The sequence below is a fragment of the Enhydra lutris genome, unplaced genomic scaffold, assembly GCF_002288905.1.
Source record: "Enhydra lutris kenyoni isolate GAN:26980312 unplaced genomic scaffold, ASM228890v2 scaffoldscaffold38, whole genome shotgun sequence".
NCBI classification, from domain to species: Eukaryota; Metazoa; Chordata; class Mammalia; order Carnivora; family Mustelidae; genus Enhydra; species Enhydra lutris.
This window is the reverse complement of record NW_019154122.1, coordinates 5,709,915-5,818,513: the sequence shown is the minus strand read 5'-3', so window position 1 is coordinate 5,818,513 and position 108,599 is coordinate 5,709,915. Positions and strand designations below refer to the sequence as shown.

Here is a 108,599-nt window from a genome sequence, read left to right as displayed (position 1 = left end):
TCCCCTGCTCCCCGCCCCACAACAATGGTAGAAAGATCTTAAAATCTTTACGAGGGATTAACACCGAAAGCACAGGCTCCTCTCGGCAAGGGCGGGTAAGTAATTAGCAGCAGCTTCCCCTCCTTGTGTGCCTACATGGAGCCTACAACTCCCAGCTCGTTTTCTTCCCGGGCTCCAAGCCTCTGGAAATATCCAGTCAGCCTGGGTTTAAATTCAGGCTGGACCACTTCCTAGCTGTGTAATCTTGAGCAGGTCAAACTCCCCAGGCTCAGTTTGCCCATCTGCAAAACAGGGACTAATGATCACACCTCCTTTAACTCCCAGGGTCATGGTGAGCTTTACCTAAATGAATGTGCGAGTGGAGTTTGGAACAGTGCCTGGCATGTAGTAAGGACACATGGCTGACTCAGTCCACAGAGCATGTGACTCTTGATCTCAGGATCCTGAGTTCAAGCTCCATGCTGGGTGCAGAGCTTACATTACAGAATAAAACCCACACACAAGAGCAAAATGCCGGCTGTTCCTCTAATTATTGAGAACGAAGATTGGGTCCCAACTGCTGGTGGCTGGACTGAGAGTTTTGCTCATTCATTCATTGAACAGATGTTTATTGAGAGCCCATTATGTGCTGAGGATAGAGCAGTGAACAAAACAGACAAATCCCCGGCGTCATGGAATTTAGGCAGTTAATCCGTGAGAGCGGCTTTGAGCAGGCTTCACGGCCTCTCTGGCTCTCGGTTTCTACATCTCCATAATGCGGAGCTCCGGTGGGCATGGAGGTCCAGGCCAAAGGCCTTCTGAAGAGTCACCTGTTCCACTGTGACATCAGCCTTCTCCTCCAGAGAGGGAACTCCCCGTGGCTAGAAGTAATCAGGCAAAGGCTGAGGATCCCTGGAGGCCCCTCTCTACCCTGAAAGGTTAAGGAAGTCTGGGGCTTTATTATTCCGCAACAGATAAAATAAACTTGCGAGTACAGACATGGAATTTTTGAAAAGTTCTTAAATTCATGATAATAGTGTGGCCACAAGGTGGCGCCACCACCCAGGCCCAATCTTGAAAAAGAAAAAGAAAAAAAAAGAAAACGATAAGTTAAGGGGCGCCTGTGTAGCCCAGTGGGTTAAGCATCTCATGCTTGGTTTCGGCTCAGGTAGTGATTTCAGGGTCATGAGATTGAGCCCCTGTTGGGCTCCATGCTCAGTGGGGAGTCTGCTTGAGGCTCTCTCTCTCTCTCTGCCCCTCCCTCCCAAACCCGTGTGCACGCTCTCTCTCAAATAAATAAATGAATCTTTTAAAAAATTATAGTTAAGCACAGATCACAATATAACAAACGTCTGTGAACCTGTCACCCAGAATGAACAAATATGAACAAATTTGTCCTGTTTTCTTTAGGCCTTTAAAAAAAAAATAAATGAGGTCCCTGAGTCTGCAGAGCTGGTAAGCAACAGCAGTGGGATCCCAAATCTGGTCTTTATGATTCTCAGCCTAGTGCCTGGTATCCTGTCCTTCGGGGCATGGCAGAAATTGTCACAGGGGTGTCACATGGGAGGGAGGACAGTTCTCCCTTTCCTGCTGCCTAGACCCATCTGTAGACCCTACGACTGGGACTCTGGGCCCCAAACAGTGGCTTGGGGGCGGGTGGGGTGCTGCAAGGTCGTGAGGTTTTGTCTTGAGTGTTGGGCAATCCTGAGTTTCAGTTCCACTTGGTCTCTTGCTCCTGGTGGACCTTGGGTGAGGCCCCTGGACTCTCTGAGCCCACTGCTTAACACCTACCTATCCGCATTATTGTAGTGGTAGGAATCAGAGAATAAAACCCCTGGGACATCACAGGAATCTTTTACATGGGGCTATGAATTTTCTCTTTCTGCGGAGGGAAAAAGGCCCCCTTCCCCTTCAGACTCCCTTTATGTTGCTTTTCATTTTCTTTTTTTTTTTCTTTCTTTTAAAAAATATTTTATTTGACAGAGAGAAACACAGCGAAAGAGGGAGCACAGGCAGGGGGCAGAGGGAGAGTGAGAAGCAGGCTTCCTACTGAACAGGGAGCCCCATGTGGGGCTTGATCCCAGGACCCTGGGATCATGACCTCCGCTGAAGGCAGACGCCTAATGACTGAGCCATCCAGGCGCCCCTCTTTTTTTTTTTTTTTTTCCCCCTATAGCTGGGATCCCTTTAGGATGACTTTACAAGTCTGTTACGCTTATTGTTAATTGTCTGTCTCCTTCCACTAGAAGGAAACTCCACGAAGCTGGATCTTAGTTGTGGTTACTGTAGTGCCCTGACTGGCCAGAACACTGCCCAATATCTAGTAGGTGCTCAATAAATGTTTGTTGAGTGAATGAATGGAATCCACAGTACTGATCTGTGAAGCGTCTGGTAGAGACTCCTTTTTTTTTTTTTTTTTAAGATTTTATTTATTTATGACACAGAGAGAGAGCGAGAAAAGGAACACAAGAGGGGGGAGTGGGAGAGGGAGAAGCAGGCCTGCTGAGCAGGGAGCCCGATACAGGGCTCCCTCTCAGGACACTGGGATCATGACCCCAGAGGAAGGCAGACGCTTAATGAGTGAGCCACCCAGGCGCCCCCGGTACAAACTCTCCTTCGCTAGCGGGGAGAGAGCACGATCAGGGGGTGCTCCCCCTCTACCTGCAGTGCCTCTACCCCATCTGGCCTAGGGATTCCCAAATCTGTTCACACTCTGTGTTAGACTAGGAGGACTAACCCATCAGACTTCATCCTTCATGTCTGGTGCTGTCGGGGAATGTTAGGTTTCTGCTCAAAGGATCCCGAGGAGGAGGTAACCTGCTGTTTAAAGGTTCGAAAAAAGCTATATGGGTTGTTATATATTATGTATACTATTAGATACATGTACATATGTGTGTGTACGTGTGTGTGTACACATTTGGGTGTCAAGCGAGCTCCCCGGTAGCTCCCGCTAGACTGCGGACGGGCAGCTCCCCCACTGGGGAGCAGTCCTAGACGAAGGCAGCCACAGCCCCTCCTCTGAGTTCCTCCTGCGCGGCTGCCACGTCAGGTGGGAGAGGGGTGTGCGGGGGCGCAGGGACTGTGGAGGCTGCGACCCGGAGGTGGGAGGACTCCGCGTGCGGCGGGGCGGGGGCTCGGTTCTCCCCGCCCACCGCGGGGCGGGGCGGGGCGCAGGCTCCGCGGCTCGGGGACCGCGCGCTCCTGGAAGCGCCACCCGCTCCTCCGCGGTGCGGGCCCCTAGCGGTGCCTCCCGGGCTTCCTGGGCGCCTGCCCGGCCCGCGGCCGCCTCCTGCTTCCCCAGCCCTGCGGGGCCTGCCGCAGTCGCAGGCAGCGGAGCAGCGCGGAGCGCCCAGGTACCGAGCGCGGGCGGGAGCAGGGCCGGGGACCCCGCGGCCGCGCGGCCGCTGCTGCTGCTCCTGTCCCGGCGGGCTGGCCGGGCATCCTCCCGCATGCCGCAGGGGGCCGTAGTCGCCCAAGCCCGGGCTGCCTCTGCGCCGGCTCGGAGACCTGCTTTCTCCACCGAGGGCTTTGCTGTGGCTGACCGGCCCCCGCCCTGCCACCCCAAGTAACCGCGGCTCCCGACCTAGCGCCCGGGTACAGCCACCTGCCGCGGAGGGGGCTGCTCCCTGCGGAGCGCGCTCGTTCGTCCCAGCTCCCGGCTCCTCAGGTCCCCGCCCCAGGCACGCGTCCCCGCCCCTCCCTTGCCGCACTTCCCTCTAGGGGCCTCTGCCCCCTCCCGTTCAACCTCCCAGTCACCTGCCTGTCCCTGACTTCCCGCCTGCTCTCTCTCGGGGACTCTGCACCTCATCAGGTACCCCCTTCCAAATCCCTACCGTTTGCTCCGTGTCCCCACCTCACACCATATAACCCCTCTCCATCTTCCTTGGCTCGTTGCCCCTTGACCTAGTGCCCCTGTCCCTCTCTTCCCACCTGACCCTTGGTGGCGGTCCATTCTCACTGACGACGCCCACCCAGCCTCTGCTCAGGTCCCTCCCTCAGGCCTCCCGCGCATCCCACCTCGTCCTCCGGACCCCCTCGGGCCTGACGTCCTGGCCCTCCGCCCTCCGCCCCCCGCCCCCATGGTCCCCGAGCCCGGCCCCGCCAACCACAGCACCCCGGACTGGGAGTCGGGGCCGCCGTCGCACCCCGCGGGCAGCGGCTGGGTGGCGGCCGCGCTGTGCGTGGTCATCGTGCTGACGGCGGCGGCCAACTCGCTGCTCATCGCGCTCATCTGCACGCAGCCGGCGCTGCGCAACACGTCCAACTTCTTCCTGGTGTCGCTCTTCACGTCCGACCTGATGGTGGGGCTGGTGGTGATGCCGCCCGCCATGCTGAACGCGCTGTACGGGCGCTGGGTGCTGGCGCGCGGCCTCTGCCTGCTCTGGGCCGCCTTCGACGTGATGTGCTGCAGCGCCTCCATCCTCAACCTCTGCCTCATCAGCCTGGACCGCTACCTGCTCATCCTCTCGCCGCTGAGCTACAAGCTGCGCATGACGCCGCCGCGCGCCCTGGGGCTCGTCCTGGGCGCCTGGAGCCTGGCCGCGCTCGCTTCCTTCCTGCCCCTGCTGCTGGGCTGGCACCAGCTGGGCCGCGCGCGGGCCCCTGCCCCGGGCCAGTGCCGCCTGCTGGCCAGCCTGCCCTTTGTCCTCGTGGCGTCGGGTCTCACGTTCTTCCTGCCCTCGGGCGCCATCTGCTACACCTACTGCAGGATCCTGCTGGCGGCGCACAAGCAGGCGGTACAGGTGGCCTCGCTCACGACCGGTGCGGCCGGCCAGGCCTTGGAGACGCTGCAGGTACCTGGGACGCGCAGGGAGACCCGGGCTTAGGGGATGGAGAGCAATGAGCAGCCGCTGGGTGCCCACAGGGCATCCATCACTTAATATATACACTTGCTGGTGACCTCCAAGTGGCCATTTCCAACACACCCGACTCTTCTGCGCTCTAGACTCAGTGCTGACTGTCCCCAGGACAGCTCTGCCAGCATGTGGGGTTGGCTTCCAGAAGGTAACATGGGCCAAGGGAATTCTGGGTGTCCCCCCTCCCCACCTGCTCCTCCCCCTGTCTTTCCCATCATGTCAAATGGCACCATCAGGGCATCACCCCGCAGAAACTTAGGAATAATTTCTCTCCCTCATGCTCATGGGGTTCATTATCAAGGCCTGTTGGTGCTGTCCTCCCGAACACGCCCCACTTCCAAGGCCACCCTCCTCCAGCAGCCCACCATTGCTTCTTTCCTGGAAGCCGTCACTAGTCTCCTGCCGGCTTCCCCTGCTTCCGCTCCAGACTCACTCGGGTTGACTCTCTGCCCGGGAGCCAGCGCTTGACAAAACAGAAGTGGTCCTGTCTCTCTTAAGATAAAAGCGGAGACCCCTGTTGGGATCCGGCCTGGGAATGTGCCCCTGCCAAGCTCTCCAGCTTCACCTCCTCCCCTTGCCCTCTCTTCCTCTGCACCAGCCCTTCTGATGTTTCTGGAAGGCACCAGACTACAGTCGGTGTCCAGGACTTGGTATCGCTGTTCCCTCTCTGCCTGGCCGGCTCTTCCCCCGGGACTGTCCTGCCTGCTTCCTTTTCAGCTCACAGGTCACCTCTTCCCAGTGTCTGTCCTGGAACACCCTGTCTGCAGATCGTCTAAGCTCCCTCACCCTGTTATTCTCTATCCCAACCACAGGTTTATGTGTTGAATTGGTCATTGTCTATCTCCCCCACGAGAGTGTAAGCTGGGCGCATCCGGTGTGGTTTTGATCCCCATTGTACATCCTGGGTGCTCACTAATGACTTGTGAGTGCTAAGGCCCTGTGGTGTCTGGAGTAGGGTAGGCTGCTCTTGTCACTCGGGCCATATGGCACCCGAGTCTTACTGTCCATTGTTCTAAACCCCCAAAGAATGGGGCTTTAGCTTGACCAGGCCTGAGGCGCAGAGAATTAGGGGCAGGCCCTGAGGAAGGTCCTGAGGGCTTCTCCGGTCTGGGGGAGGAGCCTCCTGCAGGATGGGAGGTACTGGGGGTTTGTGTGGACGGGGGCTGAAAGGCAGGCCCTGGGAGAGCTTGCCTGACACCGCCCCCCACCCCCAGACCCTGCGGCCTGGAGCTGCAGCTGCCCTATCAACCAGGGGGACAGGACTTCAGTGAACCCGAGGTCAAGGCTGCAGTCCTACTCCCTCCCTCTGTCTGTGCACACTGGACAACATTCCTGAATCCCAGTAGGTGGCTGAGACCCTCACTTGGTTCTCCAGCAGTAGGAAGGCCGCCCTGGGCCATGCACCCTCTCCCCCTGGGTTCTTGTAAAGGAGCGTTTCCCAAACTGGAGGCATCTGGAACCACGTGGGACTTTCTGCCTTCTCTCCACCCACCCACGCGCCTCAGGCGGCTCCCTTCTTCTGTATTTTGCATATTTCTCTCCACTGCCTCACTTATCTTTTTCCTTCCATGCCTTGGTTTAGAAAGGACCCTTCTTATCTCTTCCAGAAATGGAAACTCTGTACCTTGGCCATAAACAGAAGGTGGTCCTAAAGACAGCTGCCGCGCACCCTTCAGGAACCCCAGCTGTGTTGCTGGAGTTTGGAGGGGAGGTCCGAGGGGCCCAGTCCCAGGCCCGCTTTCTCTTTGGTGCTAGCGGGTTGTTAAAGACTGAGCGGCATCAACACCCACTTTCTCTTGACACAACCAGAAAAGGAGCTGGGAGAGTGCTGGAAAAGTCTCATGTTCTCGCTCTGTCATTGAGTTCTGTCACGGGTCATCTTATGCTCCCGCACCTCGGGGAGCTCTGCGCAAGTGACCAAGGATGTGAGGAGGTGGCTGTTCTTGGTGAGGTTGGGGTGGGATGGGTCTGGATTCTCCGTGCCAGTGGTACCCACGACACAATTTCTGTCCCTGAGGCTAACTGGCTCGTGCCGGGATTGGACCTAAGACTGTGGCCCGGAGCCCCAGGGTGCCGACCGCTACAGTCCCACAGTTTCTCTGTGCCTGCCACGTGCTGACACTGGGCTAAGCTTGTCCCCCAAACACCCACCATCATCCCCATGGGGCAGATGGGGAGACTGGGGTTCTGAAAGAGGGGAGGGGTCTGGCCCCTCCACTTCCCAACCACTCAGCTCCTTAGCCGGCCTCCTGTATGCCTGCTTTCTTCATTGTCTGCTCAACTGCCTGCATTTTGGGATTTTGTTCCTGGAACATGGCCTCTCCTCCATTTTCCTGGGTCACAACCCCTTTCCTTCCACCCAAGCTGGCCTGTCCCAGAGTCTAGGCTTCCAGCCGGGCAGTGGAAGCTCCAGTGCCTGGACTAAAGGAACTGATGAAAATGAACAAAACTTGGGGTGCATTGGACCCTTTTCCTCCAGTCCTCAGCCCTACATAGCCCTGAGCTCCCTTCCCCAGTCTGGCTGCTAGCTTCTCCGCAGGGGACGGGTGGGGGCATATGGGTTTCTGAAGCCCCAGAGCCTCTGGGTTTGAGGGCATGGTAACTGAGCAGGCTCGAGTATTTTAATCTCTCCTCCCACCCCCCACATTGGCCTACTTGTGTGAACCGGCTTTTCAGAAGCCACTGGTTAGCTCAGCGGTCTCAGCCGGGGCTTCCTGGCCCTGCGGCTGTGAGGTAGGGGTCTTACTGCCAGCTGCAGCAGAGACTGGGCTGGGATGAAGAGCAGGGCACGGGGAGAGTGGTTTCAGAGTGAGTGAGATGCTGCCAGTGTAGGGGAGAGAGGGAGAGAGAGACGTGCAGAGATCTGTGCCGGGGCGGGACGCTGCTCGCCCTCGGGAGGGACCAGTGTGGGAGGTCAGCGATGGAGAGCAGCAGGGGAGAAGGAGGTCTGCCGGGTGCCTGCCTCCCCAGCCTCTTTGTCTCTGTGTCAGGACCTGTGCCTTTGGTCTGGAGCCCTTTACCCACCGCCTTCCTCTGCACATCATCTTCCTCTCCTTCTCCCACCCTTCTCTCCTCCAGGTCCACCTCACCTTCTTCTCCGCTTTCTACATCCTCCCATCTGCCTCTCCCCCTTCTCTCCATCAGTTTCCCCTCCTCTCCTCCTCCACCAGCCTTTTCCACCCTCCCTCACCCAACTCCGCATCACTTTATCTTAGCGATCTGTCTTCCCTTCCATTGCTGTCCTTCCTCCTCAGAGGAGGAGGCTGTGATCACAGAAATATCTCAGAGGGGGAGGAGGGGGCTGAGCTGGGGAGAGGCTGACAGAGCAGCGAGGCTGAGCATGGCAGACTGGGCTGCTGATGGGAACAAGGGGGTCTGGGGCAGCCAGAGCTGGCTGTAGGAGCTTGGGCATCCGGCTGGTCAGGGGTTCAAATCCTGCTTCCAACACTGCTGACGACTTTGGACAAGCCACTCAGCTCCCGCTACCCCAGGGGCAATGCCACCTATGACTTGGGGCTGTTCGAAGGATCGGCGAGACAACGTATGTCAGCCTGGCACACAATAGGTGCTCAGCATGTGTTTGTTCCTCCCCTTTCCTCTCGGTGGTGAGATACGTGGTTCTGGAGAAATCATCCCTCTGAGTCTCTTTAGGGAAAAAAAAACACCTCCGTTGCTGCCAATAACAGCATCATCACCAGAATCAAAGAGCTGAGCTGGACTCTAACAACAGAAATGCTGGCTGACGCTTCCATGGGGCTTACTGTGTGCCAGGCTCGGATCAGCTGACTCTGTGCGTGCTACCTTCGCTAGTCCTTACTACAACCCTGTGGGGCGGATGCCCCTGTGATGGCCATTTTACAGATGAGACAGCTGAGGCACAGAGAGGTGAAACTCCTTACCTGGGGTCACACAGCCAGTTAGTAACAGAGCCAGGATTTGAAACCAGACCGTCTGGCTCCAGAGTCTGTCTTAGAACCCTCACACTACAAGTAGGTGATTATAAAAATTTTGAATTATACAGGGGAATACATAAATACACTTTAAAATAAAAATCCAGAGGGTGCCTGTCTGGCTCAGTTGATAGACCATGTGGCTCTTGATCTTGGAGTCGTGAGTTCAAGCCCCACATTGGGTGTAGAACCTACTTAAAAAAATAGATAAGGGGCGCCTGGGTGGCTCAGTGGGTTAAGCAGCTGCCTTCGGCTCAGGTCATGATCTCAGGGTCCTGGGATTGAGTCCCGCATCGGGCTCTCTGCTCAGCGGGGAGCCTGCTTCCCTCTCTCTCTCTCTCTCTCTGCCTGCCTCTCCGTCTACTTGTGATCTCTCTCTGTCAAATAAATAAATAAAATCTTTATAAAAAAATAGATAAAAAATTTTAAAACTATCCAGCCATAGAGATAAAGTGAAAGAACCTCCCAAGTCCCACCCAGCTACCTTCGATTCCTAGGGATATTCTTACTGATTTAGGATGTGTCTTTCCACTCCTGTGTGTGTGTGTGTGTGTGTGTTTCCATGTTTGTTTATGTATCCAAAGAGACTTAGTGCTTTGTTTTGTGTATTTTTTTATTTTTATTTTTTTACTTAAAAATATATTTTTAAAGATTTTATTTATTTATTTATTTGAGAGAGAGTGAGTGAGAGCGTGAACGCACACAAGCGGGGGAGAGGGAGAAGCAGGCTCCCCGCTGAGCACGGAGTCCAAGGCGGGGCTCGATCCCATGAATCTGGGATCATGACCCGAGCTGAAGGCAGATGCTTAACCAACTGAGCCACCAGGCACCCCTGTTTTGTGTAATTTTAAAGCAAATGGAGTCCTGTTGTACCTACTATTTTGCAACTTGCCTTTACCACTTAATATCGGTATTATGTCTTGGAGATCTTGTCATTTGGCCAATTATATTCTTGGAAACATCTGTGTGTCATCTATAATGGGAAGGTACGATGGTTTATTTAACTGCCATCTTTCCGTGCACATTTTGGCTGTTTCCATTTTTTTCCAGGAATAGTGTTGCCATACACATGTCTGTGTATGCCGAGTGTACAGATGTGCTTGGATATTTATCGTACGGGGAACCTGTCTGTGCGACTGCCTCCTGGGGAGGCACTGCCAGCCTGTCACCCAGGCGGCTGCCCTCGGCAGTGGTAGGGGCGTGCAAACAACAGCACATGGCCGCGAGGGCAGAGAGAAGAGGGCAGTGGCAGCTGGCATGAGCTAGACCTCAGGGTGAGGCTGGCGGCTGCCACTGGCCTCTGCCCCATGAGGGCCTCTGCGACAGTGCTGGGGTTTCTGTAACCCCCCGCATGCAAGCAATTTCTGGAGCTAGGAATGCAATTTCTGGAGCTAGGAATGACTTTGAATCCCAACTCAGCCCTTATCTGCTGTGTGGCTGCTGGCAAGTTCTTTTGCCTCTCTGAACCTTATCGGCAAAATGGGGATACTAATACCTTCCTCACGTCAAGGCTGAATGGCACGAGGAAGATCAGATGCTGACACACAGTAATGCTCCCTAAATGTAGACAAAGTGCTGATTGGGGTCACTTGGGGTGCTTTGCTTTGAGGCCTTGTGCTGGGACAGTGTGACCTGGGGAAGGTCCCCTATCCTCTCTGAGCCTTGGTTTCCTTCTCTCTTCCCTTCTGCCTGTGTTCTTGGGTCATATCTTTGGGGGAGAAGAAGAGAAAGAAAAACCCAGGTTTCTCCCAGGAAGATTCCTAGAGAGGGAACTTGAGGCTATCTTTAATTCCTTCTCTGGAGCTCCTTTCCCAGTGATTGCCTCCCACCCAGATATCTCTCCAGGGTCTCAGTTCCCCAGTGCCCTAGAGCTCTGACAAGATCAGGGCTGTCTCTTGCCCCGCCCAGGTTGCCAGAGGTCAGGGGGGTACCGGCGTGAGTGGCTCCTCTGGAGATGGTGGCTCGCTCCTTCCCTATCATCTGTCCCCATCGATGGCAGCAATGTGAGAGCATGGCAGATCTTTGGGGGAAGCAGGAGGCTCTCCAGGCTGACCATGGTGGGGCCAAAGGAGCCATACAGAGTCTACCCTGGGAGGGAGAAAAGGAGACAATGAAAGAGAAGAGCAGAGCCTTTCTCCCTCCCTAGTTAAAGCATGGTGAGTCAGAGCGTTTGTCCTGACATCTGTGCTGCTTTGGGGAGCCTGAGCTGCTAGCAGAAGGACGGGGCTCCTGAGGGTGCTCAAAATTCCCCCAGCCTCCAACACACAGCACTGAACCGACCTCAGGGCTACTGTGTATGTAGCACTTAACTCCGTGTCAGGCACTGTGCATGCATTTATTATCCAAAGCCTCACAACGACTCCACAAGCTGAGTATTGTTTTTCCCATTTTACAGATGTGGAAACAGAGACTGTCTCAAGATCACAGAGCGAGTAAGTGGTAGAGGCATGACTTGAAGCCAGATCACTTGTCTTACAAGTCCAGCTCTTGCCTCTGCACAAGGCGGCCCCACCAAGAAGGAGGGGAGAAATCAAAGGCTTCTCTTAGGCTGTGCTTTGTGAATTTGTCTTTGGTATTCATATAACCAGATTTCACCTGGATAAACATACTGAGAGGTGGGAGTTACAGTGTGCTTCATCTCCCCGCTCCTGCCCACCGCCATTCTAGCGTCCTTAATCTTAAAGATAGATAGCATCTACCTGGGCTTTCAGCACCATGGACAGGACACCAAAGTCTGGATGCCCTGGGGAGGCAGGGAGACATGGGCAGGGCTGAAAGGGAGCCTCTCTACGCCAGAGCCGGGTGGGGGTTTGGCTTTGGTGCTCCCAGGACTAACACATCTTCTTGGCTTTGCCTCCTCCACCCCCTTTCCATCTGCGAAGGTTGCCTGGAAATCTGGTTCCCTTCCTGCCTCCTTCTGACTTTTTCAATTACTCTGTAATCAGCCCACCTCTGGCTCCCTCAAGAGCTAAGCTGGGCTCTCCTGCAGTATAGGAAATTTTGGAGGAGGGACACCTGGATGGCTCAGTTGGAGGAGCTTGCAACTGTGAGCTTGGGGCTGTGAGTTTGAGCCCCACGTTGGGTGTAGAGATTACTTAAAAATCTTTTTTGTTTAAGATCTTACTTATTTGGGGCACCTGGGTGGCTCAGTGGTTTAAGCCTCTACCTTCGGCTCAGGTCATGATCTCAGGGTCCTGGGATAGAGCCCCACATCGGGCTTTCTGCTCATCAGGGAGCTTTCTTCCCCCACCTCCTCTGTCTGCCTCTCTGCCTGCTTGTGATCTCTGTCTGTCAAATAAATAAATAAATAAAATCTTTTTTTAAAGAAAAGATTTTACTTATTTGTTTGACAGAGACAGAGAGAGAGAGAGAGAGAGAGAGATCATAAGTAGGCAGAGAGGCAGGCAGAGAGAGAGGGGTAAAGCAGGCTCCCTGCTGAGCAGAAAGCTTGATGTGGGGCTCGATCCCAGGACCCTGAGATCATGACCTGAGCCGAAGGCAGAGGCTTTAACCCACTGAGCCACCCAAGTGCCCCAAGATTACTTAAAAATTTTAGAAAGAAAGAAAGAAAGAGAAAAGAAAAGAAAGAAGGAAGGGTAAGAAAGAAAGGAAAAGAAAGGAAAGGAAGGAAGGAAGGAAGGAAGGAGAAAGAAAGAAAGAGTAGAGGAATCCCTCGCTTCTAAAGGCCAGGCATGGTCCCAGGCTACACATACGACCTTTACATAGTTCAATGAACTGTGCATACCTTGGCATACTGGTATTTACTTAAATTATAAATGTAAGTTGGTCTCACTTTGTGTAAAATTGGTGTATGAAAATCCAACTTGATTACAACATGCACTTTAGAGGGGGGCTTTTATGTCCCAGCTTTCGTGGGCATTGGGGGTTTCGTGGCCGGGCCTCGAGATGGTCTCTGAACCCACTGGAATTATGGGATGTTTTTTCCTTCTCTGTGTGTGCATGTGTAACAATTTATATGCTTTTTGTTTTCTGGGGAAATGTTTTGTAGATTGCATTGGATTCTCAGTGAGCTCAGGAGGTCGAAAAATTTGAGGTAAGAGCTGGCGAGAAGGATCGTCTAGTTCAGACCTTTTTAGTGTTTTGGAACTGCTGGTCACCAGTCTGCAAACTCAAATTCTTTTTTTCTTTTATAAGTGTCTTTTTTTTTTTTTAAAGATTTATTTATCTGACAAACAGAGATCACAAGTAGGCAGAGAGGCAGGCAGAGAAAGAGAGAGAGGAGAAAGCAGGCTCCCTGCCGAGCAGAGAGCCCAATGCGGGGCTCAATCCCAGGACCCCAGGATCATGACCTGAGCCGAAGGCAGAGGATATAACACATTGAGCCACCCAGGCGCCCCAGCAAACTCAAATTCTAACCTCCTCATGCCTGTGTCCCCTTCGACTGCTGCTGGGGGAAGCTCCTTTCTCCTTCTTTTCTTCCCCGTGCTCTAGCTCTTGAGGTCAATGTTTGGGAATGAAGATGTCTGTCAGTTCACAGTGTAATTTGAGTTGTACAATGCCGAGGTCACTAGCACCCCTAGGAGTCTAAAATGGATTTATTGCAAACATTTACTCTGTGCATGTGTTTTCAGAAAAGCACCGTATTCTGTGCGATGTAAGGGTAAGGGTGCAGGCAAAATCACTACTCCCAAATATGAGGGAAATCTCTCTATGAAGAGATTGCCACGTCCTGGGCAGTGGCACGGCCTCTTTTGTCAAGTATGGTTTAATTGCAACTAGTTGTTGAAGGGTCAAAGGCTTTGTGTGGTGCTGGGGCTCGTGGCCACATGTGTTGACTTGTACTGAGTGTTGTCCTTGGCGAGGTGGGCAGGGGCTCCCCTGAACTGATAGTGTTGGCTTTGTCTTACTATCCTTCCTAGAGCTCCTCGTGTCAGGGTCAGGGCTCAGTCTGTTGCTGAACTCAAGCCACAGTCTGGGCTAAGGCTGGGATCAGTGCTCTCCAGGGTCGTGGCTCCGTTTGAGACCTTGGTTACATAGGTCTCAATCTATGGCAACCATCCGGGCTTAGTCTGGGACCCTGAACAGGGCTTGGTTTCTTGCTGATGTCGGTGCGTGGTCTAGAGCCAGGATCAAGGTTCGCTCTGGAGTCAAGGTCAGTTCTGCTCTTGGGGAACCTAGGGCTATATAGCTGGGCCTCCGTCAAGGATCAGAAGGGCTCAGTTTATTGCTGGTACTAAGGCTCAGTCTAGAATTAGAATTGAGGCTTAGTCTGTGGCTGGGATCAGGGTCAGACTGGGGCTCTTCCTCAGGTAACTTATGGATGTGGCCTTCCTTCCACAGGTACCCAGGACCCCACGCCTGGGGATGGAGTCAGCTGATAGCAGACGTCTGGCCACCAAGCACAGCAGGAAGGCCTTGAAGGCCAGTTTGACACTGGGCATCCTGTTGGGCATGTTCTTTGTGACCTGGCTGCCCTTCTTTGTGGCCAACATAGCCCAGGTAATGCCACCACAGGGGGCAGGTGGGTCCAGGCCTTGCTGGGGAGGCCCCGACCTGCACCCCAGCCCAGACATGGGGATAAGAGGAGGGTGGGTTGCCTCTCAGGGCATATGTGTTTGTGGTGCCTCTCCCATCCATGCTGGCTGGGGTGGTCTGTGACCCTGCTCTGGGACCAAGCATGACGTACGCCATCTCTCCAGGCCGTGTGCGACTGCATCTCCCCAGAACTCTTCGATGTTCTCACGTGGCTGGGTTACTGTAACAGCACCATGAACCCCATCATCTACCCACTCTTCATGCGGGACTTCAAGCGGGCCCTGGGCAGGTTCCTGCCATGTTCCCGCTGCCTTGGGGAGCGCCGTGCCAGCCTCGCCTCGCCCTCTATGCGAACCTCTCACAGCGGCCCCCGGCCGGGCCTGAGCCTGCAGCACGTGCTGCCCCTGCCCCGGCCACCTGACTCCAATTCTGACTTGGGCTCAGCTTCCGGTGGTTCCTCCGGCCTGCAGCGCATGGCCCAGCCCCTGCTGCCTAGAGAGGCCCCCCCGGGAGCCCCCGGCCTTGGCCAGGGCTGCCGCGGTGGTCAGTTTCTTCAACATCGATCCCGTGGAGTCCCAGCTGCAGCTCCGTCCACTTGGGGCTCCCACGAACAGACCCGGGCTTGGAGCTGGTCGGTGGGGAGCTGTACTGGATAGAACCAAGTCCCCAAGGCCTTGGACCAGCTCTTGGCTAAGGCTGGGAGGCTGCGGGTATCCTGGGAGCCCTCGGAGGGTCAGCGGGGGCACTAAGCCAGCCCCTACTCCCCCCCGGGGGAAAATAGCTGGTTCAGACGGTTTTCTCCAGGATGCCCCACTGCCGAGTAAAACCCGTGCGTGTGTGTGGAGGTGGCTGGGGGACTCTGGCAGAGGGGAAAAGGACTTCTCGGTTCAACTTAGGGTGAAGACAATCATCTTTGACATTTCATGAGAGTGCAGGGGAGGGATGCCTCTGTCTGCAGAGGTGGATGAGGGCTGGGCTGGCTCCCTCATTCCTGAAAGTGTAGTCCTCGGGCCACCAGCATTTGTGTCACCTCCTTGGAGTTTGTTACAAATGCACACCCTGACCCCCCCACCCCCACCCAAGACCTGCTGCGTCAGAATCTGCATGTTAGCAGGAGCCCCCGGTGAACTGTGTGCACAGTGTAGTTTGAGACGTGCAGGTTTGGATGATCTTTAAGTGTGAGGATGATCTGTGTTCAGTCGGGACAGCGTCTCGGGGCGGGGTGGGTGGGTTGTGTGTGGAGCTGCACAGAACCTGACCTAGGAGTCAGGAAGACAGAAATTTGAATCTCCGCTCCAGTACTCACCAGCTCTTGCACAGGTCCCTTAACCTTTCTGAGCCTGGTGTTCCGTGTACAAGTGAGGGTAACAATGCCTGATCATAGGGTGTCGCAAGAATTAGGAGAGCACGTACAGACTACCTAGCACCCACAAGTAGTGCTGTAGGTGATACCTGCCGTTGTCACAACTCCCGGGCATCCAGCCCCCGTGGCCTCTCGCTGTGGGCCAGAAAGGGCTGTTTGTTCCCACTGTTTTTCCCGTTTCCCTCCTCCTCTTCAGGCCTGGCCCAGATCCCACCACCTGACTGCCCGTGGCTCCCCAGCTTCTTGCTCTGGATGCTGGACGGGACTCCCGTCCCCGGTCCCAGGCTGCTGCACCATCTCTCCTGGAGGGCAAAGTGGGAGCTGGTAGTTTCTTGCTCAGCACCAGGAATAGGTCTCCCTCCGTCCTGGACTTCCTTGGGCCTGGAAGGGAACCAGCTGATGGGGATACATCAGCCCAGGGCCCCACCTCCTCCTGGCATTGCCTGGGTCAGCCAGGGAAACAGGACTGGAGCCTGCTCAGGAACGCAGAGTGGAGTGCAAGAAGTGCAAGAAGTTGGTGTGGGTTGCTGCCCTCAGGCAGGTTGGTGAACCCTGGCATAGGGACCTGGGTTGCTTTTGAGGGGGACTCTTGGTTCCCACAGTTTACCTGCCATAAGGTCCTTTTCAGTCTGAGGCTCCCCGGATCCATCATCCCAAACTCCCAGGGAGCCCTCCACGCGTGGCCTGGCGCTCTCCTTGGTGCTGATTAGATTCAACTCTGGCCCCAGTCACTGGCCACAGAGGGGCCGTGGTGCTCTTTGGGGCTTCCCCTCTGCCCCAGGCCTGCCTGTGTGGACTCTCAATAAACACTAGCTGAGGCAGTGACCGTGGTGTGGACTGGATTTGCCTGAAGGGCCCCGGGGTTGGAGAAGCAGCTGGTGAAGCGGGATGAGACCCTGGGCAACGAGCTGTGTGGACTGGCAGAAGCGGGTCTATAAATATTTGTTGAATGAACAAGCAAACACACACATACGTGGGGACCCATTCAGCTCTAATATTCTAGTTCCTTCTGTAGTCTTCCACCGGGCTGCCTCCCCCGCCCCGCTCGGAGCTTGTCAATACTTCCTCTGCCTGGGCCCTGGCTTCCCCCATCTGCACAATGGAAGACAACTATCTCTGGCCTCTCATTCAAGGACAGTGGAAGGAACCCAGGAAGAGGCTCCCGGGGATACAGATACAGTGGCTGAGAGCCGGGCTCTGGAATCTGAGACTGACCAGCTGTGTGATCTTGAGCAGGTTAACTAATCTCTCTGGGTCTTAAGAACTTTCAGTAACATGAAGATAATAGCAGCGCCTCATCAGGTTAATGGTAGGGTCAGCTGAGACAGTCCATGTAAGCACTCTGTCCTAAATTCTCAATTATTATTTTTATTATAAGCATTGTCTCCCCTTCCTGCTATAGGAAATCCTTCCCCTGTGTAACTCATCCTTGTCACCGGGCCCACTTCCCACCCATAGTGTATGCTGACTCAGCATATATTCACCATGCTGTGACACTTACATACAGGGCGCCACATAGCACAACTGGGAGGACCCTTCACATCACATCCATGTGGTCCATGCTCCTGGGGTTCTGCAGTGCACAGCCTGCACAACTGTACAGGCACATCTGATTGCACATCCTCAGAGCAGTCAGTTGCTGGCTCCCCACCGGCACCCGCTCTGTAGGTGTATCAGTGGTGCTTGTGGGTTGGCGGGCAGCCCTGGTGTGTGGATGGAGGAGCAGGCATCTACCCAGATTTACTTGGGCTGGGAGAAGCCCCCTGGGCCCCCAAATGGCCAGCCAGCCCCCACAGCTGTGGCCTGAAATACAGGAAGCCCAAGGCTGATAGAGTCCTAGGGCTCTAAACTGTGCTGGTTGTCTCTGCAGGGCTCTGGCCTTCCTTCCTTGGGGAGGGAAAGCTGTCTATTTTTTGACTCCCCTCTTTCCAGTTCCTTTCTTTTCGGTCCCAAAGCCTTCAGCTTGGGAAAGGCACTGATGGAAATTCTGAGCTCACGTGGGGCAGCTGGTGGAGGGCTAAGGGAGTGCTACATGGAGGTACCTGGGAAGGCAGCTCAAGTCCCCTTCCATGGTCAGTCCAGCCCTGGGCAAGGCCCCTGGGTCTCGCTGGCACAATCGGGGCAGCCCAGTGGGTTGGGGCCCATGCCGTGGCTGCAGATCTTGGGGCTCTCAGCTGGGCTGGCAGCGGCAGGAAGCGAGGGTCCTTCACATTGGTCCAGCCCCGTTGGCGCCTGGGCTTGGCTAGGGTCGGTAGATATGGCCAGTTTGGGGTTGTCTCCGGGTGTGGCCTTGTCCGATGAGGAGGAGGCTGCTGCCTGGTGATGCTGCCCTTGGGGCAGATTGCCGGGAGCCAGCAGGAGCCCTGTTTCATCCCAGCCTGGCTTGGTGGGGATGCCCACAGTCTTCAGGATGACTTCCATCTGCTTGGCATAGTCTAAGTGGCCGCTGACCTGCAGGAGGACAGTGCGTGAGGGCCCCGGGGGGCGGTGGTCAGAGCCCTGCCCTCCCCAGAGCCCCCAGCTGAGCTCTCGGGCCTCACGCTCTCCCTCAGCAGCCTCAGCCACCCGGTCACCAATGCCAGGACTCCAGCTCTCAGTGACTCTCAAATCTAGTGGGGTGGGAAGCCTCTGGGTTCAGGACCACTCCAGAGCTCATTAAATAAAGGTGAAGGATGTTTCTCTATAAAATCTGGGTCCTTTGGGGCAGGAATCGTCACTAAGACAAGGTTGAGAACTCAGAAAGGCCTATCTTCTTCCTCAAAGGATAGAGATACCCCATTTTGTGCTGGGATGTGTCAGTGGGTGAAAAGTAGGGGAGACTGAGAACGTCCGATGCCTCACGGTGATCATGGACAATGCCCCAGGCGTATAGTATGTCCTTAACACATTGTAGATGAATTTATTGGAGACAGTCCGTTGACAGGTTTTGGCTGCTGACTGGAGCTGAAGGAATTGAGCCTTGGAGAGGTAAGGTCATATAGCTAGGACACGTCAGAGTTGGGTTTTAAATCTGGGCCTGTTCTCTTCACAGAAATGAGCTGGGGAGGGGAGGTTTGAAAACCACTGCCATGTTACCAAAGAGGAAAGCAATGTCCAGAGAGGGACGGTGGTTTGCTTAATGACACAACACGTGAAGAGCAAAGCCACATGGGGCTTGGGCATGAGATGATGCCTGGACAGTCTGCTCAGCTCAGATCTGCTCCTTAAATGCAGCCAAGAGCTCCTGCCACCAACGCGCCACCCCCCCCCCCCCCCCCCCCCCCCCCCCCCCCCGCCCCACCCCAACACTCAGTGCACAGGGTCTGCTTCAGTGCCAGAGGCAAGCGCAAGACAGAACATTCCTTTTTGTTTAGAAAGAAGGGTGGGGGGAAACACTGGGGACACTCTGGGAACCACACAAAGGCTCCGTTGATAACATCTGCATTTCCATTTGAATCACAAATCACACTGAGCTATTCAAATGAGTTTTCAAGAACGCAAGAAGACAATTCCCTGTATGGTTTTGTTACTTTCTCATAACCAGAGCCTGCTGACTTCTCCTTCCTTCCTTCTTTTTTTTTTTTTAAAGATTTTATTTATTTATTTGAGAGAGAGAAAGAGACAACACAAGCAGGAGGGGCAGAGGAGGAAGAGGAAGAGAGAGAATCCCAAGCAGACTCCAGGCCGAATGCTAAGCCTGACACGGGGCTCAATCTCACGACCCTGAGATCTTGACCTGAGCTGAAACCAAGAGTCAGACACTCAACTGACGGTGCCACCCAGGTGCCCCTCGTTCTTCACAAATGCTTTTAAACAGTGTTCAGTGAACACAGACCCGTACACACCCATATGAGGGACTTTTTAGATCCCTGGGTTCAGGGTGGAGGTTAAGGGGGGCAGTGTCTTCCCACAGAGGGTGGACATTACTGGCTGCGAGGCACTAGAAAGAACTTAAGCTTGGCATCAGAGAAACAGGGGCTCCAGCCTCAGCTTTCTCTTACTAGTAACTGGATGAGTCCTTACAATGTCCTGAACTCCAGCTTCTCCATCTGTAAAATGAGGATCAGGACACCTACCTTGAAAGTCTGCTACAAGAGTTCAAGGGCCCAGCACTTTGTAGGAATCAGCAATTGCGACTTCTAACTATTAAACTCCATATATGGCCCAAAACACTTTTACGGGGAAGTTACCCAATTAGAATTAGTCATACCTACCTCATGGGGTGGGTGGGAAGAAATAATACATACAAACCATGAGGTATAGCACCTGGCACATTGTCAGTGCTGCACAAACATGAGCTCCCTTGCCTCAGTGTCCTTGGAAGGGGCGATGGGGGACAAAGGGCAGGGCCTCAGCAGGGCTGATCCATTTGGGAACCCAAAATGGCTGCTGAAGCTCTAGCCATCACATCTCAATTCCTGCCAGCAGAAACCTAGACCCACAGGGACAGACAAGAACTGCTGAAGGGTTGGTGCTGGTCTGGGTGGAGGCAGACAGGACGGAAGGGAGATATTTGTGGGCACTGGCTGTGAACCTGATTCCAGGTGGAAATCCCACCAGGCAGCGCTTCTAGAATGCACGACTCTGGCCTTCTTTGGCTCCACGTTGGCCCACGTCTCGGCCAACCCTAGGCTCTGACCTGCCACTCTGCGAAGATGCAGGGGAACCACTCGTTGGCAGAGTTCCAGTTTTCCAGTTAGCCAAAGGGATGGGAGAGCCCAGGTGAGGCCAACTCATGAGTGGGAACAGAATCTCTTCTCAGTGGCGGGAAGGTCCACTGTGGCTGGTGTAGGACCATCTCCCCGGCTCTCTGGATGGAAATGGGCCACCCATCCGGATTCACACTGGGTGTCACTGGGGCTGAGAAGCCCCCCCTGACCTTTCCACGCTGGCTAGGGACCGTCCCTGGGGCTCCCTGGTGACAGTGCTTGCCGTACCCCATCGTCTTCATCTGCTCATGCAAACGAGGCAGCGCAGGGGCCACTTCCAACTCCCTTGGTGCCCACGACTGGCCCCGAGCAGCGCCACTTGCAAGGCACCGCAGGACTTGCCCAAACTGGGGCTGCTGTCCCCACCTCCGCCTGCCACCAATGCCTTCCAAGACTATCAGGCCCCCTTCGGGGTCCTTTCCTTCCTGGGCCTCTGTGTCCCCATCTGTAAAACGGGGCCAGTGAAGGCACTTGCACCATGTGTGTGGGGTGAGGAGTCAGGGAGCTGACACACGGGGCAGACTCCGTGACCCGGAGCTGGAGGTCACTGATGGCACACGCGAGCACTGTAGCAACGAGCTTGGGCTCTGGTAGGCTCCCTGGGCTCCAGGCCTCACAGGCCACCTTGGCTTGCACACCTCTACTGCACCGCTGCCGTCCCTCCCTCACCGGATGCTGTGTGGGCTGACGACACGAGAACTCTAATGCAGGGGTGCAGTAGGGGTGCAGTGCCTGGCATGTGCTGGCTTTGTTATCATGAGTCCCTCCCTGCCCTGCCTTGGGCTAAGTTCTAGAAGTCAGATGACATTTCCTTTGGGATATGAGGAGTCTGGAGACCCCCGTGCTGGCTCTCCAGCCCTCCAGAAACCTCATGAGTTGGCCCCGAGGGTGGTGGCATCCCCCAACCGCTGCACCCCTGACCCCGCACAGGAGAGGCCGAAAGGCAGGTGGGTGGTCCAGCCTTTGTCTGCTCCATTCACCCCCTCAGGAGATGGCCCCCCGCCTGGCCACAACAGGGCCAGCCCCTCAATCCCTGCTGGCTCAGGCTTGTCCGAGGCCAGGAGCCACTGCAGATCACATCTGCGACCACGTCCGACCACGTCTGGGTCGGTGGCTGACATGGGGCTGGTTCATGAAGGCTCGGCCCGTGTTGGTCCAGCAGGGAGAAGGCAACTGTGCAGGCCTTAGCTCTGAGCTCCGGGCAGTTGGCGTGCACCCCACAGCAGTAACTAAGGGCAACTCTCTTGCCAGGGGCCCCTCCTCCAGCAAGAATTCTCAAGAAAAACAGGAGGGCAGCACAAAGGCAACGCTAATTACCTCCAATTACCCAGAAGAGAAAGGCACTGCTTTTTGTGCTGTGCGCTCCTGATGTGTGATAAAGGGCTATGATCAGATAAGAGCCCGGAAGCCGCCTCAACACAGTCTGACTGGGTCTCAGGGGCAAAAGGGGGTGGCAGGGGCAGGAGGAGGGAACTAGTGTTGAAATGAAGGCCTCCTAGGGGTCATGCATCTTACATGTGCTGCTCTGGAAGGTGATTCCCTCCATTTCATAGATGAGAGAACTGAGGCACAGAGAGATTAAGTCGGCGGCCTGAAGTCACACAGCCAGCACGCCAGCAGCAGAGCCTGGCCTCTCTGGGCCCAAAGCCTGTGCTCTTGCCACTGCCTCCTACTCAGGCACTTCCAGGGCAGAATGTGGGTCTTGTCCAGGGCTCTGTGGTGTTTAAAGGGAATTTCATTTATGAGTGTTGCTTCTGATCCTTTTTACTTTTGATTCAATAGGACAATGACCCCGGGACACAGGTCTGGAGGCCTTGCTCTGGTGCTGTGGTGTCGCGGTCTGGTCACTCATCTCACCTCACCCCGCAGGGAGGTGGACAGCACAGCCCTGGGCCTCGTGGCCGGCTGTGCTGCGGGCGGGGTCCAGGTGCCTGGCTCCACCCACCATCAAGGTGTGGGGCTTGGGCCAGGGGTGGGGGTCACTGGCGCAGGCTGCTTAGGAGCCTGGAGGGTAGGGGGGTGAAGCCCGAGTCCTCCAGAATGCCCCTCCCTCGGGGGGTTTCAGATGCCCATGGAGGGGTGTGATCTGTCTGCTCTCAGGCAGGGGGTGCCTTGTGTGGAACCTGGGGGAACGGGGATGTGCTGGGAAGGGCTTGGCACTTGAGCGCTGGCTGGCAGCCAACAACGTAGTAACTAGAAGCCCACGGTTCTTGCTCTCAGGGGCCGCTCGCATTGCAAGCATTTGCACTGGCCCAAGTCTGCCTGAGGACGCGACTACCGCTGAGCGCCCTCCCGCTCCGGGTGGCTCACCGCTCTCCCACTGCTGGCCATATCTCCCCAAGCAGGGGCGATGCCCACTGGCCTCAGGCCCGGGTTGGAGTCCTGCTTCGCCGTGTGCCCACCGTGTGACCCTGGGCAAGTCCCTTCGCATCTCTGAGCCTCAGTGTCCTCATCTGTATAATGGGGACTCTGGTGCCTGCAAAGGCTCAGGGCAGAGCTGGCCATGGAGACTGTCCCACATGAAGCTCTCAGCTCCCTGTGACAGGCGAGTGCAGGAGGACGAGGGTCCGCTGAGCCCGAGAGACGGCTCTAGAACCTCAAGTTCAGTGCGTCCCACCCCATCCCCAGCAAGAATTCTTTTGAACCCTCTATACCCCCCGACCTAAGCCTAGTCTTCAACGTCTAGGACTGTTGGGGGATAGCAGGGGCCAGTTCGATAGCAGGTGGCAGCTCTGCTCCCAGAGACCAATCTAAAGGTCTGTGCGTGGGCCCTGGGGTCTGCATTTTATTCATTTATTTATTTACATTATTATTTTTTCCCGGTGTCCCTGGGAAGAGGGGGCATCCTGCATTTCAGTTAAACCCCCAGATGACTCCAAGGTGGGGGTTCCTGGAACACCCTCCCTGCTCTGCATTCCAGTGTCACAGCCCGGCCGTCAGGGGCTTCTGTAGTCCGGCCCCAGCCCTCCACCTGTGTCCTCTGGGGGCTCTTGGGACTTTTGGGGGAACTGGACCGTCCTGACGAGTAACGGGGTGGGGAGGGCACTAATGTAGGTCCCAGAGCAGGGGCTCTGGAGGTGCACATTCGGGCTGCTGATGGCCACGTGTGTGACAGGAATGTTCCTAAACCTCAGTTTCCTAGTGTGTGAAATGGGCACAATTACGGCCGCCCCAGGGGCTGGGTGCGGATTGGAGACAATGTGTGTGAAGGATGCGGTGACAAAGCGCTGGCAAAGAGACAGACAGGATTTAGTTATCTTCTCCCCTCTGCGCCCTCCCTCCCCCCAGCAAATTCTCACGACCTCCCTCCTCTGGGGTGAAACGGGCCAGTGTCCCTGGGGCCAGGGGTGGCTGGGCTGGAGTCACGAAGCAGCCCTGCTGGCATATGCAGAGCCCGAGGGGGAATAGGCGGTACTCACGACAGATGACAGGTCCACGTTCTCCACCCTCCTGTCCCGCAGCTGCACGGGCTGCAGGCCGGCCACGCGGAGCTGCACAGAGGACGTGCGGTACACGAAGCTCAGCAGCCAGTCTCCCCTGCGGGCAGACGGGGGAGCGGTGTCAACCCCGGGAGCCCTACCTGGCCCTGGGAAGCCCGGTTGACCCCGTGTGCGGGCAGGCAGGGCCCCGGCTGCTCCATGGAGCAGGACTGTGGAAAGCGGCTGCCTTTTTGGGGGTGCTGCCTGGGCCACGGCAGCCCCAGAAGGCTGTCCGTTTTGTCCCTGCTGGGCCCCCAGAGCTGAGAACAGTGCCTGGGGCGCAACGGAGAGCGCCTGGTGGATGCAGGCATGGGGACCCTGGACCACGTCCTCACGAGTCAGCACGTGGCTTTGGAGGGGTTTCCAGTTCCCGGGATGGCCGGTGACTGCTCTAGGGCTCTGTGGGAAGAGCAAGGCAGCAGAGGTCTTCCAGGGGTGAGCGGACCATGGGGGCTGGGAGCTACTGTGCTCTGGGGGACATAACCTGGGGCTCTGGGTTCCTGTCTGTGAGCTGGGGGGCTCAGCTCGCCCTCGGAGTCAGGTCCAGACAACTTGGAGGTGGAGAGGCTGGCCGCCCAGGGCAGGTCCCAGACTAGGAACACCCTTCCAAGTACGTAGGTGTGGTGAAGCCCGTTCCCGGCACCCTCCTCCCCAGCCAGCCACACCCCTACAGCATCAAGAGAAAATAATCCTGGATCCTATGCTCCCTGTTTCTTCAGGTACCGTGAGCGCTATCCACAGAGGACATGGTAGGAGGGGCCCACGAAATAGCCTTCCCCCTCGAACCCTTAACATTGTCTGGCTGAAGCCAACCCAGCCAAGAGCCGTGCACTTGGCCTCACTGCCCAGCAGGTCTGTGCAAAGGGACACACCCCATCTCCCCTTTGCAGCCGGGACTATCCCACGTAGCACATCTGGTTGTCTTTTATTGAGACTGATTCCAACCCTGGTTTGCATGGCCACGTGAGACCATGACTTCAGCGCACGTGTGTGGAAGAATGTGAGCCAAGAAGGGGCTTGGAGTCAGGGCCCCTGGCCTGTCTCTGTGACTGCTCTCTGGGGCCCAGGGTGTGGGGTCGCTCTCCAGGCACCGCTGCAGGTGGTCTCTTACCACGAGGGTGCTCCTGTGCTTACACCCCAGAAACCCCCAGAAAGACTGGGGCGCAGAGTTGAGGGGCCTCTGTAGACCCTCCTGTGTGTCCCACACTGAGCTGGCCAGCCCTCACTCCCCCTCCACTGGGGGCGGGGGGAGTGCCCAGTCCCCCGGGCAGACACCGGTGGGGTGATGTCAGGCCCCCTTTTCCCCAACGGCCAGTCCACCACAGTGGTGATTATCACCAGCACGCATACTGGTCCCTTTGGCTCCAGCCCTGAGATCAGACCATCCAGCCTCCACAGACCAGTGCAACGGCCTCCTGCCTGCTCTCCCTGCTCCTGGCCTCACCTCCCACACACCACCATTGCTTTCCCGAAACACCCATCTGACCACAGCCCTTCTCTCTTAGAAGCTGACCGTGCCTCCCCATTGCCTGTAGGTGTTCTCTTCTAGAAAATTCCTTTGGTCTCTCCAGAGAGCAATGCTTACAAGTCCCAGGGATTATCTTAACACTGAGGGCCCAAGAAGCACCATCTCTAAACACAGATGGCTGAGGGGAGAGGAAGGATTCACTCGTGTTGTTTTACTGCGCTGACCGTGACCTCTGTGCGTCACATGCTGGGTATTAGTGTGGTCTGTACACATTTCTGATACAGACAGTTAGAAACTAGCCACGTCAGCCTCATCCCTTCCACATTGTTTCTGTCTTCGTCATGACAACACTCTACTTAAAATGTTAATTGCTTCTGGCCTGCAATGTTTCTGCTAAAAAAAAAAAAAAGTTAATTGCACTTCCTTGTGTACATTTAGGGACAGAACAGGAACATATGTTAGAAGGTTCCATATCCTCTAAACTGTGCTGAGTAAACCACAGGGTCTTCCCTGGCACTCGAGACCCCTCTCCATCTGGCATCTGTCAGTCTCGCCCGAGGTGGGCCACGATCTCATGCACGGGACCACACAGAGCCAGGCTCAAGTCCTACCTTGTCAGTTACTAGCTGTGTGAGCTTGGGCGAGTTGCTTGGCCCCTCTGGGCCTCAGTCTCCTCACCGCGTCTTGCCGGCCGGGGTAGGTAGGTGGCACACCATGGACACAGTGCTCCCGCACGTGAATACTCAAGAAGCATCTGGTCCGATTATGCCTCCCGCTCTCGGAACCCTTTGCTTGGCCTGGTCTTCCCGTGTCTGATGGGCTCTTACCCATCCTTTCAAAATTCAGCTTGGACACCACCTCCCCCAGGGAGTGTCCCTGAGCCCCTCAACCTGATACTATTTATCCTTTGTCCTTCATGTGCCTGGAGTATATGCTCCTTTGGGGACATGAGTCCAATGTCCTTTGTGTGTCCATTCCCTTTTTTTTTTTTAAGATTTTATTTATTTGAGAGAGAGAGTGAGAGAGAGCATGAGAGGGCAGAGGGCAGAGGGAGAAGCAGACTCCCCGCAGAGCCCGGAGCCCGATGCGGGACTCAGTCCCTGGACTCCGGGATCATGACCTGAGCAAAAGGCAGTTGCTTAACCCACTGAGCCACCCAGGCGCCCTGTTGTCCATTCTTGAGTCTTTTTCCTTCTAGGCAGAAAACTTCCTGAAGGCAGGCCTGTGCCTTAGTCCCGTGTCCCGTATCCTGAGCTGAAACAGCGCTCCCTGGTGGGGACCCAGCAAGCCAGGCTCCCACAGCCCTCAGGCTTTACGGATGCACCAGCCACAAGGGAGCTCTTGATTTGCCACCACGTGGCCTGTGGAAGGGCTGCCTTGGTTACTCACAGGCCTGGACGGCACGGGTAAGCAGGAGCAGGGTACTTGGAGCAGGGTACTTGGAGCAGTGATCGCAGGAGTGCCCCAGGAGGCTCCCAATGACAAGCTCTCTCCATGGAGGGAGAGGGGCCTGCCTCCGTTCCCATCCTGGCTGTGCTGTGTGACCATGGCAAGGCCCCGACCCTCTCTGAGTAGGACAGATTGCAATATCACTTGCCCCGGATAGCTTCCAGGGGCTTCACGGAAACCCAAGTAAGGAGATGGATTTGCAAAGAGTTTTATTAATGTTATACATTTATAAATGTGTAATTTGGGGGAGTTTTGGCCCGAAGCTCCCCCATCCCCCACCCTCCGTGTTTAAGGAGTTTTGAAGCAAGTAAAACACCTTTGGGGTGTTTTCAGACGATGAAATCCTGCTTGGTGCTTAGTTTGACCAAGAAACTAGAGTTATTGTTGGTCTGTGTTCCTTCCGCTACTCTCCCTGCTGACCCCCTCCTCTCTCTCTCTCTCTCTCTCTCGATGGCTCAGGATCTCACAAAATCATTGAAAACCAAACTTATTAGCTTCAGGTTTGCGGCAGAACAGATGGGTTTAATAAGTTTTTGCTGCTTTCATATTGCACCCATGCAATTTTAATTTTTTCCCTTTGCTGTTTATGAAAAGCACCAGAAAAATCATGCACTATGCGAACGGGCCCAGTTATTAAAACTGCTGGAGTTTAATGGGCATCTACTAAGTGTCTGCCCTTTTCCTAAATAAGATCATTTAATCTCCCCAGAAGCCCTGTGCAAGAGGAACTATTATTCAGTAAGTGACAGAGCCAAGATTTTAACTGAGGACTTTTTTTTTTTGGAGAGAGAGTAAGAGCATGAGGGGGGAGTTGGGGGGATGGGGAGGGGCAGAGGGAGAGGGAGAAAGAGAATCTCAAGCAGACCCCCTACTGAGTGCGGAGCCTGACCCGGGGCTCGACCTCACGACCCTGAGATCAAGACCTGAGCTGAAACCAAAGGTCAGAGGCTTCGCCGACTGAGCCCTCCAGGTGCCCCAACTGAGGACTGTTTCACATCAAAGCTGCAGTGATTCCCTTTGAGCACGTGTGTATCTAGTCCAGCAGGGTCACAGAAATCAGAATGTGTGGCATCAGAAAATGGGCACACTAACAATTTTGGTGGATATGGCCACTTGTTCTTCAGAAAGTAGTTACTAAATTCAGCTGTCACCAACAGTGTATGGCTGTGCCCAATTCTCCACATCTTCACCAACACTTAGTGTTATTCCCATTTCTGATGTTTGATAATCTGATGGGCAATAAATATTATCTTACTGATTTTAATTTGCATTTATTTCACTCATGATGAGGTTGGGCATCTTTTAAAAAATTTATTGACTGTGGGGCACCTGGGTGGTTTAGTTGGTTAAGCATCTGACTTGATTTTGGCTTAGGTCATGATCTTGGGGCCGTGAGATTGAGCCTGCACTGGCCTTCAAGCTCAGTGGGCAGTCTGCCTCTCCCTGTCTTCCCCCATCTTCTAAAAAAAACAATCAAATCTTGAAAAAAACTAATTGACTGTATTTATTCTGTGAGTTTATGTGTAGATATCCTTTGAACATTTTCTTACTAGATTTTTTTTATTGATTTTCATGGGCTCTTTATATATTACGGCTCTGTCTTTGTTTCTTTATTCTTCCTACCATATCCTAATTAAGAACTCAGTTTAGAGTATAGTGAGAGAGCCAAACTGATGGTCAGAACTCCTGTGTCCTGGCTAATGTCCTCTGTCTGTGGCTAAAAATCATCTTTTTCTTTAGCTCTGAACTGTACAGCTGTTGCTGTGGGCTAAATCATCAAATGATAAAGACTTTCTAAAACTGTTCCATTTAATTTTGGTTCCTACTCAGGGTGGTTTAGATTAGGTAAAAATTAAATTTAACTGCCCTCAGTTTTCTCATTTGTATATGGGGATTAAGATACTAAGACCACAAGGTTTAGGGGAGGTTAAGAGAGATCATAGTCACAAAGACAGGGGCAGGCCATAAGAGCCTAATACTCCTCATGTCCCTCCCCTCACATTGGGGCCTAGTTGTGTTTTTAGTTTTGACTTTTTAATAATTGTCTATTTCCATATGTGCCCTTTCCACTAGCCTTGAGTCTCTCTCATTGTGCCCATCTTTGCATTCACGTGCCCAGCTATGGTGTTGGGCACAGAATGCTGGATGAACCTGTGTCACACCCAACCTCGGCTTGGAGCCTTTTCCTCTCTGCAAACCCCAAACATATTCTCTAGACTTGGGAGGCCAGCACTTTGCTCTTTCTCTCTGCTTTGCCTTTCCAGGGCTCTCCCCCGCTCCTTGGTTTCAGCGGAAGCTGGGGACCCCACTGGCCCTCACTCCAGCTCCGGCTTCTCGGAGCTCTAGTGCCTCGTGTCCAGTTGGTTGGGGGAAGCATCATGTTGGTGACTCAGGGGATCTGCTGCTTCCCCGAGTCCTACCTCCTCGTTTTCTAAGTTGTCATATTTTAAGTTGTATTCTTGGCGCCCACAACGCATCAGCCATTTTTTCTAAACTCCAAACCTGTTCCTTGGAGTTTTCTAAACTCCAAACCTGTTCCTTGGATCTGGGCTTCTTGTCCATACCCAGGTCTGTGCGATTCTAAATCACTGCTCTCAACACCGTCACCCCAGTGTGGCCTCCTGTGCAAGCTAAGGGGCTGAGCCCCTTCTCAGGCCGCCCTCTTGTGGTCTGTGGCGGGCTTCCTCTTTCCTTCCCCAAAGTCTGGGGCATGGCCTTGGCCAAAGCTCCCGAGTCCCCGTTCTCCGATTCCAAACAAAGGGTGCCTCCCTTCTAGCCTCACAGGCCCCCCACATCTGGCCGAGGAGCATTACTGGGTGTGGGCCCTGGCTCCTCCATCGTCGGCTAACTGATCTGTCACCCTGCCTGAAAGGGTGCTCTGAGAGCTTGGCTGACACACCCACCCACCGCTCCCCACACTGCCAGGTGGCACCCCCAGAAGCTCCGCAGCCGGCGTTCACAGAACTCCCCCGGGACCCACATCCCTTTCCCCAGCCATGGTGACCAGCCCGGCCTCTCCTGTCACCTGGTAAGCTGGCCTCCGACTGACCCAGGGAACTCCTTTTCCTTCATCCTATGGGGACAGAGGCCTCCCCAGTCAGAACACGTTGCCCTTAATAAACCAGAGCCCCACTGGTCCCTGGGGTCCTCCAAGACCGGGACCAGGCCTCGGACATCTGCCTGCTAAGTGCTCAGTGAGCACCGTCACCCCCCGGCGCAAGGCTGGGACAGACCTGCTATAGCCGTTAATGATCCTCCCAGACACCACTTTCCGGAAAGGCTCCCAGTGCTTGGCCTCTCCTTCCACAGGCGCACCCAGCAGGACGACATCCTCAATGATCCCCTGGCAATCTGGGAAAAGAACCCAGAAAAGGCGGTCAGTGTCGCTGGCCACAGTGGGTCCTGGAAGGGACGCTCCAACAGTGGGGGAGGAGATGGCTGTCACACACCCATGTGCTCACACACACACGCGTGCTCACACGCGCTCACACGCGCTCACGCAGTAGTGGGGGCTTCCACACACTGAGTAGCAGGCCAGGGAACTGATCTCTTCCTGCAAAGCACCATCGTCCCTAATTCAGAGTTAAGGAAAAGCATAGACATGGTCAAGGTCACATGGCTCGGAAGTGACACAGCCTGAGATGGGACCCGGATCGATTCTCAGCATCCGTGAAGCGCACGACCAGCCACAGGCTCGGAGGGGACATCTTTAGAAGGGACCAGTGCACACCGGGAGGGAGACGCCCAGCCCAGTAGCTCCCTGGGGCCTGGGCGGTGTGGTGGGAAGGTGGGGGCGCCCAGGTTCCAGGGCAGGGGGTACACTCATCAGCTGCACAGACCAAATGGTTCAGATATATTTTAGGCGGGGTTGCTCAGAGTGCGACTCGACAGACCAGGGCTGGCCCAGGGATGGTTCATCCTGTAAAGACAGAAAGAGGGAAGCCACATTTCTTCTCCCCCGTGGCAGACATGAATGTAGAAATTGTTGGACGGGGGGTGAGCACACCTTGAGAAGCCCTGCTCCTGACGGAGGGGGGCACACACGTCCCTCCTCCGTCCCCATCACTCTCTGTCCCCTCCTCTGCTGTGTTTTCTTCTTGTCCTGACTGCTTGTTTCTGTCTGACCAGGTGCAGGGAGAGCAGTGCTCTGGCTGTCTTCATCCCAGCTCTATGGCTGGGTCTAGAACAGTGCCTGGCCTATGCCGGGAGCTCAGGAAAGATTTGAATCAATGAACAAAGAGGAAGTCAAGTGCCATCCCTCAGGGAAGCCAGTATATGGTCTTTTGCAAAGCCTTTGTAAAGCCGTGGCTTCAAATAACTTGAGTTGGGGGCTGAACTTCTCTGAGTCCACAAGGGGGTGATGACACTGGCCTCGAGGGCCTTTATGAGAATCAAGTCACAGCGTGGGAACCACCCAGCACAGGGGAAGCACAGCGGAAGTGAGTGTGGCTGCCCTCTGCCCTGCGCCCCCGCCTCCCCAAAGGTGGCTCTTTCTTATGCTTCTGAGTGTCTGCATGTCCCGGGAAGTGGCATGCTCAGTGTCACTTCTGGGGGATGTACCCAAGAGGGACCACTCTGCCCTGTCTGCCACTCTTCTCTTGTTGGGGGACGCAGGCCTGGTGGTTTCCTCTCTCTGGGCTCCCGTTTCCAACCAGAGTGATTCTAACTGTTCTCCGTCTGGGACTCCAGCTCAGCACTGGTCTGAGTAAAGGGTTCCAGGCTAACAGGTGTCCAGAAACCCCTACTGTATCACATGTTCTAAATGCTCCCCCATCTCTGATCTCAAGAGATGCCCTGGCACAGAATTCTGATTTCACTCCTTTTGCTTCCAGGGAGACGATAACCTGGCAGAAGGACTTGAAACTTCAGGAAGTCGGCGGTGTGTGCTGAACAGCAAGGACGACTCAGGGGACCCTTGAGAGAAGGGCTGTCGAGAATGGGGTTTTATCCTAACCCTGTTTCTTGGCAGGTGAGGAAACTGGTTCTCAGAGGGGGATGGGAGAAGTCCAAGGTCACCCAGGTAGTGGGAATGAAGCTGAGCCCAGAGCCCAGACTGCTTGGACAGAAGTGGCTGGGTCCTTGGGGTCATGCTCTCTGCTGTTTGCACTAACAACACAAAGCACCGGGGTCATGTGTGGGTCATCACTGTTCCCAGAGTGCCAAAGGGTTGTTGACCCTGTGAGTCAGCTGAGCTCATCAGCTCTCTCTGGGGCCAGCGGCTCAAAGCACCTGCTCAAGGCCCCGCAGAGTCTCGCCTTCTCTGGAGGGCGAGGACCCCTTGTGGCCAGCGGTGGTAACGCAGCATTCTGGATGGGTGGGATCCTGGCTGTTAGGAAAAGCCAAAAAAGGTAGTTGCCGGTGACCTTGAACTGACACCAGCAGTTGAACCTCACAAAACAGTCCAGAACCCAGCCAAATCAAGTCAGGGTGGGCAGTGAGCTGGAAACACATGTACCCATCAATGACGCCTGGCTGGCCCTGGGTCCTCAGGCCAAGGTCTGCCACGCTCAGACACGTGCCTTAAAGAAGGGTTGCTGTCTGCGAGGCTGCAAACCCGGACACAAGCCACGTGCCAGGCTTTCAGGAAAGCACAGGTGTTAGCTGAGGGGAGTCGGCGAGAATTATTTTAGACCCACCCAAGGTAGACCCCTCTACCGCAGGTCATGGCCACCTGCCCAGTCCTGGGGATAGGATGGTCCAGGAGGGAACTCTGGGGTCAGAAGAGGATGCTGGCTGCTGTAGTAGATGCTGGAAAGGAAAAAATGTCAAATTTAACTGTTTGTTTCCAAACCTCATAATACCTGAAGATTTCATTCTTCTGGGTAAAAGAGAGAAAACTCTCACTCAGGCCCTGTTTAGTGTCAAATAGTGTCCTCGCTGCCTCTCTGCTTCAGGGACAATGAATGTTTGCTGAAGCACACTTGCATTTGGATTTACTCCTGTTGCTACCATCAACTTTTCTTCTTGTGAATTCTTTTTTTTTTTTTAAGAGAGAGAATGTGTGCATCTGTGGGGCAGGGGAGGGGCAAAGGGAGAGGGAGAGAATCTTTTTTTTTTTTTTTTAAAGATTTTATTTATTTATTTGACAGAGAGAGATCACAAGCAGGCAGAGAGGCAGGCAGAGAGAGAGGAGGAAGCAGGCCCCCCGCTGAGCAGAGAGCCCGATGCGGGGCTCGATCCCAGGACCCTGAGATCATGACCCGAGCCGAAGGCAGCGGCTTAACCCACTGAGCCACCCAGGTGCCCCAAGAGAGGGAGAGAATCTTAAGCAGAGTCCAACACGGGGCTTGATTTCACGACCCTGAGATTGTGACCTGAGCTAAAATTAAGAGTCAGACGCTTAAAAGACTGAGCCACTCAGGTGCCCCTCTTTTTATGAATTTTTAAGGTATGAAGATAGTTCTGTAGCTTTGTAAATAGACTTCTGATGTAAAGGGAGGCAGGGATCCAACATGGGTTCAGTCGCCTTCAAGTCAGGAGACATGGCCTTTGAAGCTTGGATGTCTCATTTAAAAAAAAAAAAGAGTTTATTTACTTTAGAGAGAGCAAGTGAGCAAGGGGAGAGGCAGAGGGAGAGGGGGAGAGAGAGTCTTAAGCAGATTCTGTGCAAAGCATGGAGCCTGACACACGGGTCTCGATCTCACAACCTCGAGATGAGGACCTGAGCCGTCAAGTGCTGGACACACTCAGCTGACCGAGCCACCCAGGCGCCCCAGATTCCTCACTTTTTGAAACAATTCTCTGTATGTTATTAATATCCTACTTTGTGGGGTGCCTGGGTGGCTCAGTCAGTTAAGCGACTGACTCCTGGTTTCAGCTCAGGTCATGATCTCAGGGCTGTGAGATCGAGCCCCACACTGGGCTCTGTGCTGAGTGCACAGTCAGCTTGGGACTCTCTCTTTCTCTCCTTCTGCCCTCCTCCCCCTGCCCTCTCTCTAATAAAAATAAATCTTTATTTTTTTTAATTAAAGGTTTTTCTTTATTTATTTGTCAGACAGAGACAGCACAAGTGGCAGGGGGGTGGGGAACGGGTGGAGGGAGAAGCAGACTCCCCACTGAGCAGGGAGCCCGATTAGGGAATTGATCCCAGGATCCCAGGGTGGACGGATGCACCCGACCATGTGACTCACCTCCCTTCCTTGATTTTTCTCCATTGCCCTTAAGACTACCTGACTTCCTACGTGTCTTGCTTTTAAAAGTCTCATTTAGAGTCTGTCTCCTACTAGCATGCAGGCTCCCCAGGGGCTGCTCTCCAGTGACTCCCCAGTGCCTGGAACAGCGCCTGGCACAGACGCTGAGCTCCCCAGCCATGTGGAATGAACGAATGAATGAAATGGTTGTGGCATGAATGAAAGCGAGCAACGCGACTGAGCGGTAGGAAACCCTTCATGGTGAGTATACATGGAAAGAGGTTCTTTCTTCTTCTTCTTGTCTTTTTTTCCCTCCTGGCCCAACTTCTTCCCAGTAGCTACAGCTGGGGATCTCCGAAGACTGGCTAAAAGCAGAAGAAAAGCGCGACCCCAGCTGAGAGTAAACAGTAGCGTCTTTAACCATGGTTCTCAGCTCTCCAGTTGCTCATTTCCAGAGCTCTGTTCCGGGGGGACAGACGCTACTGCATATGACGGCGGTCTGCAGTGGGCGGAAGAGTGAGTGGTCCCTCTGAGGCTACCACTGGCCTCGTCTCCTCCCCCGGCCTCAGAAAATGTGATCCAAAGTCTCAGGCGAACTCTCCCAAGGAGCATCTGATGTGAGCTGTATTTTTAGATTCCCTTGTGTCCAGCCTACCTAAAGAGACTCAGGGTCGCCAGCCCTTTCCGGAGATCCACAGTGTCACTCCGGGGTGCCCCATCTCTGGGGGGCAAAGATCCAGAGCGACTCTGGGGGCCTAAGAAACTGCATAAGCACCAGTTGCTGTCGGTCCACCGGATGCCTCCAAGGACTCACATGTCAGGTGTCAGGATTTCAAGACCATGAGGGTGCCGTGGTGACTCACACGATTCCGGGTCAAGGTCGCTTGGGGTCATTACATATCTTCTCAACCAGGAGACTCTGCAAAGGGGACTGCTGCCCGGGGCAGGTCTGCGAAGACATTTGCCATTAGCAAGGGACCACGTGCTCGAGAGGGATGGGAATCACGGGTCCAGGGAAAGCGGCCTGGCCTTCTTTAAACAGAATTTTAAATTGTGGTAAAAGGCACCTAATGTAAAATTTACCATCGAACCATCTTTAAGCGTTCAGTCGCTTTTCAGTCACAGTTCAGTCGAATTAAGAATGCTCCCATTGTCGGGGCGCCTGGGTGGCTCAGTGGGTTGGGCCGCTGCCTTCGGCTCAGGTCATGATCTCAGGGTCCTGGGATCGAGTCCCGCATCAGGCTCTCTGCTCAGCAGGGAGCCTGCTTCCCTCTCTCTCTCTCTGCCTGCCTCTCTGTCTACTTGTGATCTCTGTCAAATAAATAAATAAAATCTTAAAAAAAAAAAAAAGAATGCTCCCATTGTCGAGTCATGGACCCCCACTTCTATCACGCGGAATCTAGATAAACTGGGGTATGTCTTGTCTTGCATAAATCTTACACTTCCCGGAGTTCCCACCGTATGCCTGACAGGACCCTTTTACCACTGGACCCTCTGAAGATGGTCTTAGCTTTTCAAGAAAAAAATCAAGAGCTGGGGACACCTGGGTGGCTCAGTTGGTGAAGTGTCTGACTCTTTTTTTTATTTTTTTAAAGATTTAATTTATTTATTTGACAGAGAGACACAGCGACAGAGGGAACACAAGCAGGGGGAGTAAGAGAGGGAGAAGCAGGATTCCCAGCTGAGCAGGGAGCCCGATGCTGGACTTGATCCCAGGACCCTGGGATCATGACATGAACTGAAGGCAGATGCTAAATGACTGAGCCACCCAGGTGCCCCCCGAAGTGTCTGACTCTTGATTGTGGCTCAGGTCATGGTCTTGGGGTCATGAGATCAAGCCCCACATTGGGCTCCACGCTGGGTGAGGAGTCTGCTTGAGATTGTCTCTCTCCCACTCCCTCTGCCCCTCCCTCCCCCTGTTGTAATGAAAATTAAGAGCTGAGAACAGACAGCTTCTGTATGACAGCAAAGTTCTGTTTACACTGTAACACTGGTCTTGAAAATTGTATACAAGTTAAGTTTTTTGTGAAACTAACCATTCTTACAACATACCGAGTAGGGTCCGTTCTTCCAAAGAGCCCTGTGGAGAATCTTTATGTATAGTGAGGGGTCCCTGTGTCCCTGGGAAGGACCCTCCTAGCTTCCCTTTTGTCATTTTGTCTTGTCCATACAGTGGGCTTTCTTCCAGTGAGGCAGGCCTGGGCAGTGCTTCCCAGGTATTTCCAAACAAACCCCTCTAGGAGTTCACAGAAATCTCATAAACAGCTGGCATGGTGACATAACAGCCTCCCACACACCTGTCACGTTGTCCGTAATGAGATTCCCCTGGCTTGCAAGGACCAAAGGACCTCAAACTTGAGAAGCAACAAAAAGCATCATTTTTCTCCCTCCTGGCAAGGGGTCATGCGTGCACGGAGTGATAAGGCAGGAAACGACGGAGGAAATTACTGCCTGACCGCGGGTCCAGAAAACAAACCTTGAAGGAAATGATATGAACCGCATCTAAAACAAAGAAAATCCATGCCAAAGGTACATGCGTGTGCGCGCACACACACACGCGCGCGCACACGCACGCACATGCTAAACACAGGGACAGAAGTAGCCAGAGAAGGAAGGAGGCTGGTGGCCGGGCAGGAGAAACGGAGGCTCTGACTGTCTGCCTGTCCCCCACCCTCCGGGAATGACGTTCACATTGGAAAGAATCCCCTTGGGGAGCCTGTCTGGACAGACTCTAAGAATCTGAGATGAATTCTTTGGGGAACGAGGAAGCCTTTATCCTCTCCCCACCCCCACCCCCGGCTCGATTCCCGTCTCTTGGATTTGGTTGTGCACAGTGGTTCACCAGCATCCTGGGACCCTGGAAATTCATCTGCAAGCCTGACCTCTCCTCGCTCTTAGGGGCGGGGTGGAGGGGAAGCCTGGTCTGTCTGAGGACAAGGGAACTGGTGAGTGCAGTTCCACGGGAGGGAAATAAATCACATCAAATGTGAGGTCTGCTATCACGGACATGAAAGGGCCAGATGACCACCCGGCCGTCTGTTCTGCGTGTCAGCTGTCTTCTAGTGACAGCTCAGAAATAGTTTTCAGCCAAGCGGGAGCTCAGCGATTCAAGGGCCAGGAGGCTGAAATGATTCTGTGTGAGCTTATTCACGAGCTCTTTTGCCTTGGGTTTATCTTGCAGACATCGGGGCGGTGATGTGGGTCCAACGTCTTAGGGGCTGGGAATGAAACTGGAGAGAGAGATCTCGTGGCAAAGGTTTCTTCTTCTTTTTTTCTCATAAACAAAACTCTAGAATTTGATTTTATAATCCCTCTTCTTCATTTCTTTATCATCAGAATTGTCATCACAGCTTACTTTGGGAGAAATAACGTTCACGCACGTTATTTCATTACCCCCCATAAGGATCCCAGGAGGTTAGCCGGACTTCTCCCATTCTAGGATGGGAAAATCTTGCCTCAGAGACCCTAAGCAGTTTGTCCCAGCTCACACAGTACATGGCATCATGGCATCTTTCCTACACGTTCTCTCCTAGTCTCCGTCCCTTTCCCCTTGGCTATCAAATATAACCTTCAACCAAAACACATGTTTATGGATAACCGTGACATCTTCCAAAATTGTGTATTAAATACAGAACGTGCACAACCTACCAAGAAGGACATTTCCAATGTGGCTGATTCAGAAGACACATTAGCGGGTTAAAATTTGTTAAAAGGTTAATTTCCTGATGGGTGCACCAGGCCAAGGGTATGTGACCTTGTGTTTCAGTAATCTCTGGTACATCTGCCAAACCAAGTGGGTGAACAGATACTGCTGAGAGAGAGAAAGCACAGTACTGGGTTCTGGGCATGCGCTAGATGTCCTCTCTGTACTGAGGACCTATTTCCTCCAGAGCAGTCTGGTGTTGATTATTTGACTTGGGGATTCCTGGATCCTGCAGGTGGTATACGGTTGGACCCTAGATCCAAGTGAAGCATGGTCCTGTGTCTCTGAATTCCCTCAATTCAGTCAAAGAGACATTTCTCCCCCTCCCTCCAGCCAAGGAACATGCTTACGGCTCTCATTTTCTACTTCTTCCTTGTTTCTCATCTTGGAATGATTTCCTTTAATTTGGGGAGTGCTGCTTTACAACCCTTTATTCCACTCGAAACGGATGGCGCAGTGATCCCTGGCGAGGGACGGCCAGGGCAGAGAGCACGGACCAACCCGCTGCTGGTAATAAGTCTGTAGGACAAACTCTGCCATCTCTTTGCATGAGCCGCCCGGCCAAATGGTAGACCCTGAGATTGTGGGATGGCCGAGATCCAGCAGCAACCAGCATCTTTGAGTGTCCCTGTGAGCATGAGTGAGCCTCTGTGGACCTCGGAGCCTACGCTCAGGTCACCAGTGACACGTCATGAACTTGGCCATTGCTCTTCCATCTCTCTGCCAATGACTTTCTCCACTTGGGTCCCTCACCACGGCAGGGGCCTCCCGGTGTCCTCTGGGATGCTGTGGAATTCTCAAAGACAACCCCACCTGAGATCCCCTTCATTTTTAAAACGTGCCACACCATGTTGCTTTTGTTGAGTTTTGGTCATCTTCAAAAAAAGGTGGCTTGTGGGGCGCCTGGGTGGCTCAGTGGGTTAAAGCCTCTGCCTTCAACTCAGGTCATGATCCCAGGGTCCTGGGATCAAGCCCCACATCAGGCTCTCTGGGCAGCGGGGAGCCTGCTTCCCCTTCTCTCTCTCTCTGCCTGCCTCTCTGCCTACTTGTGATCTCTGTCTGTCAAATAAATAAATAAAATCTTTAAAAAAAAAAAAAGGTGGCTTGTCACCGATGGGATCCAATTTTCCTTTGTATTTTCTTATAAGAAATTCCTTATCAGAGCATTTCCTGCTGATTTTCATCTGCCAAAATGTGAGGTCCCTGAAACGGCAGCACACTTTGGGCACTCGTGCTTGGACAGGCAGCACTTTGGCTCAGAAAACGCGTAAGCAGGGGTCTGAGACCGGCCCTGTGCCGCCTCGCTGGGAGAGTGGGACGAGAGGGAACCTCTCCATGTCCTCATCTGGAAAGTGGTCCAAGAATCCCTAACTTGAGGGGCTGCTGGGAAGGTTCCACGGGATGAGGTCTGGAAACCCGTTACAGCGGGGGGCGGGGGGGGGAGTATCAGTTCCTTCCCCTCTCTGTATCTTTGGTGCCTAATAAATTCAAACAAAGAGGCCACAGCTGGGTGCCTGGGAACTTCTCAGGAAGCAGGAGCAGCCACTGAGCTCCTCAATGAGGGCAGTGTGTAGACCCTCCCCAGTCAGCCCTTGCTGGAAACCAGCCCACACTGGGCTTGGAGGAACCCTTTTCCACCACAAGGTGGTGCTGTGGCGACCACAAACACTCCATCTGCCTCCAGCACTGGGTGGGTGGGGAGGGGTCCTACGGGAGGGGCTTCCTGGAATGCCATTCAGGTTAGACAGGGCGGGGGCGCCCCGCCAGGGGGTGGGCTGACCACATGGCTGAATGCCTGTTTTTCCCCCGGGATCCCTGAGAGGAGCCATAAGAAGAGGGGTCTGGCCCTGGGCCCTCGGGGCGTGTTGGGTAAATGCTCAGCTAAAAAATTAAAGGCAGGGGTGCTTGGGTGGCTCCATCAGTTAGGCCTCCGGCTCCTGGTTTGGGGTTGGATCAAGATCTCATGGAGCCCCGACTTGGGTTCCGCCTCAGTGGGCAGTCCGCTTGAAGATTCTCTCCCCCTGCCCCTACCCCCATTCATGCCCCCTTTCTCTCAATAAATAGATCTTTAACAATGAGAGGGACAAGTCGAGGGACCCTGTGGGTGGCACAGAGAGGCCGGCTGTGGGAGTCTTCGCTTGCATCTGTGTCACTGTGGACAAGCTCCCCGGGCTCTCTGAGCCTGTTCTCTTGAGCAGCAGGGATGGCCTGGCACTCCCTCCCCCGCTGCTGTGATGGCTGATGATAGCAGTCCTCGTGGGCGGTATGGCTTGTCCAGCCCCAGGCCCTGGGGAAGCGGAGTGAGAAAAGAGGCCTCCGGGACACCCTGATGGGCGGGTGGGCGCAGCTGCAGGGGGAGTTGCCGAGGGATGTGGAGGGAGTGTGGCTGGCAGGGAGGTCCCATCCCCGCCAAGATGCCCCCAGGTGGGGCTGGAGTCTGGTTGACCTCTGTGCCCTGAGCCTTGAGCAGTTACTGCCACAGGGGTGGTCTTCTCAGCAGGACTCTGCTGACCGATGGATAAAGAAACACAGCAGGGAAAGAGCTGCTAAGATCAAAGACTCGAGGCTATGCCTGCATCCGGGTCTCTGCGTTCCATTTGGCAGGTCAGGCTCCTGAGGTCTGGGCGCTGCTCACCTCTCCAGCCTGACTTCTCCCAGCTTCCCGGAGAAACCCGGGCTCCAGCTGCCTGCCCTCCCTAGACCGTCCACCTTCCTCCCTCTGGATCTTTGCTATCGGCAGTCCTGGGCTCGGAGGCATCCTGTCTTCCTCCCAGCTTGTCAAGGCTCACCTTTTCTTCCAGGCCTGCCTCTTCCCTGAAGCCATCCCTGCCTTCTGGAAGGAAAGCCTCTCTCCTTTGAACTGCTTAACATTTGGTCCATGCGATGTAGCATTTGGTACTGTTTTTTTTTTTTTTTTTTTTAAAAGATTTTTTTATTTATTTATTTGACAGAGAGATCACAAGCAGGCAGAGAGGCAGGCAGAGAGAGAGGAGGAAGCAGGCTCCCTGCTGAGCAGAGAGCCCGATGCGGGGCTCGATCCCAGGACTCCGAGATCATGACCTGAGCCGAAGGCAGCGGCTTAACCCACTGAGCCACCCAGGCGCCCCCTGTTTTTTTTTTTTTTTAAATGGTATCTATTCTCCTCCCTAGATTATAGGCAACTTGAGGGCAGCAAACTGGTCATGAGATACAGCATAAGAAGGGTTCACAGGAAATGGTTTGCAGTCAGACGCGCCCGCGTCAGTATCCCAGGTGGGGCTGTGTGTCATCCCAGATTACTAGCTGTGTGTCCTTGGACAAATCGCTTAACCTCTCTGGGCTTCAGGCCCATCAGTAAAAATTATTACACCTGCTTCCAGGTGTAATAATGCCCACACCTTCCAAGATCGAGAGGGGTCCTGTTCTGGCCAGCACATGGCAGGTGCTCCACGAAGATCAGCTCCCTTCCCCACACTCCACCTTGGAAAGATGGTTTCTAGTTTTGGAGGTGAGCAGCTGTTCTCTGTCAAACTTCAGGAGAGCGAGGCAGGGTGAACTAAAAACCACGCTTTCCACGGTTGTCTGAGCCTGTGATCCAGCCTCAACCGCCGTCCCCGAAGCCTCAATCTCTAGCAACCGCTAAATGACAAAACGTAAAATCACCCAAATGGAAATGCAACTGGAGACTTGTCACCTAATTAGCAGTCTCTCAAACACCTGGCTGCTCGTGACAGCTTGAGAGATCATCATCTCCCTCTGAGTATCCAAAGAAGCCCCCGCGCAGACCTTCCTGATAACAGTGAGGCACCCTGGGAAGATCATTCCCAACCACGACAATGTCCTCGTAGCCATTTGAGACCTTTCCAGGGCGCTCAGCTCCTAAAAGGCAAGGGCGCGCTTGGACAGAGTACGTCAGGGGGAAACGGAGCGTCTGGCTTGGCGTGGAGCTGGCATCTCCATGCCCCCTCCCGGAAGTGAGAAATCCGCACTCGTGGCTTTCCACGACTTTGCTGGGAAGCTAATAGTGAAATTCCCAGCTCAGTTATAGCAACTGGGTAATAACAGGAGGACGTATAATAAGAGGGACAGCCTCGAGGTTGCCGAATGCCGACTATGTGCCAGCCATTCTGCTGAGTGCTTACGTATATTATCCCCTTTGCTTAGCTTCTGAAGAAAGTACTATGAGACCCATTTCACAGACGAGGAGACTGAGGCACAGGGACTAAGGGCCTGTTTGTGGAGCGAGTGAGAGGCAGAGCTGGAATTCGGATCCAGGCCAGGCTGCGGGGTCCGAGCTCCTTCTGCCCCAGGCCCTGCTCCCCTGTGTCTGAGTTTCCCGACCAGCTCAGGTCTCTACTCACACGAACATCCTTTCCACTCCGGATGTTTACATTTATCTGTAAGTTGTTGGATAGATGCTGCACACGGCACTGGAGGCTATCTACCCTGAGAAGTCCTGCAAGTCCTTTGAGGAAGGAGATGGGGCTTTGCAAAGTTGAATAAATGGGCATTCGAGAAAATGAGTGAACAAAAGATGGAAGAAATAAACAATAATGAAGACTATTCTAGAGACCTGAAAGGTCAGAGTTCACGAGGAGACACCCCGTGCTGGGGCGGCAGGGACAGGGACCCCAAATCTCAGACCCTTCATTAAAACGTCAAGGACGGGACACACTGACTCACTGGGGAGAACGTTTTTATCTTCTGCTGCAAAACAGGCCAGGCCAGGTTCTACAGGAGGGCAGCCTGCCAGTGCCGGCTAAGTAGGCCTGATGGTCGCGGGCGTCTTAGCTACAAGGAAAAACCCCAACAGTTTCCATTCCAGAATGCTGTGAACTGAGATGGTTAATTAATATGTAAATCAGTGGGACTTGGGGCGTTTTCTTCCCTGGTTGGAATCCACCTAACCCCCATGGGAGCGTGTGTGCTTTCATTGCAGAACGTCTGGGTTCTTCCATGCCTATCAACCGAGGCTCACACAGAGCACCTACTTACACAAAATTCTGAGTGAGGGGAGGCCGAGGAGGGAAGGGAACCGACAATGGCCATGAGAGGTGGGATCTGTCCATGAGACTGGGGGGGTGGGGGGTATTTACCAGGGCTGACCATGGCCAGGAAAAGGAACACTCCTCGAGACTATCCCCTCCCTGGCTCTGTGCTCACCACAGAAATTCTGGCAGATAATCTGTTTCCCCAGGAGCCTGGGCAGTGAGCATGGACATCTGCTCCATCTGCTGTCATCAGAGGGTGACAATTATTGGTGACCCAAATGAATCAGCATTCAGTTCCCAGTACTGTGTCTTGTGAGTTTGTTTGATGGGACTCTGATCAGCTCTGGGTGCAAAAGAGACAGAATCAGGTTTCTGAAAATCCCAGAAGCAGATCTGGGGATGTGCGGGCTGCTCAGGTGCTGTAGGGCTTGGGGCACTCTGTCGCCATGCCAGAGGTCCCCCTGGACAGCGTCTGAATGTGAGCAGCCTCAGCAGATACCCTGGACAGAGCCTGCTGTTCCCCAGGCCACAAGCCATTGATGCTCAGATGAAATGGACCTGTTCCTAAATTCCTAACCACCCTGGGGCTGAGTAGTAAGCCTCCTGTCACTGGAAGCAATGGCTGGTAGACACCTCTGACAGATGAGGCCAAGGGGGTCCTGTATGCGTGGAGCTCTGAACCAGAGGATTCCGAGTAACCCCTTGGAACCTGGATAGAAGAGTCTGTACTTCCCGGGGTTCACAGGATGGGAGAATGCACTGAGGCCCTTGCTGACCAACCCCAAGGGTATCGTGAAATTCTCCCGGATCACCAAACTGATTAGACTGAATGGTGAGTTGCCCTTCCAATGTTCTAATACTTTCAACACGCAAACCACCTCCTGTATCATAGCCAGTGATCAAGCATTTCCTACGTGTCAGGCTGGTGCAAGGCGCCTACTATGTGCTGTTTTCTTTATCCTCATGGTATCTCCATGAGGTGGGTATCATTAGGTATATTTTACTCGAGAGGAAGGCTTGAAGAAACTCTGTAGCCTGCACAGGGTTGCAAGGTTGGTAGTGAAACCAGGATTTGAGCCCAGGGCTCTCTGACCCTGAGCCCATGATTTTAACCCTGGGGCATTAAGAACTGTGGCCTTCTACAACTTCTCATAGAGTCAACCCTCTAACATCATGGTTAGGAGGAAGAAGCATGTCTACAAATGGTTAGACAGGGTGGTAGGAAAGACACTCCAGGGGGAGAGGCTGATTTCTAGAGGTAAGTGGGCTCATCTAGTAGGCGCTGGGGGTCGGGGGTGTGGGCTGATGGTGGAGCAGAGAGGCCAGCCCCAGAGGCCAGGCGAGACAAGCCCACCAACCCTTGCCTTTTTCCTACAACCGTGACAATCCAGGTTTGCCGTGTGAGTAAATGTGTTTCAGCAGGTGGCAACGGCCAAAGTCAAGGGTGTCTGTATCCCCAAGAGAACGCAAGCAACTTCCCAAGGGAGTCAGCGGCCTAATCTACAGCCAAGCCTGGCGGAAAGACCCTGTTAGTTTAGATGAAAACAGCAAATGGATCCCATGTTCTGATGAATCATTCCTGTCCTGGGAAACGCCATCGGAAGATGATCCTGTCTTACGGCAAGCTCAGACCAGTGTGTGTTACAGCCTCGGGGAAAGCCACCTGGATGAGTGAATGGAGAAGGGACAAAGGCGTTCCTGTGTACTGAGGTCCTCTGCATGGCAAGCACTGTGTTGTCACATCTGCTACATGGAAAGGCCAGCAGAGTGCTAGAGTTGAAGCCGGGGCCCGCCATTTGTACATGATCGCACCTCTGCCCTGCCCCAAGTCCCATCCCAGGGGCTGGTGACACAGGGGAGAAGGGAATGCTGGAGTCCCTGACTTCAACCTCTTCACAGACAGAACAGGAGTGTCGATACCTAGACCTTAGCACTGTCTGTATGTTAAGCAAAGTGCTTAGCACCGTGCCTGGTCCATGGTAAGTGTTCGATAAACAGAAGTTACCAAAGCCCAGAACCAGCCCGAGAGGCGTCAGTATCCCTATTTACCAACTAGGCCAAAGCTCAGAGGTGGAGTGACTTGCTTTCGGGGCCCCCAGAGAGTTAACAGAGTAGCGGAGCCTGGATTTGAACTCGGGTTTCTACACTCCAGATCCAGCGCTCCTTGATGTCATCTGGCTTGGCGGCCACAGTCCCTTGCATCTTGAAGATCCAGGAAAAGCAATCCAGTGGCACCAGCTTACAGATGGAGCAGGGACTGGGGGGCGGCCAGGACCCACTTAATGCACACACCCTGGGGCCCGGAGTGCAGCACGCCTGGCCGCCTTTTATCTGTGGAATGAACACGCCGGCAGGAGGGCTGGCGCATCTCAGGTGTCTCGCTGACTATGTGGACAGGGCCACGGGGCAGGGACAATATGTAATGTCTCTAATTAATTCCCCTCAAATCCTTTTGGAATGAAGAGAATAAATGCGTCAATGAACTGAAACGGAACCGATCTTTTGGTTCACGCGGCCGGTTCCCGGCTCAGCCTGCTACCATGAGTCAGTCTGAGCTGGGCTCGCATTCCAGCTACTTAATTCTGGAAAGCTTTTAGAGCAAACACATGGAGAAATGAGCAATCCGTTACGATCGGGGGCCCAGAGCCTCTCAGCAAGTGCTTGGATGGTGGCTCTTCCTGGCACCAGGAGCTGCTCCCCCACCCCTGCCACCTGCTGGAGCCAGAAATACCCTTGGTTGGCGGGTCCGTCACTCCCCGAGCCCATTCATCCCGTCGGCTGGCAGACGGGCAATCGGAAGGCACCCCTTCGTCTCTGGGAATTCTGGCTCCATGCATTTCCTGCCCAAGGGCACAAACGTTTGTTGGCAGGTGCACATTCTGTCTCAGTTGGGAATGGGTAGGATCATGGCGCGGGGTGTGTGTGTGGGTGGTCTGGAAGCAGAGGGGCCCGCGTGCCCTGGGTCACTGGGAGGTGGGGCCAGGCTGCGGGGGGCTATGTGCTGTCCTCTGCAGGCAGCGCTCATGGTCAATGTCATGGCTGCATTCCTGGGCTTCCATGAATTAACTACTAACCCGTATTGGGCACCTCCTATAGGCCAAGACCTGGGAAGGAGCTGAACCCAACAGGCAGGTCCTCCGTGAGGCTGACCACCCTCTGGTCGGGGAGGGAGACCCCCAGGCCGTCCAAGCAGAATGGCCCCCACTGAGGGCCTGGGTACGGGGCAGGAACCCCAGCTCGGCCACCTCCCCGGCTCTGCCTTCGGGCAAATCCCTTCAGCTCTCTGGGTCTCTGCCTCCTTCTCCGCCATTCTGGAAAACGGGACAAGGACTGCCCGCCTCGTGATGCTGTCGTGAGGCTTGGTGATTAACACTGCTCCACGAGGGCCTAAGCACCACGTCCCACCCTGTCGCGGCCAACACCCCACACGGAAGCAAGCCCACGCTGTGCCTGTGTCCTCTGAGAGAAAGCAACAAGAGGGTCACCTCGTCAGTGCTTGTTCCTAAAGTGTGTGTGTGTGTGTGTGTATGTGCATGTGTGTGCACGTGTGTGTGTGTTAAGCATGGCCTTTTCAAGTTTGACTACTTTACACCTTCCTGCAAGAAACAACCACTTTCTTTTTTCTTTTCTTTTTCTTTTTTTTTAAAGATTTGTTTATCTGAGAGAGAGAGAGAGAGAGAGTGCATGGGTAGGAAGGAGCAGAGGGAGAATCCCAAGGAGACTCCCACTGAGTGTGGATCCCAACGCGGGGCTCGATCCCACAACCCGGAGATCACAGCCTGAGCCAAAATCAAGAGTCGGATGCTTAACCGACTGAGCCACCCAGGCACCCCCCAAAACACGTTTTCCTTTCTAATTGCTCCAGAGACTTCCTTCCACGAGGATATTGTGAGCACAATCTTGAAACGATGCTGTTTTTTATCCATGCTCCAAGCAACATCTTCTTTGCCTTAGAATATAAGTGTTTTAACTTATGTGGGTAAGACTACTAAAAGCTGTTTGTTGAACTCCTCAGAACAACACAGTGTTTAAACCACTTGTCAAGGGGGGTTTGAGAGCCACATCTTGAAAAGGTTGTATCTGAGCTCATGTGGGGTTGGGGGCCCTGGGGTTGGGAGAAGGCCGAGAACCTTCTGGGTGGCAAGACAGGGACCCAGCCCAGGAGGCTCTGCCCAAGCAGAGAGGAGTTACCCTGAACTTGCAGTTTTCTTTCTCGGGCACGGGCAGCTCTGTGGGAAGGACAGCTGATGGGGATCTAAGGCCAAAACATCCGAATGGACGCACCTGGAAATATCACTTGGCCTCACACGGAGCCTTCCCTGCAAAAGGGAGATAATTATCCTGACCTTAGGTTGTTGTAAGGATTGGCGGCCAAAGTCGTGAATCAGAGCAGGGGCCAGCCGCGGTGGACGCAAGTTCCCGCTGCATCATTACAGCCCTGTAGCCTAGGCTAGGTGCTTTATCTCTGTAAGCCTCCATTCCTTCATCTGTAAAATGGGGATAGGTAGGCTCTCACAGGATTATCGTGCAGATCGAATAAAATGTGGTGTGCATTGTACTTAGCTGTGCCTGGAGCATCGTAGTGCCCACTGTCAGCTGGTGAGAGGACCAGGAGGAGGAGGACAGGTCTGGGGTGGCGAGAGGGGGCTGGATTCTTGTGTTTCCTTCTGTTTCCTAAGCCCAGTGCTTATGGGAGCCCATGGTCTCCCCCAAGGGCAGGACACTCAGGTTAAGGATGTCAGCCGCCACCAGCTGGCTGCCCTAGAAGCTGGTAGCACAGGACAGTAAGAACACCCCATACCGAGCACCTACTGTGTGCTAGGTGCTTTCCAGATGACTGACGCACGTCACTGCCAACCTTGCAAAACCCCAGCTCGTGTCTCAGATGGCGGGTTACTTGTGAAGATCAGACTCTAAACTCCATAGGGAGATAGGCTGTCCTGACTTACTCACTGTGGCCTCCCCAGGGCCCTGCACAGCGCCCAGCGCACACCAGGTGCTAAATGCGTAGGAGCTGATGGAGTGAATTTCACTTAGAGAACTGCTGTATGGCAGGTGTGAGCTGAGCTGTGGAAGGGGCAGAGAGAGTCTGATGCAGACTTCGTGCCGAGTGTGGAGCCTGATGTGGGGCTCCATCTCACAACCCCGAGATCATGGCCTGCGCAGAAATCACAAGTCAGAGGCTTCACTGACTGCGTGCCCAGAGACTCTCCCATTTCCCGCCGTGTTTCATATACATCAGGGCAGTGGAGACGCCTCAGGTGACGGGCAGAGTGCTGGGTCTGGGACTCCAAGAGGACACTCTAACTCCAGAGCCCACTGCTCACAGCTCCTAACCAGGCAGCTTCGCGGTGGGGGAAGGGCTGAGCTGCCTGTCACCATTACCGTGTGGCCTTGCAGCCCTGTGTCTTGTCCCCTCCTACCTGCTGTGCCCTGTCTGCTGGGTGAGGGGACCGGACGGCCGGCTGTGGAGCTCCAGGGGCCAGTGGCTTGCCACATTGCTGGTAAGCGGGTGCGTGTAGCCGGGCTCTGCGGGCTTCCCTGGAGGGCATCCGTGTAAACACACACGGGTGTGAGCAGGTGTGCATTTTTGTGAGCACGTGTGTGTCCGTGTTTCTATTTGTTTTACTGTCTGGTGTGGGTTAAACAAGTGTGGCCACAGGGTGCTGCTGGAGTCCCGCCTGTGCCCTCGGCCTGCCCCGCCCCCGAACCCCAAATGCCGGGGAGTCACAGTCTTGGGATTCAGGACCTTTCAGCTCCCCTTCGCAGGTGGGTGTTTTGTTTTCCGCTTCCCATTTCTGGGCACTATCAGGAGTTCCCTCACTTACTCTCCGAAAGAGAAAGGGAAATGAGGGATGGGGGTGCTTAGAAACGGCTCTGAGGCCCAGCTTTGGAGAGGTCGCCCCTCCATGTGGAGTCACTGAGAAGGCCAAGGGTGTGAAGCGGCTACGCACCCTGGGCCAGGGAGGGGCCATCTGGCCGAGACTGCCAGGCCACTGAGGTGTGCACAGCTGCTGTCTGTTGGGAGTAAGCCGGGACTAACTAAGGGACAGACCTCTGGAGTATCCGTGACCAAGGTCAAGGCAGAAGGTTACCAGAGCCCTCTTGCCTCCTGTCCAGATACAGGGTGGGATGGGACATTACTAACAGGGGGGACAAGATCAGAACAGTCAAGAATAAAGACTTTCTAAGGGGTGCCTGGGTGGCTCAGTCAGTTAAGCGTCTGCCTTTGGTTCAGGTCATGATGCCGGGGTGCTGGGATGGAGCCCCGTGTCTCGGGCTTCCTGCTCAGCAGGGAATCTGCTTCTCCTTCTCCCTCTGTCCCTATTCCCCCCTCCCCAACTCATGTTCTCTTTTTCACGCTCTGTCTCAAATAAAGAAAATTTTTAAAATAAGTAAAACACAAATAAAATGCAGAGGTTTTCTCAATAAATGCAAATGAGCTATGTTACCAACATAAAAAGGCCTCCCTTTTTCCTGCAAAAACTTACAAGCATCTGTGCTTGGCACGAAGCTGAGCAGGACGTGGTTCCCCCCTGCAAGGAGCTTTGAGAGTGGGGGAGGCTGACATGCGGACCCCGCCCCGATGCGCGGTGGGGCTCATTCCTCCACTTGGTTCACTCTCACGGGTCCATCGAGTACCTAGTACATGCGGGCAGGTGACAGGCTCAGGGAGCAGGGATGAGAAAGAGCAGCAGCACCCTGGTGCCCGTCTGTGTTGCGGTTCCTGGCCGGGGCTGCACGCCACAGCTGCCCAGTGGTGACGGACCCCTTCGGCAGGGAGCCCCGGCATATTGGTTTTGGGAAGAGAATTGCCCAGGTAGTTCTGCTGTGCGCTCCGAGGCTACAGTTAGTGGGCCGGCGGGACTGACAAGTAAACAGGTGGTTCTTAACAGTGACGCCAGAGCTGGAAAAGATGCTCAGGCAAGAGCAGAACAGTGGCTTGGAGAGACGGTCTGTCACTGGGGTAGAGATCACACAGCTCCTAGCCGGACTGCCTGCTCTGCTACCCGCCAGCCGTGTGATTTGGGCAAGTTACCTACAGTCCATACTTCAGTTTGCTCATCTGTACAATGGGCACGACACCAGCATCAACCCGATGGGGCTGCTGGGGAGGGTTATGTGAGATGACAGGGTGAAGAGGGTCAGACTGCACGTGAGACACACAGGCTCCTCGGCACAGACCCTTTCACAGGACCTACTCAGCTGCTCATTTCTCCCATGATTCAGAGGCTGAGCATCTAACCAGTCAGTTCCAGCTGCTTAGCCCAGCATTTGAGACCTTATACCAGGCTCCTGTCCTAACCATCTCCTGCTGTCCCACCTCAGTCTCCTTTCAAGGCTACAAAAATGCTGGGCACCCCTGAGAATCCCTCCTTTGCTGTGCCAACCTGACTCTCTGCAATGCCCTTCCCTCTTGCCGTCATCACTGGATGACCCCTGCCCACCGTTCAAGGTCAAGGTCCTCTGCAAAGTATAGCACAGGGCTTGAGAGTGAGGCTTCTGGAGCCAGGTGCCCTGGGGTCGAAGCTTGTCTCCAGCACTTGGGATTTGCATGGCTTATCCTGGAGGTCTGTGTTTTCTTGTTCGCGAAGCATGGAGTATGGCTACCTCCCAGGGTCACTATCAGACTGAATGAGATCCTGCACGTAAGTGCTTTCTGTGTGGCGGGGTGCACAGTGGGTCCGCACCTGGCGCATGAGCCCATCGGCCTGTGCTTGAGTCCCTTGCCCCAAATCAAGTTCCTCCATCTTTCTGAGCACTCAGTGCCAGCCAGGCACAGATGGGGCTGGGGGGCTGGGAGGGTGGGGGGTTGGAGGGAGGTTCAGACAGACCCTGCCTACCTGGAGTTCCTGGTCTCGCGTGGGGGTGGGGAAATGGACACAGAATGACAAACTCCTTTATCTACACCACACTCACTAACGTTCCCTGTGCAGAGTAGATATTCTGATCAGAGTTTAGAAGCAGAAATACTCTGAGTGTCCCCAGATCACAGCATCTCCTCCACATACATCATCTCACTGTCTCTTGAGTAGCCTTCGAGGTAATGGGTATCAAGCCCGTATTCACATGAGCACTCTGGGGTTCAGAGAGGTTAAGTGATTTGTCCAAGGTCCCACAGCTGGTCAGCAAAGAAGCTGGGACCCAAATCCAGGTCTGCCTAATACAGAAGCCCCAATTCTTATGGGTGGGCCATGAAGATGCAGGGGAGGGAGCAGGGAGCAGGAAGGAAGTCACCTTGGGAACCAGCCCCCAAAAGGCTGAGGCGCAGGGACATCTCAATGTCTCAGCACCCCCTTGTCACCGAGGGGCCACTTGTCTCCCACCTGGCAGTTCCCCACCTCACATGCACATACACCAGGGTGACTTCACTTCTGACTATCACAGCCAAATGGACGATGGTAATTAATTCAATCTGTCCAGCAGGGAAATTGAAGACTTGGCTTATATTACTGACCTGACATTAATACGTAACTTACGCTAGTTGGGGACACAGACATACCTTTCTCCTCTGAACTGAGAATATGTCCTATAGAAGACCATGTCCCTCCAGCTAATGAGGAGCCTGGCAGCTGGTCAGCTGCTTGGGTTGAGGGAGAGATGGCCAGGGACGAGCAAGATGATGTCAGCACAGAGGATGACAATTCTTCCAGAACTCCCAGGGAGAAGCAGATTCAGAGAAGGGGGGGTAGTCTGCCGCCAGCCCTGGACTGGTAGGGGGCCCCGTAGCCTGAGTGAGATGCTAGAGGACGTGTTCACCAGGACCTGGCATGGGGCTGGATGCCTGACCTCCATGTTCTCCAGCCTTTGCCACTGCCCGCAGGCGACATTAGCCTATTGCTGCAAACAGACATATGGACTGTGTGGACACAACAGGGAGGCTGTGTCCTTCCCCAGCCCCAGCGACCCAGCCGAGCAGAGTCAGGACTCAGATCCACGTCTCCGTGGGCTGCAAAGCCAAGCTTTCCTCTACCCTGGCAGAGTCTGGATTGCCCTTTGGCAATTTGCTCCTCTCCCCACCATGGTGGGTAGAACACGCTGCCTCACACTGACCATCCAGGGCTTGGCCATCGCTTTCTTTGGCCAACTGAACGTGCGGAAGATTAAAAATTGCCGAAAACGCTTTGCCACTCTTTGCATTTGGGGAAAGCATTTCCCCTCTGATCCCTTGAATCTGGTCTGGCCTGTGACTTGTTCTCACCCACAGCATGTGGCGGAAGTGATACGTTCTGGAACCTGGCCTTCTGAGGTCTTGCCCCGTTCACTCCTGCCTCCTTGAAATGCTGCCCAGAGAGAACCCATGAGGACATCACGTGAGCCTGCTGGAGGATTCACGGTCCGCTGGGAAGGACTGAGGCATGCCAGGGACCCCCAGCCAGCAGCCTGGCAGTGAAGGAGGCCGGCTCCCATGTTCCAAGCATTCCAGCTCTGGCTGCAACCACACCAGTGAGCCCAGGCGCAAGGAGGAGAGGAACTTCCTAGTCAACCCACAGGACTATAAGAAATACCCAGTTATTTGCGTATTAAGCCATAAGTTTGGAGAGGTTGTCTGCAGCAATGAACGGCTGATGCAGAATGGTGGTAAAAATGGCACGACCAGAGGTCTAGAATGTGCACGTGCGGTTTGCCTTGGTCCTGGCCCTCTAGTGCTCTGCCCTGAGAGGAACATGCCCTGGGGGACCGCTGCCCCTTCCGCTCCACTGTGACACATGCGCATGGGGCAGATGTAGGGGCAGATGTGAGTGCAGCCCGCAGCCTGGGGCCAAGCCTGTCCAACCCACGGCCAGAAACAGAGCCTGTTCTAGAACAAGCGAACCACCGTAGATCCTGGAACATGGCAAGGGTGTGGTGTAACCCTGTGAGTTTGGGGGTTAGCTTGTTACCCAGCATCACCCTGGCAGAAGCTGACCGGTACACCCATCCTGCCTCTCTCTAACCCACACATTTTTAGCAAGAGTCCTGTGTCCTGCATGAGAAATGGCGGCCCCTAATTCTCCCAAGAGATTCTGACAGCCCTGTTATCATTTGCACAAAGTCGTAGGAGCAAAACATGACATGATGTTGGGGATGTCAGTGGTGCGGCTGTGGTTCCAACAAAGCCCTTTCCCACAGGGGATCAAAGAGCTGAAGGCGGGAGGCCTCCAGGAGGCTCCTCCCAGCTGGCCAAAAGATCCCGGGAGGATTATCTGTACTAGGAAGAGCTGCAAAGGCAGGGAATTGATGACTTTCTGACTTGCTCTGCTCTGGTGATGTCTAGTTAGGGGAAGAACTTACAGAGAATGTATGACATTCTCTATGCTGGAAGTGGAAAGTCACCGGTACCAGAGCCCCAGATTCAGCCCTGCTTCCTGGGTGGTTTCTGCCTGACCTCTGACCCCAGCCTGAATTTTCCTGGTGCAGACAGCTCCAAGTTGACTCCCCAGGCCCTTCTGGATGGTGATCCCAGGTTACCCAAAGCTACTGGAAATAGGACAGAGGTGTCTCCCGATTGCTTAGCGATGCAGACAAAACCAAGTGACAAGGGGGCTGTTGAAAGCTATGAGGGAGTAGGGTACGGTGGGGGGGGTCCTCCAAAATGACAGAAGATGAAGCCTCTTCTGCAGGGCTCACCCACAGGGGCTTGGCTCTTCCATGGTCAATGCCAAGGACAGCACATCCGCCTTAATTGTGTGACCAGGAAAAGAGCTCTGGTCCCCAGTCCAAGGTGGGGAGACATTTTAGCAAAACAGAAAGACCAGGAATGAAGCAGACCCCTTAGCCCCAGGGTCTGTCCCACGCCCTCTGGGGATGCCAAGGATGAAGACTCCACCAGCCAGGCTGGTCTGGCTCCCTCAGACCCAGCCAACTGCGAACATTCCCGCCCCTCCTGGCTTGCTGGCAGTGGGTCGGCAGTCGGGTCACACGCTCAGGGGGAGTGGCCGGGGGCCGTCTTCGGGGCTGGCCTCAGGTTGGCAACGGCTCTGAGAGCAAACGCTGCCAACAGACGTCCCGGAGCGCAGTTTGGTCAACAAGGGAGGGCTCTACAAGGTGCGGAAATGCTGTGTGGGGTCCCTGGAAGCAAGCACGCAGGCTGGGTATTATAACTCCATTTTATGAGTGGGGAAGCCAAGGCCCAGAGAGGCGTTCCCCGAAAATCCCCAGGGAGACGGCCGGGTGAACCCCTGTCTGCCGCCCACCCTCTGCTCCCGGGCCGGGGTCATTACCAGCTCCCTCTGTTGCCTCAGGGGCCTGCTGCTGCTGTGCTCCACCAGGAGAGGGGTGAGTCTGGGTCCCGCAGACTGTGGGCCATTCCAAGAGCCCCGAGCTCTACCCCTCCCTCCCCCAGCCGTCCCCCGCTGACAGACCTGCCCGAAACTGGCCCTTCATCCTGGGACCCCTCCCACCCAAGGTCCAGAGCAATGGCACTCAAGCTTCCCACTGTCCCAACACTCAAAGTGTGTCAATTGGACAGCATGAACACACACCAGACGTGGTCTAGTGGCTGGAATGATGGCTCCCCTAGAAGGGACATCCACCCGGAACCTGTGGATGAGAACTTCTTAGGAAACTGTACCTTCAGATGTAACCGAATTATGCAAATGTTATAAAGTTAAGGATCCTGAGATGAGATCATGCTGGCTTTGGCGGGGGGGAGTGGGGATGGCTAAACCCAATGACACTGTCCTTACAAGAGAAGAGAAAGCAGGAAGGAAAAGATGACAGGAGGACAGAGGCAGAGAACGGAGGGAAGCTTCTACAAACCAAGGAGGGCCAGGGACTGTCAGGAGCTGGAAGAGACAAGGAAGGATCGTCCCCTAGAACCATCAGAGGGAATGTGGCCTTGCCGATACCTCTCAGTTTCAGACTTCTCATCTCTCTTCCCTCCCACTCAGGCACGCATGTGACAACACCAAGGCCAACGTCATTATTATAGGACCATATAATCATTACTATAGGACCATTATTACAGGACCAGCCCCTCAAATTTACAGTACAAAAAAAATAAAACCAATTTCCAAATGACTTAATGGTTTTGTCTATTTTCAAACCACTTTTAACTTCTTACTAGTATCACCAAGAACTGGGAAGACATTCACAAGGCTCGTGATCCCTGGCCTGGAACCTTCTGCCTGAGGATGAACTTGGGAAGCGTTTTCATCTGTGACAGTAAGCCAGACTTACCTTTCTCCTGAGCCATCTCTTGCAGACAGAAGTAGATGACCCTGGCTCCCAGGCTGAAGCCAATCAAGGTGACAGGTCTCTGGCCCTGTGGGAGACAGGACACAGGTGTCTGGGAGGGTGGGGGACACTTGCCAGTTCAGCATCTGCCCTGATGAAGATGGCCCTTGTGCACTCCTTAGTGCTTGCCTCACGTTTAATGAATCATGCATCTGCTACCCCCAACTCCGATGGTCCCGGAGCTCTGATGTCTTAATCGGGACAGACAGGGCCCTCATTCCTTCAAGAATCCACCTGCTGCTGGAACTGCTTCCTCCCAGGCTAACAGGCAGCCGCTGGTTGGGTTAATTCCCTTTCATCTCGAACCATTACCCAGCCACTGTCTGTCTCTTCTCCAGGGGACAGGACACATCTATTGGGTGGTAGACGATGACAGTGAAGTGGGATGCCAGGGAGAGGCGGCAGAAGGCCCAGGCTGTGACGATGGGTACACGGGCAGGGACATGTTGGGGAGAACTGATCTGTTTCCAGAGGGGAACATGGGACTGAAATATTGGCTTTACATAAGAGAAGGTAGTAAGATAGACACAGAGAGGGATTTTCTAACTAAAGAACTTGTAGGAAAGGCAACTGCTAAAAGGGAGAAAGTTATGGGGGATATCGGTGCCAGTTCTACATGGAAGGAAGGGACAGGAGCAGAGGAGCTCCAAAGGTCTGGTCTGGTCCCACCAGTCTCTTCCTTTTCCTTGGTTTTGTGCCAATACGTGAATATTAACCCTCCCCCCGTCCACCCCGCACCTCCCGCCATCTACGAGGACAGGAGACCCTTGATCAAATAGTAGCTAATTCTGCCGGAACTGTGGCAATGGCTGCTCATCCCCCCCAACACCTGCTCACCCCCCAAAGTCCCTGCTAACAGAACTCCTGAGTTTTGCTGGTGCACAGCCCTCCGGCCGGGGACAAAGTCCTTCCAACTCCCTTATAGCTAGGGAGGCCCAAGGACGAGAAGCGACGCAACAGTGTGACTTCCATGCCCCTCACTCCACTTTTCCGCCTCTGACTCTCTGGGATGGGGAGGTCGTGCCAGCAGATCTGTCTTGGACCAAAAGAGAGACTGAATGCAGAGGACACGTGGCCATTACACTGAAGGATTTGGGGCTCCTGTGCTGCAAGGCCGTCCACGTGAGAGGCAGAGTAACAGCCCGCCGAGAATGGCTCCATCCAAACCCTGGGGCCCCGTGAGTGCCGTCTTAGAGGACAGAGAGGGAGGCAGGAGGGTCAGGGTGAGACAGGTGATGTGCTGGCAGAAGCAAGGGACAGAGAAGCAGATTTGCAGATGCTGCACTGTGGGCTCGGAAGCTGGAGGAAGGGCGCTACTGGCCAAAGAAGGTAGGTGGCCTTTGGAACAGCTGGCTGTTCCACGGGAGAGGACGAACGCCCACCTTGTTGAAGCCAATACCACTCTGGTCTTTGCCTTACAGCCAAACCTGGAGCAGGACTGCTCCATTTCTTCTGGCAAAGACACAGCAATCAGAGGGAGGGTCTATTCCTCAGTTTACCCACTGCGGCAGAAACTGCTCATTGTCTCTCAGTGTCTGTCCTCCCCTTTTCCTGTAGCTGAACGTCAGCTAGGTTCACGGACACATGGAAGACAGACGGCCTTCCCCTGCTTGTGCACCCGGAGGAGTGGTCCTAGGACCAAGGTCTGGCCGATGAGACGTCCAGTGGAAATGCTACCAACCAGGCCTTTGCTCTTCCTTCTTCGGCCCTTCCTTTCCCCTGCTGGCTGGGGCTGAGGCTGACATCTGGGACCACGAGGTCCAGACTACGGATAGCAGAGCAACACGCCAGAAGGCAAGCGGGTCTCTCCACCACGGCAAGCGCTCCCGTGTAAGATGGCCTCCCTCAGCTTTTTCTTGAGAAACAGACTTCCGCCTGCTGGAAGCCACTGTTGTGGTTCCAATAATCCTAACCTCACAGTCATCTCTGAAATGCTTCTCCAAACTTTGGTCTCCATTTACTCAAGTTCATCATGAAGGGGGCAGTTTCATTTCCCTGGTAAGTACTGGATTCAGATTTGGAAGTTTTCCAATTTAAGATTTATTTATTTATTTATTTGAGAGAGAGAGAGAGAGAGAGAGAGAATTAGAGCACCAGGGGATGTGGAGCAGAGGAAGAGGGAGAGAGAGTCCTCAAGCAGATGCCCAGCTGAGTGCAGAGCCTGACGTGGGGCTGACCTTGGGACCCTGAGATCATGACCTGAGCTGAGAGGAAGAGCTGGACGCTTAAGTGACTGAGCCACCCTGGTGTCCCTAAATTTGAAAAGTCTGATAATTATTTATCTTCCTGACCATCGTACACGGTATTTGACTGAAGATCCGCTCGGATGCTTGCGGGAAGGAGCACCTGGCCTTGTCCAGGCCTGCAGATGTCTGCTTTTCAGTGCTTACCTAACCACCTGCTAGAAATGCACAATCTCAGCTTCTCCTCTCACTGGTTCATCCTGGGATACTTCTGGGACTTGAACTAAGGGGCAGTGAAGACCGTCCACCCCCGCAAAGCCACTAGACTATCTCCAAGTAGCTTGTCTCTAGGGCTGACGTCTGTGCACAGGTCAGCTCGCTCACCTCCCCTCTTGCCCCTGCCCCACGTCCTGTGGCCAGTCCCAGGTACCTGTTGCCGGGAGAGCAGGATGTGGGCCAGGTGCTTGCCAACCTCTGCTGACCGGTGGAGACACACACCCCAGGGGTTGTCGATGACGTTGGCCACGGCGAGGAGTGAGGCTGGCCAGGTCAGGGCAGCCACGATGCCTGGGGAGGAGGGATATCAGTGAAGAAAGCAGTGTAGGGAGGCCCTTCCAGGGAAGTAATGGGCTGGTTAATGCAGGCCCCAGTGAACGCATGCAGAACCTTGAACTTGGAACCTGTAGGTTTTCTAAGGGCTGCCAAACTGCTAAGTAGCAACGAAGCAAATTGCAGCTTGTGCAGGATTCCCGGACTAGATTCCTTCCGTTCAAGCCTCCGTTGTGACTGGGATTCCAAAGATGGCCTGGATTCGTCCCTCCACCCTGTGTCCTCCCACTTTGTGCCATGCTCCACAGTGCCTAGCCCCTGCTGTGCCAGCCACACAAGGCTCCGCCGTGGGACTTGCTTTGGCCAGCGAGACCTCAGTCGATTTGAGACTTGGGATGGTTTTGGGCAGCCTCTCATGCACTCCTACAGCTCGTGTGGGCTAGCCGGCTAACCCCAGGGGAGGGTGACAGACGCATGGCGCAGAGCCAAGTTGCCCTCGTTGCCCTCGACAAGGCTAGCCTAGATCACTGGCCGGTCGGCTGATCCATAGCCGTGTGAGCAGGTCCCGCTAAGATCAGTCAAATGAAGCCTCACGACTTCTCTGCTATTGTGAGAAATGAGTGCTGTCGTAAGCTACTGGGTTTTGGGGTTGCTTGTTATGCGGCAATAGCTACCTGATACGCTGTGTGATGATGTGGTTGGCTGTTGGCCTGTCCCCTCCCCCACAGAGATCACAAACTTCACAGACAGGAATGCAGCCTCGACTCCTCTGTATTCCTAAAGCCCGGCACAGTGCCCGGCTCTCTGGGAGCCTCAGGTGTGCACAGATACGGCAGCAGTGGGCATGCTGCTGGCAGTGGGGTGGGGTGGGGGGTGCTTACCGGACAACACCGTGTACTTCAGGGCCTCCTGGGCCACCATGTTGGCAAGACCACTGAGGATGGTCTCCAGGGCATTGCCGAGCTCCATCAGGTACTTGGCCTCCCAGGCCAGGCAGTACTGCTCGCGGCTGTGGGCCAGGGCCGCCCACGGGGCGCTGAAGGTGCCTAGGGGAGAACACAGGTAGGTGGGGTCTCTCCTGTCTGCGGCAGAGGGTGCCTCAGCCCAGCTTCCCAGACAGGCAGTGACAGGGAACCATGTGCCCCGGTGGATTGGGAGCGGCAGTTGTTCGCGGAGCAGAGCGCCACACCGGCAGTCAGCAGGCTGGGGTTCGGGTCACAGCTTTTGCATTCTTTAGTAGCGGGGTGACCCTGCACACCACTGTCTCACTCTGAGCCTTGCTATGCTTATCTGCGCAGGGGGGAGATGAACATGGAGCTCCCTTTACAGCAGTCGTAGGAATGAAGTGTTGGAAGTTGTGTGTGTGTGAAGTGCTACTCTTTCTCACCCTGCAGTCCTTCTGGCATCAGGTGCTGAGGATGGATGATAGGAATGTGCACTGCACCAAGCAGCTGGCTCTGGGAATCAGCGGGAAGTCATTCTACAAACTCAGGCTGGGAGACGGTCTAGAAGTTTGGGGCAGAGGCACCTGAGCCCAGCTCTGCTATGACTTCACTGGGTCACCCAAGGCCCCTGGGCTTCAGCATTCTCACTTAGGGACTAGAAATGGGGGATGAGGACAGCATCACTACAGTGACCAACGTCAGACAGAAGTCCAACCCCGGCTGTATCACCTCCCTGGCATGATACCGAGGCCCTCAGTGAGCTGGCCCCTGCCTCCTTCCCAGCCCCATCGCTCCCCAATTTCTCACTTATACTCTGCCCCCCCAGAAACACACTGCATCTTCTCGTAGCCTCTGAAACAGGGTGCCACTACTGGCCCCGCTTCGTAGCTGAGGAAACTGAGGCATCTAGGCCTCCGTTGGCAGGGGCAGGGACATACACATATCACAGTCACTATTCTGTGAGCACAACAAGGGGGCACAGCAGGATGCCGAGTCTGGACACCCCCCACCCCGGCAAGTGCCTTCCTGCCTGCTGGCGTCACAGCGTGCAATCACATGGTCTGTTTGCCATGGACTAGACTCCCGAAGCCTGGGGATGGAACACGTAATAAACACTCACGAAAATACGATCATGAGTGAACATGTGGCAACCCCTTCCTGAGGCTTCGGGTTCTGGACATCAGCTCCCTGCCCGATTCCAAGGCCCCATCTGTACTGGAGGGTGTCAGGCCGACATGCACCACCCTGGGGCCACCCCCCAGCCCCCGCAGGGACCCGGCAACGGCTCCGCAACAACTCAGGGTGGAGAGCAGGGGCTGGCGTGTGGGGGGAGAGTAAGGGTGAGGGTGTGTCCTGGCCCGGCAGCTCCCTGGTTACTTGGCTCATGGCCAGGCATGCCCCCTTGGGTCCTACATCTGTAAGAATGGAAGGATAACATCTGACTTCAGAGTGTCATGGGATCACGTGAGAGATCACACACACCACACTGTATAAACTGTAGAGCACTGTATCGCCTGAGGCCCTGAACAGGGGCCATCGAGCCGGACAGAGTGGTGGTGGTCCTGCCCTAGTCCCTGGCTAGCCAGGGGACCCTGAGCAGCCCTTATGAACCTCAGTTTCCTTATCTGTAAAATGGGGGCGACCAGGATGCCCACCTCCCCGGCCTGGAGCGAGGGACTCGGTGAGCAAGGCTCCTGAGAGGCTTGGATTAGTGCCTGGCTAACGCAAAGCTGTTGTCATTATTGTGCACAATTAAACACAATCCTGTTTAACCAGGGGGGAGGGGGGCTGCCGAGAATCCAACTGTTCCTATCGCGCAGGGCAAGCGTGTGATGTCACAGCGGCTTCTCTCCCAGCAGAGACAGGAAGAGGTGCCGTATCTCCCTCCTGAACTTCATCTAGTTTGCTCTGTTTTTACCTCCCCTCCCCCGCTTGCCTGGACAGCAGGCTGCACCAGCCTGCGGGAGGAGAACACTGAAGAGGGTTTCGGGCTTTGACCTGGGGCCGAGAGAGCAAATGGGGGTAAAACAAGGAGACGGAATTTGCTTTCCAGAGTGGTCAGAATCGCAAATTCCTCAGCTTAGATGCTTGCTCTTGCTCCTTCCCTCCTGTGTTGGTCCTTCCTGCAGCGCAGTGGCGCAGAAAGGAGTGAAGAGACACCCATGAACTTTGGGTCAGGAGACACAGGTTCGAATCCTCCATCTCCCTGACCTCCTGCGACCCCTCTGGGCTTCCTCTTTTGCTAGATCAGGACAGAAACCTGGGGGGGGGGTGGATGCGAGGATTGGGTGATACGACGCATATTGAGTCCCCATTGCGTGGGTAAGATGCCTGACTCGGGGTAGCTATGCACTAAGTGCTCAGTCCACATTAGAGGCCTACTGTGTGGGGATGGGGACTGGTGATCCCACACCAATGAGGCTTTGGCACCTGGTCATGCCTCTATACAAAGCCTGGACATTTTCTCACTTGCTTTCTTCTGTGTTGTTTAGAAGAGCTGTGCCTTCTACCCTCAGATCCCAGAGATCCAGAAATTCAGGAGGCTGTCAGCATGTGTCTGGCTGGGGTGTTCTGGATTCCCTGGCCCATCCTGCTTGCTCTCTCTCTCTCTCTCTCTCAGTGACGAACTGTTTGCTGAGCCTCACACTGGGCACTTGCAACAGGGAGCCAGGCAGTGGGTGGACCACGGTGTTAGTCCTTGATGCCACCCTGGTTAGAACCACCTCGAAACGCATGTTCAAATGAGAGCCACAAAGGGGACGTGTGTTTGTGGAATGTCCGTGAGAAACCGGGTGCCTTCCATGTGTTAGCTTGTTTAATTTAAACTTTGCAAGCATCTCGAAAGGCAGCGAGAATTTGTTCTACTTTACAAATGAAGCACCTGAGGCACAGAGAGGTTAAGTAATTTGCTTGAGGTCACATGGTCAAGATGTATTGATCTCGCACCTACTTCAAGTCCTTTCAACTTTAAGCCACATGCTGAAAGTCCTTTGGTCTCTCCCACTTTCTCTGAGGATAAATTCAAGCTCCCTGTCACACCTTACATGCTCCAGCATGATCTGACCCTGTCAACACCCCTGCCTTCTAGCCCCCCATTCCAGCCATCCTGTGCTTCTTTTGCACCCCTGGACCTTGGTACATGCTGCTTCTTTGCTTGGTTTACACTTCTTGCTCCTTCTTCACCCAGTTAACTCCCGGTCTTTAGCCTAAATGTTACTTTCTCCAGTAGAACCTCGTTCCCTCATTCCCCAAAAACACTCTGTTGGTTCCTATACTGTGCCATTCATAAACCTTCCATGAAATTATTGCTCAATCGTCTGTCTTCTGTCTTGGACCACATGTCCCAGGGGAGCTGAGGCCATGACAGTGCTCTCACCACTGAATTCCTAGGCTCAATGTCTGGCATGTGCTGTGTATGATACTCTAGAAACACTGCTCAGTGGCTAAATTAATAGGTAAATGAGTGGGTGAATGAATGGTGAATGGAGGGATGGGTAGATGGATGGTTGGGTGGAGACACAGAGATGAAAACATGCATCAATGAGTGAATGGGTGGGTGGTTGAATGGACAGGTAGTTGGATGACAGGTAATGGATGGATGGGTGCACAGATGGATGGATATGCAGATGAGTGAGTGGACAGATCAATGAATGGATAGGCGAGTGGGTGGATGGTGATGGGATGGGTAGATGGAAGGGTGGATGGATGGGTGGGTCGGTGGGTAGATAGATAGTTGGATGGGTGATGGATGATAGGTGTGGGGATGGACTGGTGGACAGGTGGATGGGTAGGTGGATGGATGGTTGATGGATGGGTGGGTGTGTGGATGATGGATGGATGGATGGATGAGTGGATGCGAGGACAGACTGATGGAGAGATGAAGGGTGGATGGGTATGGGATGAAGTCATCTCACCTTCTTGAGCCTCAGTTTCCTCCTCTGCAAAACTGGACCCCTCCCCCACCCCTCCAGAGGTATACATAGGCAAGAGCCTAGGCCAGGTTTTGGCCCACAACAGCAGTCCCAGCTCGGTCAACACTTCCCCCACCATCCCCCCATCTCTGCTCTGCCCCAGTCCTCACGGTATTTGCCGGACGCCAGCCATCCTGTGATGGCAATGGTGATATGCAGCTGCCTGCCTTCCGTTAGAGGCAGAAACGTGAACTCTTCGATGGCCCCGACACGCTTCTTCATCTTGTATCCTAAAGACCCAGACACAAAAATGAGGGTGGAGATGACCAGGGACAACAGGAGTGTTAGTCAGAGTGACTCTCTGCGCTCACACACTCACAGTGAGTGCCGACTGTGTGCCTTTTTCCTCGACAAAATGTCTCATTTTTAAAGTCATTTAAGTTAGGTGCCATTATTGTCCCCAGTTACAGCCAAGGCTAAGAGGCTTCCGAAGGCCAGCCGGCTCCCGGGGCAGAGCTGGGGTTGGAACTCACTGCTTCATCCTGACTCCACTGGTTCTAGATCTTTTCTTCCCATGAACATCACGGGAGTAACACATTCCTCTCAAAAAAAGTGGGTCAAAGTGACCACAATTCTCCATGTGGGGAGGGATGGGTCCCACTTGGGGAGTGGAACAGGGATCTGTGTGTGGGACTGGGGGGCTGCTGGTCTATGATATAAACCCCCCCATTTACCAGTATCACCCTCCTCCCCAATAATACTGGTAAATGCAGGAAGCTTGCAGCCTGTTCCCGCAGGGCTGGGACCCAGCATGAAATAGAGCTGTGTTCTCCTCTGTCCCCGGGCGAGCCATGATGGGTGAGAATTTGAGCCTGTCTGTGAGAGCCGGGCCCCCTTGGCCCAACATTCCTCTGTCACCTTACCTGTCAGGCCAGCTCCAGCCGCCCCGAACAGCGAGGTCATGACGGCGATGCCCGCCACCGAGCCCAGAGCCGCTGCCCCAGCACTGCCAATGATGGTGGCAGCGCCAGCGGCCACGAGGGGGGCAGCCAGACCCCCGGTCACGCCTGCAAGGAGAGCAGCCCATGGTAGGTAAAGGGGAGGAGATGCGGCCTACCCGGTTCTTCCCCCACTGGCCGCCCACCGCCTTCCATGGATGCTTCTAAGAACGTGAATGAACGTACTTCTGTACCTGGTGTGCGCCGCAGCCACCTCCCAGCGGACCCCCCTACCCTCTCCTCTCTACCTTCGAGCCTGGCATGTACTCTGCACCGTCCGGGCGCATGCGCGCCCCCACACCCTGGCCAACCTGGGCGGGCCTTACCGATCACGGTCCCGCCCCCGACAGTTGCCAGGCCAATCAGGAGATAGCGCTTCCATTTCCTCCGGTTTTCTTTCTTCTTCCGGGATGCCTCAGCGGTTCTGTGGGGGAAAGAGGTCGGTCTTTAGGGCCCGCGGTGCCTGGCACCCCCTGAGACCACCCCGCCTCACCGAGGCCCCAAACTAGGATCAAGGCCGGGGACGCTGCCATGCAGAGCGGGGTACCAAAGTCACCCTCGGTCCATCGATGGTTTAAAAGGCTGGAAAGTTTCTAAAACCCAGCTGGGAAAACCCAGTGTGTGGGATGTGCTACTTACCTAATGGGTCCGTCCTAACAGGGTTGCAATTTGAATAATAAAAAGACAAAAATAACAGTAATAATAGCAAAAGCAGCAACAAAAATATCTTGGAACAGATGGACCCAGACCAAGTACAAATACGATCACAGACTCCATCGCCCCTGTCTGCCCTTCCCTCCCCTGCTCCCTACCCTCTGATCCAGTCTCCCGCTGGAAATGTCTGCCATTGGAGACCTTGGCCTCGGGGCACTAGCTAGGATCGGCCAGACCTGACCTTTAAAAGCTATAAAATCGAGCAGAAGGGAAGCATTTGGGGTGAACGGGGTCAGGTGAAGCGGGGATGGCCTCGTGAGTACGTAGAGAGTCACCAAGCCCAGCCCCCGTGTCAGGAGCAGGATGGGGGAGCCAGGGCAGGTCGGTCGGTGCAGTCCTCATGAGAGCAAACTCTGAGCTGAAGTTGGAGTTTGGACAACAACTCAGTGTGTAGCATGACAGGGAGACGATCAAGAGGGAAAATGGTTAATATTTACTGAGGAATTCCTTCTTGCCAGAATTCCTTCTCGCCAGCCACGGTGCTTTGCACTTCACATGGCTTCTCTTACCCAGGAAGCAGTTTTATTATTGTGCCCAAATGACACAATGTCCAGTTAAGGGACAGTAGGAACCCCCTCCTGAGGGCTGCGGGCGTGAAGGAAGAGAATGTCCGTCAAGCATTTAGCACGAGGGCACCCTGCAAGGGGCGACCAAAACGGTGGCTGTTATATCACGCGACTAGGTGGATTTCCCTGAGCCTCAACTTCTTCTGTAAAATGGGACTAACAACAGGTAGCAAGTCAGGTGGCAGGTTGTGAAGATGAAACGCATTCTTTCTCCATCCATCCAACCAACAGCCTGTCACGGAGGGCGGGCTTCGTGCTGGTCATTCTGCATGTCGTGTATCTGGGAGCAGAACCACGCGGACCTCGACCAAGACTCGCTTCGTGCCCACCTCGTTCCTCCTGAACTGCACGTTGTATAGAGAAGTAGCTCATCCATCGAAGAGGAGTGGGATTTGAGCTGAGCGTTCAGGAGCTGCGATGCCGTTTGGTTCTCTGCCGGCTTACTTCTATGAATTCTTTTCCTACGCCCCCCCCATCCCGGGCATGGAGTATGGCCCTTCGCAGCTCCTTTACTGAAGGGAAGGGGAAACCCAACATCAACATCCCCACGCACGCCACAATTCATGCTATCGGACATGGGATGAGGCTGAACTGTGTGCATTGAGCAGAGAAGGCAGGATGGTGACAGGGCATGGGTTCTGATGTCAGGAATGACCCTGTGAACTTAACCTTGACCCCTGCTGTGTGGTACTGGAACACCATCCACCCGGTTTGGCTACCCCTCCCTGTACTAGTCCTCCCTGCACAGCCTTACACACCCCTGCCCTTGGAAATGAGGGGCCCTATGACCCACTGTCACCAAAGAAAGGTCAGTGGAAGGGGTGTGTGTCATTTCTGGAACAATCTTGAAGCGTCACTGCAGGGGTCTGATGAGTCTCCTGCTCGGCCATGAACCAGCAACATTCCAGATAGGGGTCACTCTGTCCCCCTGGGACCCGGGACCAAGACAGTGCAGTGGGGACGAAGGCCACCGCCAGTCTGCAACAGACACCATGAACAAGAAATGCACCTTCATCGAGTAAACCACTGAGACTCGGAAGTCACCTGTCACTGCTGCAAAAGCCAGTCTATCCCGTTGCTTGAGCTCCTTGCTGTGACCAAGCAGCGAGGATCTGACCCATCTGACCTGCCTCACCCTCCAAGTTGGGATAATAACAGCACTTCCTCCCCGGGGGTGCCGTGAGGGCACACGAGATAATCCATGTGCCGTGAGCGGCATACTGTGATCAGTCAGTATGTTTGCGACTATACCAGTCCTCTCGTTACTACGGTAACCCCCCTCCACTCGGGCTGCAGATAAGCTTTGGCCCTTGATCTCTAGCACCATTCTGGGTAAACAGGAAGGTTGGAAATGAGTTTCTTTGGGCAGAGTTCAAGGTCTGCGGAAAAGACTCGCGCAGCTGAGGACATGTAACAGGAACACGCACTGCACCGAGCGGCAGGCTCTGAATCAGGGGCGTCCCACTCCACAGACTCAGGCTTGGAGACAGTGTGGGAATTTGGGGCAGAAGCATCCGAGCCCGGCTCCGCCGTGATCTCCTGTGTCACCCCGTGCTCCTGAAGTATCATTTTCTCACGTAGGGACTGGAAATGGGGGGATGAGGTCGGCTCCCACCACAGTGATAGATAGGATAACCCTGATCTTCGACTTTCCTTCCTCCCAGCCTCCCTGTCCCCTCCCTCTGCCCTGAGTGACGATAGCGCCCCCTCTCCAGCACGACACTGAGGCCCCCGGTGGCCTGGCCCCTGCCTCCTTTGCAGTTATTATTTCCTCACTCACAGTCCGCCCTTCAGAAACACTACACTGCCCCCAGGCACACTGCCTGGGCCTCGGTCCCTGTGCTCCCACTGGACCTCAGCTGTCAAGGACCTTCTCACCTTCCTCTGGGCTGGCTACACATTCGTCATCATTCAAGAGTCACCTCCTCTAGGAAGCCTGTGTGAGCCCCAGGGATGCCTAAATGCGGGACTCTGGGGCCCTTCACCTTCTGTCCTCAGCATGTAGTTCTGGACCACTGGTTTTCAAAGGGGGGGACTTTGTATTAACTGCATCACAAGCTCCCAGGGTAGCTGTTAAAATCACAGCTTCCTGGGCCAGAAGTTCTGGGCAAGAGGGTCAGGGAGCTGTGCCCATGGCAAGCCCTCCAGGGCCCTGCTGTTTCTTAAGTTGAACAATTGCCCAGACAGGACCTTTCCTGCTCTCTACCCTCAGCAGCTTGTCCTGGGCTTGGGACCTGGACGGTGCTCAGAAAACGTTCTTTGAGCAGAACCTAATCATTCCAACAAGGACTGGCCGTGGACATGTTTCTACAGTATCTACTCCCCTGAGCACTGCCCAGATCTGTAAAGCCAATGGGGCATTTTGGCTAAATAAAATATTTAGCCACAGAACGGGCCAATCACCACGAAGAGTAAAACTTCTGAGATACTAGGACCCATCTGGGATATTTTAAAATTTTATAAATTTCTGCTTCTAGATTCTTCCTGCAGCAACATTTGTGCAACCATGATAAGAGATAATCTTCCCTTTTAGCGGAGTTTATGCAGAGTGTGGCGGGGGCTCATACCCTTAAGGGAATAAAATACGTAACCAGTAAATATGGTTCTTGAAGCTGTTTTACTTCAATGTATGAATCCTAGTGTATCAAATCCATGTAACAAAGATTAGATGGGCGATATATTCTAATCGTTAGTGTTATTATTTAAATGTTTATAAAAATTTGCTGAACCACAGAGAATACAATATTCCCCTCCCCACCAAGTTATTTAGCTAAGGACCTTTCTCTCAGTGTTAACCCAAACTGATTGCCTTACTTTTATTTAAGCACTCGAACGTTCTTAATAACTGTTTTGTACATGAAACGAAGGGCTTTGCCAATCATCATTAACTAACACAGCATTTTACTCCTGCGATTAATTCCATTGTCTGGCTGAATTTCAACATCTGAAGCACCGCAGGAGAGGCTGGCTGGGAGACAGGGCTATAATGCTTCCCATATTTGGAAGTGGGAATTCAGAGCACGATGCTATAACCAAATGGAGCCCCGTTCCCATCACTGATTGGTCAGATACCACGGCAATCTCTGTCATCATCCAGTCCTGGCCACACTCATGCTCTGGGATGCCAGAAATGATCTTGAGTTGGCGTTCCATGTCAGCCTTCCAAGGACAGAGGCCGAAGCCACGGATACATAGTGAAGAGAAAGACACCTACATTGCCCGTGTCACGGATCCACAAATAAACGTCACCCCTGCCACCTCATCTCCCATGAGAGGGTGTTTCTTATCCTCATCACCAAGGGAGAGCATATTTCTGGGAGTTCTAGAGACACTTCCTAAATAAAAGTGCAGAAAGCCCCATTAAGAATGATCTTTACTGGGGCACCGGGGTGGGGTGGCTCAGTCGGTGAAACTTCTGACTCTTGATTTTGGCTCAGGTCTTGATCTCAGGGTCGTGAGTTCAAGCCCCGTGCTGGGCTCAACACTGGGCGTGGCGGTTGCTTAAAAAAAAGGAAGTATCTTTACTGCTTTCTTCAGAATTAAGGAAGGAACCAGGGCGTGTCCACTATGCCCTGAGGGAGGCACTGAGTGCCGTGTTCATATGGGTGCGTTGGTTGAAACTGGTGGTGCCACTGGCCAGCGGTGTGACCTTGGCTGAGGTACGTCACCCCTCTGACCTTCTGTTTCTTCCTCTGCAGAACCATGAAGGGACTGTCTGAGAAGGCATCTTCCGAGCGCTCAGGGACAGCTACGTGTTGACCATGTCATTCTGACATCAGTGGCAAGCGCCAGTAGGACATTCACTAACATTTATGGGCACCTACTATGTGCTAGGTGCGGGTCCAAGCTTCTAACCAGCCCATTCATTTAATCCTCCCAATAGCCCTGTTTTGGAGATACTGCCATCATCCCGCTGTTGGAAGTAAAGGAGCAAAGGCACAGGGAAGTAAAGTCACTGAACACGCGGGAGAAGCTCGCACGGCCTTCAGGCTTGGGGGTGGGGGTCGGGGGGGCGGATCCAAGAACGGAAATGTCCAACGTGTCATCCTCTGAACCCCAGGTTCAGGGTGTTGGATCAGGTTCAGGCAAAGGATCGCCTCAGGGTGTTGAGTGATCAGCTCACCTTGCAGAAACACAAACCGTGGAACTAAAAGAAATTCAATCCTCTACTTGTGTAGGTGAAAAAAACTGCTGCGGTTGCCCAGAGAGGGAAAGCAACGTGTCCAGGGCCACACAGACATTCAGTAGCAGAATTACACTGAGAACTAGGTCTCCTGGCCCAATACTCTCTAGGCCTCCCCTGGGTCTCAGATCCTTCCAGAGGCCACAGAAAGAACCTGAGAGGTCTCCAGAGTCCCTAAAGCGGAATCTAAAAATTACACATGTGGAATATTTTTCTGAGGAAAGGGCCCGTATGTAGGAATGTCAACAATGATGATTGTACTACGGCAAATAATGTTTTTTTCAGCCAGTGACTCTTCAAGGTTTGTTCAAAGCACTTCACATGTATGAACTCATCTGAGCCCTCCCAGGGACCCTAGAAGGAGGGTGCTGTTTTTGTTCCATTTTGCAGATGAGGAAAACGGAAGCCTGGGGGTGGGGGGTAAAATAACTTCCCCAAGGTCACACGCTGAGCTGGGCTGTCCTAGAACTTTCTTTTGCATCCTCCCTGATCTGGCATTACGAGTATCAGCAGAACATGTTTTTTCTTCTGATACTAAGATTTCCAAACAAACAGCTAGGATTGTCCTTCATTTCCAAGCATACACATATGCGTGTGTGTCTGTGTGCGACAAGGCTCAGGGCTGAGCTCCTGATTATGGTCATGGGCCTGGATCCAGGGGTGTCTTCACTGACACAGCTCTGGGAATCAACACAAGCCTGTTTTCGGGCTATTTCAACTGATCAAGGTGCTTCCTTTCTCCAGGAAACAGCCCCTTCCTTTGCCCTGCTAACGGGCGGAGGGCAGCTCCCGTTTGAAGCCGGCTTCAAAGCTACATTCCCAGCTGGGTGGAACTGGCACAAACTGGCTACTCCGAGAGAGCCATTGGGCAGGACAAAGAGGACGATGGGAGACGTGCCTGGTGCGGAGAGCCTATGATTAGGCTGTGACCGGGACTGACTGATTGCTCTGGTATCAGATCCCGTGTAACGTGTTCTGGGGCTCTAGCCACGTGACCAGGATAATTTCCCTCTATACACACTTGACCCTGCAGAGAGAGCAAAGCCGCTCTGCAGCTGGGAGGGATGGGGGCCTGCAGGAGAAAGGAGGGACTCCTATCTTCTGCGCACCTGCTGCGGGCCAGCCCCGGGCCCAGCCCTCTACCCCACTGCATTCGTTTTTCACAGTGCCCCCGGGAAGACTATCCTTATTCCCATTTAACAGATAAGAATATTGTGGTTTAGAGAAGGGGGGGGCCCTGTCCAAGGTCAACAAGTAGATGGTTGTCACAGATAGGATTTTGATCCAGGCCACTCTGGCCCACAGACAAAGGGTCACAAGCACAGAGCTGGGTGTCAGGGTCATGGACTGTTCAAGTCACAGACTCATGCCCCCCAGCCATAATCCATTCAGTCCCCACTTTGTACAACCGAGGATTGGTGCCTAGAGAGGGAAAGTGACTTGCTAAGACCAGGCCACACAGAGAGGCAGGGCCGCACTGGGACTCTTGGGCCAGTGCTTCTTCCATCTCCCTGCATCAGCTGTTAACGGCGGGGAGGGAAGAGGGGAGCATGTGTTAGCGGAACAGGGCACTCCAGTGGAAATCCTCCATTCCTGGCAGGCAGGGTTGGGGTCACGGGGCTCCCTTACTCAGACTCCTCCTCTTTGGTTTCCTTCAGGCTCTCAAGGAATGTCTCTTCAAGGAGATCCAGCTCCCCCAAGGGCACTTGGAAGACGGAGGTCATGTGGCAAATGAGGACACGGGCCCGCGCATCATAGTGCCCTGGGAAGAGAGAAACAAGGGCAGAGAATCAGTTTAGCTTTTAAAGAGCAGTGTAAGGGATACAGCCCCAGGCCTGGAAACGGCCTCCATGCACCACCCCACGGAGGCGGTCAGCTAACCTGCGGGCCAGCCTCCTGGATGGGATACCGTGTAGCACTGAAAACCACTGATCAGAGACAAGGTGGTATTTTCATGAGATTAGCAAAGATCAATTTTTTTAACCCCAAAGGTTTTAAGGAAGTGTTGAAAACAGGTGCGTGCTTGAGGACCTCACTGGTGCGAGTGCGTATTGATTTAATCACCTGGAGGGCCATTTGATAGTATGAACCAAAACCTGAGAACACTGTGTATCCCCCAAATCATAGAGTCACAAAGCAGAACAGTGACTGAGGGCTGGGGAAGGGGTAAAGAGGGAGTCAGTATTTAGGGGGACAGAGTTTCAGTTTTGCAGGATGAAAAGAGCTCTGCAGGGGTGCCTGGGGCGGGGCTCAGTCGGTGGAGCGGCTGACTCTGGGTTTCTGCTCAGGTCACCATCTCCGGGTTGTGGGGTGGAGCCCTTTGTGTGTGTGGGGGGCCTGCACTCAGCAGGAAGTCGGCTTGAGATTCTCTCTCTCCCCTCCACCCCTCCCCCTGCTCATGCTCGCTCTTTCTCTAAAATACATAAATAAATCTTTAAAAAAAAAGAAAACAAAAGAGCTCTGGAGATGGACAGTGGTGGTGGCAGACACAGTGAATGTGCTTACTGCTGCTGAAGGGTACACGTAAAAATGCCTAAAGTGCCATATTTTGTTATGTGTATTTTACCCCAATGAAAAAAGGAGGGGGGAAAGATGTGCATCCCCGCTGGCTCAGGAATTCCATTTCTGAAATGCTAATCTTGAGAAAACAATCCTGAATGTGGGAACTAGGAAGTAAAGACCTTGTGGAAATGAGAGCATTCTGGAGATTTCTAACACCAGGGTTCCGTTACTTAAACGACAGCGCATCCGCCCCGGGGAGAAGAAGCCATAAAAAAAAAAACAAAACAGAGATTCTTAAGAAGTTTGTAAATCTGAAAAAGATGCTTAGGTAATGGAACAAAATTTTTAAAATGGATGGATTTACTTAGGAATAGGGTCCTGACTAAGGGGAAAAAAAAAAGCCCACTGCTGAGCAAAAAGGGAGAGAAAGACGTCAAATTGGATTTTCTTTTCTTCACTCATCCTCCTCCTTTACCCCGCACTCCTGAAGTCCCCAAGACCATTTGTTTATCTAAAAACATCTCTACTGGGGGAGGGCAGGAATCTCCCTTGCATCCCTGTCCCTGCTCCCCAACCCTCTGCTGGGAGGGCAGCCTCTCTGACTGGGACCAGTCCTGGCCGGGGGTGGGGTGGGGGGGAGGTCCCTCTTCTCCGTCGAGAACCCGGGCACCCCCCCACCTGGTGGGCCAGGCTGGGGGGCGAGGCCCCTCGGGGGGCCCCGTGAGGGCGGGGGGGGGGGGGGGGGGGAGGTCCCTCTTCTCCGTCGAGAACCCGTGCACCCCCCCATCTGGTGGGCACAGCTGGGTGGCGAGGCCCCTCGGGGTGCAGCATGTCAGCACCTCAAGCCCCAAAACCTCCACCAGTCTCCAGTCACCCGCTGACACTGGGGCTCCCCTCTGCCTCACTCACGTGGCTCCAAACTCCGGTGGGACAGGACGGGTGTTATTTGGACCCTGTTATTTGGAGGCCCCCAAACAGTCCGGTCCTATAGTGTGGGACAGGCCCTGGAAGTCTGTCTCCGCAGGTGACAGCCAGGTTTGAAGACCACTGGTCTGGGGGCTGAGTGTAGGAGGAACAGAGCTGCTGTCACTCCTGACCCGGCTCTCGGTTTCCCTCCTTGATTTCCGCACAGCCCAGAAACATCTCCAGGCCTGGACTCCTGGCACTCTGCTTTCTTCTTTCTTTGGCAATAATGTAGAAATGTCACGATCAGAACCACATCCAACCCCTACCATGATCTACGAGGCTCCTGGTCAAAGTCTCTGACCTCGACTTCTAGAACATTCCTGCTTCAAGGGCCTTTGTACTTGTCAGTCCACCACCTAAAAGGCTCATTCCTGAGATCTTCATGTGAGCCTTCTCCTCCTCATTCAGGTCTCTGTTCAAAGCCTTCTGCCCAGAGAGGCCTTCCTGACCGGCTGCCCATCACTCTTTATCCCTTTTCCCTGGCCGTCCCTCGTCACAGAGCTCACTCTCTCTGATATATTCATTTACTTTTGTTTGTCTCTCCTCCCGAAATATAAACTTTGTAAAACCAACCTTATAAGGTTAATCTTTGCTCTATCTTTAGTTCTCAGAACAGCGCTTGCCACAAAGAACAAATGTTCAATGAATAATTTGACGGACCTGGGAGGGATCCTGTTTGTGTGTCTAACCCTTGGCAAACAGCTCATCCTCTTTTGGGTGGAAAACGGAAATGGTCAGTCACCTCACAAAGGTTTGAGGAGAGGACTTCCAGTCCACGAGAGGCCCCTAATGAACATTACGGAATTAGACTCCTCCACCGGGCGCCCACGATGTGGGTAAGTATATTATACTAAAGTATTACTAAATTATACTACAGTAGTAGTGGCTAGCTTCACCACGCGTGGCCCTCCAAAGTCCTGGAGTCTGAGGTTTCAGCTTCTGCAAAATAAACCAGTCTCTTCCTAGCACTAGGGCACTCTGCGAGCCATGAACTGGCAATGTTTGCCCCGATGTCCTGGACCACAACTGCCTAGGTGCTGGAGAATAGGCATGTCGTGTCCTGGGGTTCCTGGGTCACTTACAGCTTCACAAAGGAGCTCCCTACTCTCACAGACTGTTGCATCCAGGTGATAGTTGAACTGTGGAAAGTAAGCCAGCCTCCGCCATGGTGATTCACTGGTGGCAATGATAATTAGCTGCAAATTCAAACTACACTGCTTAAGGCTGCAGTGATTGAGTTAGCTTCTGGAATATGGGTTGCCAGCGGGACAGGTGATTAGCTCCCTGAGTATACTCGGGCACGGGGCTCGGGAATGTCAGCCCTGTGTAAAGGTCACTGGCAGCCAGGCTGGTGGACGTAGAGCTGAGGTCCCACGTAAGGCAAACGGTAGCTGGTGGGGGAGGGGCATGAGTCCAAGGCAACCCCGACACTGGGGTTTTCCGGTCCCAGCTCTACTGCCAACTTGCTAGGTTGGCTGACTCGCTCCTCAAACACCTGACTCTCCTGTTGTGAGCTCAGGTCAAAAGCCTGGGCATCGTCCCTGGTTTTTCTGGTTGCCCTACCCTGACATCCCATCCACCAGCTAATGCTGTCAGCTCCACCTTCAAAATATATCCTGAGTCGGACCCTGGCACTCCACTACCACTGGCCACCGTGGCCACTGGGACCACCTTCCCTCTTCAGCCACTGGCCATTACTCTGGTTCTCATCTTTCATGCTTGCCAGCGCTCTATCTGCAGCAGAGCAGCCAGAGGGGCAAAGTCATACGGCTGATTGTGCTCTCTCCCCAACTAAAAACTCTCCCAAGGCACTCAGAATAAAATCCACATTTCTTCCCAGGGTCCACAAGGCTGGACATTACCTGGCCTCTTCCCACTACCCTCTCCCACATCACTTTCCACTAATCCCGTTTCACGCACCAGTATCTGGCCCACCAAGTAGCCAAGCTCTTTTTCCCACCCCAGGGCCTTTGCACTTGCTATTCTAATGGGAAGGCTCCTCTCCCGGAGCTCTGCCTGGCTGGTCCCTTCTCATCAGTCAGGTCAAAAATATTCTCTCCTTACAGAAGCCAGCAGCCTCTAAAGTAAAGCAGCCCACCGCTGGTCACACCTTCCCCATCCCTTGTTCCTACCACTGTTGCATCTATGGATAACTTGACTGTCTGGTTCTCCCCACCAGACTGTCAGTCTCACAGGGGCAGAAACTTTTGCTTTGTTCCTTGTTGTCACTCAGTGCTCAGGGCGATGCCCAGCAATTCGTAAGATGTGTTGGCTCTTTAACTAACTGAAGCTTTCCTTTGTCTGCCAGGGTTCTCTGATGTGCCCACCTGTTTCTGCATCCCACCTCCAGCTGAGACTTTTTTTCTCTTTCCAGTGCATCCCCAGGAGACAATGGAGACAGTGGGTTTGCTGGGTAAGGCCTCTCTCCTCCTCTGGGTAGGGTCATCTCTTACAGTGACCAGTTACTCTTAAATGTCAAAGTCTTGACAATGCCTCAAATACTCTCTCAGAGCTGCTCATCACTCAGTTCCTTTCTCAAATGTCACCTCCTCTGAGAAGTCCTCGCTGACTCCACTCCACTGCTTTCTATTCACTTATCAAAAGGTATTTTCTTTTTTTTTTTTTTCAAAAGGTATTTTCTTATCACCTTTTAAAATTTGATTTTTACGGGGCGCCTGGGTGGCTCAGTGGGTTAAGCCTCTGCCTTCAGCTCGGGTCATGATCCCAGGGTTCTGGGATCGAGCCCCACATCAGGCTCTCTGCTCGGCGGGGAGCCTGCTTCCCCCTCTCTCTGTCTGCCTCTCTGCCTACTTGTGATCTCTCTCTCTCTCTCTCTCTGTCAAATAAATAAATAAAATCTTTAAAAAAAAATTTGATTTTTACATTGGCCGACTTGTTTATGATGTTTCCCCCTCTGGAACAGAAGCTCCAAATTCGCCATACATTCCTAGCATCCAGGCCTGTGCCCAAAGAAAAGCAGATGTGTAATTATCATTGTAAGAGCAAAGAATAGGCAATTTGTAGGAATGAATGAATGAACGGATCTCTGTTGGGAGAGGTCCAAAATAGGGGAGAATAATTATGCTGGATAAGATTTGTATCTCCTTCCAGCAGAAACACCCTATGATTAATACTCGTGAATACTGGAAGCTTCCTTTATGCACTGCTTCCTCAAAACCAGACTTGGGGCTACCCTCTGCACGTACTGATTTCCTGAATTCTCACAGCCACCCAAGCAGGCGGCTGCGGTAATATCTCCATTTAATCCAAAGAGGCATGGAGACAGAGACAGCTGGGTCACTTGTCCTGGGTCACCCAGCTGGTGGGTGGGAAAGCGGAGGGTCTTACTGCAGATGCTGTGCCCTTGGCCCTGCCCAGGACACAGGAACCATAGTTGAGGCAGCAAAACACTGTCTTCACACATTTCCCAGGCCCATATATTGCTTTTGGCTTCTGCTCCTCCCTCCTGGCCTCCCCTTGAGTCTGGATCAGGCCTTGATCTTGCCTGACAGTGGGCAGTGAGCAGGTAAGACAGCCCCCACTGCTCCTGAGGGCTGCTCGGGTCCCAGTCCAGCTGGAAACCCACCCAAAGGACCAAGGCCAGGGAAACTGGTCTCCCGAGGTCCCTTCCAACTCAGAGATCTAAGGGTCAGTCTCAGGGTGCCTGTTCCCCATCCCACCTCCCAGGAGGCAACTTCAAAAGTCCAAGGTCAGTTGGACTTGAAACAGCTCCAAAGCAGCCTCTGCCCTATCTTTCATCGACTTCAGGAGACCAGAGTCTGCAAGTCACTGAGCACGTGAATCCAGATAAAGCCATGTGGGGTCGAGACCCACGACAGAGGTCAAAGGGCAGCTCGTGAAAATTCAGATTCCCTGGCCCTGCACTCAGGTCTGGCACGGGGCTCGGGAATGTGTACTTTTCACAAGCTCCCCACGTGATTCTGAAGCAGGGGGTCCCTACTCTAAGCAACACAGTGGTGGGCGAGCAGGTTAGCGCTTCCTGGTCTGAGAAGGTCTGGGCACCCTCATGCCTGGAGGCAGGGGTGTGATCGAGATCCCCTGTGCTACCTGGTCCATGGCGCTCCTACTAAGTGCCGAGCACCCCCTGAGGAGCTGGCCCGTGTGATGGATTGCTCATCTTCCCCACGGTCTTGGGAGCTTAGTATGACAATGCTCAGCTTTGCGCAAGAGGAAGAACAGGTGCAGAGAGACCTTCTAAGTCACTGAGCTGAGAGAGAGGCAGAGCTCAGATAACAAGCCAGGATTACTGGGTGCCAATGCCTCTGTCCAGTCCAGTGTGGCTGTCTCTCAAAGGCAAATCGTATCCTCTAAAGTGAGTTTGGGGGCTCCAGGATGATCCCATGTGGTCAGCGGTGCATCTTTCCTGTGTTTACGGATATGTGGTGTGCACACCCAATCCCAGGCCCAGCCCCAGCCCAAATAACAGGTCACCCTGTTCTTTGGAAAATCTTTGTGGTGGTGATGGGGGAACCGAGGGAGCTCTTCTGCTCAGCCACCAGGGGGCAGGAGTGCACCAGCCTCGCACAACTAGTGAGTGGCCCGGGTGCCCACTCCAGACCTACAACCACACGCTGCAGAAGCCCTTGGCGTCCAACCCGTTCCTCTGGCTTAGGAAGAACAAGGGCGTGTCCGAAATCACCCAGTATGTTCACGACAAAGCGGGGGCCAGAACCCACACTTCTGGCCCCTCCTCCCCACCAGTATCTCCCAACAGAGAAGCTATGGCTCCCAGTACTTCACTGTCCAGGGCTGTCCTATGCATTGAAGGACGCGCCCCCCACCCCCACCCCAGGTGTTGTGATACAACTCCACTCTCCCCACATTTTCAAACGCACACCCTGTCCCCGGAAGGGGGTGGTATGACCTTCACTGCAAGGCTCTGAACAAGCCTCTGGGCTCAGTATGGCTCCATCTCTAAGTACAGCGCCGGCAAGGCAGGCCCAGGGCTGACCTTGTACTTTCTGCAGAGCAGCAGGATCCCAGACCTTTAGGAAGAGCTCATGGTCACTGCCTTCCCTTTGGGGGCTGCCCCCCAGGCCAAAGAAAAGGAGCCCAGAAGCAGAAGCCTCACCTTTGTTGTCACACAGATTGGGTCTGAATTCTCAGCTGCCTAGCTGAAAACTTCAGGCAAGTTTCTTGACCTCTCTGAGCCTCAGTTTCTTTGTCTGTACAACGGAGACAAGAATACCCTTTTAATCTGGCTTTTGTTGAGATGAAATAGGGGGATGTCCATCGAGAGCCTGGCCAACCCGCAGGATGCACTCCCCGTTCAGTAAAGGGTGGCTCATCCTGCTCCCTCCCTGGATTCTGACACCTCCTTGATCCTTGCGCTAAGACCCTGGCTAAGAAGCCGGCTGCTGGGACCGCCCTGCTGGTATCCCGCAGGCCAGGGATTTTACTTCTCCCCCTAGGGTGTGAGAACACCCTTCTCAGGTTGTAGTCACACAACTGTCACCCAGCCTGCTCTACAACCACCCCTCAGTTGACCCACTTCAAGAAAATTTTAAAAACCTCTCCCCGTTTTCACTCTCAGTGAACCTTTTTGCATACAACGAATCTACGCCTTACTCTGATCCCATCCCACTCTGCGCAGTACTCGGCACTGGCTTTAAGCTTTTACTTCTGCCTAGCGCCCTCACTTTGCGTGGCGGAACATAACTCAGGGAACGGGGCTCTGAGAATAGACCCCCTCATGGCAGAATCTGAACTCAGATTGTTTCTTCCCATGGCTTATTAGAGGGGGACGGTTAAGGGCAGGAGGCTGGTGACAAGGTTCCTTAAGGACTAGTGGTTATAGGAGTAGAGGGGTCACTTCCGAGACCCTCCTTCAGCTCCACCTTCTCGCTCCTCCGCTCCTGCCACCTGGGGCCCCCCACTCTTTGTTCTGGCCTTGTCAAATCTTAAAGTCAGCTGTAAGGTGTAGGTCTTTTATTACTTTCTATCCGCTTGAGCACAGGGGTAGTTAAGAGAAGATTCTGGAACCACGCCGGTGTTTGCATCCTGGGCCCATCACTTTGTAGCTGTGTGACCTTGGGCATGTCATTTCCCTCTCTGCGCTACAGTTTCTTCTTTTGTAAAATGGAAACAGTAATGGCATTTGCGTACTAGGGTCACGGTGGGGGTTAAATGAATGAGCATAAAGCGCTTGGCTCAGGGCCTGCCCATAGTGGGCCTTCCATAGTATCAGCTGTGATGAGAATTACTCTGCGGCCAGACAAGATCTGGTGCACAGAGTGGGTGCTTGGTTCTTGCTGATGGATGAACCAGTCAGTTCTGATACTGGTAACAGATTGTACGAGTCTCAGCGATGCTGACAGAAAACCCAGTGTATGCAATTCCACCATATCAAAACACCAATATCTCAAACTTTTCTGATTCACCAGGGAGGTAGGGTTTGCAATTCAGTAATAAAGACCAGGTCACAAAGCAGAGTCAAGTTTGCGGTAAGACAGCTGTCCCAGGTGGCAGGTACCTCCTTCGGGTCCGTGGCCTGGAGTCAATGTTGTCTTTGGATTCAGAGTCCAGAGGGCGAACCCCATGATTCGGGGCACCTGGGCACCTGTGCAGAGCTCACAGTGACATTCACTTTGCCTGAAATGGAATTTTGAAACTTACTTTGAAAGGAAACCCTGGGCTACTTATTTAACCTCCTGAGCCTGACTTCCTCCCCTGTCCACGGGGGTAAAACTACCTCCCTTCGCAGTTGGCCTGAGGATTATACACCAAACAGCAATTCACAATCTACATGTAAGACATAGGAAGGCAAGTAGAATACTTTATAAAGTTTACCAACTACAAATAAACTGGCCCCACATGACATGGACAGATGTTGGGTCCTAGAGCAGTGGTTCTCGGCCAGGGACATTTTTGCTCCCCAGATGACATTTATGGAGACATTGTTGGCAGTCACAGCTCAGTAAGCGGTACTGGTAGCTGATGAGTACAGGTCAGGATACCACTAGACATCTTACAACACACAGATAGCCCCACCACACCGAAAAATCCAAGTCCAAATGCCAAGAGCGATGAGCTCGAGGAACCTGGTTTAGAGTTACCAGCTTAGATTCCGTTTAACCTTCAGTGAGTAAGAGAATTACTTTCTCGGTTGTGTGGGAAAAGAGTTTGGTGGTTGTTACTGGATGAGACCATGGTTATCACTCACAAAAGTCCACCTAGCTGCCAAGATGGTACTGTCTGGTGACTGAGATCCCAACAGTGTTGGTAAAATTCAACCTTCCAGGAAGTTCTGAGAAATCCAGCCTGTCGTATTGATCTCCTGGGCTGATTCCATGACTAATCACCTTATCTCACACTCACAGAGAAACCTAGCTGCCTGGAAGGCCTCCTCCTACCCTTTCAGTCTCTGTAGAAGATGGTTTAACTAACCCTCAAGTGTCTAACCCTTCTAGTACCTGAACTCATTCTCTAAAAAACAGGCATCCGTCTATCTTTCCATCCATTGATCCATTCTTCCATCCATCCATCCATCCATTCTACCTGTCTATTTTTCTATCTATCCATCCATCCAACTATCCATCCATTTCATCCATCCATCTTTCCATCCACCCACCCATCCTTCTTTCTATCCATCCATCCATCCATCCATCCATCTATCCTTCCATCCATCCTTCCTTCCTTCAACCCATCTATTCACCCACCCGTCCATCCATCCATCCCTCTATCTATCTATCCATCCATTCTCCCATCTATCCATCCAATAATTACTAAATGCCCACCATGTGTCTATCGTGTGGTAGATGTTGGGGTGCAATGGTGAACAGGCCAGACCAGGGCCCTGCCCTCATGGAGTTTATGGGGGAAGCACCTGAACAAATGGGCCAACTATGACACTGACCTTCTCCTTATAACCATGCTCTTAGAACCAAAGTCAGGGGGGTGCCTGGGTGGCTCAGTGGGTTAAAGCCTCTGCCTTCGCCTCAGGTCATGGGATCGAGCCCTGCATCGGGCTCTCTGCTCAGCAGGGAGCCTGCTTCCTCCTCTCTCTGCCTACTTGTGATCTCTCTCTGTCAAATAAATAAATATAATTAAAAAAAAAAAAAAGAACCAAAGTCAGGTTTTTTTTTTTTTTTTTAAAGGAGTATCTCTCTGTGCCCTTATTTGCATATGATGCTGCAGTTCAGAGAGGTTAAGTGACTTGATCAAGGTCACACAACGAGAGAGTCTCAGAGATAGGATGAGTATCCAGGTTTCCTGACTCCCAGGGCTTTGTCACTTTACCTCTAACCATCAACCCCTGTGAGCAGCACTCACGGCCGGAAACGGCGGCTCTGTCTGGGGCGCTCCGCATGGTATACCTCATTTAATCCTCACCACTGCCCTCTAAGGTAAAGATTACTGTTATTCCCTTTTGATATGTGAGGAACTGAGACACAGAACCATTCATGACTTGCCAAAGTGGAGCTTGAACTTTAATACTCAAACAGGCTAACTCCCCAAATGCCCCCACTTCTTGGTCCCTGGCTCTTCATGAATATGGATAAAGAGTTGGACATGACAAATGACTGGTCAGCCAGGCCCACCTCCGGGCCTCATTTTCCCATCTACGCGCCGAGAGGGTGGGCTAGATGGTTTGAGGATCCACCCACCCCTGACCTCTGTAGACCTTCAGAGCCCTAGTCCCTGCCCCTTTGGGGTCCCCAGGTGCTGTGTGCTGTCAGAGCTGCAGAGACCTGGGGAGGCTATCAGATAGTAAGAGTTTCGATGCTGCTCAGAGAATGCCCCTGGGAGGGCACAAAGTACCAGGTGGTGACGTGAGACACACCATTTTAAACCCACTCCAGTTGTTCTGTGAGACCCAGGCCAAGGTCACCCACAGCAGAGTGGGCTAGGTTGTGTCCTAGTTCCTCAAGGGGGCTCAGGAGGATGTGTGGTTTGCGGGTTGGGGGCAGGAAGAAAGGTAAGATGAATATGGGTCTCTAGGTAAGGAAAGGGAGAAACTGAGGCAGAGGCAGGAGCACTGGGACACCTGCTCCTCCTACCCGGCGATAAGGCAATGGGGCAAAGTGTTGGCCCCAGAGGCCAGAGACCCAGTTCTAACTCCCAGTCTGCTTCTAGTGCTGTGTGTCTCCGGGGAAAGCCCCTTCCCCTCTCTGGGCCTTCATCTCTCCACCTGGAAAATTGATAGGCTCATCCAGGATGCCCTTGAGACCACGCACTCAGGCCTATAGCCTCAACTCAGGCCTATAGCCCCTCGGGGGGCTCAGTGGGCTCCATGCCTGTGCGGCCCTCAGCCACGGGCCAGGCCCACAGCGAACGCTTGGTAGCAGATGGCGTCGTTATTATAGGCATTATAACACGAGCGTGTCTGTGCTCTCTACTGGCGTCTCAGACCTCTGTACGGACTCAACTCCTGACTCCAAGAGGGTCCAGGAGCATCAGACATGATGATTCCTCCCTTACTTCTGGTTAAAAAATGAAAAAAGTGATACAATTGGGCCACGTTCTCAGACCATCTCTGCCACGGCCTGGAGCAAGCCTCATCAGCCAACGGGAGTATTACTAAATGCCGCGCCTGCCTGAGCGCAGGGGCTCAGCGAGTCATCCTTGCGGTCCCATGCAGGTGTGAGACAGGCAGTGAAGATTGTTTGTTTGGCTAGAGCAGGGCCAGAAATACACAGAGGGCTTGGAGCCCGAAGCCGCACTTCTCCGACTAGCAAGGAGCCACCTGGGATCTGGTCAGGGAGCAGAGTCTGAGTCAGGAGGTGTGGGTGGGACCCGGGAGTCCGGATTTCTAACAAACTCCCAGACGCCGGTGCTGCTGGTCCACGGACCATACTGTGAAGAGCAAGGACTTAAGGTTCTTTCTTTTTAAAAAATAAAAAAGAAAATGCATTAGCCTCATAAGAAGGAGCCTCAAGGTTCAGTGTTCTGTGCGTCCTCCCGCCATCGTGGACATTGACCGCGCTGAGCACAGCTGTACAAAGCAGGCATGTGTGAGGGGACAGGTCCCATGACCTCTTGTGTGGGGCTGGAGGAGGTCCCAGCGCCCTTCTCTCAGGGTCCCTGAACCACCACTTTGCATGAAAGGGGCACTCAAGGGCGCGCCTGGGTGGCTCAGTGGGTTAAGCCGCTGCCTTCGGCTCAGGTCATGGTCTCACGGTCCTGGGATCGAGCCCCGCATCGGGCTCTCTGCTCAGCAGGGAGCCTGCTTCCTTCTCTCTCTCTGCCTGCTTGTGATCTCTCTCTGTCAAATAAATAAATAAAATCTTGAAAAAAAAAAAAAAAAAAAAAGAAAGGGGCACTCAAGACCAACCAGGGTTCCCCAGCTGGGTCCTAACACCCTGGCACCCTGGAAGTCAATAGACTTCCAGAGCTGAGACATCACTCCCGCTTCCTCTCCCGCGTTCCCTCCATCTGGTCTGTCAGGGATCCTGCCATCTCTTCTGACAGAATGACCCCTGCGTCAGCCTTTCACCCCCAGGATCTCTGCTGCCTTCATGGAGGCCATGTTTCCTCACACCGGACGGATGGGGACGCCTCCTAGAGTCTGCTCAGGTCAAGTGCATCCTGCTCCCTTCCCAGGCTCAGCTGCCCCAGGCCACCACGATGGCCCAAAGCCCTGCCCGCTTTGCTGCCCGTGTTTCTGCACCTGCTTTTCCTGTTCTCATAATCCCGTTCCTCCTCCTTCTCCCGCCCTTCCACTCCCCCATGAGCTGGGGTTCCAGCGGGGCGGGGGTTGGGGTGGCTGGTGTGACTTTCCCTACGTAATCTTTCATAAAGGTGTAAATTACTTCCCACGTGATGGTTTGCAGGCTGCTGGGAGTTCACTTGCAGTTCGGTGCTTCTCCTCCCTGCTCGCCGTCAGAATAAACATTGGGGGTCTTTGTGCCCACATCTCTCATTAGCGCAGGGAACAGAAGAAGCCACACACACAATGACGGGGGGCCCGGGCAGAGAGGAGGTGGGAGAAATGGATGCGGAGCGACAGGGTCCGGGGAGCCCTGCAGTGGTCTGGTATGGGACACCCTGGGCGTTGCAGTGGGTTGCATGTTGACCGCCAAAACGATATAGCCACGTCCTAGAACCTGGGAAGGCAATCTTATTTGGAAAAAGGGTCTTTGCCGGTATAATTAAAGAGCTCTGGTTGAGGCTGCCCTGTCCAAGGTCCTTGCAGGAGGCACAGAGAGGAGAGGAAAGGGAGGAGCAGGCCCAGGGCTGATGAAGGCAGAGAAGGGACAGACACGGCTATAGGCCGGGGTAATGCCTGGAGGTAGCAGCTAGAGGTAGCTACAAGAGGCAAAACACATTCTCCCCTACAGCCTTCAGAGGGAGCAAGACCCTGCTGACACCTTGCTTTCTGGATCTGGGCCTCCTGAGCTGTGACGGAATACATTTCTGCAGCTTCAAGCTTCCCCAAGTTCGGTAATTTGTCCTGACAGCCCTAGGAGAGAACGTGGATTGAATCCCACACTGCCACTTACTGCGCAGCCTCGGGCAAATCACTTAACCTCTCTGAGCCAACTTCTTCATCCACAAAATGGGGCAGTAAGATCTGTCTCCTTAGTTCATTCACCAGGTATCTACTGAGTATGTGCTAGGTTCCAGGTGCTGGGTTAGGGACTAGAAACACGTGGTGAAGGAAGCCAGATGTGGCCCTGCCCTCCTGGAGCTCCAGTCTAGAGGAGAAGCCTTGGCCACATGGTGCTGGGAGGAACATCGCAGATGGGAGCCCAGGGGCCTCCCCAGGGAAGTGCTCCCTGAGCAGAGAGAGGAGGGCAAGAGGAGCAGGACACTCTCTGGGCAGGGGAAGGGCACCCGCTAAGTCCATGGTGCCAGAAGCACAGGCCCTTGGGGAGGGAGGCTGGCGAGGAGAGCAGGAAGGGGTGTGCTGAGAGATGAGGCGGGGCTGGCCCCCCCCTCCCCAGGAAGACCAGTGAGGACACCCCTGCTGTCGTCCAGGAGGGGGTCATGGTGGCTCAGACCGGAGTGGTGGGCAACTTAGCAGGTAAAACCGTGGGGCCTTGTGAGGAGAGATGAAGTAATGGCCCTCCATTACTCCCCCTCATTGGTGCTAAGCCCCCACGGTGTTTGGCACCAATGAGGGGCTCACTGGCTCCCCAGCTACACAACGTTTCCTTTCCTTCCCTGCACCAAAAAGGCCACGGGGGACAGGCCCACAGGTGGCACCACCACCTGTGGCTTTGCTGGCCAAGCATGAAGAGGAGCACCCCAAACTTACTGAACTTTACGAAAACATAGAACTGAGAAAATCAACTCACCATCCTTGAGTGAGAAGCTCAGAAGGTCCTGGGGAAAAAAAATAACAGGAATTAGCAATATGTTGGCGGGTCATTAGCCTGCTCCTAGCTGAGCCATTTGTCAGGTGCACGACCCCAAACATGTCACTTAACCTCTCTGTGGCTCCGTTTCCTTACTTATAATGAGGGGAGGACCATACTACCTAATTTATAAAGTTGCTTGGAGAATTAAATGAGTTAGTATTTGTCAGGTACATAATAAACACTATGTAAGTATTAAATTAAATCAATGGTAAATATTCAATAATAATTTACTGTTAGCTGTGATCATCATTCTGTGATATTATGATGAAATATTTTATCTTTCTTATTTATTTATTCATTTCAAAAGATTTTTATTTATTTATTTATTTATTTATTTTTTTAAAGATTTTATTTATTTATTTGACAGAGAGAGATCACAAGTAGACAGAGAGGCAGGCAGAGAGAGAGAGAGAGGGAAGCAGGCTCCCTGCCGAGCAGAGAGCCCGATGCAGGACTCGATCCCAGGACCCTGAGATCAAAAAGATTTTTATTTATTTATTTTGACAGACAGAGATCCCAAGTAGGCAGAGAGGCAGGCAGAGAGAGAAGGAGGGGAAGCAGGCTCCCCCCTGAGCAGAGAGCCCGATGCGGGGTTCGACCCCAGGACCCTGGGATCATGACCTGAGCCGAAGGCAGAGGCTTTAACCCACTGAGCCACCCAGGCGCTCCTATCTTTCTTATTTAAAAAGTTTATTTATTTGAGAGAGAGAGAAAGACGGAGAGCATGAGTGGGAGAGGGGTTGGAGGAGCAAAGGGGGAGGGAGAGGGACAAGCAGACACCACACTGAGCGCAGAGCATGATGCGGGGCCAGATCTCAGGATCCCAAGATCATGACCTGAGCCAAAACCAAAAGTTGGACACTCAACCGACTGAGCCACCCAGGTGCCCCAAAATATTTTATTTTTCAACTATACCACCCCAGCAGAAGTGATTTTCAGACTGACTTTGGAAGGAAATACTTAGTTCTCCTTTCCCCAGTGGTGGGTGTACCTGAACGATCACCAGTGGGTCATCCTTCAAGATGGGGTCCTTCAATAAAATCGGAGCAAACACATCTGTGCCTTCACCTCCCAGGCCGTTGGCGAAAGCAGTCATGGTTGGCAAGACAGCTTCGGGCAACTCCAGCCACTTCACGAGGCCCGCCACGAACTCTGCGCAGAAGGAGCTGAAAGACAGACATGGCTTGGATCCCCCAAGGCTTCCAGAACAGGCCTCACAAGCCCACTGAGAAGTTTAGGTCACACATGGTCACACGGGTGCAAATCCGCATACGAAATCCACGGTGACTGTGGTCCATGGAGGAAGACGAGGGCGTCCAACACCTGAGAGATGGGGAGCTAGTGGTGCAAGGCGCCACATCTGGAAAGCAGCTCACTGCAGGGTGGGGACAGGCACGGGACTCACACACCCTCATGCCATGTGACACGCCAGGATGGAGGCAGGGATGGAGGCCCGGTGAGTCCAGAGAGGCAGCGCCCTGACCCACCCAGGGAGGGGAAGGGCCGCTGCTGGAAAAGGCATCCTATGGAAGGTGATTTGCCCCGACGGAAATCAGAGAGGACACTCTCTTTTCCAGGGAAACAATTGGGCTGCTGCCAAAGCGGCTAAGTGCACAGGAAGGGACTGTCCCCATCACAGTGTCCAAGGATGCTGTTCGCTTCAGCAAACACAGGAGTCCCCAGACAGGGGATGGTCGGGTGCTCATGGGGAGACGGAACCCGGGAACTGAACCCGGGAACTGTGGGAAGCACGCGGGATTTGGGCAATGGGGGCGGAGACCACATCAGGCTTCAAAGCCGCCATTCTTGGCAGTGACCGTGGTAAACCCACGAGGTGGGGGGCTGGGGATGTACAGCATGGGGGTCAGTTAGGAGGTGATGACGCCAGTCCAGAAAAAAGGCTGAGGCCTAGAGGCCGAGTCTATTGCAAACCATCGTCCCAGCCTGCCTTGACCGTGCCGTCCTGGCGCTCTCTGCACTGGCTTCTGCACCCGGGTGGAATCAGGGCCCCCCAGAAACAACCTGAGCTCCCTGGCAGTGCAGGTAACCTCGGGAGGCCCCCGTGGACCCCAGTCAGCCCGCCCACTCCCTCCCTAGAGCCTCCAGTGCCGCGGCCCAGGGGAGAGGTCACTGCGGGCCGCCTACCATCCTGCCTCACCAGTGTCATGGGTTCTGGTCCCCAGGAAGCAGCTCTGAAATGGAGATTATTAGGGGTCCCTGTGAGGGTGGGTAAGGAGGAAGCAGGACTGGGCAGGGGTACAGTCGAGTTGCAATGTAGCCTCAAGAGGAGGCTCAGCCAGCCCTGCAGGGAGTTCTGTAGACAGGTGAGCCCAGTGGGCCCTTTACACCCCTCCTCGCTCAGGCAATCACCCAGCAAAGGCTGCCGGGGGAGGAGGGTGGAGGCGTGGGCAAGGTGTCTCTCTTCAGCTGAGGCAGCCCTCTCCACAGCAGCGGGAGGAGGCCACTGCCAAGGGGACATCTGAGCAATGCAGCATGGTGCCAAGTAAACTGGCCTCCCCATGCCTCAGTTTCCCTATCTGCAAATGGGTTTAAGAGACCAACCTCATTAGGTTGTTTGAGGACTCAACGAGCTGGCAGAGCCTGGCGCATATGAGATGCCCAAGGAATGTCAGCTGGCCTCACGACTTTTACTTCCTTTTTTTTTTAAATTAACATATAATGGATTATTTGCCCCAGGGGACGACTTTTATTTCTCTCTCTATATAAAAGGTGACCAAGGGACGCAGTGGAGAAGGGGTTTCAGAGTCGGGCTCTGATGTCCAGGGCACAAGGGGAGTCCTGGCTCCCTCGGTGACTGGCTTCATGCCCGTACTTCTCTTCTCTTAGCCTGGTTTTCCTGTGCTATAAAATGTGGATGATAACAGGATATGTCTCGGAGATTGGACAGAAAGATTAAGTGACATCTTAATAGGGCCGGCATCTGATAACCCTCAATAAATGTTGGCTATTGCTCTTACAATTATGGTCATTTGCACCATTGCAATCTACCGGGATAATCCCGGGGCAGTTGCATGGGTGTGCATGGAGGCACGGAGTGACTGAGTGAGGTGAACATTACTTACAGGTCAACGAAGCGTGGCCTGGCCCTGCGTCCAAGAAGGAGGTCTTGGATGTTGAGAATCATAAGAGAGGACGGGTCAAGAGCACAGACTCTGGTTCCAACCTCAGCACTGCCCCTAGCTGTGTGATCTTGGACAAGTTACTCAACCTCTCTGTGCCTCAGTTTCTTTATCTATAAAATGATGGTGATAATGAAGGAACCCATTTCATCGGGTCTTTGGAAGTTAACATGTCTCCTTGGGCTTAGAACAAAATCTGGCCCGTATAAAGCACTATATATGTTTCTTACAATAAAGAAATGAGGGGTGCCTGGGTGGCTCAGTTGGTTAAGCATCTGCCTTTGGCTCAGGTCAAGATCTCAGGGTCCTGGGATTGAGCTCTGCATCGGGCTCCCTGCTCAGTGGGGAGTCTGCGTCTCCTTCTCCCTCTGCAGCTCCCCCTACTTGTGTGCACTCACTCCCATTCTCTCTCTCACTGTCAAATAAATAAATAAAATCTTTAAAAAAATGAATTAATGAGTACGCACATAAAGTAGCAATACAGCAGTGGATTACAAAACAAACAGCGTTCCAGATCGGCAGGACTTTGAGAATGGCTTCTAATGTGTATGTCGGCTTGGCCAGAATGGGTCAGAATCAGCCGCAACAGTGATAACAAATCACAACCACAGAGCAATGGTCTGTCAGCCCCTGGGCCGTGGAAGTGCTTTATTCACACTGTCTCCTTTACTTCTCACCACACCGTCCCCGGAGAGGGAGATGTTCTTCTTACCCCCAGCTTAGAGATAAGGAAATGCAGCCCCAGAGAGGTGAAGGGATAATTCTAGGGTTCAAACCCCTGTCTATCTTCACGACACCAGAGGCCTTGCTTACCCACTGGGACACTGCCTCTCCCCAGTGATTAGGTGCCTGGGTGCTCACCTAGGAGCACCAAACATTCCCTTGCGTCCTGGCCCCCCCCTTGCTGATGGAGCCCCTGGATGCAGAGGTTAAATCAAGGTTCTCACTGCTGGGAAGGGGCAAAACCTCACCCCAAATCCAGGGTTTCTCATCCTGAGTCCAAAGCTCCTCCAACTCACCAGGGGCTGGCAAAATACCCAAGTGGGCCGGAGCACGCCTGCAGCCTGCTTTTGTAAATAAAGTTTTATTGGAACACAGCCGCGCGCATCCTCTGCGTACTGCCTCCTGCTGCTTTCAGGCTAGGACGGCAACGTTGAGTGAGGACCACAGAAGCCGCACGGCCTGCGAGCCGGAGATCCCGGGCCCTTCACAGAACACGTGTGCCGTCCCCTGCTCCACCCCGTAATTTCTCCATGGTGAATAAACAGAGTTGATTCTAGGGAGTGGCATCTGTGACGTTTACAACTCAGATACAAAATACATTAAAAAAAAGGCTTGCTTTTATGTCCCGTGCAGACAGCACACATCCCCAGGGTGCCCTGTAAAGATTACTGAAACCGACGGTATATCTGGGTTGTAACATGATTGAAATTACTTTCAAAATGTGTTTTGGGCCTAAAGAACATGGAGCTTATCGACAGAACTGGCCTCCCGAAAGGGAAACTTTGAGGAAGGAAACATCCCAGGGCACATGCTTCTGGCCGGGCAGAAGCAGCTAGGTCTACAGGGGTACCCGGACGTGTGTGTGTTTGTGGGGTGGGAGGTGCACAGGACAATAACTCGCTCCTCTATGTGCCCTCCCAGGAGGTGCCCAGCATAGGCCTGGCACACAGAGCAGGCTCATGAACATCTGTTTATGGGAACAAAGTACACAGAGATCATCCCCCACTCGGTCCCCATGTACTGGCTTGTTGGGTACACCCAGCTGTAGGGGAGGCTCTGGGACTCACAGGTGGGCAAGGCAGCTCCTGCCCTCTGGGAGCCCCAACTGGAGGGGGGGCGCGGTGTGGGAAGAGCTGCAGGGCAGCACGGTGGCTGCAGGGCTGGGCTGCTGAACATATGGCTAGAGAAACACCCTGGTCTGGGGTTTGGGGAGGTCTGGGAAGGCTTCTTGGAGGTGACGCCCAAGGAGATGAATATGCTTGAGTATTCAGTCTGGCAGGAGACATGAAGATAAAAGACCAAAAAAAAAAAGAAAACCAAACCCAAAAAACACCAAACAAACAAATACCCAGCTAAGACCTAAGGCATGGGGAAGTTTACTCACGGGGGACGTTTTGGGGGTAAGTCTTGAAAATGCCGCAGACCCCAAAACTTCCTGACATTTCCTGCCCGCATCTGTTGTTTCCTGTCTCAGTAATGGTATTTCTGTCCTTCTAGCTCCATCCACCACTGGAGGTTTGGGGCCACAGCAAGCTCCTCCCTCTGCTCCATCCATAGCAACCGACCTGTCTCCTCGAGGAAAGTCTGTCTCACCTGTGCACCCCTCCATCTCCTGGTATCGTTCAATGTCCACCTTTTGTTCTATGACACCTGGATGAAACCCATCCAGACACTTAACCCCATCTGTCTAGTATAATGGCAGTCAGTTATTCGGGTGCCCTACGCAGACAGTGAGCCCCAAGAGGGCAGGAGCCAGGCCCCATTTTTCTCCTAGCCTTACACCTAGCATAGAGTAGGTGCTTAATAAATGCATGTTGTATGCGTGAATAAATATCTTTCCTCCCATCAGACTGTGTCCTGTTTGAGGGCAGTGATTCATCTCTTTCATGGGTACCTTCCATGTCCTCTAGATCACGCCTGGCACACAGGAGGTGCTCAGAAAATGCTTGGTGTGGGTAAATGAGCGAGTATTGAATGAGGTATGTCTTGTGCCCCAGATCGCGAACTTCTTAAAGGTAAGGACAATGACTTTCTCCTCTTTGCCAGTAACATCCGGTAGGGAGCCTGGCTGTCAATAATCGGTTCCCTGAGGTGCCTGGGTGATTCAGTCAGTGGGTTCAGTCTCTGCCTTGAGCTCAGGTCATGATCTCAGGGTCCTAGGATCGAGGCCCGCATTGGGCTCTCTGCTCAGTAGGGAGCCTGTTCCCCGCCCCCCGCCTCTCTGCCTGCCTCTCTGCTGCTTGTGATCTCTCTCTCTGTCAAATAAATAAATACAATCTTAAAAAAAAAAAAATTGGTTCCCTGAGGAAGCTTGACATTCTCTCTGTGAGACAACAGCACTCACCTTTGCTCAGGTTCTGGAAAGAGCTGGGACAGGGAGATGCCACAGAGGGCGGCATAGGCAAAGCGGTTGGCCTCGGTCAGCTCGCGGCCCGTGGGCAGAGGTGACTCCCCCTCCACAGCCGGCTCGGCTACTGGAGGCAGCCTCTGGCTCGATCTGTCCCGTGTGGCCATTTCCAACCCTGCAGGAAAAAAAAAATCTCAGTGAAAAATGCAACTGGGGTTAGGTAAAATTTACGTAAATGGGACACAATGACTACTGATCATGAAAGAAAAGGTTGATAACTTGAACCATTCAAGATAAGAACTGCTATTCTTCATCTTCCAGAGACTGAAAACACATACCAGAGACTGGGGACAGATATTTTCAATGTGTATCAACAAAGAATTTGTACCCAGAGTATATAAACAACCCCTATAAAGTCATGAAGAAAAAGAAATGAGGCAAATTTTAAAATAGGCAAACACCCAAATAGGCACTTCATAAAAGATACCCAATGACCAATGAACACATAAAGTTCAGTGTTGTTAGTCATCAGAGAAATAAAGCAAAGCTCCAATGAGACACTGCTACCTATTTGTCAGAATGGCTAAAATTGAAAGTCTGACAATACTAAGTGTTGGTGAGGAAAGGGATAAGTAAGACTTCCACACACGGCTGGGGGGAGTATTTGTGGTACAACCTTTTGGAAAATGGTTGGACATTTTCCACCAAAGCTAAATGTATGTCTTTTCTATGCCCCAGAAATTCTACTCCTGAGAAACGAGGACTAACGTTCACCAGAGGGCACGTACATGAACGCTCATAGAAGCTCCATTCACAATAGTCCCAAACCAGAAGCAAGCTCCATGTTCGTCCGCAGTGGAATGGAAAAACTGCACCATATTCAGACCGCAGAATATCACAAAGCAATGAAAAAGGGTAAGTCTGGCTAACCGCAACAACATGAGTGAACCTCACAGGCACAATGATAAGCAGACAAACTTATCTGTGGAATTGTGTTCGTATGAATGTGAAAAACAGGTCAAACCAATCTACGGTGAAAGAAGATAGAAGAGAGGTTGCCCATGGCAGGCAGTGAGTACTGGCTCGGACGGGGCACAGTGAGGCTTCTGGATGATGGAAATGTTCTGTATCTATATCACCCACTGTGATTACATGGGTGTAAATATACTTAAAAATTCATCAAGCTGTAGGCTTACGATTTGTTTTCTCCATGTAGGTTACACTTTAGTGAGAGGAAGAAAGAAGAGAAGGAAGAGTGGGGGAGGTCTCCTTCTTCCACTCCCTTTATTCTTTCCTTCTGTCCCAGGGGCAGAAGGGGAAGCAGGGAAGGCAGGGGAGGGGACAGACCAAGCCAAGTCACACATCCAAGGGGCAGGAAGTGGTCCTGGAAGTGAGTAGCAGGAAGGGAACCTGCCTTGACCACAGGGCATTGTGAATATGAATGCGGGCTCAGGACCAGACAGACCTGGGCATGAATCCAAGCCCTTCTATTTGACAGATATGGAGCCTTGGGCAACTTGGCATTTCTTCACCTGACAATGGGGCTATGACAGTATCTGCCTGCAGGAGCTGGGCTGGCAGTTACTGACACAGCTGTGTGGGTTAGTATTTGTCAAGACTTAGAACAAAGCCTGGCATCAGACTCATGCCACATAAATGTTTGTTAAAGAAATAAATGCATTAAAAAAAAAAATCAACAGGCACCCAGGTGGCTCAGTCGGTTAAGCACCGACTCTTGGTTTCAGCTCAGGTCATGATCTCAGGGTCGTGGGATCAAGCCCCGAGTTGGGCTCCATGCACGGCGGGGAGTCTGTTTGGGAGTCTCTCTCTCTCTCTCTCCCTCTGCCCCCTCCTTACTCATGCTTGCTCGTGTGCATGCACTCTCTCTCCCTCTCTCAGATAAATAATCTTTAAAAATATCAACAAACAAATCAATGACAAGCTCAACACGGTGCCTGGCACGCGGCAGAGGTCCACATGATGGCAAGAGCTAACGTTACGTGCCTGTCACTGGGGGCCAGGCCCTGGGGCTGCCATGTTAATGAACCCAGTCTCAGCTAACTCTATGAGCCAGCACTACCATAATGTCCAGTCTGCAAACAGAGGAGAAGTAGCTGGGCCCGAGTCACACAGCCAGGAAACGGACGGCAGACGGGAGCTCCAAGCCAGAGCCCTTGGCCACCCCCTCTGCTGAAACGCTCACCATACGACCAAAAGATTTTGAGTCTAATATCCACTAGGCCCTGGCTTTTGTCCATAAATTCAATCTCATCCAGCTGAGCAATAAAAACTTTTGTCCTCAAAATACGGCTTCTACAGAGGACTTATTTAGAAGTCTGCGCACGGTGAATATCTCCGAGTGAATATCTCTGGGTTAGCTTTTCCGAGTAACCCTGAAGTAGTTAAAGGCAACAAACCAACGCTGTATAGTACGGAACCATTTACAAAGCACTTCCCAACACAGTTAGTCCTCACAACTCTCATGTAAGGTCAAGTACGATGCGAGTCCTTACGATTCCCTCCTAGAGCTGAGAAATGAGCTCAGAGAGGCTAAGAGCCTTTCCCAAAGTTACACAGTAAGCAAGTGATGAAAGTCAAACCAGGTTTTTGGCTCTGAACCCTAGGCTCTTCCCTCTACATTTGCACAGGGATCCTCCATCCCTTGCTTCAGATGGAGAAATTGAGGCTCAGAGAGGTTAAGACCTTGGCCAATGTCACCCAGCAAGACTGGCTTCCAGTGGTTGCTTCTGGAGCTCAAGTTAGATACCTGTAGATTTTCCTGACTTGCAGGATCAGCCCAGACCATGGTGGTGGACAAAGGGGAGAGCAACAAGTCACAAATGAAGGACAGTAGCCAGGGCAGCACCCAGTCCTGTTGTTGGCAGGCTTAGCGATTTCTACATTTAATCCAATGCACACGCCATTTGGAGGCTGGAGTGATTGTGCCCACCGCCCAGAGGAACCTCAGATGGTGTTTTACTGGGCTGGTACTGGGAGAGCCCCATTGGTTCCTAGTTCAAGAATAAGCAGACTCTTAATCAGAGAAGCACGAGCTGGCCTGGCTCTAACCACAGGGTAGAGGGGATTTGTTTAGTGCACAGAAAGCTCAGATCAGGCCAAACTGATTCATTTGTTCAACAAAAAACATTCTTGATGTCCTCTCATCCATTCTCTACACAGCAGCTGGAGTGGCCTTTTTGTCATAGACACTAGTCACGTCACTTGCCTGCTTAAGAACCTCCAAAGGCTTCCTCTCACACCAGGACAAACGCTGATCCCCTAATGATCGCCTCTGCCCACCCCAAACTCCGTCTCATGCCCCCAAACCCGGCTTGCTCCCTATGCTATAGCCACACTGTTTGTCACTGTGCTTTCGAATACACAAGCTGGTCCGTCCTCTAGGCCTTCGTCCCTGCTGTTTCCTCTGCCTGGGACACTCCTCTTCTGACCTTCACATCATTCTGCCTCAGCCTAAATGTCACCTCCTCTGAGAAGCCCTCCCTGACCTCCCAGGCTATAAAGTACTTCTACTCCTCTATCCCAACACTCTGCTCTCTTTTCATAATCCTTATTTTTATCTTAAATAATATATAGATAGATATAGATATAGATATAGATATATTTTAAAGACTTTATTTATTTGTCAGAGAGAGAGAGAGAGAGAGAGAGTGCATATGAGCACAAGTAGGGGGAGTGGCAGACAGAGAGAGAGGAAGGGAAGCAGGCTCCCCGCGGAACAGGGAGCTGACGTGGGACTTGATCCCAGGACCCTGGGATCATGACCTGAGCCGAAGGCAGATGCTTAACCGACTGTGCCACCCAGGAGCCCCTTAAATAATATGTATTTAAAGTATTTGTTTACCTGTGTATACCAATAGAATGTAAGGCATATATTTTGAGGGCGGGCCCTCATTGTTTTGTTTCCTGCTACGCCCCTAGCTCTCTGAACAGGCCTTGGAATACCGCAGACATTCAGTAAGTGTGTGCTGGATGCATGAAGAAGGGAAAATGATATGTGACGCCCTGGTCTGGGTCTTAGGGCAGAGCAGGTCACAAAACGACAAATTATCTGCTTGCCTTCTGCGGGGAGACAGGGGGCACTTGGGGGGGGGCTTGGTCAGTGAAGGTGTCCAACTCTTGATTTTGGCTCAGGTCAAGATCTCAGGGTCGAACTCCACTTTGGGCTACGTGCTTAGTGGAGTCTGCTGGAGGTTCCCTGTCTCTCCCCCTCTGCCCCTTCCCCCCGCTCACACTCTCTTTCTCTAAAATCAATAATTAAGCAAAATCTTAAAAAAAAAAAAAGAATGCAGCTATACATGAAAATAATCTAAGTACCTTGCCCAAGATTGCACAGCTAGTCAGTGGTGGAACCAAGATTCACACTCAGGTCCAACTGTAGGATCCATGCCCTTGATGACTGGGTCAGGAAGCGATCATCTGGGAAGAACAACTAGGCGACTATGAAGTGTTGGGGCATGAGGGGGTGATGATGGTAGGCGAATGAAAGGTGCTGTCCCAGCAGAGGCTTGCAGGAAGCGAGGACAGCCCTGCGGGCGGATGGCCCAGGGTATTCCGAAGAAGAAACCGCACTGTGGTAGGGACAGCAGTGGGGGGTAGAGGTGGGGGTTGGGGGGGAGAGCCCAGATGGAGGGACACGAACAGAGGCCTGCAGCCCAGAAATGGCTTCCAAGAGAAGGTGGCCCCGGACAGGGGTGGGGTGGTAGGAAGCAGCACGTTCTGGGCACAGGGGACAGCATGTGTCAAGACCCAGAGGTAGAAGAGAGCAGATGCTTTTGAAGAAGCGAAAAGAAGCTCAGTGCAGCCAGGCCTTGGAGGGTGGGTAGGCGCCGAGGGGCGGGAGGGAAGAAACGAGCGGGCAGGGGAGCTGCTGGGAGCCACACCATCTGGGACCACATCCTCCCAGCTCACGAGTCAGCCTACATCATGAAGGCAGCAGCCACGGGGATGCTGAGTACGGGTTTGTGGGACTTCTCGGGACTAATTTTGCAAGTGCCTGTGAGACTGTAATTATTTTCCAACAGAAAGCTTTTTATTTTATTTTATTTTATTTTTTAGATTTTATTTATTTATTTGACAGACAGAGGTCACAAGTAGGCAGAGAAAGAGAGGAGGAAGCAGGCTCCCCGCTGAGCAGAGAGCCCGATGCGGGGCTCGATCCCAGGACCCTGGGATCATGACCTGAGCCAAAGGCAGAGGCTTAAACCCACTGAGCCACCCAGGCACCTCTGACAGAAAGCTTTTTAAAAAGCAGCAGGATGCCTCTACAGATTTTTAAAGACCTTTTCTTAAGTTCTAAGCAAATGAAAAGTAAATGTCCACTTCACCCCAAATGAACTGGTTCATTTAATAAATATGTACATGCACCCATAGGCACCAGGTGTCACCCCACGTGCCACGGCACAGCAGAGACGAAGACAGACAGCAGTGCTCCAACCTGGAGGGATGTTCCAGCGAAGGAGACAGATGATACGCAAACTCGTAATGTTTAAGATGAGACAGCCTTAAATAATGGCGAGGATGTGAAGAACAAGAAACCTTAAAGAACACTCACCCAGATTTCAGGAAACAGTTGTGGGCCTCCCTTCTCTAAGTCTGAAAACAGGCTGTTCAGCTTCTTGAAGGTTCTTGGAGAAATATGCAAATTGCCCTGGGGGGAGCAAACCGGAAAAACCAGCCTGTGGGTCCATAGGGTGTGGGATCTGGAGGAGGAGAGACTGGTTAGTCCTGGGGTTCAGGGGAGCCTCGATGCTACTTATATTCTCCTCTGGGACTTGGCCCCAGCACATTCCTCTTCCTGGGATGATTTTCTCAGGAGGCTGGCAGTCACGGCCACTCACTGAGCACAGCCTGGGCCCCTGGCAGGGGTCTTCTCATTTAATATCCCCTTTCTAGCTCCTCATAACCTGAGATATGGTTATAGCGCCTGGCACAGGGTCTCCTTCCTATCTGTCACTGGTGCCCCAAAGCAGTTCCCTTGCCAGAGCAGATGCTCAGAAGACGTCTGTTAGAGGGGCACCTGGGTGGCTCAGTTAAGCATCTGCCTTCAGCTCAGGTCATGATCCCAGGGTCCTGGGATTGAGCCCTGCGTGGGGGCTTCCTGCTTAGTGGGGAGCCTGCTTCTCCCTCCAAAGATGTCTGTTAAGGGAAAAAAGGAATGAACTAGCTTTTAGGCTTAAGCAAGAGCTAGATTTTCCTGCTAATTCTCTTCCCAAAGACACTCCTGTTCGAACATCAGATGAGGAACATCAGATGAGGAAGGGAGATGGGGCAGGGACCAAGCACCTGGAAGTACCCAGGGTTCCCCAAAACTTCAAATAATCTGAGTTTCCTCCTAATGGCCATTTCCCATGCCAAAGAGCCAGAATATTATTTTCCGCCTCTTTAATCCTTTTGAAAGGAATTATCAGGGATAAGGCCCTATTCCTGAATAGCCCCTTCCCGTGGGGCATGAGAATGTGCCCACACCATGCCTACAAACGACGAGATTCAAGCTATGAGTCCAACCATGTTAAAAAGACACAGAGAAGGGGCGCCTGGATGACTCAGCGGGTTAAAGCCTCTGCCTTTGGCTCAGGTCATGATCTCAGGGCCCTGGGATCGAGCCCTGCATCGGGCTCTCTGCTCTGAGGGGAGCCTGCTTCCTCCTCTCTCTCTTTGCCTGCCTCTCTGCCTACTTGTGATCTCTGTCAAGTAAATAAATAAAATCTTAAAAAAAAAAAAAGACACGGAGAAGGGGCGCCTGGGTGACTCAGTGGCTTAAGCCTCTGGCTTTGGCTCAGGTCATGGTCTCAGAGTCCTGGGATCGAGCCCCACATCGGGGCTCTTTGCTCAGCGGGGAGCCTGCTTCCACTCTCTCTCTCTCTGCCTGCCTCTCTGCCTACTTGTGATCTCTCTCTCTCTGTCAAATAAATAAATAAAATCTTAAAAAAAAAAAAAAGACACAGAGAAGACAAAACGGCTGGAAGGATATTCTCCCAAATTCTCTACGAAGACCGAGATACCAGAGACTTTTTGGGATTCTCCCTGTTTCCTGCCATCAGTATGTGTTGCTTCCGAACTCTGAAGAAAGTTAGTATATGCGGAGACTGGCAGAGACTGTCTCTATCTTACAGCAGGAGGGTCTTGGATTCTGGATTGTGATTGTTTTTCTTTATTATGTTTTATGAATTTTTGGTAATGAGTATATATTGATTTTAAGATCAGAAAAAAAAGTCATGATTTTAAATGATAACGTGGTGTGCGGAGGCCGGCTCATTCTGGCTGGGGAGAACTGATTCTGCCTGACTCCGGCAGCCTGAGATGGACCACAGCCGAAGGAATGACACCACAAAAGGGAGGTGCTACACAGGTTTTATTTTCCAGAGAGCTGGTTGACAGCACACCACTGGATATACAATATGATTCCAGGTAGGTTTTTATAAAATGTTTCACAGACCAAAAAGAGCACAAGCAAATCTATCCAAATGTTAATGACCACTGTCTCTTGGTGGCGGGGCTGTGGGACTAGATGTAATTGGGTTTTGTTCTTCCTATTTTTGTGTACTTTTTTTTTTTTTTACAAGATTTTATTTATTTGAGAGAGAGAGAGCATGAGAGAGAGAGAGCGAGAAAGCAAGCAGAACGGGGGTTGGGGGGAGGGGAGGAAGGGGCAGATAGGGAGAGGGAGAAGCAGACTCCCTGCTGAGTAGGGAGCCCCACATGGGGCTCGATCCCAGGACCCCGAGATCTTGACCTGAGCTGAAGGCAGATGCTTAACCAAATGAGTCACCCAGGAGACCCAATTTTCTGTATTTTTAATGTTTTCCATCCTGAATGCACTGGTACTTTTATAATGAAAAAAATTTTTTTTTTAATTAAAAACAATTTTGCTCTTGATCCTCAGAAGAGGAGTGCTTTATCTCAGACAGGATTGGCCCTGGGTGGCCCATTGGCCTGAGGTCACAGTTAAGTCCCAGTCCACTGACCAACAACCAGGTCTTGTAACCAACAGAATGGACGAGGGGCAGCATGATAGGCTGAGGCAAACCCCATGCTGGTGTGAAGGAGGAGCCTCTGTTTCTGACCCCGCGGATTGTTCGCCTGGATAGGCTGGGCCCCCAAACTCTCCCAGCTGACAGAATGTGCTGGCAGCTGTGGGGCGCGGAGATCTGTCACCTGAACGGTCTACATTGGTCCTCAGGGGACTCTACCCCTTGCTCGGTCTGATTTGGGAACAGGGTCTGGCCCAAGGGGAACTGAGATTCTCAAGTATGTCTGAGAAGCTAAAGCAGTTTTCAGAGGGAGTGCTGGCTTCCCGTGGCGAGAAGAAGACCAGTGGTCAGGGCTCATGGTGACTCCTGGGGCTACCTAGAGTGCAGGGAGCTGGTCCAGCAGCACCCAGGGCCTAGGAGGTCAATGACAGATGGGAGTAACTTCCGGACATCAAGGGTCTCCTGGGGATCTGTCCTGGTCCAGGTGCTGTGAAGACCCCAAGGGACTCTGAGAAAGGTGTGCACTTGACTCAGAAGAAAGAGCACCCGCTGGCAGGGAGAGGACATACACACACTGAGAACCAGCAGGGCGAACGGTCACCCATGGCTGGACTGCAAAGGCCAGGCCCAGGATGGATGGGCATTAACGCCGGTGTGGGCGGTGGCCTGATGGTCTATGATTATGAGCTTTATCTAGCCTGCGACATTACCTATGCCAGAAAATGCTGGCTGAGCTCGTATGGTCAGTAGTGAGGGTAGAGAGCCATTCCACACAGCTGTCCTCAGCTCCGCAAGCACCCACAGTAGGTGCCCCACTCAGATTTGCTGAGGAACGCCACATAAACCCAGCGGGATTTCTTCCCAGGGAGGTGGGTGGGGGGATAAAAAACCAGTCAGTGCCGCAGAGACAACAAATATGATCAGTATCGTCCTGAAACATCCTTTAAATCATCCTTAAAACTCCATGACCTGAGCCTTTAGGAGATCACACGCAAGAATTAATTTCTTTTGTGTTTCTTATTTTTTTAAATCTAGATTTTCTTTATTTATTTGAGAGAGAGAGAGAGAGTGCACATGAGCAGTGGGGAGGGGCAGACAGAGAGGGAGAAGCAGAGCCCCCGCTGAGCAGGGAGCCCAATGTAGGGTTCGATCCCAGGACCCTGAGATCATGACCTGAGCCAAAGGCAGAGGCTTAACTGACTGAGCCACCCAGGTGCCCCTGAACTTCTTTTGTGTTTCTTACATGGCAGCCCATTATGGCCTTTTTAACCCCTTAGAGCAGTCAGTGGAGGCCAAGGTCAAATTTGACGTGAATGAGTGTGTATGGGGCGGGTGGGGAGAGGTGTTCTTTTTCTCTTTCCTTCTTTTTCTGGTGAACTGGTTATAACAGCGGTCTTTCTTTCTTTCTTCTTTTTAGAGAGGGGGATGGAGAGAGGGGAAGAAGGAGAGGGAGAATCAAGCGGACTCCATGCCCCATGCAGAGCCTGATGGTGGGGCTCAATCTCACAACCATGAGATCATGACCTGAGCTGAAATCAAGTCGGACACTTAGCTGACTGAGCCACCCAGGCACCCCTATGGTTGAGTTTTTTTGTTGTTGTTGTTTAAAGATTTTATTTATTTATCTGACAGACAGAGATCACAAGTAGGCGGAGAGAGAGAGGAGGAAGCAGGCTCCCCGCAGAGCAGAGAGCCTGATGTGGGTCTCAATCCCAGGACCCTGGGATCATGATCTGAGCCGAAGACAGAGGCTTTAACCCATTGAGCCACCCAGGCACCCCTACAGTTGAGTTTTTAAGTGAGCTTGTGGTACAGTAACAGAAGCATCACTAGTGGGATAACAACAATATTATGAGAGGGCTGGGGACTAACTGTTCTAGAGCCAAAGAGAAAGAAAAGGACTTGGTTGAAGAAACCCTTCACAACAAATAAAGCTACAGCATCATTCTTAGGCCAGAAGCTCTAAAGATGGTAGTTAAAAGTTCATACAAACACATACACATACCCACAACACACAACCTTGAGATGGCTCTAGAAGGGAGGATTCGAGGCAGTCCCCATTCATTCCCCCCACCTCGCACCCCTCCAGCATTTTAGAAGAGAAACCCATTCATTCTATACCTCTCTCTGGAAGTTAAATTGGAAACCACTGGTACAGGTAGCATTTCAGGAGGTCTCCATGGCAACAGTTCCTACACAGAAGAATCCAGAGGGTTTCAGACAAGCCCGCTACAGACCAGAAAAAGAGAAGGATGTTGGAACGGAGGGAAAGTTCCTATCCCATCTCACTTCAGCAGCCTGGAGGATGGGCAGGTAGTGGAGTGGGGGGACAGCGTGCCATTGGGATGGACACTCAGGTTGTATGATGTTCTGTCCACATCACGGTTGCTCCATTCCTCCCCTGCTAGTGCCCTGGTACAAGCCAACATCATCTCAGGTGGATCCCGGCAGGAGCCGCCCCACCAGTCTCCCGCTCTGTCTGTTCTCCCCGCTAGCTGTCCACCACACTGCAGCCAGGAGCTCCATCTCCACCTGAAGTCAGATCATGTCCTTCTCTGCTCCAAACCTCTGCTAACCGCTTTCCAGAGTCACAGCTCTTCCAGCGGCGCCTGCGCCATATGCAACCTGGCTCCTGGTCTCTCCACCTTCCTCTCCTTCTCCCCTTTACTCGCTCCGCTCCACTGTACATCCTCCTTGCTACTTCTGGGGCCCATCAGCTATGCTCTCACCTTAAGGCCTTTGCATGGTCTATTCCATCTGCCCGGAATGCTCTTCCCGCCGACAACCACATGGCCGACTCCCTTCACCTCCTCTCTGTCTCTGTTCAAATCTCACAGCTCAGTGAGACCACCCTGCCCCTGCTTTCCATCCCAATCCCTTTTCCCTGGCTCCCCTGCTTGGTCCCCAGCAGGAATCTCTACTTACCATACTGGATCATTCACTGTTTACACCCGTTCCTTATTGTCCGTCCCTTTCTGCCCTTATGCCAGCACAGCAGGCACTTACAGACATCTGCTGAATGAACGGTGGTTTCTACTTGGGAATAACTAAAACATAATGGGAGGCACATCTGCTGAGGAAGGGGGTGCGGGGGTGGGGAATGGCAAAATGTGTGATGTTCACTTGATCTGTTGGTTTTCAAATCGCCCCACAGGGCCCAGGGCCTTACTCTGGTGGGCAAGAGGAGATACAGTGGGGACCCTTAATGCCTCGCCTTCAAATTATAGCAGTAAATAATCCAGGGTATTATCCCTCCAAAAGAAATGAATATATATATTTATATATATAATATGAATATATATTATATACATATAAATATATGTATATATATATACACATACATATATGTGTGTGTGTGTGTGTGTGTGTGTGTATATATAACTTATGAATGTATTTATTTGAGAGAGAGCACATGCACGCAAATGCGTCAGTGGTGGGGGTGCAGGGGGAGAGGGAGAAGCACACTCCCTGCTGAGCTCGGAGCCCCACACAGGGCTCAATCCCAGGACCCCGAGATCATGACCTGAGCTGAAGGCAGATGCTTAACCGACTAAGCCACCCAGGTGCCTCTCAGCCTTACATTTAAAAAAATTTATTTATTTATTTTATTTTATATTATTTTATTTTATTTTATTTATTTATTTGACAGACAGAGATCACAAGTAGGCAGAGAGGCAAGCAGAGAGAAGGGGGGAAGCAGGCTCCCCACCGAGCAGAGAACCTGATGTGGGGCTCAATCCTAGGACCCTGGGATCATGACCTGAGCCAAAGGCAGAGACTTTAACCCACTGAACCACCCAGGCACACCCCTCAGCCTTTCATTTTTAAAGAAGGACGATACAGTTTTATATAAAGTGAGGTTCCCATATTTGCTCAAATGGTACTCCCAAATGTAGATTTCATCCCTGAGCACCTCTCAGCAAACCCAGTCCAGTCCTGGAAGTCAGGAGGGGACAGTTGGGGTGGTAACAGTGGATAGGCGGAAATTACCCCCCTGAGATGAGTATGCAACTCCCTCCTGAATTAAACCTCCCACACTCCTGGGGATGTCTCGTGGCCTGGGGTTGGGCTCAGATCGGAAGGATAAGGTGATGTTAACCTGGGGAAAGGGAGATACAGGAGGAACGGTGGTCTAGTGGAGCATGTGCAAAGGCCCCGAGGAGGGAGGAGGCAGCACGCTGCAAGCACAGAGGGCTACTGATGAAGTGGCCTGAGATGGGGCTGGAGGTATAGGCTAGACGGTGCAGGGCCTTATGGCCCATGTTAATGGTCTTGTTGTTTGCCCTAAAATGAACAGGAAACCACAGCAGAATTTTAAGCTGAGGGTGGTGCAACTGAATTGGCCCGAATGCCCAAGTGGAGGGCGGCTAAGTAGAAAGTGGACTGGGGTCCCCCTTCGATCCCCTTCTGACCACTAGTGCACACTCAAGGCAGCAAGCCCCCCGCCCCATCTCATCTGCAGCCCCAGTTTAACATGTACAGCAGTGTTTACAACACACACAGGCCATAAAGGACCAGATGACATTTCTCAGGTCTCCCCTGTGTGGGCCCAGGTAGCTGGTCCTGCCTTTGCAGCCTAGAGCACCAGCCTGGAGCACCTGTGCAGGCTCAGGAGAAATTCTGTAGGCTTCAACCTTCACGAACTTTCCACACTAAGCTACGGCAACCTACTTGGCCAACCTACTCAGCGCCCATCCAATTGCTCCTGGGCCTTTGGCGGAAAAAGCAAAAAGGATCCCAGAGCACCAGCCCCAGGCTCTTTGTGGTTTCAGCTACTTTCCTCCTCATGACAACCTTAGAGACAGTATTTTACAAATGAGGAAACTGAGGCACAGGGTGGTCACGTGGCTTGATCAAGATGACTCAGGAGGCTACTAAGCCCCTAGGGACCTGAGCCCACATCTGTCCACTACCACGCCCGCGACAGCAAGCGCTGTTAGAAGCGGAAATGCTGCGGGGCAAACAGTCCAGTTTCTGGACCTTGACAGGGAGTCTCAGCCTCCTTGCCTGGAATTCAGCCAACCACCCCCACCTCTGCCTCTTACATCTCTCTGCCGAGAGCGGTAACAAATTACCGACAGGGCCACTGGAGCCTCTAAATAAATATGCTCTAAGTAAATACAGCCTCGCTCACTCCTGATGCGGGAGGGCCTCGGCCACAGGCCACATTTTAGACCGTCCTTTACCATTCAAGAAGCATTCTGACATGGTACCATCAACGCCAGGCACTTTTACCACCCCTGTTGGATGATAATGAAACAGACGCCCACAGAGTTCCTTTGGACCACCCTCTACCCACCTAGCTCCTCCCCACCAAATCCCTGGGGAGTCCGGAGACAGCTCAGGCTGGCTGGGCATCTCGAACGAGGCCCACGAGATAGGAGGTTCAATTGACACGAGGAGGTTCAATCTTTCTCTGCCCTCGTCACATACTTCACAGCTGGTAACATTCTAGGGGTCTGTCCTCTCTGCCCAGCCCTTCCCACCCCTCCACCCCCCAAATGGACAACAGTGTTTTATTCCACTCTTCCTAGGGTAGTCCCCAAGGGCAACACTTCTCTTGTTCATGGCTGTATTTTCAGTGCCTAAACAGTGCACACACTGGGGCACACAGTAGGTGCTCAATATGTGTCTAATAAATGAATGGATGCCCCTAAAATGTAAAGGGGTTTCACATTTTCTGCAGTGAAATGAACACTGAGTCAGGGAAAAGAGAACTAACACGTTAATTCCTACTTTGTGTCAGGCAGCAGTCTCTAGGCCAAGACCCAGAGTCTAGGCCCGCTGTGCTCTTAATTCTGACTCTGGAGCAGAGCAAGGACACGGTGAAAGCCTACTTTGTCTCTGTGCCAGGCACTGACTGGGTCAGGCTCTGGAGTCAGGTAACCCAGGTTCTTAAAATGTTCTCCTTCCTAGGGGTGCTGTCCTGGGGAATTCATCTCTCTGAGTCTGTTTACCTCTCTATATGGTCCCCCCAGAAGTTAGTAGCAGTTCCTCTTTCCTGCTACACCAACAGGTGGCAGGGTGAGAAGTATAGCCCATCTGTAATTGGGGGCCTGGGCTTTTTTCCAGCCCTCGACTGGAATTCTCAGTCTGAATGTGTGCTATGAAATCATAGGGCTGTAAGGGCAAGGAGAGAGGGGGTGAGGGGATGCCGGAGGCCTTCCCACTAGTCCGTGGAGGGGACTCTGGAACAAGGGAAAGCCCAGTGACCCTGTGTAAACTTGGGCAAGTTCCTTCCTCTCCCTGGACCTCACTTATCAAGGGAGGTACTGGGCAACCTTTAGCAGCTCAGAGCCCCGAGCTGGGAGGCAGAAGATGCCTGGGTGCACCGCCCGGCCTCAGTTTCCCCATCCGCCGCTCTGTGTAATTCCTAAAGGCGCTTTCGGCTCTAAAAGCAACCAAGGAACCACCACGCAGCCTGGACTCCAGCAGGCAGCGCCTGGAGCAGCTCGTGGCCACTCCTCGGGAGGCCTGGTGCCCACGAGGGGCAGAGGGCGGGGTGGGGGGCAAAGGCCCGCAGGGCCTGGTCGGGCCTTGTGGGAGTAACCCTCGTGAGGCCAGAGGTGGGGAGTGGCCCTGGCGTGGGCGAACTCCGCCCGCGGCCCGACTTAACCCCTGTTTCTTACCTGGCGGCGGAGGCAGCGGCGGCGGCAAAGGCAAGGACTCCTCCCGCCCCGCTCGCCCCCTCGGCCTCGGCCCCGCCCCGCCCCGCCCCGCCCCCTCGGTCTCTCCCGGCCGATTCCGCAGCCTGTATCGCCCGGAGCTCCCGGCCACCCCGCCCCTCCTGCCCGGCAGGCCCCGCCCCTCCTGCCCGGCTGGTCCCGCCTCTTGCGCATACTGTCCCGGGCGCGTGGGCCGGCCTTCCGGCCCCGGTCTCACGCACTGCGTGTCCCAACACGGCTCTGCTCGTTGCCACCCTTGACAGGGGAGTCGGCATCAGGAAGTGACGGGCCAACTGGGGCGCGAGACGCGGTGTGTGGGTCTGGTTGTCTTCCAGGAAGCAGCAGGACCTCAGAGCCAGAGAGGGCCCTGCAAGGCTCACTGGGGGACACTGCTAGCCTGGGGGTTGGTCCCGGAGTGGAGGGCCAGCAAGCGACTTAGATGGAAACTTCCAAAAGTAAAGGGTGTAAAATCAAGGAGCCAGCCACAGAAACAACCCTCCTGCCTGTATATACAGGACAGAGGGAGACACAGCGAGAGAAGGAACACAGGCAGGGGGAGTGGGAGAGGCAGAGGTAGGCTGCCCGCTGAGCAGGGAGCCCGACGCGGGGATCGGATCATGATCTGAGCCGAAGGCAGACGCTCAACAGTTGAGCCACCCAGGCGCCCCTGTGCTCTGATTCTTGTTTTAGTTTGTCTAGTGCTAAGTTTGGACCAATCTGGGGGCCTTCGTGTTTGAGGTTCCCTTGCCTGGCACTCTGCCCAGAGACCTTCCTTTTCCTGCATCTGTTTCCAGCTTTCCGTTACCATCTCCACTCAGGGTGTCATCTGTATCTTCAAGGCTTAAATGTTTCCTGTTTACAGTTTATTTAGTCTGCCATCCCCACTAGAATTTTAAAACTCTAAGTGTAGGGATCTCGGCTGCCCTGTCCTCTGCTGTGTGCCCAGCCCCAGCGACTGTGCTGGGCACTTGGTAGGTATTTAGAATTTTATGAATGCAAAATTATTCATTGTGTATCAGAAATTCAAACGTAACTCGGTGTCCCATATATTTACCTGGCAATCCTACTGGAGCCCCAACCCCAGAGCTTCTGATTCTCTTGGTCTGAGGTCTGGCCAGGCATAGCATTGTTCACAACCTCACCAGATATTTCTAATGGGTGCATAGCTTCAGGAACCACTGTTGTAGGGCCTTGTCTATGGATTTTATTTGCGTGTGATGGAGAGTTGTAGAAGGTCCTGGGCAGTGGTGTGACATGATCTGACCTTTTAAAAGGATCTCACTGGCTCTTTGCAAGGACAGAGGGATAAAAACGACACAGACAACCTGTTAGGAAGCTGTGGCAATATTCAGCCCAGGGAAGGGACTTGTATTTGTTGCGTGGCTGCTACGGGCTAGGCACGAGGAAAGTATATAACGGAGGGCATAGATTCTGCAGCCCAGCCCCAGACCTACCCAAGGTTGAATTTTTCAGGGGTGTGGAAGCCTAAAACTTTATATTTTTAACAAGTTGCCCTGGTGATCTGATGATCAGTCAGGTTTGGAACAACTAAGTGGTTGGATTCGATTCTCCCAGAAATTATAGAAATAACCATGAATACTGTTTTGGGAATATTACCCCGTGGTTGGCTCTACATGCTTTCCATATTTACTTTACATCATTCAATCCTATGCAGTGGATACTATGATTAGCCCCATTTTGAAAAAGAAGGAACTGAGGCTCAGAGTGGTTAAATACCTTGGCCAATGTCACTGAGCGACTAGATGGCAGAGCCAGGATTTTATCAAAGACCAAATTCGATTTGGACGATTCTGCCGTCCTGCCCTTCCACAGGCTTAAGTATCAACACAGGTTCAGAGATATTTAGATGAGTTTCAGATCAAGAATCCCCAGAAGGAAAGGCTTCTTTGTTGTGTCCTGTAGATGTCTGTCCTTCCAGGATGTAGGTGGGGCTGGCCTGGCCTTGGTGTTCGTTGAATGGAACTGAATTATGGGGGTGATGTCACGGGAGGCAGCCCCCATTCCTTTCTGTAGAGTATCCTTATGATGCCCTCATGGTGACTTTGAGACTGAAGGACCCAGGAGATTGTTTATGGTCCCTACTTTCCTAGCTGCCATGGGGAAGGACAGGACACACCTTCAGAGGAGGCCCAGGGTGGAGGGCACTGCAGACGGTTTGTGGCTACCATGGATATTGTGATATTGCTGAGAAATCTCTTGTTTGTGTTTCCAAGGCATCTTTGACCTGGAGAACTGAACATCTTTCTGTTAATTGGACCATCAACTGGCCCAATTAATCGGAATTGGAGAAGCTAAGCAGCTGGAGTTTGGGGTCAAAGCTACGTGGGTTAATATTTTCCCCTGAGTCTACTTGTGCATTAGATGATAATTTCGTAGTTCTCTGCCTTATCTCTTACACAGAGGCTTGGGTGGCGAAGACCTCTGTCTGCTTCTCATCTAAGAATGCTTTGCACTTTCCCCTGCCCTCATATTTTCTAGTGGATGAGACCCACAGCATTAGTGATGTGTGAGATCATTTAGCTGGCATGTGACCTTGCATTAACTCTCCCCGGATCATACACGAGAAAGTTATTACCTTCGAGCCTTATCATTGAGAACACAGTTTAATGCCATTGATTTTTTTTTTTGAGGTACAATTTTTGTTTCCTGTAAACTACTAATCAAGGCCATTAATTAAACTCCTATTTAAACCACTTTTCTTTGTGACTTACAGGTTCACAAACAGAAAGGATATCGATACATATATATGTATACTTTTCTTTCTTTTTAGAAATGTATTGATATATCTTTGGTGTGTAAAATTATATGTATTTAAGGAGTACAATTTGATATTTTGATGTATATATACCTTGCAAAAAGTTCACCTCGATCAAGTTAAATAACTTATCCTTTACATAGGTACCATTGATGGTGTGTGTTTGTGTGTGTGTGTTGAGAAAATTTCCTTTAAGGTCTATCCTCTAAACCAGTATGGAGGTTCCTCAAAAAGCTAAGAGTAGGGTAGAGCTACCTTATGACCCAACAATCACACTACTGGGTATTTACCCCAAAGATACAAATGTACTGATTTGAAGGGGCACCTGTACGCCAATGTTGGTAGCAGCACTGTCCACAATAGCCAAA

At 53.1% G+C, this 108,599-nt stretch overlaps 2 protein-coding genes across 2 annotated transcripts; one reads left to right on the top strand and one right to left on the bottom strand.

Moving 5' to 3' along the window:
* Positions 1-4,058: 4,058 nt before the first annotated feature.
* LOC111154829 (5-hydroxytryptamine receptor 6) lies at positions 4,059-15,865 on the top strand. The gene is given in 5 exon segments (XM_022514757.1): positions 4,059-4,772; positions 14,087-14,245; positions 14,446-14,784; positions 14,786-14,916; positions 15,841-15,865. Coding segments are annotated over 5 exon segments (1,368 nt in total).
* A 1,127-nt stretch (positions 15,866-16,992) lies between these two features.
* LOC111154707 (transmembrane and coiled-coil domains 4) lies at positions 16,993-105,442 on the bottom strand. The gene is made up of 16 exons (XM_022514560.1): positions 105,420-105,442; positions 100,912-101,019; positions 96,372-96,519; positions 90,797-90,974; positions 85,581-85,755; positions 84,527-84,554; positions 70,428-70,560; positions 63,662-63,759; positions 63,261-63,404; positions 62,508-62,627; positions 58,364-58,528; positions 57,364-57,500; positions 54,694-54,778; positions 29,962-30,079; positions 23,752-23,869; positions 16,993-18,095 (listed from the first exon to the last, which is right to left on the bottom strand). The coding sequence occupies exons 4-16, from the start codon at positions 90,964-90,966 to the stop codon at positions 17,718-17,720; spliced, it is 1,869 nt and encodes a 622-aa protein (XP_022370268.1). The 5' UTR covers positions 90,967-90,974; positions 96,372-96,519; positions 100,912-101,019; positions 105,420-105,442; the 3' UTR covers positions 16,993-17,717.
* Between the last annotated feature and the right edge of the window lie 3,157 nt (positions 105,443-108,599).

What these genes read in the sequence shown, in the direction of transcription:
- LOC111154707 (XM_022514560.1), bottom strand. Translation starts at nt 90,966, where the DNA reads ATGGCCACACGGGACAGATCGAGCCAGAGGCTGCCTCCAGTAGCCGAG. An exon ending in ACCAAAGAGGAGGAGTCTGA is followed by an intron (nt 63,760 to 70,427) that starts GTAAGGGAGCCC and finishes TTTCCCCCACAG; the next exon opens with AACCGCTGAGGCATCCCGGA. An exon ending in ACGTGGACCTGTCATCTGTC is followed by an intron (nt 18,096 to 23,751) that starts GTGAGTACCGCC and finishes GTCCTCCTGCAG; the next exon opens with GTCAGCGGCCACTTAGACTA.